General features: G+C 34.4%; 2 protein-coding genes, 4 long non-coding RNA genes and 1 other non-coding gene across 9 annotated transcripts in view; 2 read left to right on the top strand and 5 right to left on the bottom strand.

The window, feature by feature from the left end:
* Positions 1 to 8,709: 8,709 nt before the first annotated feature.
* On the bottom strand, positions 8,710 to 10,321 carry LOC125495839 (uncharacterized). The gene is made up of 4 exons (XM_057393251.1): positions 10,273 to 10,321; positions 9,919 to 10,065; positions 9,622 to 9,822; positions 8,710 to 9,200 (listed from the first exon to the last, which is right to left on the bottom strand). Exons 1-4 carry the CDS (start codon positions 10,315 to 10,317, stop codon positions 8,949 to 8,951), a joined length of 645 nt encoding a protein of 214 aa, XP_057249234.1. The 5' UTR covers positions 10,318 to 10,321; the 3' UTR covers positions 8,710 to 8,948.
* Positions 10,322 to 16,247: 5,926 nt separating this feature from the next.
* Positions 16,248 to 16,962, bottom strand: LOC130590706 (uncharacterized). Its single transcript, XR_008968549.1, has 2 exons — positions 16,571 to 16,962; positions 16,248 to 16,485 (listed from the first exon to the last, which is right to left on the bottom strand). It is a non-coding gene; the product is annotated as an uncharacterized LOC130590706 (long non-coding RNA).
* A 5,218-nt stretch (positions 16,963 to 22,180) lies between these two features.
* Positions 22,181 to 34,214, bottom strand: LOC109134626 (uncharacterized). Of its 2 annotated transcripts, XR_007272559.1 has the most exons (6): positions 34,200 to 34,214; positions 25,364 to 25,604; positions 24,938 to 24,991; positions 24,647 to 24,774; positions 24,321 to 24,349; positions 22,181 to 22,484 (listed from the first exon to the last, which is right to left on the bottom strand). It is a non-coding gene; the product is annotated as an uncharacterized LOC109134626 (long non-coding RNA). The 2 variants fall into 2 exon arrangements; XR_007272557.2 differs by lacking the exon at positions 34,200 to 34,214 and having other exon boundaries at positions 25,364 to 25,956.
* On the bottom strand, positions 26,655 to 28,547 carry LOC125495996 (uncharacterized). The gene is made up of 2 exons (XR_008968763.1): positions 28,312 to 28,547; positions 26,655 to 27,918 (listed from the first exon to the last, which is right to left on the bottom strand). It is a non-coding gene; the product is annotated as an uncharacterized LOC125495996 (long non-coding RNA).
* Positions 34,215 to 44,765: 10,551 nt separating the features above from the next.
* On the bottom strand, positions 44,766 to 45,816 carry LOC130590899 (uncharacterized). The gene is made up of 2 exons (XR_008968764.1): positions 45,247 to 45,816; positions 44,766 to 44,813 (listed from the first exon to the last, which is right to left on the bottom strand). It is a non-coding gene; the product is annotated as an uncharacterized LOC130590899 (long non-coding RNA).
* An 8,342-nt stretch (positions 45,817 to 54,158) lies between these two features.
* Positions 54,159 to 54,265, top strand: LOC125496116 (small nucleolar RNA R71). The gene has a single exon (XR_007272819.1). It is a non-coding gene; the product is annotated as a small nucleolar RNA R71 (small nucleolar RNA).
* A 39,904-nt stretch (positions 54,266 to 94,169) lies between these two features.
* Positions 94,170 to 107,522, top strand: part of LOC104889023 (2-isopropylmalate synthase A) — a 16,227-nt gene continuing 2,874 nt past the window's right edge. Inside the window, exons 1-6 of one of the 2 annotated variants that reach the window (XM_010674153.4) lie at positions 94,170 to 94,919; positions 105,653 to 105,866; positions 105,952 to 106,032; positions 106,168 to 106,257; positions 106,353 to 106,439; positions 107,101 to 107,201. In XM_010674153.4, the coding sequence (XP_010672455.2) occupies positions 94,216 to 94,919; positions 105,653 to 105,866; positions 105,952 to 106,032; positions 106,168 to 106,257; positions 106,353 to 106,439; positions 107,101 to 107,201 (1,277 nt within the window). In that variant the 5' untranslated portion in view covers positions 94,170 to 94,215. Of the gene's footprint in view, positions 94,920 to 104,412; positions 105,210 to 105,652; positions 105,867 to 105,951; positions 106,033 to 106,167; positions 106,258 to 106,352; positions 106,440 to 107,100; positions 107,202 to 107,522 lie in introns of those variants that run through there. The other variant, XM_010674154.4, reaches the window with a different exon arrangement.

Here is a 107,522-nt window from a genome sequence, read left to right as displayed (position 1 = left end):
CAGATAATGTATTTGAGGAAAATGTGGTGTTTTGGGGTGTGAAGATACGGATCATGTATTTGAGTCTATTGCATGATCAAATAGAGGGTGGAACATCAATTTTATTGGATAATATTATATTGTAAAGGGTAGAATTGTAGTTTACTAGTCATAGGTCTGTAATATAAACACTATATATATTGAATGCCAGGTTAACGTACAACAGGTTAACACAATTATTTCCCACACTTGTACATGATATCAAGAGCCTAGGTTTTTCTACAAAAAAAAAAAAAAAAAAAAAAATTCAACTTTATGTTATTATTTTTCCACCGGTTTTTTTTTTAACTTTCTTCTCCAATGGACCTGTCGGTTAGTTCTTCCGCCACTGCCGCCATCCTCTCCGGACCACCGCCGGCATCCTCCGCCGTCTACCAGACGTCCCCACCGGCATGTACGGCCCCCGCCACGGCACCCCAGGCCGCGCCTGTCCTCCCTTCTTTCGCGGAGTTCTCGCAGCACCTTTGTTCACAGCCCTGGGCTGCTGCTGCCGTGTCCCCCATGCCGATGACCGGCCAACGTGCGTCCTTGTCGTCTCCCTTCGCGGCTCTCCGGTCACGCCGACGCACAACACTTCTCGGATCCCACCGGGTTTTAGGGCCTCACCTTTTCCACCTACCATGGTTGCTGTTTCTCAGCCACCATCGACCTCCTATGGTCTGTCCTATATTGCTTCCCAAACGGCGAATCATCAGGCCACCCCTTTCACTCTCCCGCAATTATCAGCCCCAAATCTGACTAATCTGGTAACTATTACGTTGTCTTCTCCTGAAGATTATCTATTATGGAAAACACAAATAACTTGCATGCTACTTTCACATCAATTACTTGGTATTGTTGATGGTACTGCTATTATTCCTTCTGCCACTGTTATTGATGCATCTGGTAATACTATTCCCAACGTTCAAATTTCTGAATATTTGCGAATTGATCAACTAGTTAAATCATGGATTTTTGCCACATTATCACGTGATGTCTCCTCTGACATAGTTTTTGCACATCTTAGATTTTCACTATCATCTACATATGCTTATTGGAGCAAAATATATTATAAATGTACCAAAAAAAATTAAGGTTAACAACACATAATTTTAAATGCTTCCAAGAGCATCTAAATATATACACATAAAAAATCAAGATAAACCACGATATATAAACCTCCTCTTCCTCAACTGACCACTGCTCCAAAGTCCACATAATTGAAAAGTTACACAGACAAAACTTGCCAATAGATTGATATTTACTGCCTTATTTGTCTCCCTACAAACGTGATAAACAATTTAAACTGTACTCTCACATCTTCAACCAAACTCCGTATGTTATTTATGTTTAGTATTTTCATTGATTCTTGAAGAGCCTCTTAAAATGTTAATAACAATCATAGTTTCTCACTAAGTGCAAAAAAGTTAATAAATGTATATTTTTCAAAAATAACAGAAAATGGCATCAGAAAGAGATGAAGAGTCATTATTTTAGTTACTAATTACGAGTAAAATGGATTGTAATTGTATGAAAGGGTTGCAACATGCACACAAGTTGCCGACCCATTCGAAAGAACAACGAAAATTACCGAGGAAGATTGTTAGGGTTGTGAGTGCGTAGCGGAAGCAAATTAAAGATGTAGAGATTGAGATAAATAAATAGAGTTGGAAATTTGTGGCAAGAAAAGTAGTAAAAGATGGACACACAATTTAACGTGGGAAAAATCCTCAAATAGAGGCAAAAAATCCACGAACGACGAGTACCCAAAATCCACTATATGACAATAGGAGAGTACAAGAACCCTAAATTTTATTAGGGTGAGTATACAATAAAACTCTCACTATAGTAGGAACTCACTAAAGAGTATTACAAAGAGGGATAGTGGATTAATAATATAGGTGGATTAATATACAAGAAGGGAATTTAGGAAGGCTAATGTAGTATGTGGCTTCTTGGATTTTTTGTGGATTCTTATACCCAAATTGAGACCAACCAATTCTATTTATAGTTGGTTTTTGAGTCGGTTACTAAATGTTGAAGAAGAGTGAAGAAACTTCTTCTATAATCTCCAAAAGCCACGTAGCTCCATCTCCACATGCTCTTCATTTCACCATGAGTTTATGGAGTATTCTAGATTAAACAAGATTTTGACTCTTGGTTTTAATTCTTAGTCAACAAAACCGACATTCTATTGTTGTGTAATTGGGTCAAATAAAATTTGGGCCATTTAACCCAACAAAGATCTAATATAAAGCCATCAAAATACATATATTACTATATTTGTCTTATAATACATTTTTAAAATATCATTTTAATTCTTTCAGCTTATTAATAAATAATTGAATTTATACATTACCATATGTGATAAAAGGAAAACTTTTTTTTGAGGGAAAGAAACGAGTCAACTAAAAAAAATATATATATGTGTATAATATCAATGTTTGCCTTAATTATCAAAAAAAATATCAATGTTTGCCTTTCAAAAGAATCTGAAAAAGGAGAAAATAGTTAACTTAGGGTATAATGCATGATATGCAAAGATTGATGTCTTTTCTCCAACTTCATTTTTTCTCTAAAAGTTCATTTTGATAAGATTGGTGGAAAAGAAAGCAAAAGGCAATTTTGAGGTGAGCGAAATTGAAGAATATTGGTTTTCAGGATTTAAAAATGAGTGATTGTCATTCTCCGACAGAAAAAAAATAGATGGATGTCACCACTCATGTGTTTTTTTGTCATGAAAATATGTGTTTGGTAAAAATCATGGCCTCGCACTCATGAATTTTTGATGATCTAATTTAAGTCATGCCATGATAAATCTCAATTTAGATCATCCTATGATCTAAGTCATGAAATGAGAATTGAGCAAGTGAAGGTGGGGACTACATGCATAAATTGAATGAGAACGTATTGTGTCGGACTCGTCCGACACAACACTCTCATCGGACGAGCAACGCGCGACGCGCGCGACTTATTAAATACCGAAAAAATAAAAAAAAAACAAAAAAAACACTTTCATCCCCTTCATCCGCTTCATCCGCCATTGTTCAAGAACAAAAACATATCCAACACATCCACTTTCTCACTACAAATCTAGTTCCACTACTGAAATCTAGTTCGTTACAAATTGAACAAGAATGTCAACCGAAGATTCGAATTCACAAACGCAAGTTCGTTACAAATTGATCTGAGCAATGAGAATACTCACAGAGATCTCACATTACAAATTGAACTAAACAATGAAAACCGTAACACAGATATCACATCAGAAAAAAAAGAAAGAAATTACATGAAGAATCAGCTGGAATACAAGACAAAGTAACAGGTGTATGTCTCAAATTAATTTTCAATTGCAATTACTCATTTTCAGTTATAATTTTGATTGTGTAAGTTAGTATGCATAAAATTACCTTTTACATTGCAACAAAACTCTATTTTTCACTCATTAACTTCTTTTTCAGTTAGACTTATTTATTTTCAGTTAGACTTATTAAGTGTTCAGTTAGAGTACTTTAGTTTTCAGTTAATATAGTTTTCAGTTAGACTTAATTAGTTTTCAGTTGGACTTATTACCTCTTCAGTTAAACTTATTTACGCTTCAGTTAGACTTATTTACTCTTCCGTTAGACTTATTTACTCTTCATTAGACTGATTCAGATAGACTTATTAAGTGTTCAGTTAGAGTAATTTAGTTTTCAGTTAGACTTATTTACTCTTCAGTTAGACTGATTCAGTTAGACTTATTAAGTGTTCAGTATAGATTAATTTGTTTTCAGTTAGACTTATTAACTCTCAGTTAACTTATTTACACTTCAGTTAGACTTATTTCTCTTCAGTTAGACTTATTCTCTCAGTTAGACTGATTCAAGACTTATTAAGTTTCAGTTAGATAATTTAGTTTTCAGTTAGACTTATTAACTCTTCAGTTAGACTTATTTACACTTAGTTAGACTTATTTTCTTCAGTTAGACTTATTTACTCTTCAGTTAGACTGATTCAAGACTGATTCATTAGACTAATTTAGTTTTCAGTTAGACTTATTTAGTTTTCAGTTAGACTTATTAACTCTTCAGTTAGACTTATTTTTTTCAGTTAGACTTATTTGCTCTTCAGTTAGACAATTCAGTTAGACTAATTTAGTTTTCAGTTAGACTGATTCAGTTTTAGTTAGACTTATTTAGTTTTCAGTTAGACTTATTTTCTTTTCAGTTGGTCCTTAATTTATTTCATTTAGTATAATTATTCTTTCATTTGATACTATTACAATCATTCTCAGCTACACTTGTTTAGTTTTCAGTTAGTGCTTTTGTTCTTTAAGTTAGTGTCCTAATTTTTTGACAATGAACTCAACAGCTGAACATGAATATCTCAAGTACATCAATGACGAAAATATCAGTAGCAGTTTAATAGGGAGACATGTTACAGATCACAAAGATGGTTACAACTTGTATCAAGCACACTCAAGAGCATTAGGATTTAGTATTAGGAAACAAACTCTAAGGAGGAGGAGAATTGATAATTCAATATACGAATTCTACTTGGTTTGCTCAAAGGAAGGAGGCTCAAAATCAACAAACAAAATAACAGAACAAAAGAAAAAGACACACAACAAGAAAAACTGTTCAGATACCAGATGTTGAGCAGCCAACCAACAAAAGAAAGGAAAGAGTAGTCAATGAAACAAGAACAGCATGCAAAGCCATGGTCAGATTTAAGCAAGAAAAACCTGGTGAAGACTTTGTTGTAGTAGCTCATGAGTTGCAGCACAACCATGAGTTGGTAATACAACAAGAAATACATCATCTGAAATCAGAAAGGAAGATAACTGAACAAAAAGGACAACTAATACAAACAATGGTTGAATCTGGCATAAAGCCAATGCATGCATACAACTTTTTGTGTCATGAGGCTGGATCAGAAGAAGTAGTGGGCCACACAAAAAGGGACCATCTAAACTATATCACACAGTACAGAACAAGATTGGTTGAAGGAAAGGATATGCAGAGTGTGTTGGACTTACTTCAGCAAAGAGCGGATGATGATCCTGCATTCTTCTACAGGCTGAAATTTGGGGAACATAAACACATGTCAGCTACTTTTGGCGAGATTCAATGATGTTGGAGGACTTCAAAGCATATGGAGATGTTATGATATTTGACACAACATATAGGACAAACAAATATGGACTGATATGTGCACCATTTGTTGGCATAAATTGCCATTGGAAAACAACAATGTTTGCATGTGCTTTCATAACTAATGAAAAGGAAGAGAGCTTTGAATGGCTACTAGAAACATTCAAGAGAGCAATGTGCCAACAAGAGCCAAAGACAATTTTCACTGATCAAGATAAGGCAATGGGCAATGCAATTGAAAAGGTATTTTTCAGTTAGAATTATTTAGTTTTCAGTTAGAATTATTTAGTCTTCAGTTTGAGTTAATTATTTATAATTCAGTTAGACTTATTTATAATTCAGTTAGACCTATTTAGTTTTCATTTAGACTCATTAATTTTTAGATAGCCTTATTTACTTTTTAGTTAGACTAATTTACTTCTCAGTTAGACTAATTTACTTTTCAGTTAGACTCATTGAGTTTTCAGTTAGACGTATTTAGTTTTCAGTTAGACTCTTTAGTTGTCAGTTAGACTTATTGAGTTTTCAGTTAGACTTACTTAGTTTTCAGTTAGACTAATTTATTGTCAGTTAGACTCATTGATTTTCAGTTAGACTTATTTAGTTTTCAGTTAGACTCATTTAGTTGTCAGTTAGACTCATTGAGTTTTCAGTTAGACTCATTTATTTCCACTATTTCAGTTAGACGTATTGATTATTCAGGTAGACTTAGTTAATTTTCAGTTAGACTATTAGTTTCAGTTACACTTATTTACTTTTCAGTTAGACAAATTTACTTTTCCAGTTAGACTTATTTAGTTTTCAGTTAGACTCATTTAGTTTTCATTTGGGCTTCATATTACTTCTTTTTGTCTAATGAAATTTTCAGTTAGCATTTACACTGTTTTCAGTTAGACTTCTTAATTTTTCAGTTGGTCTTCATATTATTTCTTTACCTTTTAAATTAGATTCACAAGCATTCAAATGAAAGTGATTTCTAGCATAATATGTACTATCTTAAAACAGGTTTTCCCAAATACAAGACATAGGCTTTGCCTTTGGCATATAGAGAAGAACTTTGTAAGCCACTTCGGATCCCTCAAGACCAATGAAGACTTCAAGAACATGTTCAAGAACTGTTTGATGGGGTGTCAAAATGAATCAGGCTTTGAAGAATTGTGGGCGAAAATGATGGAATTGTATGGACACGAAAAAAGGAATGGTTCGAGCAAGTATATGATCAGAGACACAAGTGGTGCACCGCATTAAACAGGGATATGTTTTCAGCTGGAATCTTATCATCACAAAGAAGTGAAGTCACAAATAAGGCAATATCATTCAATGCAAAAGCAACAACAAACCTGTTTGAATTCTATCATATATTTGAGCAAACAATGAAAAGATGGAGAAGCAATGAAACTAGTGACAACTTCCGGAACAGAACTGAACGTCCCAAAGCCGTCAAATCCAAATCAAAGCTTCTGAAACATGCAGCTGATGTATACACACTAGCACTGTATAATGACTTTGAAACAGAGTATGAGTGCGCAATGGCATCATTTTTACGAGCATTTGCAACAGAAAACTCACAGCTGAAGTTGTTTGAAGTCTCACCAGAAGAAGATTTCAGCAATTCACATACAGTAGCATACGATGAGGCGACAACAGAATTAGTGTGCTCATGTCAATGCTTCACAGAGATGGGATGCTTTGCTTTCACATAATAAGGGTCATGCACATGTTCAGCATATTTCAAATACCACAACAATATATCCTTAAGAGATGGACAAGACTTGCAAAGTCAGCAGTATGGGAGAATGTTCAAGGTTAGTGAAATAAATCAATATGACTAACTGACAAATGAAAGCAACTAACTGAAAAACTGAAGACTCCAACTGAAACAATTAACTGATCACCTGAAAGATTTAATTAGTGAACTGAAAAAAAAAGGCTCCAGCTGAAACATTACTATAACTAACTGATAAATTAATGTTACTACCAGAACATTAATTGGGGGTTTTGTTTGTGTGTGGAGGGGGATATTAGTGGTGGGGGTTTTGGGGGTGTGGGGTTTAACACTTAACTAACTGAAACAATTAACACACCACCTCAAAAATTTATAAGCTATCTGAAAAATTTAGTTAGTCAAATGAACTAATTGACTAAGAAACATTTATTAAAGCAGACAAGGACCAAAGCCAAAATGCACAGTTGTGGACACCATGGAGACATGCAATAACCAAGAATTTCTACAACCTAGTGTCAATATGTCAATCAAATGAGGATGCAAGAACATTATGTGACAAGTCGTTCAAGGAATTATACAAATCAGTGAAAGAAGTTTTCAAGACTGATCAACAAAAACAACAAGAAATCGAAGATGAAGAACTACGAAGACAAACAGTTGAAAATCCTGAGGTGATAAAGACAAAAGGAAGACCACCAAAGGGAAACAAGAGAGTAAAAGGACATTTTGAGAAGCGTAAAATGAAGACAAGACATCCGAACGAATATGGAACAAAAACCCCAAATGTACCTCAAGTTGAATAGTGTTCAAATAATATTAGTTTTCAATTGTATTCCACTCAGTAATTGTATTGAAATTTACACTTGTTTATTCCTAAGCTACTCGAAATTCAGTAATATTAGTATTTATTGTCCTTCAGTTAGACTTGTTTATTTTTCAGCTAGTGTTTCTAGTGCTTCACTTAGACGTGTTTACTTTTAAGCTTATATTAATTCAGTTTCAGTTAGACTTGTATATTTTTCAGCTAGTGTTAATTTTGCTTCAGTTAGACTAATTTATTTCTCAGCTTATCTTTATACTGCTTCAGTTAGACTTGTGTCTTTTTCAGCTAGTCTTAATGATGCTTCAGTTAGACTTATTTATTTCTCAGCTTATCTTTATACTGCTTCAGTTAGACTTGTGTCTTTTTCAGCTAGTCTTAATGATGCTTCAGTTAGACGTATTTATTTTCCAGCTTGTATTAATTGTACTTCAATTAGACTTGTGTATATTTCTGCTTCAGTTAGACTTATTTGATTTTCAGCTCATTAATTACGCTTCAGTTAGACTTGTGTTAGTTTTCAGCTAGTGTTAATTTCTTCAGTCAGACTTATTTATTTTTCAGCTATTATTAATTATGCTTCAGTAGACTCTTTTTTTTCAGCTATGTTTATAGAGCTTCAGTTAGACTTGTTTATTTTTTAGTTAGACTTAATAACTCTTCAGTTAGACTTGTTTGTTTTTCAGCCTCTATTAATTACGCTTCAGTTAGACTTGTGTAGTTTTCAGCTAGTGTTAAATTTCCTTCAGTCAGACTTATTTATTTTTCAGCTAGTATTAATTGTGCTTCAGCTAGACTTCTTTATTTTTCAGCTAGTGTTTATAGAGCTTCAGTTAGACTTGTTTATTTTTCAGTTAGACTTGTTTGTTTTTCAGCTACTATTTACAGTGTATAAGTTAGACTTAAAATTTATATTTACAAATATATGTCATACACTTATTATTATGAGTTAGATTTTTCATTTTTCAGTTGGTATTTGTATTTTTCCAATTAATTTTCAAACAACTTCATTTTTACACAAATGTATTCCATTCAAAGTAAGTGTAAATGTACAATTCATTAAAGAACACAGATATAAAATGTAAAATGAGTTCTGTGCTATTTGTACTGTACATTGCAAAATTCAATGGTTTCTATTTCTACTGTACATTATAATAATAATAAAAAAAGTTTGGCACCTAAGAATAATGAAATTTCAACAGTTGCTCTATTTTCACTTTGTCTCCAAAATTATTATTCAACACATCTTCTACTTTGCCTCATGATCCCTCCTTCGCCGTAAAATGTGTGCTTCTTTTCTATTCGTCTTCTTTGATCGATTAAATGCTAATTTATCTAGAACAGCCTCTTTATCCTTCCTTATCTTCTGTCTTGCCATCAGTTCAGGTTTCTTTGCAGACCAAACATAACAGTCATGCTTCACTTTCTCTCTCAGTTTGTTTAAAGGATGGTCCACAAGACGAAGAGCAAGCCTACACCGCTCAAGGTTTTTGGTGGCTGCCTAAAAAATAAAAAAATCAAAACTATTAAAAAAGGTTCAAAAATGTAACAATTACAAAATAAAACTAACTGAAAATAAACAACAACATCAACTAGTCTTTATAGTGCTTCATTGTTTTTCAGGTAGTCCTTATAATGCTTTCAGCTAGTAATGATTGTGTTTCAGTTAGACTTGATTGTTTTTCACTAGTATTTATTATGTTTCAGTTAGACTTGTTTATTTCTAAGCTAGTCTTTACAGTGCTTCAGTTAGACTTCATTATTTCTCAGCTAGTCTTTATAGTGCTTCAGTTAGACATCTTTGTTTTTCAGCTAGTCTTTCAAGTCCTTCACTAACTGGCTATCATACCTTTTTCTATTAAAAAACTTTCAAAAACAGAAATGTAACAAGCAAAATATCCTAAAACAATAAGTAATCATACCCTTTTAAGGTCAACAAGTGCAGCATGGTTAGTATTTTGACCGTCATACAGCTCCATGGTTTTGATTGCATAGACACCACAATCAAAATTGTTGTCCTTGCTTCTCCAAGGGAAGTAAAGAGTTGATGTTTGCCAATGGTGGAGACGATCAAAATCACGACATCTCATAGTCTCTTTCATAAAAGAATCAAAAGCACGACACTGCATTTGAAGATAAAAAAAAAAACAACAATTAAAAAACAAGTAATAAAATGGAACAAAAAAAAAAATACAAATGCTCATAAAAAGGTACGTTACAAAGTATGTAAGACCGTTAAATTCCTCATGCTTATATCTATCAATGTCCTTCATGTCTGTACGATTGTCAATATTTTCAATCCTTTTTGCTTTCTTGTTCAGCACCAAGACAGTATAATGATCATCCTTGTGAACAGGAACAAAAATCTGGAAGATAAACATAAGATGCAAAAGCAATAAGTCTACCTGACAGAGAACAAAAACAAATGAAATACTAAAAACACTAGCTGAACTAAAAACATACACTAACTGAAAACATAAACTAGGACTAACTGACAAGTAACATACACTAACTGAAAGAGAAAATTACACTAACTGAACAAATAAAAAAATGTTAACAATAATACAACTAACCAGTTCAGCTTCTCGAATATCATTCGTGGAAATGATTTCACCCATGAAGAAATAGCTTCCTTACATTTCTTGTAGAATAAATCATCATCTTTGTAATAAGCTTTTTCTTTTTTCTTCCCATTCCTTAAACTTCTGATCATACTGACTAGTGCCCTCCAGGTTCTTCAAAATAATCTCATTTTCAGCAATCTCACTCTCAAACTGAACCTTTTTTACCTTCTCAGCACACAACCAATTGATATAGTTCTACAACAAAAGAAAATAGATATATGACAAACTGAAACATTAAGTTTAGTTTTCAGTTAGACTTTTTAAAATGTCAGTTAGATTTATTTACTTTTCAGTTAGACTTATTTAGTTTTCAGTTAGACTCATTAAGTTTTCAGTTAGACTCATTAAGTTTTCAGTTAGACTCATTAAGTTCTCAGTGAGACTCATTAAGTTTTCAGTGAGACTTATTTACTTCTCAGTTAGACAAATTTACTTTTCAGTTAGACTCATTTAGTTTTCAGTTAGACTTATTAAGTTTTCAGTAAGACTCATTAAGTTTTCAGTTAGACTCATTAAGTTTTCAGTTAGACTCATTAAGTTTTCAGTTAGACTCATTAAGTTTTCAGTTAGACTTATTTACTTCTCAGTTAGAGTAATTTACTTTTCAGTTAGACTCATTTAGTTTTCAGTTAGACTTCTTTATTTTTCAGTTACACTTATTTATTATTCAGCTAGACTTATTAAGTTTTCAGTTACACTTATTTAGTTGTCAGTTACACTTATTTACTTTTATTAGACTGAAAACATAATATGACCAACTGAAAAACATAACATGACAAACTGAAAAACAGAAGATGACCAACTGACAAAATAATATGACCAAATGAAAACAAACATATAAAACTAAGCAATAACAACACTTACAAAAGGCATAATATTAAACCAAGATCTCCTTGTTGCAGAAGGTGATTCCTCTTCTTGCCTATTGAACATGAAGGCGCATCCGTCAATAACTCCACTTGTCAGCCAACCTTGACGAGGCATGCTAATTAAGTCGAACTTGTACAACTGAACCGCATAGTTGCTATGAGGATTATCAAAATCCACAATGAGATCACTTGTTAGTTCACTTTGCATAATGTCATTTTTCATCTTCACTTCCTCAGAATCTGTATCCAATGACATATATGCAACATCTTCATACTCATTGTAAAATAGATAATCAACCAGCAACCTCTGGTCAGGAGACAGATCACTCAAATATCTATTATAATGTTGCAAACTTCGACACAATATTATGCCATGGTTGTTGACAGGAACAGCATGCAATCCACGGCTAGAAGATGAAACATCACCAGCTTCCTTCTCATCCTCTTCTTTTTTACCCTTGTCAGAAGATGAACCAACTCCTTGATCAGCAATCCTATAATGAGGTCCTCCAAACCTTCATCGTCATAATCATCACCGGTTCCTTAACCTCACAACTTTCCCAACTTTCTCTGAAGTAGGTCATAGTCCCACCCCTTCAATAATTCAGGTGTTGAAGGGATTTCTGACTTTGATTGTTTCTGAGGTTTGTAGGATTTGTATGATGATTATGAATAAGAGCCATCACCCTGCATTCAATTAAAATATTAAAAAAGGATGACAGATATACTAACTGAAAGATAAACATACACTAACTGAAAATAGAAACAGATACTAAATGACAAGAAACATAAACCAAATGAAAATTAAACAATTACTAACTGACAAGAAAGATACACTAACTGAAACATAACATAATACTAACTGACAAAAACAAACACTAACTGACATGAAACTTACACTAACTCAAACATAAACTGATACTAACTGACAACAAACAAACATACACTAACTGAAATAAAAGATATACTAAATGACAAGAAACATACACTAACTGAAACAGAAAAATAACAAATTAAAACAGAAACTAAAACTATACTTACTCGAGGATATTTTACATTTACTGGAGTGATGATTGGAATTGAACTTCCAACACCCTCACCACTCTCTGCACTGTATGGAAGATCCTCAACAACAGGACTAGGAGTTAATAGTTGGAATGAAGGGCTCGAAATCAGCAATGTTTTTCCTTTTAGCAGAAGAATCAACTCTCCAAGACTTTCTGCTATATACATTCTCAACGCTTCAACAACAGGAGGAGGAGGAGGAGGAGTTGGAGTACGAAGATCAACAATATCAATACCAGCAGCGGTGCGAGTAGGGACGTGTGTAGAAATTTTACACTTATCCTTATCCTTAGCCCCTTTGACTTGATCATCATCAGCATTCCTCCTCTTCTATCAGCTTCCTTTGGTTGTTCTTTCTCAACATCTTAATTCAAAAACAAAAATAAAATAAAAATAAATATAAAAAGTTCCATTTGATATTTATATGATATTCAGTTGGTATTAAGACTATTTCAGTTAGAGTATCAAAATTTTCAGTTGGTCTGAATATTCTTTCAGTTTGACTTGTTTATTGTTCAGGTAGTCTTTATAGTCCTTCAGTTAGACTTGTTTATTTTTTCAGCTAGTCTTTATAATACTTCAGTTAGACTTATTTACTCTTCCGTTAGACTTATTTACTCTTCAGTTACACTGATTAAGTTAGACTTATTAATGTTCAGTTAGAGTAATTTAGTTTTCAGTTAGACTTATTAACTCTTCAGTTAGGCTTATTTACACTTCAGTTAGACTTATTTTCTCTTCAGTTAGACTTATTTACTCTTCAGTTAGACTAACTTAGTTTTCAGTTAGACTTATTTAGTTTTTAGTTAGACTTATTACCTCTTCAGTTAGACGTATTTGCTCTTCAGTTAGACTGATTCAGTTAGACTGATTCAGTTTTAGTTGATATACTTTTCAGTTAGACTTATTTAGTTTTCAGTTAGACTTATTCTTTTCAGTTGGTCCTTAATTTATTTCATTTAGTATAATTATTCTTTTATTTGATACTATTACAATCATTTTCAGCTACACTTTATAATACTTCATCAATTATTGTTCAAGTAATCTTTATAGTGCTTACTTCCTATTTATTTTTCAGTTCGTTTTCATATTGTTACAAACTAAAACAGTATTTCAGTTGCTATTTATAAGATATTATTTCCTTTAGAGCATCACATTTTTCAGTTGGTCTTTGAATTCTTTCAATTAGGAATAACATGAAAGAAACTTACTTCCTCCTTTCTCTCCTTCTGCATGAACCCCAGCATCCAATCCTTATTTCCTCCTTCCTCTTTATCTCCTTGAAGACCACAATCATCATCAGCATTGCCAGTCTTCTTATTATCATCTTCCTTCGGTTCTTTCTCATTATCTTCATTCAAAAAAAAAAAAAACAATAAAAAAATAAATAAATACACAATAACTGAAAAACACAAAATCAGAAATGAATAAATTCATTGACAAACTAAAACTATTTTTCCACCAGATACCAAAAGTTTCATTTGGTATTTATATGATATTCAGCTAGTATTAATATTATTTCAGTTAGAATATCAGACTTTTCAGTTGGTCTTTTTATTCTTCAGTTAGCTATTTAACTTTTTCATTTAAGCAAACTAAAACAATACAATAAGAAGAACTTACTTCCACCTTCCTCTCCATCTCCATGAAGACCAGCATCCTTATCTCCTACTTTGTCTTCATCTCCTTGAAGACCAGGATCACCATTATCTCCTCCTTTGTCTTCATCTCCATGAAGACCAGCATCCTTATCTCTCCTTTGTCTTCATCTCCTTGAAGACCAGGATCACCATTATCATCAGCATCATCATCCTTTGTCTCATTATAATTCTGGTGATCCTTATCATCACCATCATCATCATCATCATCATCATCATCTCTTTATGCTGATCATCATCAGCATTCATCTTCTTCTCATCCTCCTCTCCTTCTTTTTCATCATCTTCATTCAAAACATAAAAAACAACTAAATACACATAAACTGAAACAATGTTTCCAACAGATGAAAAAAAAAATAAACTGAAAAAATCCAGCAATCAAATGAAAACTTAAGTGAATTGAAAAAATTCATTTAGTATTCATCTCATTTTCAGCTGGTGTTATATTATTTCAGTTAGACTGTCAAAGTTTTCAGTTGGTCTTTTATTCTTTCAGTTAGAGTCATCAAAGTTAGCTATTTCACTTCTTCAGTTAAACATTTCTTTCACTTAGAGTCTAAAATTTTTATTCCAACCAGATTACAAAACTACAACATGAAAATAATATAATGAAAGGAACTTACTTCCTTCTTTCAAATCAACTCCATGAACACCAGAATCCAAATCAGGAACATTTTCAATTCTTCCAAACTCCAATTCAACAGGCCGCTTCACCAATAGTGAAATTGTAGGATCAACTTTGTTTGCACTGTCTTTCGCTTCCAAATGACGCTTGCATATGTCGTCAATTTGACTCAGAAAATCTGGGTTAAATACTTCACTATCATCCAGAGAAATACTGTCTTGAGACAGCTTCTCGCCTTCCTCCCGAATATTTGGGCAATCTCCAAATTCACTTGACAGAATGCAAGCGCATTCCTCTTCAACTTGTGCATGTTCTTCACATATTCCTTCAATTAAAAGAGCAAAATAGAATAAACAAACAAATCAATATGATAGACACAGAAACAACATAAACAAAAATATAAGGACCATCTGAAAGAATCAAACTATCAAATGAAAACTTAAATGAAATATAAATAAACTTATTTAGTTTTCAGTTACACTAATTTAGTTTCCAGATAGACTTATTTAGTTTTCAGTTAGACTTATTTACTTTTCAGTTAGACTTATGTACTCTTCAGTTAGACTTATGTACTCTTCAGTTAGACTTTTTTAGTTTTCAGTTAGACTTATGTACTCTTCAGTTAGACTTCTTTAATTTTCAGTTAGACTATTTACTTCTCAGCTAGACTTATTTACTTCTAAGTTAGACTTATTAAGTTTTCAGTTAGACTAATATAATTTTCAGTTAGACTTATTAACTCTTCAGTTACATAGTTTCAGTTAGACTTCTTTATTTCTAAGTTACACTTCTTTACTTTTAAGTTAGACTTATTTGCTCTTCAGCTAGAACTGACATTATTTCAGTTAGAGGTCAACAGTCTTCACTTAGAGTTCAAGAGTAAAAAAAATAAAAACATAAGATAAATGAAACTCACAGGAACATCAAGAGCATCTATTTCCATCAGTCATCAAACTATGAGGAAGATCCATGATAAGCTGCCTAGTTGAAGGTGATGGACCCTCAACCACCTTAATTATAGGAGAACCAGACTTCCTACTAGCAACACTAACACTGGGAGTTTTAAACTCAACCTTCTGTTTTTCACGCTTCACCGGCAGAATAAAATCCATGTTGATCTCAAACTGCTTCACAACATCAGTCAAATCCTTCTCATCCTGCCAATAACTGATAAATGGCTTACTGACATTTGAATAATCCAGATTACGACACTTGAAGTTGTGAATAACAGCAAGAGTCAAAGCGCTGACGCATCCCCGAAGCTTGAATGATACTTTCTTCTGTCCAAGCTCAATCTTCTTAATCATAATAGACTGATGACAGTCCAAAACAGCAGCACAAAGACTTCTCAATATATATCCACACCAGTCATAACTTGAAATTGCAGATGCATCTTCTAAACTCTTGGCACATTTCAGCACAGGCCCTAAATCAGCTATAGGACATAGAAGCTTGGACAACGAAAAGATAACAAATAACTTCTTGAAATCATCCCCGGATTCATATTTCTTAAACAAATCATCCCAATTTTTTCTACCAATATATACCTTCTTGGGATCAGAAATACCAAGAAACCTATGCCAATCCTTCCTGGCACTTCCAGCCTCTATCTGACTACCTTTCCTCCTAAAGGGCATCATCTATAACCTCTACTGCTCTATCTGACACAGGTAACCCCAAAACATCACTAATGGTAAACTTATTAAAAATCAGTTTACCATTCTTTGTTGAAAACATCATTCCAGATGCATTGTAATTTAACAACACCTCCAAATTCAGATTAGGACAAAACTTCTTTATCCTAATATCTAAGAGACTCCCAAACCCAATATCCCTAATGTCTCTTTTTTGCTCATCACTCAAATTACTAACCACTTCATTTAAATGGGAATAGTCTGACAATACTTGTAGATTAATTGACTTTATTTCTTGCTCAGTGAAATTCCTAACAAAAGTGAACAAAAAAACTTTAAAACATAAAAAAAAACACAATCATATAATATAAAAGGAGAATAATGAAAAAAACATACGATCTATCAAATGTGTCTTTCTGTTGATCGGGATTAGATCTTGAAAATGAAAACTTGATTGGTGATAAATCAGATTTGCTTTCTTCTTAGACAAGGATTTATCACATCTGAAAGAAAGAAAGTTTAATCAAACAATAAAACTAACTGAAAAAAAAACAGCATCAACTGAAAAAATACAAAGATCAACTGAAAGAATACCAACATCAACTAAAAGCAGACCACCATCAACTGAAACAATAGCCTAGATTATTTTTAAGGTAGTCTATATAGTGCTTCAGTTAGACTTCTTTGTGTTTCAGATAGTCTATATAGTGCTTCAGTTAGACTTGTTTGCATTTCAGCTTATATAGATTGTGCTTCAGTTAGACTAGTTTATTTTTCAGTTAGTCTTTACAGTCCTTCAAAGTAACTTCTTTATTTTTCAGCTAGTATTTGTTGTGCTTCAAGTAGCCTTGTTTATTTTTCAGCTAGTCTATATAGTGCTTCAGTTAGACTTGTTTATTTTTCAGCTAGTCTATATAGTGCTTCAGTTAGACTTGTTTGTTTTTCAGATAGTCTATATAGTGCTTCAGTTAGACTGTTGTTTCTCAGCTAGTCTCTACAGTCATTCAAAGTAACTTCATTATTGTGCTTCACTTAAACTTTTGCTTTATCAGCTAGTCCTTATTATTTATTTAGTATAATTATTCTTTCATTTCATTCTATTCCAATTACACTTAAAATTTTCATTGCAAATTTACATTACTTCAGTTAGACTTGTTTCTTTTATCAGTTAGTCAATATAGTGCTTCAGATAGACTTGTTCGTTTTTCAGCTAGTATATAAAGTGCTTCAGATAGACTTGTTCGTTTTTCAGCTAGTATATAAAGTGCTTCAGATAGACTTGTTTGTTTTTCAGATAGACTTCTCCCTTTGTCAGCTAGTCTATATAGTGCTTCAGATAGACTTATTTAGTTTTCAGTTAGGCTTATTTAGTTTTCAGTTAGACTTATTTAGATTTTAGTTAGACTTATTTAGTTTTCAGTTAGACTTATTAAGTGTTCAGTTAGAGTAATTTAGTTTTCAGTTGGACTTATTAACTCTTCAGTTAGACTAATTTACGCTTCAGTTAAACTTATTTACTCTTCCGTTAGACTTATTTACTCTTCAGTTAGACTGATTCAGTTAGACTTATTAAGTGTTCAGTTAGAGTAATTTAGTTTTCAGTTAGACTTATTAACTCTTCAGATAGACTTATTTACACTTCAGTTAGACTTATTTTCTCTTCAGTTAGACTTATTTACTCTTCAGTTAGACTGATTCAGTTAGACTGATTCAGTTAGACTTATTTAGTTTTCAGTTAAACTTATTTAGTTTTCAGTTAGACTTATTAACTCTTCACTTAGACTTATTTGCTCTTCAGTTAGACTTATTTGCTCTTCAGTTAGACAGATTCAGTTAGACTTATTTAGTTTTCAGCTAGACTTATTTTCTTTTCAGTTGGTCTTCTTACTACTTCATTTAGTATAATGACTCTTTATTTCATTGTTTTCCAATTAGACTAAAAATATTCAGTTAAAATTTACATTGTTTCAGTTACACTACTTCATTTTTCAGTTACACTACTTCATTTTTCAGTTACACTACTTCATTTTTCAGTTACACTACTTCATTTCTCAGTTACATCTTTATTTTTTAAAAAAAGTAAACAAAAACAAATAAAAAACAACAAAAGAAAGGTAGAAATGTCTAAATGAAACTAAACAAAATCAACTGAAAGAATATAAGAAGCAACTAAAACAATACTAGAATCAACTGAAACAATACAAGAATCAACTGAAGGAATATAAATATAACTGAAAACAACATCAACTAAAAGAATACAAGTAGCAACTGAAAGAATATTATAATCAACTGAAAGAATATATAAATATCAACTGAAAAACAACAACAACTGAAAACATGTGTATAAAACAACAAAAACCTGATAAACTGAAAACATTCATAAATAGAAAAAAAAATATCTAAACTACTCTAAGAACTTGAAATCTACCTTGGATCATAATCACCATCTTTCTCTTTCTTCTTCCAGCAGTAGACACTGCCAAAATTTTTCCTGAAGATCCAAGACTCTTCACCTTCTTCGACTTCGGGCTACATTACAATTACAACAACAAAAACGCTCAAATTTTGAAAACAAAAAAAAAATTTGCAGCAAAAACAAACGAAATTATACCTAGAATCATCATTTCTAATCCTCTTCACCATATTTGCGATGCAAACGTAATGAATTACGAACAAAAAAACACGCTAAGTTTCAACAGCAGAGAAGCAGAGAAGCAGAGAAGCAGAGGAGCAGAAAAATTCTAGAAATAATCAGTAAATAATATATCGGTTTCTTTGAAATGAAGAAGAATCAGTTTTAAAACTAGCGAGAATCAAGTAGAAATCCAAAAAACAGTTTCAAAATCGAAAAAAGATAATGACCTAATAACCGTTATATGTTTTTTCTAAAAATAAACAAAACTGCTGATCAACAAAACAAATATGAAAAAAAAAAGAAAGCCCGCGCGTTTTTGATGGCCAGGCCCGTCCGACGGAAGCTATTGGGTCAGACGGTCTGACCCAATACTTTCACTAAATTGAATACAAGTAAAATACAAGTGAATGAATGTGAGAATGAAATTCGTAATTGAAATATCTTAAGAATAACAAGTAAAATAAAATAAAATAAATTACCAACTGTGATAATTTTTTGAAATTTTAATTAAGTAGACATCCAGTTTGTTATATTTTGACACACTTTTAAAGTTAGTATTTATTTTCTCTTCAAATTTTATATACTTGAATTTTTATTCTCAAATGATATTCTTTTTTCTAGTCATGCATTTGCCAATATGGGTCATGATGCATGATCAAGTTTTATAAGATGAGAAAGAAAGATGACATGTTTTTAGATCACTAGTTGTTGGACCGCGCGCTATCGCGCGTGTCCCCCCAAGGTAGCAAAAATAATTGCGGACAACTAAATATTCATCATTAGCATAATCCATTTAGGGAAAACAAAAGGCATCTAAACTTGATAGTTAAGAATGTAGTTATAATTTTTTGTAGTTATAATTTTAACTTAACTTAACTTATCTATAATATTTTTTCCTACAATAAGTGAATATAGGATGATGAAATTCTTTTATTGTAGGAGGAAAAAAATCTTCCTCGATTCCTTCACGAGGAAAATAGAAGTCTATATTTCATATAAAGAAAAAATAACAACTCTACCCCCTTGGATGTTCAACACATGTAGTTCATAAAAGATAAACTCCATAGGACATATGCAATAAAGTTCTCATATCTCTAATAACAACTTATAAAGAAAGGGAAAAGAAAGAACAAACTATGACTATATGAATACCATTTCAATTAGACTTAATAATGAATAATTGTTAGTATCGGAAGACATTAACTTATGTAAATTTCTCATCTTAAATATACCATATTCTTGTAATTTTTTACTAAAAATTGATGACGACTATTTTATCAAGGATAATTATGAAACTATATGACTATATGAGTACCACTTCAAGTAGTCTATTTATAAATGAACTTCCATTAAGAGGAAACCCTTAAAGTCATTTTATGCATTCGGAAACTAACAACTATCCAAAATTGCTAAATGTTTATATATATATATATATATATATATATAGGAGGGCTCTTGTGAGAACACCTCCTCTATGTGAGAACACTTTTTTATGTGAGAACAAATCTGGACCTTTGGATCTAATATAATCCAACCATCCTAAATACACTAATGAGTAATCCAACCATCCTTCCTCCCCTTCTTTCTCACAAACTTTAACGTCATTTTTTTTCCCTCTCTAAGTTTTTTGCAGAGCTTTCTCTCTCCTCTATGGCGTCATTGATGGAGTAATATTCAAAGTTTTAGGTCGATTTTCGCAAACTCACACTATTCTTCTCATTATTCAACAGGTATTACTCAAAATTTTTAATTTGATATTATTACTTGCAGATTTTTGTTCGATTTTTTTTCTGATTTCAATGGCGTTTTTTGTTTGATTTTTCTTCGATTTTGTTCGACTCTTGTTCGATGTTTCTTCGATTTTGTTCGACTCTTGTTCGATTTTGTTCGATTTTTGTTCGATTTTTGTTCGATACAGGAATTAGGTTTTAAGCTGTGGCAAAAACTATCGATACAGGAAGTAGGTTTTACTTGTGGAAAAATTTATGATACAGCAGAGGGTCACTATGATAAAGCAAAGGGTCACCATGATATGGAAATAGGAAATTTTATTTTTTGTTGACTAATTTCTTTAAACATGTGATAGATGGGTTACTATAATATAACACATGGTCACAATGATATTTTCTCACAGTTTTGCAGGCTTAGTTGCTCAATGTCGTTTTCTTGATTCTCTTGGTAATCTTCTTCAATTTTAGGTTAATTATTATTAGGTTAATTAGTATTTTGTTTTCTTTCAGATATGGAAGTTGGATCTTCTTCGTTAGTTCTTGCATCAGGTTTATTTTTTACTAATTGATATGTCAGTTTGTAATGTTCTAAATTTTCGTTCATATTAATGTTAAAGTGTCACGAGAGACATTCATACAAATAACAATGTTTAACAGTAGGTGAATATGTATTTTACAAGGAAAAAAACCATAAAAAACCATATTAATTTTCTTATTTCATAGTGACCCTACTAACATATCTTGGAAGAATCATTTACTTACAGAATATAGTCACTATTTCGTCCAAAGGGTCACATGATGTATTATCTAACATGCAATCCTAACATTAAGGGAACAATAGGTGAATGTATTTTACAAACAAAAAAACCCATAAAAAGATCATATTAACTTTTATTATCTCATAGTGACCCTGTTAACCTATCTTGGAAGAATCATTTACTTACAGAATATAGTCACTATTTCGTCCAAGGGGTCACTATGATGTATTATGTAGGTTTCATGATAAGATACTAATATGTCACTACAAAAAAAAACAACATATTAATCTGCTAAATCTACTGTTTCTGCTACGTGGGTGTCAAAGCAAGTTTACATTTTTAGTTTTTCTGGATTTAGTCGGTAAATATTCTATTGTTTCATTTCTGGTTTATTTGAAACAGAACCTCTTCATCGGACATCGAACCAGGAGGAAGCTTGAATCTAATTTCTAGGAGGAGAGAGAAGAACGTGATTGAAAGAGAGAGATGAACGCGTGAGAGAGAGAAATAAAAGTTGTTTTTCTGGACGACTGTTTTAAACGAGAGAGGAGATAGTAGTTTAGTTTTATTGTTTGAAAAAACGTGAGCCATTTGATTAAAACTAAATCGAAGGATGAGATTCATTCTCACATAAAAAAGTGTTCTCACATAGGGATCTATTCTCACCGGATCCCAACCCTATATATATATATATTTTCAAGCTGTTATGTCAGCTATCAGAGAGCAACTACCGAAAACAACTATTGTCAATCAACTAATTGTTATATAGAGGCATAATCCAAAAACAAGAAGACAAAAAAAAATATGAATCCTTGGTATGATTAGTCCGTCAACCAATTAATTTGTAATGGTGCACGAAAAGTGGTCTACCAAAAAAAGCTAATGAAATATAAAGATATGTGCTTTATCTTATTTACGAAAAGAGTTCAGAAGATTTCGGTTATTGTAAAAGTTAAGTGCTTCTACATATGGTTAGTCTTTCCAATATATTGCCACTTCAAGACTGAAGTACAACCATTTCTTTACAGCTCCATTCTACGCAAAAGTCCATATCAAAAAGTAAATTACAAATAGCTTTCCCAGTCAATTTTCCCTTGGGATGCTACGTGAGAACTCCTTGATTACTACAAGACATAATCCAAGTAGAACTAATAATCTAACTCCAAGCCTTGGAGATGAAATCATACCTACAAATTCATGTAAGATTAATTAATAGCAAACCCAAAAATATTGAACATTCTAGACATTTCAAGGACAAGGCTACACATTGCAACAAGAATTTCATATTTAGTTTTGAATTATAGACGTCAAAAGGAAAAAATTGACGTCTATGCAAGTTATGTTCTAGTAATCTCGTCTAATTAATGTGTTACTAAGCTTAATACGCACATTTCACTCCTCAATCTCTCATATATCATAATGGTGTTCACCTAATTACTCTTTTACTTAAGTGGATTTTCTAACTGTAATTATTCATGTATTTTTCAATTATTCATATTTATTTAATGAGAAATAAGGTCGAACAACTCTACTTTTCACTCCAAACTCGACTCTTTCTTTCTCACTTTGATATCCTTATTTTTTTCCCTCCCTTACTCAACCTCTAGCACTTCATATCTTCTCCTCAACTCTCATTTGCTCATTCTTTCTCTTCTAGACTTTTCTCCATCCTTCTCAATAATTTTCCTCTTCCCTTGTATTACCATTACTTTTTCCCTAAAAAAAAAATGAAAATATATTAGACCCTTTATAAATTAGCATATATTGAAAAACTGCTAATATATTAGACCCTTTATAAATTTAACATAATTGAAGCAGGAGAAGTATGATCAGAGATAATGTAATTCCATGTTAAGACTGTAAAATAGTAAATTAGACTTTCATTTTCTCATCTCTTCAGGACACTTCTTAATCTTTATTCCAGTACATCACTCTATGCACCTTCAATTCCATAATCTAGGGACTGCAGGGATATATTTTCGAGTAAATAAAACCCCAACTTAAAATATTGGGCAACAACTCTAGTAGCAAAGGTTGAAGCTAAGCTAGAAATTAGGATTGAACTATCCTAGTGAGTCCACCGTGGAGTAGAAAACCAAACAAAGCTCAAACTCACCTAAGTGGCTAGGTACCTTCTCTTTTAACTCTCTTAAATTAGGACTCCATCCCTCCCTCTTCTATCTCTCTCTTTCTCTCCCTCTCTCAACCCTCTCCCTCTCTACATCCCTCTCCCTCTCCCTCTCCCTCTCCCTCGCCCCCTCTCTCGCTCTCCCTCCCGCCCCCTCCCCCTCCCTCCCTCCCCCTCTCTCTATACATATTCTCTTTGATTACCTTCTTTCTTTGTTTATCCATTAAAATTATCCATCTATCTATGTATTTATCTATCTAGTCTATCTATCTATCTCCCTCCCTCCCCCCTCTCTCTATTTATCTCTCTACCCCTCTCTCTCTTTACTTCTCCCTCTTTTCTCTATCTTTCTATCTCTATCTCTCTCTATACATATTCTCTTTGATCTCCTTCTTTCTTTGTGTATCCATCAAAGTGTCCGAGACGATGTTTACCTACCTTCTGCTAAAAAATGAGAATGGAGAATAACGTATGAGCAAAAGACATGCTCATGATAGTGAATTGTTTACCTATCTTAGATCCTGATGTTAGGCTTGATGATGTTGGGGTCCACAAGGCTAGGACCTCTAACCATGAATGCAACCATCATTTATAACATTTAAGTCAAATTTCAGCATGAAACAACTTATCTCTATTGCATACATAAAAAAATGTAAGTAAAAAAAAAAAATCAAAGGGCTTAAATTTGACTGAATTTGTGTAATTCAATATTTAGAGATACGTTCAACATCATTATTAGTTTTTATTCAGTTTTTGTTTAATGATTTTAAAATAAATAATAGATCTAATCTATAATTAAACAAACTAAGAACTATGCCTAAAACTCAAGCACATTTTCTACGAATTTCTTATTTTTTTAACAACAATAGTAAAGAATGAATTTTTGGAACGTTACCTTGTAAATTGCATCTGTAATCGTCTTTGCTGATTCAATCAAATAAATCAAAGAACAAATCAGTTTCTGAAAACCTCAATGTCCAACCAAAACAAGAATCAAAAGAATAAAAAAAAGCAAAAGATGTTTTAACACCAATTATCAGTACCAAAACCCTAATACAACTCATAGAATTCAAAACAAGTATCTTAAAGCAAAAGTATTTTCCACCCTCAACAAACCAACAAATCCCTCAATAAACGACAAAAAAAAAAAGGGAAAGGAAATGCAAAACCACTTATATTGAAGAATGCTTTTCATGCAACCAAAAACTTTTTGACACTCACCGTGAATATTCCATGGAGGTAAAAGCACCCTAGCTAGTTGACCTTCATTGTGGAGTGTTCTGCTCTGACTGACTGACTATCAACTTTGATGTCAATTGTTGCAAACATCGCCAATCTACTTGACTAATCTGAAAGTATTCAGCACAAATATCAACATTCCTAACCATTGTATCAGCACAAATATCAAGTCCTAAAATCTGTATAAGCAGACACAACCCAATTGCTTAGATTTTGATGTTCTTGACTCTCAAAGAAAATTATGAATATATCAGATAAATGATGATCAATTACCTTAAGAATGTACTAAGTAACTACACTGGTGTCCTGTCCCTCCATTGCAGTTGCCTAGTGCTCAAGTCAAAGCAACTTAAAATAATTAATATCTGTAGGACCAACATTACACTTACAAGTAACGATCTTTTAGTCTATTAAGTATGTATTAAACTATTAACACCGTTCATATATTGTAATTTAAGTTCCTCAGACTATACATTCGACCTCAAGTACTCGTGTCGGGTCCTCTAACACTTACACAACAGTAGGACACTTATTTCTTGTCGGCAGGTCCCAAATTTTTCTTTTGTTATCGAGTTAATGCACATTAATACTCGTAGGAGGAAAGATTGCTAACAATTGAGGGTACGCAATGACTTAATGTGTAGCTAGCTCTAAATAGATGCAAGCATTGATTAATGTTAAGGAGGTGAAGAAGCTAACCTTGCAGAGAGAGTCCATGTAAAATATTTCCGAATTTCAAATCTCAAGTCCCTAGGAAGTGAATCTAACATGGCCTCATCATCCATGCCATTCTGGCATTCTCTATCGATTCAGATTGGGTAGCAAGATCAACGCGGGCCTTTAATTCTAGTGGTAGTTGGTTGTAGTCCATCCATCCCTTCACTTATCTTTGTCTAGTTTTGTGTTGCTCTTCTCTCTCCTCCATGGACCGAATGCCATCCTGCCAGTAGAGCATGAAGCCAAAAAACTTGAACTTGTATTATGTTAATAATAGGGTGCTCATCCAAAAAGAAATATACACATAACAAGGCTCTTATTGAAGTCAGGATAGTCCAAAAATGAAACTGTACAGTTCGCAATCATAGCAATATTTGCAATATGAAGCAAAATACTTGCATAGTAATCAAATTTGCAAACAAAATGAGGCCATACAAGGTAACAACAATACTTGTGATGCTCTCTAAAGTAGAAAAGCTTGAAGAGAACTTATGGCCCAAGGAACTTCAACACGATATAAAAGAATTTCAGTTACAACCAAAGCTTTATGTTGTTCAATTTGGAGTGTTACCAAGCACAAACACTACAAAAAAAATTGGTTATAGAGGCACGTTGTTTGGCCGACTTACCTCTAAAAGTCATTTTTACCATCACATAAACATGGTTGCCCCTAAATTATATGGTGTTTAGCGTCAACTATATTCTGGTGCCTCTAAAGATACATTTCACCATCAGATGAATGTTGGTTGCCTCTAAAACCATGTTTTTAGCATCACATGAATATTGGTTGTCTCTAAATCCATATTTTTAGCATCACATGAATTTAATTGTCTCTAAAGCCATTTTTTAGCATCAACTATAGTTAGTTGTCTCTAAAGCCATGTATTTAGCGTCATATGACTGAAGTTATCTCTAAAGCCATTTTTTTTCAGCATCAACTGTAGTTAGTTGTCTCTAAAGCCATGTATTTAGCGTCACATTAATTTAGTTGTCTCTAAAGCCATTTTTTAGCATTAAATGTAGTTAGTTGTTTATAAAGCCATGTATCTAGCGTAATATGAATTTAGTTGTCTTGATAGCCATTTTTCCAGCATCACATAGATTATTGTTGCATCTAAAGATATTTTTTTTTATGTAACTTGAATTGTTGCAAAAGTTGTATGATTTAAGTCATAATACAATATGATGGGGTGAATGACACATCCATTTCCTTAGCTAAAATGTGGACCTAAATGCACTCAGATAGCTTCCGCACTTCTATAATTAGATGATGCCATGAAAAACTGTTTTTATATCAAACTATTTCTTATTGAAGAGTAGAAAGTACACCAATATAACAATATTCAAACACTAGCAATGCAATTCTCTTCGCAAGTCTTTACAACCACAACTACATAGGCACAAAAAAAAGTTTCCAACTTTCGACATGTTGAGTAGCATTTTATGTCATCGGCCCTTTTTAAGCATCATCATTGCCGCCTTACAGCATATCATCAGACTTGTCCAATGAACAACAAAGTATTATATCCCCTGCAAAAATTATATAATTACAAGGGTTACATGTGTAGCATAATGAAATCAAAACATCAGAACGGTTTGGGGTAAGTAGTTGCATTCCTAACTTGCCAAGTCATGTAAGTTTTTCATGTCGGATGATATGCCAAAACAAGAAAAAAAATAATTTAGTAACAAAGAGAGAGCTAGACAAGATTACTAATCGCGAGAACTAGGACCATAGTTCTTAGGGTGAGACTTCCAGATGTTTGAGTGCCCCAATTTTATTTTGCTGCTACTGCTACTTCTCAATTTGATAAAAGCGCCACGCTACTTCTGGCAAAACACTAGCAACCTTAACAGGGAGGTCGAGGAAGGTATAGGTATATCCCAATTCTTTCGAAACATTATGTCATAGGAATTGTGTCCCATGATTAGAATGGACATTGTTATAACAAGATAGTTTATGGGAATATGAGATACTACTTCTAACACAAAACCTCTACAACATACCATACCCGAAAAATGAAGATTATGTTCACTATATAACCTTCTCGATTCTATCAGGTTATAACTTAAAACCAAAATACTCTCTTTTAAACATCATATAGAATCTGAAAATCTAATTAATTCACCATACCAACCTAGTAATCACCATTGTAAGAATAATAACATCAATAACAACAGCAACAAACAACAGTTACAGGAAAAGCACATACCACTAGTGGAAAAAACATCAAGTGCTCCAGTTAAAAATCATACAAGTGCTCCGTATTTGACCCGTAGCAGACCCCATACGAGCACTTGAGTATTTAACATAGCAGATTAAGAGGGAAAATTTTAATGAGAGATAACATAGCAGATTAAGAGGGGAAAAGACTTACAGTTTCAATTTCCATTGATCACAACCAAAGGAGTATTCAACTGGCTAAAATAAAATATTACCAACACCAAACCAACTATAACCAACTATAACCAGTCATATAACATGTTTTGTTCTCCTAATTCTGCTGGATTTTGGGGCATGAAAAAAACCCCTAATTCTCCCAAAAATTGAAAAAAATTCTGGAACAAATTAGAAATCAAGAACCCTAAATTCAACTCAACATTTTAACCCAATATTGACCCCCAAATTCCCTCCAATTCGGTGCCCCAAACACCCAAAATTCTAAAAATTCGAAGCCCTAAGACCACGGAGAATCGTATCCTCTAAACCAAAAAATACGAACCCAAACCCCTAGAAATTACTACCCCAAAACAAAAATGCAAAGCCCAAAACCCCTGCAAAATCGAAGCAAAACGGAAACCTATAAATCGAGCAAATTTGCACAAAAAACAAACAGAATTTCAAACGAAAAGCCTGAAAAATCGAAAATTCGAACCAATAAAATCCCCAAAATATAAATATCAAAAATCGAAATTACAAGGTTAAAAACTTACAGGAGGAACGAAATTCGCCGCTGCTTGTAGATGAGTTCGAAAAAAGGAGGTGAATTGAGATAGAGATTGAGAGAGACGAGGAACAGAGAGGAGAGAGAGGGGAACCGGATGAGAGGGACTGAGAGTGGCTAATGAGGGAAAAGAAGTTTTAGAAATTTAGTGAAAATAAAGCGCTTGAACTCCCGCTTGTTCTTTTTTTTAATTTATTTAGATGACGGTCAACTATTATTAAGGCCGCTTTAGTTCTTTTATTAGTATTTAGTTTATCTAAACTAGAACTCATCACAGATGATTTGCGTGTTATGAAAGTTAAATGTTCTACTAAAAATATACAATAATCAAAAGCGATTGAAAAGTTCAGATGGAAAATTTATAAGTAGATTATGTATAAATATCCCATCTCACCCGACAACAACTTATTCTACTTCAATGAGATATTTTAAGTTTTAAAATTAGTTGAAATTAAATATGACTAAGTTAAATAGAATATAGTTATGTTGAATCAACTCAATGACTTATATTGATACATCGTCCATCTAACCTAATAACTACATATTAGTTCAATCATATGTTATATGTTTCAAAATGCATTTCACATAGAGACGATTAACTCAAATATCATATTGTTATCTTAAATTAGTTTAGTGGCTACCATTGGCACATTCATTAATTATACTAATTTGATATGAAATTTTCTTATTGTTTTAATTTCAATCCTCTTTGTAGATTTCGTATGCCGATTATCATGAATGAATTAATCAATTCTCTTTGCTATAGGAAGTAAAAGAAGTCAAAGTATTGCAATGATTGCATGATGAGTACTTGATAAGAGTTAATTGATTGATTGTGACATTTGATTTCCAATATTCATAAGGATAGGAGTAATCAACCTAAAATTAGGTCTAAATTGGATTATGACTACTAGGTTTAGCAAGGGATTGTGAATCTAGAAGTCCATACTTGATTGATTTGAATTGAAACCTCTAAATCTACGACACTCATAGCGGGATACACCTCATTACCTCACATTTTCACTCGCTTTCTCTCACCTCACATACATATCAAAATACTCACCCTCACACCGACACTATTCTCTCTTTCAATCTCTTTCTCTCACCTCACCTTCACTCCTCCCTTCGTTTCCCTTCATCTCTCTCACTTCACCGTCTCCTTCATTGCGATTTTGGTAAGTTCTTTTTCTCCAATTTGGTGCATCTCAACTTTTTTTTATCTTCGAATTTTCTGGATTAAGTTCGAAATTTGGGATCTTAAATTATGTGGGTTTGGGGCTTTGAATTTTGAGGGGTTTTGGGGTAAAATTCTGCTTCGAGTTAGTTCGAATTTTGGCTTTGACTACTTCGAATTTTCTGGATTATATTCAATTTACATTATGTTATGCAGGATGTGGGTTCATATTTGAGTTTTATTTGGATAATCTAATCTGTTTACGATTCGCCAGACAGTGGCGATCATCTGCAACTAACAATTGGGTTGGTGTAAATTTTCTTATATGATATAAATTTTCCTGATCTAATATGAATTCTTCTTATTATACTTTGTTGGTTTTAAAGTTATAATTAGTCGAATCCGATGTGATTCGATTTGATTTTTTCTTATCTAAACTGAATATTATTACTCTCTCCGTTCCACAATTTTTAGTGCATTTGAGTTATTTACACTATTCACATGCAGAGATAATCTTCTATATATTGATCAACATATAAAAGTAAATATAGTCATGTGGGGTCTTGTTTGAATTGTCTTAATGAGTATAATATTAATATTCAATTGCAATAATTTTTACAAATATGTAATCACAGATATTTATGACATAAAATGTGCGTTGAGAAGCATATGAACAGTGAAATGCACAAAAAATGATGGAATAGAGGGAGCGTATAATTTCAAATTTTCTAATCTTAGCTAGTTTGATCAATTTTAATCTAATCATTTTCAAAATAAGCACTATAGTGCTTATATACATTCAAAAGAATGCACCCTTAGGTTGCGTTTGTTCAACTTAATAATAACAACTTGTACATTTTTTTTATAACAATAATAATAATTTTATTATTACATAATAAATATGATGATAATAATAAGTAATAATAATAATAATAATAATAATAATAATAATAATAATAATAATAATAATAATAATAATAATAATAATAATAATAATAATAATAATAATAATAATAATAATAATAATAATAATAATAATAATAATAATAATAATAATAATAATAATAATAAATAATAATATAATAATAAGGAAGAGTCCCAAATAAATTCAAATTTAGATTATTGCTGTACAACTGAAATTTCAAAAACACTTTTGAAAAAAAAAGGAAATTTCAAAAACACTTCGTTTGAGAATTGAAAGAAAAACCCTAGTCCCTCATTTCATTTCCCCCCAATTCCCAGCCCAGCTGTAATAGCCCTAGTTTTAAGAGAAATTATTAAATGTTGATTATATCCATTAAGTTAATTATGTTTCGAAAATTATTATTTTATTTGAGTTGAGAAGTATGAATTTTATTGTGTTATTTGTAATATATTTATTGTTGTAATTTTATGAAAATATTATTATTAAAATTATTTTGGGTCTTATTAGCGACTAAATTGTGCGGTATTTGGTCAAATATGAAGTCAAAGTCGATTTTCCCTTCAATTCTTTTCCCTTTTGTCGGTTTAATGAACAAAACCCAACTACAAACTTTACCTCGTCATTTCTCTCATAACCCCAAAACCCGAAAATCAAACCCCAACCAAAATCCTTCTCCCTTGCGTCTCTCTCTCACACCCGCATCTCGCTGCCGCGCCGTCAGCCCTTGTTCGCCGGAGCCGCGCTCTCTTTTCCCCTTCGTGTTTTCTCCCTCCTCTGTTCGTGTTCGGCGTTGCTTTGCTGCTCGCGTGCTGTCGCGATGGTGATGCTGGTGGTTCTGTGGTGGTGTTGTTCTTGTTCGCTGTTGTTTTGTGTCGCACCGCCTGTTCGCCGCTGACAAATCTGCGTCGCTCCACAAACTACGGCGAATCGTCGGAGCTGTGCTCCCTTGTTTCTCCCTGCTCTGTTGAGCAGAGGTAAATCAACCTCTTTCTTTTCCTCTTGAAACTCTGATTTCCAGTTTTGTTTAGCCTAAGTTGCTGTTGTTATTGTTGTTGTGTTGATGCGTGGTGTCGGTGTTGGTGTTATATTATTGTTGGTGATGGTGATCTTTGTTGTTGATGCTGCGTTAGTAGAGGTTGTTGTGGGGTGGATGTTGCTATTGTTTGTTGTTGCTATTATTGTTGTCTGTTGTTGTTGTTAGTGTTGTCGCTGCTACTCTTTTAGTGGGTTGTGGTGTGTGTTGTGATGGAAGAAACAATTACACTAAGGTTTCAATTTCTTAATGGATAATGGTATAATTAAGTTTTCTTATTTTCATAGTATTAAAATTAGTTGCTTGCTTGTTTAGGGATGTTATTAGTAGAGTGGCAAGTACGGGATTTGGACAAAGGATATTTTGGAATTTCGTTTGTTTTGTATTTCTCCCTGAATGTGTATTTCTCCCTGAATGTGGATTGTGGCCATAGTTATGAATGTGTGGATTGTGGAAATGTTATTTGATAATATGAATATGCAAATGTTTTGCTGGCTTAGTTTATGAACTGAAAATAGAAAGTGGGCAAGGTATGGGTGGAGGATGATTACTCTTTTGACCTGATACGGTCGGCTACGCTCCATAACGAACATTGGGGGTAGTATTGCTGGGCTCCATAACGAACTTTGGAGGCAGCGTTTGTCCTTTGTCCAAAGCCCGTACTTGCCACTCATTTGTTTAAGAGAATGAGCTATGCCAGCGGTGTAATGAGATGAAAATGATTTGAGAAATAAGATAACTTAATTGTTGATTGTTCTATTGCGGCCATTGCTCACTGCTTCTATTTTTTTGCTTATTTATTTGATCCTGCAGTCACATTCAGCTCTTTGTCCCTTCTTAAACGGCTATCCTTTTGTTTAGATTATCGATTTAGCCCATCGAAGCTGTTTAGATGATTAATTTTCGCGCAGCTGCAAATTGTTAAGGTTAGTACCTCTCAGTTGACTTTAGTTCTCTAATTTTGCTGTGTGATTTTGGTATAGAGTATAAAAACAGGTTTCCACTGTTAGATTAAGTGGTATAGAGTTATGCTTATCTTATATGCATTTATGATGTTAAATTTTTTTGATCTTATCTTTGGGTAACAAATGTCTTTTCTTTTTTTCAATCTTTTGGTGCAGATATTTGTTCATGGTGTCATATTGGAGCTGTCAAATTAAGGAAAATAAGGTGGTTTTCATGTAAGTTTCTAATTATTTTAATGAAGTTCAAAATTCAAGATATCATGAATAGATATTTATAGTTACTATAACGGTTGTAAATAATGGTGAATAAAATTGCTACCTGAATCCTTCTAGTTGTGGCTTTGATGCTGTTAAATAAGTATTTTTAGTCAATCTGGAAAGGTTTGTGCTGCTGACTTGCTCATGTTTGTTTTTGCACGATCATTGTTGTTCATGTACTTAATCTTGTGTTATTGCAGCGGTTGCTATGCTTTTTAGTTGTTTCCGGTGCAAGTTGTCGTGCCATTGCGTGCTACTACTACCGGTTAAGCCAATTTTTGTACAAGTTATTACAGCTTTGTTAAACTAATATTTGTTATTAAACTAATATTTACTATATGCATGTGTTGCAGGTGCTTGCGGAATCCAACTATTCAAACAATTGAAGAATAATATGAGGAAGAAAATAGCATGACACTAACAAAGAATGAGGCAATTGAAAAATGGAATGACACTATTCAAACTATTAGATATCTTTTTTTTTTCTCTCTTGTAGTTTCCAATTTCTTTTTACTGTAACAATTGTGAACAACCAACTAATTAGACATGTTAGTTGATTAAGGTGTTTATATAAATGACAATTATTTTTTATCTATATAGTAGCTTTTTATGATTCATTAAATTGTTTTGTTTGTTTACTTTTAGTATTAATATAGCATATATATGTATTAATTCATAAATCGTAAACTGTAAAATGTGTAGTTGCCCCTAATAGTTTTAATAAAAATGTCAAAAGTTGCACCTAAAAACATCCTTTAGCGACTAACTTATGGTTGCATTAGAGGCAACATATAATTAGAGATGGATTTATGTGCCTCTAAATATAAGTGGTCTTATCACATATAACTTGTGTCCCACAAAAGAGTGGCATTAGGGGCAACCTATAATTAGCGACAGACATATGGTTGCCTCTAAACGTAAGAGGCTTTAGCAGAACTGTAACTTGTGTGCCTCAAAAGGTGGCATTAGGGGCAAATTATTAGCGACAGACATATGGTTGCCCCTAAACATATCAGTCTTTAGCCGCACCATAACTTGTCTGCCTCTAAATGACGCATTAGGGGAAACTATAATTAGCGACAGTCATATGTTTGCCTCTAAACTTAAGAGTCTTTAGCAGATACCATAATTTGTCTGCCTCTAAAACGTGGCATTAGGGGTAACCTATAATTAGCGACAGGCATATGGTTGTCTCTAAACATAAGAGTCTTTAGCAACACCATAACTTGTCTGCCTCTAAAACGTGGCATTAGGGGCAACCTATAATTAGCGACGGACTAATTAGAGGCAACCAAAAAATTGTTTCTAAACACCATTAGAGGCTACAAATATATATTTAGATGCAATTTTGGATTGCCTCTATATGTAGTTTTTTTTGTAGTGAAAGTTAGTAATATTAGAAAACAGCCATATGAGCAAACATTAGTATTAGGTGTACCATGCCGCAATATAACATGAGACAATCAATGGGAAATCTCTCAAATGAAACCCATTTAATTAGAACAATAAAAAAATAACCTCTTTGTTTATCTGTGTTGTATAATATGAGCACTATAAGAGGGGGGGGTGAATTATAGTGAGAGAATAAGCACAACTTTTTGCGGAATTAAAAGTAAACTTGGGAACAAACAATGGGAACACGAGAGATTTTACGAGGAAAAACTTCCTAGGCCTAGTAGGAAGAAACAACCTCGACCACAAGGGATTTTAAACAACTTTCCACTATAATAGGCCAAAACAACTCTGATTACAACCTATTACTTTTCTCTCGATTCTCAACTTAAGTCACTCAACTCAAGTTCCCAACGACAGTTCCCAACAACTGACGTTTTCTCTCAAACTTCACTCGAAGTTCCTTTCTCTTTCTCTTTCTCTTTCTCTTGCTTCACTCAAAGCTTTCTCACACTTACAAGAGTTCACTCAAACCCTTTTTCTCAAAAATACACTTTGTAAAACAATGGAAGAGTAATGAAAACTCGATTAATGTAAGTATGAATTCTCTTAAGGAAAGGCACTGACACTTTAGATAACTTAAGACAAATTAACTAAGTCAGACACGCTTTGGTGTGACTAATAAAAGTCAGACACACTTTGGTGTGACTAATAAAAGTCAGACACAATTTTTCTAATGAATTAGGCGCTATTTATAGACCTTTAAGACAAGACATGATTTCCACTAACTTAGACCATTATCACATGTTCTCCATGATTTCTAATTAATTTAATTAAATTAAATTATTTATTCTAAGTCATGTACATCATCCACTAACCATTACATCATTCATAGAAGCAGTAACAAAGTACGTGGTTTTGCAAACTTGGAGAATAATTAATCTTATTTAATTTAAAAATACTTGGAGGATAATTAACTTATGCCACTAAATCCACTAACTCCATAAACTTGAAGCAGTAAATCACTTAGGCGTGTAAGCTAGAATTTAGGAAATAAATAAATAAAAATCCTTTAGCTAATTTTTAGGAAAAAATCTTTTTCGAAATCTTTTACAAAAAACCGGAAAAAATTTTTATATTTAGAAAAATCCGAAGCTTCTAAAAACCGGAAATAATATTTTTTTCGAAAACTAAAATCTTTTAAATAAAATATAAAAGATAAAATATATATTTTAAAAAGATAAGATTTGAAAATCAGAATTATTTAAAATCAGAAAATCTATTTAAAATCTTTTCCTAAAACTTAAACTAACTTCCTAAAATTATGGATCTTAGTCAAATTATCCCTAAACTAACAAACTATATTGGGCACACAATTACTTAGGCGCACAATATTAGTCACTTAGAGTTCCTAAATTAGTTTTAAAGTCTTGTTCCCTAATTATTAAGTCTTGTTCCTAAGCCTTGTTCCTATAGTGCCAGGTCTGTTCCTTTCATGGGAACAGAACCAAGTTCCTTTGAGAATTCACCACGAACTTAATAAAGCTATTACTCAACCTTAACAAGAAGATTAATAAATACCCTAATGTATTCTAATCTTCATTCCATGCTTGATTCTTCATTTCTCGAACATCTTTACTTCGATCTTGATTAATTCTCCGCTTTAATCTTCAATCAAGTATTCTCTTAGCTCGAGCATGAATTACCTTGCAACAACATAAATAAAATATACTATGTCTTTTGTGGTTAGGTCATCTTCAAAACTCAAGGGTCAACAATTTCCCCCTTTTTGAAGATGGCAACAAAAGGCATATACTAAAATAATATATATAAGTCATATAAAAATAATTTTAACAAAGTATGTAACCAAGTTAAATTAATATTATAGACTCGTTATTTTATTTTGTAAAGTCGAAATATGAGAACATAATTCATGCAAAAAAAAATTTACTCTGATTTGCCTTATCTTTCCCCCTTTGGCATCTTCAAAAACATAGTCCACGATTTCAAAAAGATGAATTATATTCACTAAACACATCACCACCAAACTTGTAAGAAATAAGTTGGTTAGTATAAGCAAATAAAGCATTCAACTCTCAAAAACCGCAATCCAAGAATATTAGCCATTCATTTAGACGCACACATGCAAAAAGATCAAACTTAGAATTAAGCAAACCAAAAGTTCCATTGTAGCATGATTAAAGGAGAAGGATAGAAAAGACAAATATTAAACAAAGTTCATGTTCCCACACAAAATAAAACAAGCTAAATGAGAAAAGTTTATGTTTAGGAGAGGGAGGTTGTTCTACTTCTTCCACCACATCATGAAGCTTTGCCATCACTTCTTGATGATTTTCGGCCAATGTATCATTTCCCTTGAGCACAATTCTTCCAACTTCAACAATCTGAGTTCATAGCTTGAATGAGGAAGAAAGTTCACCAAGCCGAGCCATAATCTCTTGTTGTCCATCCAAGGCTTTGTCAACTTTGCTCATAACCCCTTTTACCAACCCATTTAAATCCTTAGCTTCCGTAGCAAACTCCATCATTGCTTCCGAATGACCCATAACCAAGGAAAACAAAGAATCCAACTATCTAGCATGAGCTAGAGTATATGTAGAACCAATGGTAGGATTTTGAGAAGCGAGGGAGCTTGAGAAGGCTTGGGGTTCGGTTTGTTCCTTGGTTTGGGAACAGCAGGTTGTTCCTCTAGAATGGGAACACCAACTTTTCCTTAGCTTTAGGAACAGAACAGGAGGGTTTTGAGGTAGAGGGAGGGATAGATCATCTTGTGGTGCTAGGGTAGAGGGTGAGGCAGATTTTTGTGGAGATGGAGGAAAAGGAGGATTGGTTTCCATGGGAACAGGAGTCGGTTCCCTAGAAGGAGGTAGGTTAGATTCATAATCTTCCCTATCAATCACCTTTACTTCATCTTCCTCACAACTTTCTTCGGCATCAAGATAGGAAAATTAAGCACTTTCATATTTTGAACCCTTTGACTAGCTCTAGTGCTCTTCATAACCGGTTTCACCACCTCATCAACCACCTTCTTCCCTTTCTTTTTAGTTTCTTCTTTTTCTTTTTCAATTTTCTTTTCTTTTTGATTTTTCTTTTCTTTTTCTTTTTCGATTTTCTTCTCTTCAACTTCTTTTTCTTCTTCTTCTTCTTCCATTTCATCATCCACATCATCATCATCCTCATCATCATCAAGATTAGCACGGCCCTTAATAACTTCTCCATTCACAACACAAACATTTAAGTTATTCAAGGCACGCACATTCAACATATTTCCCGTGGACACACTCTATGGACTGAGTTCCCGAAATTTTCACTTTAAACTTAAGTAGAATTTCGGTTACTAAGCTCCATAGCCAACAACAAATCCATTTTCAATGCAATGACTCAAATGTTGAATCATTAAGGAAGGAAAGTTTATGTGTTTGTGAGAAGCAAGACAATGAATGTAAATTAAATCCAACATGCTAACTTGAGCACGTTTGGAAAGACGAGGCAATAAAGCTTTCTTGAGGATGTGAAACAAAATTTTGTGATAAGGGGAAAGAAGATTATGATCAAGAAATGTTTTTCCCTTTTGACCCCATACTTAACAATCAATTGATCAAAGGAAATGTCCGAAAATGGATAGAACCACGTTGTTTCTTGAAATAAACATCTGTTCCTCTCACGGGAACACCAAGCAGTTTACCCAAATTTTAGCATTAAAATCATTTGAGTTCCTTTCACCAAGGTGGAACAATTTCCTTCTTCATCCATGGAAAAGTTTTCACAAAATTCTCCATCAATTTAGGAATCAAACTATTTCCATAACATTTCACAAAAAGATTTTCCCAACCTTGAAACTTAATCATATTAAGTAATTGACGAAAGTTTACTCTTTTGCACCAAGAAACATCAATAAAAAGTCCATGCACATACCTAGTTCCGTGGAATTTTTTCGAACAACCGAGTTGTTCCTCTCTCGGGAACATCTGATTCCCCCTCACTAGTTGCATGAGCTTCTTCAACCTCCATTTCAACCGATTCTTCTTGTTTTCTTCCTTTTCCTTAGAATTCTTGATGAAGAATTGGGAGAAATATCCATGGGTGTTGGTGATTCAATTTTAGAGGATGAAGGAGAGGGTTTTTCGGCTTTGTGGGAGGAGAGAGAGTGTGAGTGTTTTTGGTAGTCATATTTGTGGAGTAATTTTCGGTTTTATGAGAAGGAAGGAAAAAAAATTTGTTTTGGTTTAAGGAAAGAATAAATAAAACCGTGTATTTACACGTGTTAAGAAAAAAATCTAAAAAAAATATCTTCAACTAACTTGAGAGATATAAGGAAAAATCAGATTTTTAGGAAATAAAATCTGAACAGAATATTTTTGGTTTTTCGAATTTTGAAAAGAAAAAAAATCTAACTCTAATACGCTGGGAATTGGGAACAGCGTTTGGGAAATGAATGGAACAATGAAATTTTGCTACTTTGGAACTCCATTAATTCTTTTAATCCTTTGTTATCACTTAAGGCATAGAATTGTCCTATGAACAATAAGGGGAATATTATTGGACATTGGTGAGCAGTTTTCAGACATTTTTACTTATACATATGAAATAATCATATAAGAATTGTGATGTATTTAAGCAAAAAAAACATCAAAAATGCACATCAGACATAATGCCAAAGAATTAACACAAAGGGGAATAATGTAGCAATCATTTCAATTTATTAAGCCAAGTTCAAGTCTCAATTTCTCAAACCTATCTCTATTTAAGGGTTTTGTCAAGATATCTGCAATTTGACGTTCAGTCTCACAGAATTCCATTTTAATAAGACCCTTTTCAACATTATCTTTCAGAAAGTGATGCCTAATATGGATGTGTTTGACTCTTGAATATCAGGATCTTTAGAAATACTAATAGCACTAGTATTATCACAATAGATGGGAACACATTCAAAGTAGATTCCATAGTCACGTAGTTGTTGTTTTATCCATAGCATTTGGGAACAACATGCTGCTGCTGCAACATATTCAGCCTCTGCTGTAGATAAAGCAACTGTGTTTTGCTTCTTGGTGCTCCAAGAAACTAAACTATGACTAAGGAACTGAACCATACCTGATGTACTCTTTCTATTGACCAGATCTCCTGCATAGTCAGCATCCGCAAATCCTTTCAATTCAAAGGTATCACTCCTCGAATAGAATAGGCTTAAATCATCTGTTCCCTTGAGGTATCTTAGGATTCTCTTCACAGCTGTGAGATGAGATTCCTTTGGATTGGCTTGAAACCTTGCACATAACCTACACTGAAAGCAATATCAGGACGACTTGCAGTTAGATATAGTAATGAGCCAATCATACCTCGATATTTGGTTTGATCCACACTTGTCCTATAGAATCTTCATCCAATCTGGTTGAGATTCCCATAGGTGTATGATTAACTTTGGATGCTTCCAAACCATACTTTTTCAATAGTTCCTTTATGTACTTTTGTTGATGGATGTAGATTCCTTCTTCTGTTTGCTTGATTTGCAACCCCAAGAAGAAGTTGAGCTCACCCATCATACTCATTTCAAATTCTTTACTCATGAGATTAGCAAAGTCCTTGCACAAAGATTCATTAGTGCACCAAATATAATATCATCAACATATATTTGAACAACTAATAAATGTTTTCCTTTTGATTTTAAAAACAAGGTTCGATCCAATTTTCCTCTTTTAAACTCATTTTCAAGAAGGAACTTAGAAAGTCTTTCATACCATGCTCTTGGAGCTTGCTTTAACCCATAAAGAGCTTTGTCAAGCTTAAAGACATGATTAGGAAATTCTTTATTTTCAAAACCTGGAGGTTGTTCTACAAATACCTCCTCATTAAGATAACCATTTAGAAAAGCACATTTTACATCCATTTGATACAATTTGAAACCCATGAAGGCAGCAAAAGCTATGAAGATTCTAATTGCTTCCAATCTTGCAACTGGAGCAAAAGTTTCTTCATAATCAATGCCTTCCTGTTGATTGTATCCTTTCACAACTAACCTGGCCTTGTTTCTTATGATAGTTCCGAACTCATCTAATTTGTTTCGAAACACCCACTTTAAACCAATAACCTTGTTATGTTTAGGCTTAGGTTCAAGGTGCCAAACTTTGTTTCTTTCAAATTGATGAAGTTCATCCTGCATTGCTACGATCCAATCAGCATCAGTGAGAGCTTCTTCATGATTCCTAGGTTCCAACATAGAAAGAAAAGCATGAAAAGCACAAAAGTTTTTCAATTGAGATCTCGTTTGAGTTCCCTTATTTATGTCACTGATTATTAGTTCCACAGGATGGGAACGATGAGTTTTCCAAGGCTTTGGTTGGAAATCCTGGATGGAAACTTGGTTTCCTTGATCATCTTCATTTCCTGTACTTGGGAACCAGGTTCAACAATAGTGGATTCATTCACTAGTGCATCATCACTTAGTTCCTCTTCTTCTTCATTGGGAACAGGAACAGGATGTTGTTCCCTTGGCTTTGTTCCCATGACTTCGTCTTCCAAAGTCTCATCAATAAGACTTAGGTCTTTTGTCAATCCTATTTCGAAGTCATCTTCAACCTGTGTGCTTGCATCAAATTTATCTGTTTCATCAAAAATAACATGCACACTTTCTTCTACACACATAGACCTTTTATTATACACTCTATAAGCCTTGCTACTAGAAGAATATCCTAAGAATACGCTTCTTCACTTCTAGCATCAAATTTTCCAATATTTTGTTTCCCATTATTATGAACAAAACATTTACATCCAAATGTTCTGAAATATGTAATATTGGGCTTTTTACCAAAATACAGCTCATAGGGCGTTTTATTTAATAAAGGTCTTACCATGGCTCGATTTATAATGTGACAAGCAGTATTCACAGCTTCTGCCCAAAAGTTTTTAGGAAGTCCACTAGCTATCACATAGTCCTAGCCATCTCTTCTAGTGTTCTATTCTTCCTTTCAACAACACCATTTTGTTGAGGTGTTCTAGGGGCTGAGAAATTGTGATCTAATCCATTGTCTCTGCTAAAGTCATCGAACTTATAATTTTCAAACTCTTTACCATGGTCGGATCTAAGGTGAAGTAATTATGACCACTCAAATTTTGTACTTTCTTTGCAAAGACAAGGAACTCATCATAAGTCTCGTCCTTGCTAGAAAGAAAAATAACCCAAGTAAATCTAGAGAAGTCATCTACAATTACTAACACATATTTCTTTCCACTCCTACTTTGTATCCTCATAGGTCCACATAAATCCATATGTAGTAACTCTAAAGGTCTTGTGGTACTCACCACATTTTTGGACTTGAAAGAGGACCTAACATGCTTGCCTTTTGCGCATGCATCACATACATGATCTAAATGAAACTTAGTAGAGGGTAAACCTAAAACTAGTTCTTTAGAACGCAGTTTGTCAAGCAAGGAAAAGCTAGCATGACCTAGACGCTTGTGCCATAAGATGAATCATCATCAATAACACTAAGGCATGTGAATTTGTTTTTGGGAACAAGGTTGAGATCCACAACATATGTGTTCCCTTTCCTTGTTCCTTCCAAAATGATATCCTTTGTGCTATTGTTGACTATCAAACATTTTTCACTATTAAACTTCACACAGTTCCCTCTATCACAGAATTGGGAAATACTTAACAAGTTATGCTTTAATCCATCAACTAGAAACACATTTTCTATGGAATGTGACGATGACTTACCAACTTTGCCCATGGCAACTATGTTACCTTTCTTGTTGTCACCAAAAGTCACACTTCCACCATTGTAGGCTGAGAGTGAGAGAAATCTTGATTTATCTCCAGTCATATGCTTAGAACAACCACTGTCTAGGTACCATGTGTTGTTCCCCCTCACTCAACCTCAAGAGATTCAATCTCTTCATCAGATTCGGAATTGTCAAGAGCCATAAGACAGAAGTTTGCAGTCTCCTCATTTGTTGAGGATCATCTTCTTCCTCAGAGTCAGAGTCTCCCCATGCAGCAACCATAGCTTTCTTCATGTCAGATCGAGTATAGGAGTTTTTGTATTCTTTGTTCCTATCTCTGCTCTGTTCCCTTCCTTTGCCTTTTTCTTGTTCCCATTGGGGACAATCCTTGATGAAGTGCTCAGAACTGCCACAGACAAACAAGTTTGTTAGAATATTTCTTATTCTTACCTTTGTATCACCTTTCTTCATGTTCCTAAACATTCTTTTGAATTTTCGGACCATGAGAGCAGATTCTTCTTCATCTGTTTCTGAGCCTTCACTTTCATCAGCTTTTAAGGCAATCGACTTTTGCTTGGACATTCTCCATTCTCATTGTCCAATTGCAACTCATGAGTCATGAGGGAACCAGCAAGTTGTTCCAAATTGAACTTGTAAAGTCCTTAGTTTCCTGCAAGGCAGTTACCTTAGCCATCCAACGATCCCTAGGAAGGCTCCTTAGGACCTTTCGTACCTGTTCCTCAGATGTAATCACTTTACCAAGAGATGTTAGCTCATTAATTATATTAGTAAAGCGTGTAAACATTCTTGGATAGACTCTTTTGATTTCATTTGAAAAAGTTCATATTGGTTCATCAAAAGATCTATTTTTGATCTCTTAACTTCACTCGTACCTTCATGAGTGACTTCAAGAAGATCCCAAATTTGTTTTGCGGTTTTACATCCCATGACACGATTGTGTTCATGAGGACCAAGACCACAATGAAGCAATTTTATAGCAAGAGCATTAATTTCCATCTTTTCGAAATCAGCTTTATCAAAATCAGATATAGATTTAGGAATTACCTCATTCTTGTCATTAGTGGTAGTGACTTCAAAATCACCTACCTCTATGACTCTCCATACCTGGTAGTTGTCGGCTTTGATAAAGATCTCCATTCTGTTCTTCCAGTAAGTGTAAAACTTACCATTGAACATTGGTGGCCTCTGCGTAGAGTACCCTTCTTCAGTTTCTCTCTAGTATTCATATTTTCAAGATCTTGAACTCAACAGGGTTTCCTGAATATTAGAGTTCCCGCTCTGATACCAATTGTTGTATAATATGAGCACTATAAGAGGGGGGGTGAATTATAGTGAGAGAATAAGCACAACTTTTTGCGGAATTAAAAGTAAACTTGGAACAAACAATGGGAACACGAGAGATTTTACGAGGAAAAACTTCCTAGGCCTAGTAGGAAGAAACAACCTCGACCACAAGGGATTTTAAACAACTTTCCACTATAATAGGCCAAAACAACTCTGATTACAACCTATTACTTTTCTCTCGATTCTCAACTTAAGTCACTCAACTCAAGTTCCCAACGACAGTTCCCAACAACTGACGTTTTCTCTCAAACTTCACTCGAAGTTCCTTTCTCTTTCTCTTTCTCTTTCTCTTGCTTCACTCAAAGCTTTCTCACACTTACAAGAGTTCACTCAAACCCTTTTTCTCAAAAATACACTTTGTAAAACAATGGAAGAGTAATGAAAACTCGATTAATGTAAGTATGAATTCTCTTAAGGAAAGGCACTGACACTTTAGATAACTTAAGACAAATTAACTAAGTCAGACACGCTTTGGTGTGACTAATAAAAGTCAGACACACTTTGGTGTGACTAATAAAAGTCAGACACAATTTTTCTCAAGTGAATTAGGCGTCTATTTATAGACCTTTAAGACAAGACATGATTTCCACTAACTTAGACCATTATCACATGTTCTCCATGATTTCTAATTAATTTAATTAAATTAAATTATTTATTCTAAGTCATGTACATCATCCACTAACCCATTACATCATTTCATAGAAGCAGTAACAAAGTACGTGGTTTTGCAAACTTGGAGAATAATTAATCTTATTTAATTTAATTAAAATACTTGGAGGATAATTAACTTATGCCACTAAATCCACTAACTCCATAAACTTGAAGCAGTAAATCACTTAGGCGTGTAAGCTAGAATTTAGGAAATAAATAAATAAAAATCCTTTAGCTAATTTTTAGGAAAAATCTTTTTCGAAATCTTTTACAAAAACCGGAGAAAACAGATTTTTATTTCGAAAAATCCGAAGCTCTTAAAAACCGGAAATAATTTTTTTCGAAAACTAAATCTTTTAAATAAAATATAAAAGATAAAATATATATTTTAAAAAGATAAGATTTGAAAATCAGAGATTTTAAAATCAGAAAATCTATTTAAAATCTTTTCCTAACAAACTTAAACTAACTTCCTAAAATTATGGATCTTAGTCAAATTATCCCTAAAAACTCTAACAACTATATTGGGCACACAAATACCTTAGGCGCACAATATTAGTTACTTAGTAGTTCCTAAATTAGTTTTAAAGTCTTGTTCCCTAATTATTAAGTCTTGTTCCTAAGCCTTGTTCCTATAGTGCCAGGTCTGTTCCTTTCATGGGAACAGAACCAAGTTCCTTTGAGAATTCACCACGAACTTAATAAAGCTATTACTCAACCTTAACAAGAAGATTAATAAATACCCTAATGTATTCTAATCTTCATTCCATGTTTATTCTTCATCTCTCGAACATCTTTATTTCGATCTTGATTAATTCTCCGCTTTTCTTCAATCAAGTATTCTCTTAGCTCGAGCATGAATTATCTTGCAACAACATAAATAAAATATACTATGTCTTTTGTGGTTAGGTCATCTTCAAAACTCAAGGATCAACAATCTGAATATGTAAGCTCTGTCTCATCTTCCCTCAATTGCAACATAGCCTAACAAATATGACAATCTTATAAAATCAATATGTAATATCGGGTGGCTAATTAACGAGAGATCTAGTGCAAAATTAAATTTAATATTTTTTTGGGTGCTAAAACAATTATAAATCCCAACATTAATGAAAAGGAATCCAAAAAGAAAGTGATAAGATAAGAGGAAAGTAAAGATTAAAAAAGCAGCCAATCTTTAGGCATTTTCAAGTGTTTTGTTCTTATACCAGAAATTAGACAACCAAAGAGAATAAAAAGAAACTAAAAGAAGCAGGGTTTTACTTGTACTTTTACAACAATGTTTGAATTGAAAAGAAAGGGGAAGGTGTTAGATCAGACGTGTAGATATGAATATGAACGGCGAGGGTGAGAATCGCATAAAGAGCAAAGAAAATAAGAGTGTGAATGAAGATGGCTTTGCCGTTAGTCTTCATACCTCCAAACTCAATAGATCAATTGTATCCCGGTACTTGTACTAGTAATCTCGGTGACAGCAACACGAACAATCGGTGAATGATAGGAAATCACAGGTCCCCAATCTACCATTTTCTCTCTTTTGATCTGGCTTTTGTGATTTTTGGTGTTTTTTGGGAGTAATTAATCGGTGAATGAAAGAAAGAAGAATCAGGTAATGCAAAAAAAAAAAAAAAAAGAGAGAGAGATCCTGGTAAAGCCAGTTGAAGGGCTTGGAGGAAAAACAGGAAGAAAGAAAACGTGTGGGCAAGGATGTAATTGTAAGGATTTGGAGGGGTAATACAGTCCATGCACTATTGTTAAGCTACAGTAAAACAAGTTCTCTCTTTTTAATAGGTATGGATTAGCTTTGGGTTAATTGGGATGAATACTCTTAAATTCTTGAATTAGAGCTGATATTTTCATGAGTAATACAATAGAAACTCGAGATGCGAGTCTCATATGACTATGTGACAGGTACAGCTAATGTATTCCCTCCATTCCATATTATGTTACAAAGAGTCACAAACAAGAACATTTTTAAAAAATTCTTAATCATTACAAATCACCAGAATATATAGTAAATAAGTAATTAAGGCAATTCTTGGACGCATCAAGCATGTTATGGATAGAAAAGAAGTTTCACTCACCCCGATTAGAACATCTAATTAACCTCTAGAGCCAGAGAACTTCATATAGTGAGTAGTGACCCAAGAATGATGTACCTCTCTCCAAGCAAAGAAGCAAGTAGCATTATGTTGTCTAAGTGCCTTTCTTGATCCGCGCGCCAAATTAAAAGAGTAACTCAATAAATAAAAAACAAAGAGACTAACTTTGTTTGGCAAACTAAAAAAGAAATATTGAATACAAGTTCAAAAATTAAGAACGATAAGATTAACATATAGCCTATATAAAAAGAAACATTCAAAAAATTAACAGAAAAACGCACTAACGTAAGAAAAGAACGATGTGAAGCTCAAATTAAAGAAAGAAAGACAGTTACTTCTAGTGAATTTAGGGTTTCAATTTGCAGTTACTTTCTGCTTTATTCTGATCCAGCACTAAAAGAATTCGATAAAGTTATGACAAGTTTTAGACATAACACATAGGTCTTTATCTGTTACCCAACAACAAGATTTCCTTCTCAACATATATCACAGATCATCACCATTCATAACTAACTCTCAAGAGAGGCCATTGACATCGGGAATAGATTCAAAGATTTACACAAAGCTAGTGCTACACACCTTGTAGGATTGCGAGGAGGAGACCAGAGTATAAATATCACTACTAAACGGAGAGTTTGCAAGAACAGGCCGAAAGATAGGAATGATCCATAAGTTCGCCAAAGCTCGCTCAAAGGATCAGTTGCATTGAGATACAACTACAGAAAAAGAATGTCATAGATATAAAGTAGAAACCAATATCTTTGTTTCAAATAGTATGGATAAGACAGGAGAACAAGTTAAACAAGTATTTCATAACCTATCCAAGCAACTGAGAGAATCACAAAAAACGCAAGAGAATTTGTAAATTTCCGGTACAGCTCCAACTTGGCCATGCTTCTACTGACCTAAATAAATGAAAATATTAAGATGAAGCCCGCATATCTTATCTTAACCACAAGCATCTAAGCATCAATATTTGATGGAAAAACAACGAACATACATATATTACATTTCTGAAGTTGTGATTTTTTATATATATGATGCATAATTTATGCTTAAGTTTTCCTAGGGTGGTGCTAATTTTCAATTTAATTGTTGTTTCTTCTGTTGCATTGGTTTAATTAGATCTTAATTCTAGCAAATTCGAAAAAGTATCACAACATCTAACACAAATAGCAATTAAAAAACACATAATCTAACTAAAGAATTGAAATTTCATGGAAATTAAATATTAGAGATAAAATTGACTAACCCTTGAAATATAAAGTCAATAATCGAAATCTGCTAAAAAAGGAGGGAGATTGGCCGGCAGATCATTGTGGGGTTGAATTTTTCCTGGGTTCGAAAGTATCTCACTCAAATCACTACAAATTTCAACACACACAAAAAAAATCAGAAAATTCAACAGTAAAATTGAACAACAACAACAAACAAAGAAAAATTAGAACGAGGAGAGTGAAAAAGACTGATGAGCAAAGAAGAAGCCGCGACGAAGGAAGACATGAGCAGGACGATAAATTGAATCGCTCTAGAGACCCGGACTCTAAAAATGGCTCTATTGCACAAACTAAACCCTTTCTTTTCTTTCTTTTCGCCGGCAACAATGTCGTCTGATCATTATAGAGAAGCAAAATTAAAAAGGAGAGAGAAAGGAAGGAGAGAGAGGGAACATAGTAGTAGTGGCAAAAGAGAAGAGAGAGAGAAGACCGAAAGACAGAAAGAGAGATGAAGCAAAACGTGGAAAATAGAAGGAAAGGCAAGAATGTAATTTCGAGAAAGTTGCAAGGGCAAAAGGGTCTGCTGACAGGCTAAAGTCGTATCACCTTATCAAAAGTAATCCTAAAATCCTCTAACAAATAGTAGTCAGGGAAGTAGGGTCGAATCCACAGAGAAACAGTGTTCTTTTCCTAATTGTCAGTCAAATCTAGAGTATAGGAACGAGTGTTGTGAGTAATTATACTAAACTAGACTATAACTATATCAAGAATTATCAAGAATAAAAGGTCTAGGGCATAGGTTCACCAATGATCAATATTTCGGGATGAAACACAAAAATCAACAATTAATAATGCAATTAAATAGATTGATTCGCTCTCTCAAGTTTAAATCAATCATAGAACGGTATTAACAGGCTCTCGCAATTTATTAATACCAACTATACCTATTGAAACTAGCCTTAATATCAAGTTTATACCTCTCGGCGCATAACCTAATATTGCAACACTATAACAATCAAATCTGGCCAAATTGGATTGAATAGACATAAAAACATTCAATAGGAATCAACATACATCAATAAAAATCAATACTTTAATAAACATCCCTTCCTAATTGATCATGGATCCCCTTAAACCCTAGAAATAGAGTACTCAATCATAATTGGGGAAAACATATTCATAATTAAATAAGCAAACATGAATTAATAATAAAGGATTGAATAGAAATAAAAAGAGTAGAGAAATAATACCAATTGTAGAACCAATCTTGCAAAGATCAAAGCTTCTATTGAAAATTTAATGTAATTGGGGAAAAAGCAAAACTAGGGTTCTTCACTAATTGAGAGAAAAAAGAGTTATAATCTTTAATGAATTAATGATGGAAAAAACAAAAAATAAAATAAGGTAGGAAATAATAATATTCCCTTGAGTCTTTATACCTTTCTATTTCCTAAAACAACTAGAAAAATAGAGCCTAATTCGTCAAAAGAAGAAGCCTTATTCGACTAGGAAACCCGGAATAACCCGCGGCCGCGGGTTTTCGGCCTGCAAAACAGTGTCAACTTGCAAAGACCATATCTCGCAAACTAGAAGTCGTATCGGGGCGTGTAATATACCGTTGGAAATCTCTTCAAGTCTAGTTTCCAACCCCACTAGAATCACTGAATTCCGATCTCTGGATAATAAGTTATGATCAAAAGAGTGCACATGACTCAATTTTCATACTTCTTTTAATATGTTTCCGCTATGTTTGAGTTGCAATCCGACTCGAAGATGCCCTTTGGACTCCTCATTTGACTTAGATCCTTCCTAGATGCTTCTCATGCTTAAGCTTGTCCAATAATACTCCAATTGTGTTCTCAATACCTGAAAACTATCAAAAACACCGAAAACACACACAAGAGTAATATCTTCTCAACTTAAGTAACTATATGCAATTATGGACTAAGAATGCAACTAAATGATCCTAAAATGCAACCTAAATGCATCATGAAATGCCTATATTAATATGACTCATCAAACTCCCCCAAGCTAAACTGTTGCTTGTCCTCAAGCAATCAAACAATAGACAGGGGAAGAAAATGATAACCTACAATATGGGGCTAAAACAGGGTCAAACACAATCAAAACACGAGAGATATCAATCCTACATGAACCAAGCATCGAGTATCAATGAAACAAAGCCGCATAGCACGTCATGTGACCAATCAACTCAACAATCTTACCACAAACCCTTTCCCCCAAGCTGGACTTAACAAAACTTGACAGACCTCACTATAGGCATGTGAACTAATACTCTCTTGTGTTTAGGGCGAAAATCAATGACACTCAACGATCTCAACCTATATATATCAACTCAAAAGAAGCAGTACTCTTTAACTTTGACCTTTTGACTCACTTTCAACACGAAAAATATAACACACAAAGATCAAGAGGACTTTCAAGGGTTGTAATGAGGCTAGGGTTAAGGGTATGGATCATATTTTGGGAAATGTGGTGGAAAAGCCAAGAAGGGGAGCAAATATCAATGTAAAAACGGCCTAACAAATCATTCACAGCTTCAAATAACACCATCATTACCAAAATATCACCACAATATCTTTCATGCATAGTAACCCATATATAATCTTTTCACTTTTCTTTCAAAATATGTTCACTTTCTTTGTTCTTTCATTTCTTTTTTTCTTCATTCTTTTTCACATTGCCAAAATCTCTTTGAACCACATTCAAATTCGATGACAAAGCTCATTAATAACACTTTCTTTCAACAAAACCACGCATTAACTACATCCATGTAATACAGTATGACCAAAACTAACACTTGCTCCCCCAAGCTAGGCTTGGGACAATAATCAAATGAGGTTAAGGGTTGTAATATGGGTGAAAGCAGCAAGCAAGGGTCAAGAAAGCTCAGCGGGGCTAGAGACGGGAAATGTGTAAACAAGTAGAACTCTGGAGCTAAAATCATAAAATGAACGCCTCAATCATATCAAATAATGTACACAATCAAGTATCAAGGATGTACCAGGTCAAAATCAAGATCAATACATCAACTGAGGAACTAATCACTCATGAAAGAACATAACTGACACAGATTCGTCAGTTTATTAGGCACAGAAGCTCACATGGGTCAATTTCGTCTGCACAGTAAAGTTAAAGCCAGCCAAAGAGATCAAACAGTCTTACCACGGCCAATCAATCGTATCACAATTATGCTATGAAGAATCATGAAACCACTGTACAACAAAGCTGAAGAGCTGTAGTAGAGATATTCACAAAGTTCTTGAAGGTGTGCCAACAATAGTCCCATAGATGAAAACTAAAATGAAATGAGCTAGCTAAAATGCAACTATGACGCAACTAAGAAAGCAGTAAATTTTTTTGGTTACACGTAAAATCCTATTCCTAATGAACAGGCAAAAGCGTGTAACAACTACAAAGCAATAAAAACTACACTAGAAAGCAATAAAGGATAGAATATCCCTCCCCCAAGCTAAATACAGCATAGTGTCTCACTGTGTAAAAAGTAAGGAAAGGGGAAAAAGAAAGCTCACGCAACGGGAGCTTCGTCCATCGAGGATGGCTCAGGAGTAGTGTCGACGCTAGAAACGATGGGGCCATAAGCGTCTAGCGGCCGACGTAGATCACGAATCTCGGCACGAAGGTCCTCCATATGACGCTTTTGAGCACACAACCAAGAACAATCACCACAAAACAATCACAACAACTTCACAAGAATCACCACACAACCAATGTAATGCCCATTAATCCAATCTCAACAATTTGTCGCCACCAAGGGACCCAAAATATTGTCAATTACAATTGGAAATTCAACGCAATCGAAACCACAATTAAGATTGATCAACAAACAACTTGAATAGCAACCAAGTATCAAAAAGGAGTAGTAAGCATAAACAATAAGTCTTCAACATTCGGAATGAAAGTGAACAAATCGAAAACTTACTACCACGTGAAGTACACGATTGATTGATGTAGGAGACTTGATTGAGGAAATCCAATTATGTGTCTAAGAGTCCCAATTGAAATTGCAAAGCACATCCAAGAAGAAACCCCAATTCAATGAGAGAGGTTAGGGTTTGAAGATTATGTGAGTGGAAGAAGGGGGAAGATGGTGGTGTGGATGTCGAGGGGTCAAGTAGGGTTTGCCGCCGGCGGGTCGGAAGGAGGGTGGGGGAGGGTGAAAGGTTTATAGGGGTGAGAAGGGGCGTCGCTGCGTCGCGGGTTGTCGGGTGGGGGCGCTGGGTCGCGTCGCCGGCGGGTCGGACGGAGTCGCAGCGACCGGCGGACGAGGGTGGTCGGAGGGTCGAGTGGGATGGGGTCGAAAGGGTGTGAGGGTGAGGAGGATTTTGGGTGGTTTGTTTTTTTTATTATTTGTTTTTTGTTTTGGTTTTGGGTACGTCGAAGGAGATTTGGACCTGCGAAATCCCGCGGGCGCGGTGGTCGGGGTTGCGGGCGGACAGATTGGTTGGGAGATGGGGGGGATTGTTGTTGCGGGCGCGGGATTGAGGGTGGGGGCGCGGGGTTTAGAGAGATGCGAAATCCCGCGGCCGCGGGATTGTGGCTGCGGGCGGACAGAACTGGGGTACAGGTGGGGGAGTGTAGTGCTGCGGGCGCGGGTTTTGTCAAGTGGGGGCGAGGGGTTCGAAATCCCACGGGCGGACAGGAGATTTGTGAAGGAGGGGTCGTGGCTGGCCGCGGGCGCGGGTTATACCCCGCGGGCTAGAGGAAAATGGGTGATAGTGGAGCCGAATTCCCGCGGGCGCATGTTGGAGCTTGTGCTTTCACCTATGGTAAAAAATTACACACCAAAACCACTAAACAACACTTGTTAGCATGATTAGTCTAAAAAAAATGAAGATTGAATTCAAAAAAAAACTAAAAGAAACTACGAAAAGAAACTAACTAAACTAAAAATTAAGAAACGAATTCGAATGAATTCAAAAACACAAAAAATAAAAATAAATTGAAATCAAGTGAATTCAATATGCATATATTTTTGTTCTTTCCTTTTTTTTTTTTTTTTTTTTGAAAGTTAGGAATAAAAGAAAAAGGAAGAGTTAGAGATTCGGGTTGCCTCCCAAATAGGCTGGTTTATGCAGGTCCCGCACGACCGTTTACCGCTACATTGCACACAGATCGATCGAACCTCTTTACCTGTTGGCATCCATCAAGGTCAAATTCTTCACTTGCTAGCATCTTCTCTATACATCCACTTCATTGCTCCATATACTGCCATCACCTGTGGAAGACTCAAGACAAAGTACCGCCTCCAATGGGTCTCTATATAGAGCTTGGGGCATGTTATCATGGCAAATTACATCAACCACATCAATACTCCAACACTTTTCCTTTAGCATAGGACTTTTCAAAGCAGTGCTTAGATTAAAAGTGACCTCATCATCTCCAACAGATAGTGTAAGCTTACCATTTTTCACATCAATGACGGCACCTGCAGTATGAAGGAATGGCCTACCCAAAATGATTGGAATTTGCCTATCTTCCTCCATATCAAGTACAACAAAGTCCACGGGAATAAAAAATTTACCTACTCTAACAGGTACATCCTCTAAAATACCTAGGGGGTATTTAACAGAACGGTCAGCCATTTGTAGAGTAATATTGGTAACTTTCAAACTTCCCATATTCAATTTTGAGGACACAGACAATGGCATAACACTCACACTAGCCCCCAAATCACATAAAGCTTTATCAATGAACAAACTACCAATGTAACAAGGTATAGAGAAACTACCAGGGTCTTTTAATTTTGGTGGAGATTTATTTTGTAAAATGGCACTACATTCTTCAGTAAAAGCAACTGTCTCCACCTCGTTAAAAGCCCTTTTCCTAGTCAAGATATCTTTCATAAATTTTTGCATACGCAGGCACTTGAGTAATTAATTCCGTGAAAGGAACTGTTACCTGAAGATTCTTGACGACTTCCAAAAACTTACCAAATTGCTTGTCTAGCTTACTCTTGAGGTGACGATTGGGGAAAGGAAGTTTGATAGGAGGAATCTCAATAGTAGGATTTTGGCTTCATTGGTCTCTTCATGTTCAGTGGCGTGCTTAGAGTTCTCCTTATCATTTTTAGCTTCAGCTGGGACCTGTTCCTTATTATTTTCCACACTCAAAGTATCATCAATAGGCATGGGTGGTCCATTGTAGTGAGAACCACTTCGGAGAGTGATGGCATTTGCCGAATCTGTAGGCTGAACAGGTTGTGCTGGAAGAGCACCTTGTTGGCGAGTAGAGTTCGAAGTAGCCAATTGTGCCAACTGATTCTCCAACATCTTATTGTGAGCATGAATGGACTCAATTTGTGCCTTGTCAGCTTGTCGATCTTTTGCATTTGTAGCATCATGTTTCTCATCTCAACCATCATTGGATCGGCAGGAGGTGCTTGTTGAGATGGATTAAAAGGTGGTCTAGAGAAACCAGGAGGGTGTTGGGAAGGTTGTTGGTAGTACCTTGGTTCAATTGTTGTGCTTGTGGTTGTGGTGCAGGAGGATTTAGGACATTAGTGCTCTTGTAAGACAAGTTAGGATGATTTCTCAACCCTGGATTGTATGTGTTGGAGTATGGGTTGTTCGGCCGATATGTTTGAAAAGCATTAACTTGTTCGAGAGAACTCCGACACTCTTGTGCCCAATGTCCAACTATGCCACAATTATCACACATAATCTCGGAGGTAGTACCCAAAGCAGCAACACTTGCAGGAGAGGAGAGCTGCATATTGTCAAGTTTATTGCTGATTGCATTCATCTGTGCAGCTAATAGGATATAGAATCTATCTCATGCTTTCCACCCTTGTTAGCTAGTCCTCGAGGATTACATATTGAGAGTTGTGGATAGCCATCTCCTCGATCAAATCATGTGCAGCATCAATTTCTAGTTTCATGAATCTCCCATTTGCTGCAGAGTCAAGGATAAGTCTCGAGTTGTTCCCCAAACCATTGTAGAATCCCTGAACTAGGAACCATTTTTGTAGACCATGATGGGGACATTCTCTCTGAAGATCTTTAAATCTTTCCCATGCCTCATGTAAAGACTCATCAGTCCCTTGGGTGAAATTTGTAATCTGACTACGCAACCTAGCTGTCTTCTCTGGAGGGTAGTACTTTCTGTAGAAAGCTAGAGCCAAGGTATTCCAATCAGTGATCCCAAGAGTGGCTCGATTAATCCCATTGTACCACATTTTGCCTATCTCAAAGTGAAAATGGGAAAAGAATCTCCCGAATCTGATCTTGTGTCACTCCCTGCTGCTTAATGGTAGAGCAATATTGGCAGAAATCTTGATAATGAAGATTAGGGTCTTCATTAGGTCTACCACCAAATTGTTTTCTTTCGATCATGTTTAGCAATGCAGGTTTGATCTCGAAATTTACAGCTTCGATTTCAGGCATTTGATTGCTCTTGGGAAGTTCAGCCAAAGAGGGTTGGGAAAAGTCAGTAAGCCTCCGAGCCATCTCTGATTCTGGTGGAGCAATAGAGACAATGCTGGTAGAATCAGAGTCAGAATCCAAAGGATTATCTTCCCTTGGATTATCCGCAACTGTCTGGAAAAGTTCTTCTGTCTATGAAAGGATCTTTCGATTTCAGGATCAAATTGTAGGCAATCTGAAACAAACTCCTGCGCATAGAAGAACTAAAGAACAAACAATTAAGAGATTTTGTCCCAAAGAACAAGTGTTCTCTGAGACGAGAGTGTATTAATCTAGACTCTAAAACAATTAAAGAAAATGGAACAAAACCGTTTCCCCGGCAACGGCGCCAAATTTTGACAGGCTAAAGTCGTATCACCTTATCAAAAGTAATCCTAAAGTCCTCTAACAAATAGTAGTCAGGGAAGTAGGGTCGAATCCACAGAGAAACAGTGTTCTTTTCCTAATTGTCAGTCAAATCTAGAGTATAGGAACGATGTTTGTGAGTAATTATACTAAACTAGACTATAACTATATCAAGAATTATCAAGAATAAAAGTCTAGGGCATAGGTTCACCAATGATCAATATTTCGGGATGAAACACAAAAATCAACAATTAATAATGCCATTAAATAGATTGATTCGCTCTCTCAAGTCTAAATCAACATAGAACGTATTAACAGGCTCTCGCAATTTATTAATACCAACTCTACCTATTGAAACTAGCCTTAATATCAAGTTTATACCTCTCGGCGCATAACCTAATATTGTAACACTATAACAATCAAATCTGGCCAAATTGGATTGAATAGACATAAAAACATTCAATAGGAATCAACATACATCAATAAAAATCAATACTTTAATAAACATCCCTTCCTAATTGATCATGGATCCCCTAAACCCTAGAAATAGACTACTCAATCATAATTGGGGAAAACATATTCATAATTAAATAAGCAAACATGAATTATAATAAAGGATTGAATAGGAATAAAAAGAGAAGAGAAATAATACCAATTCTAGAACCAATCTTGCAAAAATCAAAGCTTCTATTGAAAATTCAATATAATTGGGGAAAAAGAAAAACTAGGGTTCTTCACTAATTGAGAGAAAAAAGAGTTATAATCTTTAATGAATTAATGATGGAAAAAACAAAAAATAAAAATAAGTAGGAAATAATAATATTCCTTGAGTCTTTATACCTTTCTATTTCCTAAAACAACTAGAAAAATAGAGTCTAATTCGTCAAAAGATAAAGCCTTATTCGACTAGGAAACCCGGAATAACCCGCGGCCGCGGGTTTTCGGCCTGCAAAACAGCGTCAACTTGCAAAGACCATATCTCGCAAACTAGAAGTCGTATCGGGGCGTGTAATATACCGTTGGAAAGCTCTTCAAATCTAGTTTCCAGCCCCACTGGAATCACTGAATTACGATCTCTTGATAATAAGTTATGATCAAAAGAGTGCACATGACTCAATTTCCATACTTCTTTTAATCTGTTTCCGCTATGTTTGAGTTGCAATCCGACTCGAAGATGCCCTTTGGACTCCTTATTTGACTTAGCTCCTTCCTAGATGCTTCTCATGCTTAAGCTTGTCCAATAATACTCCAATTGTGTTCTCAATACCTGAAAACTATCAAAAACACCGAAAACACACACAAGAGTAATATCTTCTCAACTTAAGTAACTATATGCAATTATGGACTAAGAATGCAACTAAATGATCCTAAAATGCAACCTAAATGCATCATGAAATGCCTATATTAATATGACTCATCATCTGCACATTGTTACTAAGCTACAGTAACTTAACTTCCCACTTTTTAATAGGTATGCATGAGTGGTCATGCTTGTAGGTAAAGTTTTATATCAGCGATATCCAGAACTTGTAATTGAAACTCATATTTGATCTCTATAGTCTATACTTAGTTGAAGTATGTCATAAACAATTCGACTTGCGTGGACTCGGTTCACATTAAAAACATTGTACACCAAGCACATGCACGTGACACGCGACAAACACTACTCACTCCCATTTTCCGAAATCTGCGACGATTTTCCATCTCTCTTCAATATATCCAAAACTAAAGATTCTCTCGCTCTAAGATTTCTGCAAATTATTCTCTCTCTCTCTTCATTTAAATTATTTCTCAATTTCATATAAACCCTAAATTTACGTACATCTCTTTTAGAATCAAATTAAATTTTCTTATTTGATTCAATAATCGTAACACTATATCGATTCGAAATTGATTCTTCAATAATTTCCTGTTCAATTGAGCAATGTTATTTCCCTAGGAACACTACAAGAGGGGGGGGGTGAATTGTAGGTGTAGAAATAAACGTAACTTTTTGCGGAAATTAAAACTTAAACGAATAAACAAGCTAAAGGAACACAAGGGATTTTTACGAGGAAAAACTTCTTGGGCCCAACAAGAAGAAACAACCTCGACCACTAGGGATTTTAAACTCAACACTTTCACTAATTAGGCCAAACAACTCTGTTACAACCTAATTCTAACTCGAGCCACACCTTGAGTTCCTAAACTCAAGTTCCTGAACCACTGTTCCCTTAACAGCAGTTCCTCTCAACTTCACTCGAAGTTTTCTCACACATACAAGCTTCACTCAAAGCCTTTCTCTTACAGAACTTCACTCAAAGTTCCCTTACCCCAAAAACCAAAATACAATTGATCGAAATAAGCTTAGTGGAATTAGAGTAAGAAGGCAAAGAACAAATGGCTATTATGAGAGAATGAAGGCACTGACACTTAATAAGTTAAACTCACTTAATTACTTAGTCAGACACAATTTGGAACTAAACTAGACTTCTATATTTATAGTGTTAATCATGAAGAACATGGGATTAATGTTAGAGTACACGTTTTAATCCATTTACCCATGATATTCCTTCCCCTAAGGAACACGTTTTACATCATGTCCCATGATCCCATGAACTATAAATGAACGTGGATAAAATGCAGCATTACTCCTAAATAATAGGAGTTCCTTGAGCATTATCCGAAAATCAGTTTTTATAAACTCTTTTTATCTTTAAATCTGAATTTCTAATCTTTAAGAAAATAATATCTTTGAAATAAAATCTTTCTAACAACCGGATATTTATTTTCTTATTTTCCGAAAAATAAAATCTTTTCCAAAACAGATTTTCTTTTTAAAACTGATTTTATCATTTGAAATTAGAAATAACTAATTTCCTATAATCTAGGCATGACTTACTCCATTATCTTTTAACGTTATACTAAGTACACGCCTAAGTCTAGTTCCTTATATTAGTTCAGTTCCTTTAACATATTTGCTAAGTGCCACTTAGTTTGTTCCTTACAAAGGAACAAACGCTTCATTCTCAAATATTCTGCCACAGTTCCTTACCATTCTTTCTTTGTTCCTTTACATTGGAACTAGAAAATAAAACGCCTAGCTTCTATTATTCTTGATCCAATGCTTGCTCCAGTATCAACATAGAAACTTCTTTACTTAGCCTTTGAAATCCTCTCTTGACTTCTTCATTGACTTCGTATTCTCCCAGTTCCTTGCATTGATACCTTAGACACCATACACTTAAATAATTCATTAGTTCACTACTTAGTTTGTTCCTTTGTTTCTTTGTCATTATCAAAACTAGGGTTCAACAATTTCCCCCTTTTTGATGATGACAACAAAGGTACAAACTAAGGAAAATAACAAATAATATAAGTGAATGAAAATAAAAACATAAAGAAGAAAATGAAAAATAAAACACAATTATATGAGTAACTGAAGTTTTGATTTTTCATTTACCTTAACCTATTTTTGATTTTTCATTTACCTTATCCAATTTTTAATTTTTTAATTTCATTTTTTTTAAGTTTATGTACAGTTTGTTCCTTAAATCCTTTTCCCCCTTTGTCATCCTCAAAAAGAATAGACTCTGCATGAATTGATGAATTGATTTAACACCTTAAGACCAATATGCAAGCACCATTGTGGTTAAGTTAGAAAATCAAAGAGTAAACTTGCTCAAACATCAATCACATAATACTAGCCATTCCAAGGAAGAAATTATGCAAAACATTTAGAAACATAGACAATATAGCAAAAGTCATTGATTATATAGCACTTGTTCCATAACAAAACAAAGAAAGAAAAGAAAAAGAAAAAAAAAAGTTTGTTCCTTGATGAAAGAAACAGGAACAACAAAACAACAATAAAAGAAACTAAGAAAGGGAAGGGGAATGGTGTTCCTCTACAACTTCTTCTTCAACCACATCCTCCAACTTTTTCATCACCACCCCATGATGTAGTTCAACCTGTTCCTTCAGCTCCTCCAAGGCACGAGCCATAGAATCCATCTTCTTTTGCTGCGCAACCAGGTATCACTCAATTTCTTCATAAGACTTATCATGTATCAGTTTTGGCATCCAAAGTCCAATGAAGATGATTGTAAAATTTTATCATATGTTGTGCAGGAAGGCAGACTTCATTAACCCAGTTAGTATCATCCGGATTTTCCTGTTCCTTACCCTTGGAACTAGAGGCAGATGGGGATGTTGTGAAGGAACTGGGGAGGTTTGAGTGGAAGGGTCATCTGTTCCAGGAATGGAAACAGAAGGTGAAGGGTGATAAATGGGAGGAAGAAATGGTGGTGTGGGTGGAAGAGTTGTGGAGGTGGAAGCAAAAGGATTTGGCCTTTTATTTCATCCTTCAACTGCTCAAAACTGAAGGAACAGAGAAGGACGAAGGTGAAATGGAGGGTATTTTTGTGAAAGGAACAGAGAGTTTGGGAGATGGTGGAGGTATGGTTCCTTGAGAGTGAGGGTACCTGTTCCTCATTATCCGAAAGGACTAAAGGAGAGTCCTCTTGGAAGGAACAGGAACTGGAGCAATTTTTCTACGAGTGCTCTTTCTCCTCTGATGGCTTAGTGGCAATGTGTTTGCGCCTCTTAGGTTTCGGTTCCTCCGGCTTAGGAACAGGGTTATCCAAGATTACATCATTCATCTTCTTCTAAGTCCAGTTTGGGCATTTTCTTTTTCCTGAGGAACTGGAAGCCATTCTTCCTTGAATGAGAACACCTTCTTGGACAGACAACCAAGTCCATTTAGGGTCTTCTCATTCAAGATGTTCCCTTGTTTGACCCTATGGTGGTCCAACCAGTAAGTCTTACTTCAAATGATGAAGTAAGGAAGTTATCAAGGCACCGTACCAATAACACAATTATTTCAATAATGGGTTAAGTGTTGAATGAAGAGGGAAGGGAAATTATTTGTATGTGTGGTCCAAGCAAAACATGTAACACATATCCAAGAGACCCACTTCATTCCTCTTTTCAGTTCGAGGAATGAGTGCTCTCCAAACCAAGTTAAACAGTACTTTGTGAAGGGGAGAGAGTAGGTTATGGTTAAGTTTGTTTTGGCCAGCTGTTCCTCCAAAATATTCTAAGATTTTGTCTTGAGGAAAATTCGGAAAGGAAACAGTTCCTTTCCTTTTAAAATACAAATCAGTTCCTTTGCAAGGAACTTCCCATACTTTGCTTAAAGTTGCTTGATTAAACCTTATTTTCTTTCCTCTAACTTCAGTTGTGCAAGTTCCATTAGTATTAACAAAATTTGCACAAAACTCATCCATAGCTAGAGGAACAAGAGCATTATTAAAGGCGAATTCAAACAAGAATTCCATGCCTTGTTCCTTTAGAATGGAGGTTAATTCTAGAAATTCAATTTTATTAGCCCATTCTAAATCGACGCAAAAGCCCAAGACATACCTAGATTCACTTCGTTCGACCCTTTTCTTGGAAGACGAAGAAACAGTTCCTTTGGAAGGAACAGGTGCAGTTTCTTCTTCTTCCCCCTGAGATTGTTCCGGGGTTTCTTCTTCATCGTCTTCCCCAATCAATTTTCTTTCTCTCATGCTCCTTCTAGGAGATTCTAATTGCTGTTCCTCTATGGGGTTTTCTTGAATTATGTCGGTTTCAAGGGTTTTAGTTGGAGATGAAGAAATTTCCATTTTTGAAGTGTCGGTTGTTTTTGGTGTTGGAAAAGGTGAGTTTCTTGAAGTTTTTGCCATGATTTTCGAAGGTTTGGAGGTTTTTATGGAGTATCAAAGGGTGTGATGAGGTTTCGGATTTGGTGAAGATGAAGCGTTTGAGAGGAACACGGTTTCTTTAGATGAATTGAAGAAGGAAGTTTTGCATGTAATAGTAATTATGACACGCGGGAAAGAAATAAAGCAAAAGAAATAAAGATAAAAGAAAGAAAACGAAAAGATAAAAAGAACCAAGATTTAATTAAACTGGTTCCCCTTATTTTTGGGATTTTATCGGATTTTTCGGATTTTTATGAATTTTAATTTTTGAAAGAAAATAAATGCTAAGGAACTTGTGCTATAGGAACAACTAATGCTACATATCAATATCCTTCATACTATGCATGTTTCTTGACCTTAGGAACAGTAAGGGGAGTATTATGTGACATTTGTGAGTTGTTTAATTTCTTTGATTTCATGTTTATGTTTTGCAACATTCCAATTTGCAATGGTCTTAGGCAATTAAACACAATTATTTTTAGCACACAAAGTCACTCAAATTGATTCAAACATGGGGGAATTGACATAGGAACAATCACTTAATTTTTATTAAGCCTAACTCAAGCCTTAATTTTTCATATCTATCTCTTTGCAAAGGCTTAGTTAGGATATCAGCAATCTGATAATCAGTTTGACAAAACTCAAGTTTAATCAAACCTTTTTCGACATTTTCTCTTAAAAGTGATGTCTAATATGTATATGCTTTACTCTAGAGTGATGCACTGGATCTTTAGATATACTGATAGCACTTGTATTGTCACAATAAATAGGAATACATTCAAAGTTTATTCCATAGTCACTAAGTTGTTGTTTTATCCAAAGCATTTGAGAGCAACATGCAGCAGCTACATATTCTGCTTCAGCAGTGGATAAAGCAACTGTGTTTTGTTTCTTGGTACTCCAAGAAACTAAACTATGACCAAGGAATTGTGCCATACCTGAGGTGCTTTTCCTATTAACAAGATCTCCAGCATAATCTGCATCTGCATATCCTTTTAGTTCGAATGTATCACTTCTTGGATAGTAGAGTCCAAGATCATCTGTTCCTTTAAGTATCTAAGAATTCTCTTCACAGCAGTGAGGTGAGACTCCTTTGGATTTGCTTGAAATCTAGCACACAAACCAACACTGAAAGCTATGTCTGGACGACTAGCAGTTAGATACAAAAGTGAACCAATCATTCCTCTATATTTTGTTTGATCAACACTTGTTCCTATGGAGTCTTCATCTAATCTAGTTGAAGTTCCCATAGGAGTGTGATTTATCTTTGAATTTTCGAGGCCATATTTCTTTAATAGTTCCTTTATGTATTTTTGTTGGTGAACAATTATACCTTTTTCAGTTTGTTTGATTTGTAGTCCAAGAAAGAAATTTAACTCACCCATCATACTCATTTCAAATTCATTGCTCATGAGACTTGAGAATTCTTTGCACAATGTTTCATTAGTAGCTCCGAATATGATGTCATCAACATATATTTGAACAAGCAAAATATCAGTTCCTTTAGATTTTAGGAACAAGGTTTTATCAACCTTTCCTCTTTTAAAGTTGTTTTCTAAAAGGAACTTTGATAATCTCTCATACCATGATCTAGGTGCTTGTTTTAACCCATAAAGAGCTTTATCAAGCTTGTAGACATGATTTGGGAGATTATTATTTTCAAACCAGGGGGTTGTTCAACATATACATCTTCGTTTAGATAGCCATTTAAAAATGCACACTTAACATCCATTTGATATAATTTGAATCCCATGTAAGCAGCAAATGCAATTAAGATTCTAATGGCTTCTAATCTAGCTACAGGAGCAAAGGTTTCTTCATAATCAATTCCTTCTTGTTGGTTATAACCTTTTACTACAAGTCTAGCTTTGTTTCTTACAATGGTTCCATATTCATCTAGTTTGTTTCTAAACACCCATTTTAAGCCAATTACTTTTTGTTGTTTAGATGAAGGAACTAGATGCCATACCTTGTTTCTTTCAAACTCATTTAATTCAGCTTGCATTGCAATAATCCAATCAGAGTCAGTTAAGGCTTCTTCATGATTTCTTGGTTCCATCATTGATAGGAACGCATGAAATGCACAAAAGTTCCTTAACTGAGATCTAGTTTGCGTACCTTTGGATATGTCGCTGATTATGAGTTCCAAGGATGTGACTTTTGTAATCTCCAAGGTTTTGGTTGAAACTCTCTTATAGGAACATGTTGTTCCTCATGAGTTCCTTGAGTGGATGAGGAACTCTGCTCAGTTGTTCCTCTGTTAGCCTCGGTGGACTCAGTTCCTTCATTTAGAGGAACAGGAGCATCTTCTCCTCCTTGAGGAACAGGAATATCATTGATCTCATTATTTTCGAATTCCTCGTTCCTTTCCTCTTTCACTTCTTCTTCTTCTTGTGAATCTGTGTTCCTTGACTAGGTTTGCGCTAACCCTATCTCATAGTCATCAACCTGTATGCTTGGATTATGTTTGTCAGATTCATCAAAGATTACATGAATGCTTTCTTCAACACACATAGTTCTCTTGTTATATACTCTATAAGCTTTACTATGTGAGGAGTATCCTAAAAATGTTGCTTCATCACTCCTTGCATCAAATTTTCCAAGATTATCTTTTCCATTATTATGCACATAACATTTGCATCCAAATGTTCTAAAATAGGTGATGTTTGGTTTCTTTCCAAAGTAAAGTTCATAAGGAGTTTTATTAATGATAGGTCTCATCATGGCACGATTAATTATGTGACAAGCAGTATTAACAGCTTCAGCCCAAAAGTTCCTTGGAAGTTCACTAGCAATTAACATGGTTCTAGACATTTCCTCCAAAGTTCTATTTTTCCTTTCTACAACACCATTTTGTTGTGGTGTTCTAGGGGCAGAAAAATTATGATCTAGGCCATTATCTCTGCTTAGGTCATCAAATTTATAATTTTCGAATTCCTTGCCATGATCTGATCTAATGTGCATTATTTTATGTCCACTTAGGTTTTGAACTCTTTTAGCAAAGACAAGGAACTCATCATAAGTTTCATCTTTACTAGAGAGAAAAATAACCCAAGTGTACCTAGAGTAGTCATCTACAATCACAAGTACATACCTCTTTCCACTTCTGCTTTGAATTCTCATGGGTCCACATAAGTCCATATGAATTAACTCTAATGGTTTAGTGGTACTTACAATCGTTTTAGATTTGAAAGAGGATCTTACTTGTTTCCTCGTGCACATGCATCACAAACTTGATCAATATGAAATTTTATGATGGTAATCCTAAAACAAGGTCTTTTGATCTAAGTTTCTCAAGTAATGAAAAGCTAGCATGTCCTAGACGCTTGTGCCATAGAAGTGAATCATCTTCAATAACACTAAGACAAGTTAAATTGATTTGAGGAACAAGGTCTAGATCCACAATGTATGTGTTCCCTTTCCTTGTTCCTTCCAAATAACCTTCTTAGTTTTAATGTTGATGATTAAGCATTTTTCTTATCAAATTTTACAGTATTTCCTTTGTCACAGAATTGAGAAATGCTTAATAGATTATGTTTTAGACCTTCAACTAAAAATACATTTTCAATGGAGTGTAATGGTGACTTACCGACCTTACCCATAGCAACAATGTTACCTTTCTTATTATCACCAAATGTTACACTGCCACCTTCATAGGTTGTGAGTGAGAGAAACTTCGTTTTGTCTCCTGTCATGTGCTTGGAACAACCACTATCGAGATACCAAGTGTTGTTCCCCCTCACTCCAACCTGCAAAAATCAACTAGTTGTTAGTTGAAGGAACCCCATCTTTCGTGGGTTCCTGTTCTTGACTAGGATTTGTTTTGACAACCCATTTTTTCTTACTTATTGTCACATTTTTCCCAATCATCTCAGATTTTAGTTGACATTGATTTATGTAATGACCTACCTTGCCACAATACATACAGAACTTATCACTAGGTAGATCAACATATTTCTTTGTCTTGTTCCTTTTCTTGTAGTTTTCAAAACCAAGACCTTCCTTCCTTTTGGTCTGTGGTTTCTCAATCCACTTAGGAACTTTCATGATTTTGCCTCTGTTCCTTGCGACAACCAGTTCCTTTTTAAGATTACAGATCTGTTCCTTTAAAATATTTTTCTCTTTATTTATTTTTTCAATCTCAGATCTGTATCCTTTCAAAGGGGTTGATCTTATATCAAAGGAACTCAGAACAGGGACAAATTCCTTCAAGTGTGAAATCTCTAAATTAATTAGATAATTTTCATTTTTCAAACTCTCATAACATTCTTTGATTTTTAAGTTTTTATCAAACAAATCAAAAATCTAGTTTCGACATCAGTTCTCATTTTCTTAAGCCATTCTATGTGTTCCTTGCAAACCTTTAAGGCTTGTTCCGTTTGTTCACGTTTTTCACGTTCATCTCTACATTCAAGAATTGCATCATAAAGAAGATCATATATTTCAGTCCTAGTTTTACCATCTAGGTTTGCTGTTTCTTCAGTTGGTTGTTCCTCTTCTTCTTCCGTCTCTGAATCTCCCCAAGCAGCTATCATAGCTTTGCGTACATTTGCCTTAGAGAAAGGTGCTTTTGATTCTTTGTTCCTTTCAGCAAAGCGTTCCTTGTTCCTTTCTTTGGTTTTGTCATTTTCCCAAAGAGGACATTCCTTGATGAAGTGATCTGTACTACCACATTTATGACAAGCAGCTTTGTTAGAAAATTTCTTAGTTTTACCTTTGAAGTTTTTATTCTTCATGTTCCTGTACATCTTTCGAAATTTTCGAACCATGAGGGCTGCTTCTTCTTCTTCAGAGTCCGAATCATCTTCATCATCTGCTTTGAGAGCAATTGATTTTGATTTGGAGCTTTCACCATATTCAGTATCAAGGTGAAGCTCATGAGTCATAAGTGACCCTGCCAGCTGTTCTAAGTTGAACTTAGTGAAGTCTTTTGTTTCTTGAAGAGCAGTGACTTTAGCCATCCATCTGTCCTTAGGAAGACTCCTAAGAACCTTTCGAACCTGTTCCTCAGATGAAATAAACTTTCCAAGCGAAGCCAACTCATTTATAATGTTAGTAAAACGAGTAAACATGTCTCGGATTCTTTCTTTGGATTTCATGCAGAACAGTTCATATTGATTCATAAGTAAATCAATTTTTGATCTTTTAACTTCATTAGTTCCTTCGTGGGTTACTTCTAGTAAATCTCATATTTGCTTTGCGGATTTGCATCCCATGATCCTATTATGTTCATGGGGTCCAAGTCCACAATGCAATAATTTAATAGCCATGGCATTTACTTCCATTTTTTTCAAAATCAGATTTGTCATAATCAGAGAGGGGTTTAAGAGTTACCTCATTTTTGTCATTTGTAGTTGTGACTTCGAAATCACCAACTTCAATGACTCTCCATACCTGATAGTTTTCAGCCTTGATGAATATCTCCATGCGGTTCTTCCAATAGTTGTAGTACTTTCCATTGAACATAGGAGGCCTTTGAGTGGAATAACCTTCTTCAAGTTTCTCGGTGGTATTCATTGTTCCTTGGATCTTTTTCTCAATAGGGTTTCCTATCTTACGTGAGTTCTAGCTCTGATACCAATTGTTATTTTCCTAGGAACACTACAAGAGGGGGGATGAATTGTAGGTGTAGAAATAAACGTAACTTTTTGCGGAAATTAAAACTTAAACGAATAAACAAGCTAAAGGAACACAAGGGATTTTTACGAGGAAAAACTTCTTGGGCCCAACAAGAAGAAACAACCTCGACCACTAGGAATTTAAACTCAACCTTTCACTAATTAGGGCCAAACAACTCTGTTACAACCTAATTCTAACTCGAGCCACACCTTGAGTTCCTAAACTCAAGTTCCTGAACCACTGTTCCCTTAACAGCAGTTCCTCTCAACTTCACTCGAAGTTTTCTCACACATACAAGCTTCACTCAAAGCCTTTCTCTTACAGAACTTCACTCAAAGTTCCCTTACCCCAAAAACCAAAATACAATTGATCGAAATAAGCTTAGTGGAATTAGAGTAAGAAGGCAAAGAACAAATGGCTATTATGATAGAATGAAGGCACTGACACTTAATAAGTTAAACTCACTTAATTACTTAGCCAGACACAATTTGGAACTAAACTAGACTTCTATATTTATAGTGTTAATCATGAAGAACGTGGGATTAATGTTAGAGTACACGTTTTAATCCATTTACCCATGATGTTCCTTCCCCTAAGGAACACGTTTTACATCATGTCCCATGATCCCATGAACTATAAATGAACGTGGATAAAATGCAGCCATTACTCCTAAATAATAGGAGTTCCTTGAGCATTATCCGAAAATCAGTTTTTATAAACTCTTTTTATCTTTGAATCTGAATTTCTAATCTTTAAGAAAATAATATCTTTGAAATAAAATCTTTCTAACAACCAAATATTTATTTTCTTATTTTCCGAAAAATAGAATCTTTTCCAAAAAAGATTTTCTTTTTAAAACTGATTTTATCTTTTGAAATTAGAAATAACTAATTTCCTATAATCTAGGCATGACTTACTCCATTATCTTTTAATCGTTATACTAAGTACACGCCTAAGTCTAGTTCCTTATATTAGTTCAGTTCCTTTAACATATTTGCTAAGTGCCACTTAGTTTGTTCCTTACAAAGGAACAAACGCTTCATTCTCAAATATTCTGCCACAGTTCCTTACCATTCTTTCTTTGTTCCTTTACATTGAAACTAGAAAATAAATAAAACGCCTCGCTTCTATTATTCTTGATCCAATGCTTGCTCCAGTATCATCATAGAAACTTATTTACTTAGCCTTTGAAATCCTCTCTTGACTTCTTCATTGACTTCGTATTCTCCCAGTTCCTTGCATTGATACCTTAGACACCATACACTTAAATAATTCATTAGTTCACTACTTAGTTTGTTCCTTTGTTTCTTTGTCATTATCAAAACTAGGGTTCAACAAGCAACTACTAGAAATTCATGGAAAATTCGAGTTTAATTAAGCAAATAGATCTCAATCAGAGTATTGTAACATGTAATATAGACGAGTTTGAAGCATCCGACGATGAACAAAATCACAATACAATCCAAAATGAGCATCAAGATCCAATCGTAATAGATCTCAATAATACACCAATTTTTGAAGGTAACATAATTGAACTCAATTATTTCATTCGTTTGATTAAGCAAAGCAATAACACTATAATTTTCTTCAGAAAATGTGGAGTTGTTTCATGATGAGCTCGAAAATTAAGTTGACGAGCAATATGCTATAATATCAACTGATGAATCTAATTCAGCTGTCATTCCAAGTAAGTTTAATAAAACACATTATATCATTCATATACTAACTAAATCATAAATTAATACACTATATCACATAAACATACACTAGAATATAAAAAAAATATTTACAATACGGAACACATAACGCAATATAGCACACAAAATACACTATGTCGCAAATCCATACACTATATCACAAAAATAGATACACTATATCAGACATAAACACTAGCATGTATAGAAATATTAAGTACGAAAATGCAATATACTACATACATTATATCATATCATATCTAGATACACTATATCACTCAGAAAGACACTATAGAATATAAAAAAAATTACATACAACATGGACTATAATACAAAAATAGATACACTATATCATATAAACACACTAGCATATATAGAAAATATTATGTAAGAAAATGCAGTATACTACATACACTATATCACTGAGAAAGACAATATGAATATAAGAAAACGGATTAGAGTACACAAAATACATATACTATGTCACACATAAATATACTATATCACACATAGATACACTATATCATAAATAGATACACTATCATAAATATCTTACTCTTTTATAACAGGTTCGATCAACTAGACAATCATTGATTAAATTTGAAATTGGAGGAGTTTTACTTGGTCAAGTAAGACCAACTTTGGATGATATACATGAGCTATATTATCAGCATGCTTCTATAGTAGGGTTCAGTGTTAGAAAATCCAAAAAAAAGAAAAAAAAATAAGGGACATCAGTGGTGCATCAGAAGTACTATGTCTGCTCTGCTCAAGGGATAGGGAATACCAAAAACAAAGAAAAACAAGGAGTGAATATTATAGACATAATCATACATGATAGCAATTCAAAAGAAGGGAACACCTTAAAGAAGCATAGGGCAACAAGAGTTATGATCACAAGAACTGAATGTCATGCTCTAATTAGAGCAAGGATGAACCTTGAAGGAGAATATGAGATAGTGCAACATGTTATAAAACACAATCTGTAACAACCCTGAATTTCCAATACTTCTAAAAACAACTTAATATAAATAAACTCGAAAATCCAAAGGAGCTACGTCGCGATAATTAATAATAATAACCGCAAGGCTAATGGTTCTAATTAAAACATTAAACAATAAGTTTTAACTAATTATTACAGACCAACTAAAAAGGATGTAAATTAATTATTACAAACCAGAACATAAATCTTATAAATAAATAACAGCGGAAGTCTTTTTAAAAGTCCTATTAAAACAAAAGGGATCCAACGCACTCTTTAACCCAACTGGAGCTAACTATCTTCAAGTCCCTGCACATTAAACACTGTAATATCAGCCAAAGGCTGAGCAAGATTTAATACTGAAATAAAACAAAACTATTCAATGTGCATATAAGATATATAGGAATATCTTACAAATTCATTTAAAAGGACTACAGATTATACATATAAAATTAACTTTCTAATAACCTCAAATACGATCTTTCTTTCTTTCTGAACTATTCTGTAAAACTTTCAAATATAACCTTTCGTAATCTGTGAGCAGGAAGTAATAAAAATCCAATGAGCTAGCTAGGCTCACTAGACAAGGTAAACACCAAAGTCCCTAGTATGCATACCCCTAACTTGATAACGAACCAAGAAGGAAGACTAATGGCAAGTGTATTGATCAACATACACCCAACTACTAAAATATATTGTTGAGACACTGTTAACTCAACATACTTCCAAACTCGGAGAATACCGCTTACCGGCAACCCCACAATAAAACTCAATAAACCCTCGTAAGGGTGAGGAACTTCCTCCTTTCAAAATCTCAACTTGGTAACATTGAGGAACTTCCTCCTTTTAACATAAATCTTATGAATAATCTCATGAACTCTTTCAATATAAATATCGAGAACCATTTAAATCTCAACGTATAAACTTCATGAAACAATCTCATTGTAAAAATAAATTTCCAAACATTATAAAACAGTTTCTCAACTCATCTGTACAAGCGCAGTAAGAAATCTTACCTTAACAGCAACCACAGTTAACAAATCTCAATCTCAAGTCAAAAAGGTTCCTCTACAAACCCGCAATCTACAATATAATAACATATGTAGTATAAGTTACTTGTGCTATACCTAGAATAGACTCAACTCGATCTATACATTCCAGGTTTAAAATCTTGCATGAGGCTATAAGCACTACATCTTATAGGAACTTACCAAACCTAAGCACTGAAATATTATGACTAAAGGGTTGATCATTATAAACAAATAAAAGTTACAGAGTACTTAGCATAGTGTATTAAGCAGCATTATACAAGAAAATATCAAACACTTAGCTACACTTGATAGCTTACTAACACATTGACCAGTAGGATTATCTAAAGCCCTCTGAATATTAGTCTCTACCTAATATTTTATGAACTAATTACAAACAAGTCCCATTATAAATTTATAACTAGTATTCTAAGTTTTATGGCGTTAGAGTATAAGGTTAATGACCAATTCATCATATTGGAGAACAAGAGACGCGTATGAAGTAGCAATACAGAGTAATCATTGCCAGCCTATATATATCTACTTATTCAATCCTAACAAAATAAATACCAATACCACTACTAACCACTACTAATCGGTCAACACAAAAAACCAAATTTGCAGATGTTAACTACATCAAATTATATATATCAACCATGAACCAATTGTATAAACATGATAAAACAGAGATTTGCCCCAATTTAATTTACCCAAGAACCCTAATTTAAGATACCCAAACTTTGAAACTTAACCAAAGCTGAAATTCGAAATTGAAACTAAAAGTTAGAACTTACTTGAATATGAAAGACAAAAATCACACAAGAAAGACCCGAAAAAACGCCCTTTCGATCCGAAGTTCGTCCCAAAAACGTCCAAGATAAAACCCAAATTTTACCTCTTTGAAATACTCACAATATCTAAGTATTGTAAAAGGTAGATGAAGGAAGGTTGTTGAATCGTGAAGAAAGCTGAACAAAATTCATGAATTTAGGGTATTGAATAAAAAAAATGGAAAGAAGTTTTTTTTTTTTTTTTGGAGAAGATGATGAATAGTGCTTAGGAAGATGTTTTTGTTGGTTTTGCTGGGCAAAACTCCCGTAAAACCTTTAACCCTTTTTGTTTTGTTTTCTTTTCCTACTCTATCTTTATAATAAGGTTAGCTAGGTTTTAACCTAGGAAATTTAGGAATCAGTTTTTTTTTCTTTTAACCACTTTAAAGGTAAAGTCAAAGTTAGTAAAAAAAAATATATATTTTTTTTATAAAAGAAATCTGAAATTATTTTCAGCAAATAAATTAATACAAACGGGTATAAAAATATGGGGTGTTACAATCTACCCCCCTTAAAATAAGTTTCGTCCCGAAACTTAAAGTATTACTCAAATGATTAAACTTATACTCTTATTTCTGAAAACAACTCACAAACTTTATCCTAGGAATCATCGTAATATAACAAGTAGGGAGTGAAACACATCAAAGCAAAGCTTTATCAGAAAATTTTCAATCACATGTTACCATAACAACTTTTAACACTAACGCACGTAATTATTATGAATCCTACCTCCCTTAAAAATAGAGTTACGTCCTCGTAACTAAAAATTTAGCTGAGTGAAGAGATGGGGATACTTAATACGCATATCATCCTCAGCTTTCCAAGTAGACTCCTCCGAGTTGTGGTTTGACCACAGCACCTTCACGATCTTTGTCTCACCTTTGCGGGTCTTTCGAACTTTGTGATCTAGAATCTGAACTGGAAACTCCTCATAAGTCATGTTATCATCTAACTGGAGAGACTCTGGTTGTAGCACATGCGAAGGGTCACTAATGTATCGCCGCAACTGAGAAATATGGAACACGTTATGCGCACGATCAACGCCTGGCGGCAATGCCAATCTATAAGCCACCTCTCCTATTCTCTCCAGAATCTCATACGGACCAATGAACTTAGGGATCAACTTGCCCTTCTTCCCAAATCTCATAACTCCTTTCATAGGAGAGACCCTAAGCAACACCTTCTCTCCCACCTGAAACTCCTCATGGCGACGATGCTTATCACCATAACTCTTCTGTCTATCTTGCGCCGCCTTCATTTTCTGCTGGATGAGCTTGACCTGCTCAACAGTCTCCTGAATCATCTCTGGACCAATCACCACCGACTCACCAATATCACTCCAACACAAAGGAGTACGACAACGCCTGCCATACAAAGCTTCAAATGGTGCCATCTGAATGGTAGAATGATAGCTGTTATTATATGAGAACTCAATCAAATCAAGCTTATCCTCCCAAGAGCCTTGAAACTCCAAGGCACAAGCCCTCAACATATCCTCCAATGTTTGAATACATCTTTAGCAGGATGAAAAGCTATGCTCATCTTCAACTTAGTCCCCAAAGCTTCCTGAAGCTTATGCGAAAAGTTAGACAAGAATCTGCGATCCCTATCTGAAACAATATCACTCGGAACACCATGAAGTCTGATCACATCTTTCATGGGAACGAAATGAGTAGACTTGGTAAGACGATACACAATAACCCAAATCACATTATTCCCCTTTGGTGTCCTCGGAAGTCCACAAACGAAATCCATTGAGATCGAGTCCCATTTCCATGCAGGAACCTCTAAAGGCTGAATCATCCCCTGAGGCCTCTTGTGCTCACTCTTGACCTTCTGAAAAGTCAAGCATCTCGAGACATACTTAGCAACATCGGTCTTCATATGCGGCCACCAAAAAGTCTGCTTGAGATCCTTGTACATCTTATCCCCTCCAGGATGAACTGAATATTGTGCTGAATGAGCTTCTCCTAAGATCTTTTCCTTCAACTCAGGAACATTAGGAACACACCATCTCCCCTTGAATCTCACGCTACCATCCTCAACCACTGTGAAATTGACAGGCTCATTAGCTTGCTTGTCCTTTAAGAATTGATCATGTACTTGAGCTTTCTGATCTCATCATATAAAGTGGACTGAATCATAAGAGAGTTAAGCTGAGCTCCCAATTGCACTATCTCCACATCAAGATTTTGAAACTCCTCTCGAAGACGATTCCTCGAACGCATGGTCTGCAAACAGTGAGAGGATTTCCTAATAAGTGCATCTGCAACAACATTGGCCTTACCCTCATGGTATTGAATCTCCATATCATAATCCTTTATCAGTTCCAACCATCTCATTTGCCTCATGTTTAGCTCTCGTTGAGTGAAGATGTATTTCAGACTCATGTGGTCCGAAAATATCTTGAATGATGTGCCAAGCAGATAATGACGCCAGATCTTAAGTGCAAAAACAACAGCTGCCAATTCTAGATCATGCGTCGGATAATTCAACTCATGGTTCTTCAGTTGCCTGAAGCGTAAGCAACAACCTTTTTATCCTGCCTAAGCACACAACCAAGCCCATTCTTCGAAGCATCTGTGAACACTTCGTACTCAAGGTTCCCATCAGGTAAGGTCAACACAGGAGCTGTGGTGAGACGCTCCTTCAAAATCTTGAACGCCTTCTCACAATCATCATTCCAACGATACCTAGTATCCTTCCTCATCAATGCAGTCAACGACCGAGCTATTTTCGAGAAGTCCTTCACAAACCTCCTATAATAACCCGCCAAGCCGAGGAAACTGCGAATCTTAGTCACACTCTTTGGAGTAGGCCATTCTGAAATAGCTTGGATCTTTGATGGATCAACTGAGACACCCTCCCTAGAAATGATATGACCAAGAAAAGCAACTTTCTCCAGCCAGAATTCGCACTTGGAGAACTTAGCATACAACTTATTCTCCCTCACCTGCAGAACAATGCGAAGATGCTCTTCATGCTCACTAGCATCCTTTGAATAAATCAGTATATCATTTATGAACACCACCACAAACTTATCCAGGTACGGCCTGAAGACTCGATTCATCAAGTCCATGAACACTGCTGGAGCATTAGTCAACCCAAAGGGCATAACAGTAAACTCATAGTGCCCATAGCGAGTTCTGAAAGCCGTCTTAGGAATATCATTCTCTGCAGTACGAAGTTGATGGTATCCAGATCTCAGATCAATCTTCGAGAAAACTCTAGCCCCCACCAACTGATCGAACAAATCATCTATTCTTGGCAAGGGGTACTTGTTTTTCACAATAACATTGTTGAGCTCTCTATAATCAATGCATAGACGAAGACTCCCATCCTTCTTCTTTACAAACAAAACAGGTGCACCCCATGGGGATACACTAGGCCGAATGTAGCCCTTATCAAGCAACTCTTCTAACTGAGCCTTAAGTTCTTTCATTTCAGCAGGCGCCATTCTATAAGGAGGCTTAGAAATAGGTCCAGTTCCAGGCATCAAGTCAACACTGAACTCAACATCACATCTCGGAGGCATGCCAGGAATATCATCAGGAAAAACATCTACAAACTCATTAGCAATACGAACATCTTCAACACGTGGTTCTTCCTTACTAGTGTCGTGAACATGGCACAAGTACATAGGACAACCCTTCCTCAAATAGGATTTTTGAGTCAAAGCAGAAATGATTTTCAAAGAAGACCCTCTATAAAACTCATGGACTCCACTAGGACCAACTACAGACACCTTTTGTTTCTCACAATCTATCTTGGCTTTATGCCTACTAAGCCAATCCATCCCTAGAATTACATCAAAATCATGCAAAGAAAAAGCTATCAAATCAGCTACTAGGGTGGTACTACCACACATAATAGGGACATCTGGATACAAATTATTACAAGTTATGATCACACCAGAAGGAATAGAGATGTCTACATCACAAGTCCTAGAGTTCTCTAACCCTAACTTTTTCACAAGAGGTTCAGACACAAAAGAATGAGAAGCACCAGAATCAAATAGCACATAAACGGACATGGAATGAATAGAAAAAGTACCAGTGACCACGTTGCCCTTGGTGTTTGCCTCAGTCTGGTTCATCACATGAACCTGCCCAGTGTTCCTCCTCACATCACCTCTATGCCCATGAGTAGCATTTGCAGTCCCTCCATTGCGATTAGGTGCAGCATTCCCTGGTGTAGAAAGAGCAGGACGACTGTTGTTACCATTCTAGGGTCTCTTATCTGCTTGCGCCCCATTCCTCGAACTTATCTCAGGCTTGAAGTTCCTCGATCTAGGATTACTAAAACATTCATAAGCACGATGCCCTTTCCTCCCACAGTGATTACACTCCACAAAATTACCATCACAATCCTTGCCAGGGTGGTTCTCACTACAACATTTGCAATTGAAAATCCGATCAGTCCTCTGAATCTGACCTTGGGGCTAGCTACGGGAAGGAGTGGAGTTCTGGTTGTCCTTTGAATACTGCTGATTGGAACCTGCCTTGTTATAGTTATCACCAGAATCACGGTTCCTAAAGTTTCGATTTTTATTGAAACCCCCTCTGCGTTTGTTGTAATCAGCGGAACCAGATGTATCACCCTTTTCTGTCGCCTGAGTAGACCCTGCTGGAGTGGATTTCAACTTCTTTGCAGCTAGTCTCTTTTCCTCAATCCTCTCAGCATTACAAGCACGAGTGTACACCTCTTTCACTGTGGCATACTCACCAGCTCCCATCCTAGAATGAAGATCGGGTCTAACTTCTCCTCGAATTTCACCGCTCTCTCCTGCTCATCAGGAACTAACCCCTTAGCGAAACGAGCCAACTCCTGAAATTTCACATAGAACTCATGAACTGACATATCTCCCTGCACGAGATCATTAAACTCCGTCCTATTCCTCTTCCTCATATGGGCTGGAAAGAACTCATCACGAATCGCCTTCTTGAACTCAATCCAACCAAACTCTCTCTCTTCCATGAGCTCTTCTCCTTCTTCATCCACAGTCACCTTAGTAGTCAGATAAAACTTGTTATGAGTCCACCAAATATCAGCATCCTCAACCAGATAATAAGCAGCAGCATCAACCCTCATCTCATTAGGGACTTGGAGAGTGGTAAAAATTTTGTCAAATTCCCTAATCCAGTTCTCCATCTTGGTAGGGTCACCCTTTCCATCAAAAGAAGAAGGTTTCTTCTGGTCAATTGCTTTAGAAATCACAGCGGTTTTTGAACTACCATTGCCAGCAGCAGGAGTAACAGGAGTATTAAGAGCAGCAGGGATCCAACGCCGCGATAATTAATAATAATAACAACTTAATATAAATAAACCCGGAAATCCAAAGGAGCTACGCCGCGATAATTAATAATAATAACCGCAAGGCTAATGGTTCTAATTAAAACATTAAATAATAAGTTTTAACTAATTATTACAGACCAACTAAAAAGGATGTAAATTAATTATTACAAACCAGAACATAAATCTTAAAAATAAATAACAGCGGAAGTCTTTTTAAAAGTCCTATTAAAACAAAAGGGATCCAACGCACTCTTTAACCCAACTGGAGCTAACTATCTTCAAGTCCCTACACATTAAACACTGTAATATCAGCCAAAGGCTGAGCAAGATTTAATACTGAAATAAAACAAAACTATTCAATGTGCAGGTAAGATATATAGGAATACCTTACAAATTCATTTAAAAGGAGTACAAATTATATATATATAATTAACTTTCTAATAACCTCAAATACGATCTTTCTTTCTTTCTGAACTATTCTGTAAAACTTTCAAATATAACATTTCGTAATCTGTGAGTAGGAAGTAATAAAAATCCAATGAGCTAGCTAGGCTCACTAGACAAGGTAAACACCAAAGTCCCTAGTATGCATACCCCTAACTTGATAACGAACCAAGACGGAAGACTAATGGCAAGTGTATTGATCAACATACACCCAATTACTAAAATATATTGTTGAGACACTGTTAACTCAACATACTTCCAAACTCGGAGAATACCGCTTACCGACAACCCCACAATAAAACTCTATAAACCCTCGTAAGGATGAGGAACTTCCTCCTTTCAAAATCTCAACTTGGTAACATTGAGGAACTTCCTCCTTTTAACATAAATCTTATGAATAATCTCATGAACTCTTTCAACATAAATATCGAGAACCATTTAAATCTCAACGTATAAACTTCATAAAACAATCTCATTGTAAAAATAAATTTCCAAACATTATAAAACAGTTTCTCAACTCATCTGTACAAGCGCAGTAAGAAATCTTACCTTAACAGCAACCACAGTTAACAAATCTCAATCTCAAGTCAAAAAGGTTCCTCTACGAACCCGCAATCTACAATATAATAACATATGTAGTATAAGTTACTTGTGGTATACCTGGAATAGACTCAACTCGATCTATACATTCCAGGTTTAAAATCTTGTTGCATGAGGCTATGAGCACTACATCTTATAGGAACTTACCAAACCTAAGCACTGAAATATTATGACTAAAGGGTTGATCATTATAAACAGATAAAAGTTACAGAGTACTTAGCATATTGTATTAAGCAGCATTATACAAGAAAATATCAAACACTTAGCTACACTTGATAGCTTACTGACACATTGACCATTAGGATTATCTAAAGCCCTCTGAATATTAGTCTCTACCTAATATTTTATGAACTAATTACAAACAAGTCCCATTATAAATTTATAACTAGTATTCTAAGTTTTATGGCGTTAGAGTATAAGGTTAATGACCAATTCATCATATTGGAGAACAAGAGACGCGTATGAAGTAGCAATACAGAGTAATCATTGCCAGCCTATATATATCTACTTATTCAATCCTAACAAAATAAATACCAATACCACTACTAACCACTACTAATCGGTCAACACAAAAAACCAAATTTGCAGATGTTAACTACATCAAATTATATATATCAACCATGAACCAATTGTATAAACATGATAAAACAGAGATTTGCCCCAATTTAATTTACCCAAGAACCCTAATTTAACATACCCAAACTTTGAAACTTAACCAAAGCTGAAATTCGAAATTGAAACTAAAAGTTATAACTTACTTGAATATGGAAGACAAAAATCACACAAGAAAGACCCGAAAAAACGCCCTTTCAATCCGAAGTTCGTCCCAAAAACGTCCAAGATAAAACCCAAATTTTACCTCTTTGAAATACTCACAATATCTAAGTATTGTAAAAGGTAGATGAAGGAAGGTTGAATCGTGAAGAAAGCTGAACAAAATTCATGAATTTAGGGTATTGAAAAAAAAAAAATGGAAAGAAGTTTTGTTTTTTTTTTTTTTGGAGAAGATGATGAATAGTGCTTAGGAAGATGTTTTTGTTGGTTTTGCTGGGCAAAACTCCCGTAAAACCTTTAACCCTTTTTGTTTTGTTTTGTTTTGTTTTGTTTTCTTTTCTTTTCCTACTCTATCTTTATAATAAGGTTAGCTAGGTTTTAACCTAGGAAATCTAGGAATCAATATTTTTTTTCTTTTAACCACTTTAAAGGTAAAGTCAAAGTTAGTAAAAAAAAATATTTTTTTTTAAAAAAAGAAATCTGAAATTATTTTCAGCAAATAAATTAATACAAACGGGTATAAAAATATGGGATGTTACACAATCATCTACTTACAAGAGAACCACTAAATTACCTTCATAGATGTGAGCGTCAAATGAGTGATCCAAAGCAACAAACCATACAAGCTATGCAAGAGCGTAAGCTGAGACCAATAAATTCATTCATATACATGAGTACAGAAGCTGGTGGTGAAGATGTATTAGGGGCATTCCATGAAGAACCACTTCAACTGCTGCTATAGACTCAAAATAAAACCAATTGAAGGAAAGGATTCACAAAATATTGTTGATAACCTTTATGAGTAGATGCAAACAGATAGTAACTTCTTCTTTAGAGTAAGATTGGATGATGAAGAAAAGGTTTGCAGCTTGTTTTGGAGAAACACTATGATGCTTGAGGACTACACAATCTTTGGAGATGTTATAGTTTTTGATACTACATACAGGACAAACAAGTATAATCTCATTTATGCACCATTTGTAGGAACTAATAACCATTGGAAAAACACAACATTTGCATGTGCATTTCTTGCGGATGAGACAATACCATTATTTGAATGGATTTTTGAAACATTCAAAAAGTCAATGAAATGTAAGTGTCCAATAATTATATTAAGTGACCAAGTTGCTGCAATTACAGCAGGAATAAAAAAAGGTATTGATGTTTATGTGAATTTCTACAAGTTCTGTTATATACCATTGCAGGAGCAATAGATTTTGTTAGAAAACCTAACTATATGAACTTATTGACAGGCTTTCCCAATCTTAGAACCAAGGCTATGTTTTTGGCATTCGAGTCAAAACGCAAATCAACGATTTGGATTGATGAAGGCAAGTATGGACTTCAAGAGCATTTTTCACAAGTGTCTGAGTGGTTGCATTACAAAGATAAAATTTGAAGAAACTTGGAGCACAATGACCAGAAAATACAAACTAGAAGATGATAGTTGGTTCAAGAGATTGTATAGTTTGAAAGAAAAATGTTGTACATCATTCAGCAAAGAAATCTGTCATAATGCTATCTTCATAGAGAAGTGAAAGCACAAATCATGTTTTTGGGTTTAAGGCGACCAAAACAACTAACTTGACTGACTTCTTTTCAATATTTCAAGAAACAGTAAAAAGATGGAGAAGAGAGGAAGAAAGGGATGATTTTAATTGTACAAAGGGAATACCGAAATCAGATCTATGCATGAGTCCACTATTAAAACATGCTTCTTTACAGTATACACATATTTTTTTCCGAGATTTCGAGGAAGAATTCAAATATGCAATGACAAGTGCAATTGTATTAGTTGGTACACAAGGGAACATTCTAACATACAGAGTTTTCCTCAATGGCATGATGGTTCTTTTCAACAAGTCTCCACTAGTGGAAAAAACCCCACCTGATGCGGTCAAAACTAACTTTTCAGATGCGGTTTTGGTCCGCATCAGGTGGGGTCGCAGCAGCTCTCTAACAAATTCTGATGCGGTCCAAAACTGCATCAAAAACCACAATCTGATACGGTTAATGGGGAAAACCGCATCAGATTATGGGAACAATCTAATGCGGTTTTACATTAGAATCGCATCAGAATTGGTGAAATGATGTATAAAAAAAAATGCAGATCTGCAAGCTGCATGTCTGCACTAATCCTCAAGTTTTGGCGCTTTTTTTGGCGCAATATACCAAACCAAACATATACATACAACAATAATCAATTATACAGAAACAAAATTATACAAAATACATATAAATAAGAATTTATACATAGAAACTAAATAAATTCATAGATATAACATTATGATATAAATAAAGAAAATTATAGAAACATACAAAAATAAAAATTTAACATATATACAGAATATTACAAACCTAAAAATTGAGACTATATGAAAATTAAGAATTAAATCCTAAAATAATCGACAATAATGAGAATTTACATATATAAAGGAAACGAAAATTAGATCTAAAAACTCATTATACGAAAATTGCAACAATACTAATTACACGGAAATTTCAGTTTGTTCACAAAATAATTGCAAATCGAAAATTAGATCAAAAAACTAAAATTAGTAAACAAAGGAACTAAAAATGAAAATTAGAAAAAAAAGTTAAGATACAAAAAAATACCGAAAATAAGAAAACAAAGAACTAAAAAACACTGCCCAGATAAAAGAAAATTAAGAATCGAACAAAAAAATCAAACGAAAATGAAGCCTAAAAAAAGGAAACGAAAATGGATTCTAAAACGAAAAACGAAATAAAAACCTAAACCAAACCAGATCTAAAAACAAAATCTAAAATTAACGAAAAAAAAAAACACCTAAAACTAAATCCCATGAAAACTCAAACGAACCAATTTCTTGTGTATCTTCGATTCTTCATTTCGCTCGTCATTTCGATCAATATTCCCCCTCTGACTTGTTCTTCTTTTTCACCCTTCTTTTTCGCTCTTCTTCGCTCTTAATTCACTCTTTCTTCGCAATTCTCTTCGTTTTGTGAGGGAAGAGTAGAGAGGAGGGAAAGAGATGAGTAGGAATTTGGTCTGTGAGGGAGTTAGGGTTTCAGGAAGTGGCTGGGACGAAGAGAGAGAGTGGGAGGGGAGTGGGGGCTGCGTGTGAGGGAAGTAGGGTTTGAGGAAATGAATAGAGGAGAGAGACAAGAGAATGGGTCGCCCTTTTAGGCGAAATTTGGGTCGTTTAAGTAATTGGGCCGCGCATGTTGTTTGATGGGTGAGTTTATGGAACGATTTTCGGATGCGGTCCATGAACCGCATCAGGCTCATGAAAAACCGCATCAGATTTAAAATATGATGCGGTTTTTTAAGGACCGCATCAGATTTAAAATCTGATGCGGTTTTTTAAGGACCGCATCTGATTTTGTTTGCCAAATTTTCTTCATTTTTTTGGTTGATTTTCGAATGCGGTTTTACAAAAACCGCATCTTTTACTAAGTGACATATAAGGTTTTTCCACTAGTGCTCCTTCGATTACCCAGAGAAGACAATTGAGTGTGGATTCGGAAATTTTTGAAGAATCAGGTTGGTTGTGCTTTAATTTCATGCCATAAGAGTTCTCCACTTACATTCTATCCGAAAAATATAGAAATACATATCATCAAGGTGGACAAGATTTGCAAAATAAGATGTTTGGAAGAAATTTGATAATGAAAAGAGAGAAACAGGAGAAATAAACAGCTTCACACCATGGAGACTACACATGATAAGGATGCATGTAGTTGTGCAATTTTAGTTTATAGAGTATAACAAACAATAATACATTATATCATCTGAAAAATTACTATATCACAGAGAAATATACTATATGATAAACAAACACATTATATGAAATCTACATTGTAGCAACACTAACATAAAGAAATACACTATATGATATATAAACACACTATATCACATAGAAATTCACTATATATTTGTCTAATACTATATCAGCTGTACAAACTGTAGTACACAGAAATACATTATTATATCATAAAGAAAGTCACTATATGATTTATAAACACACTATAGCACATAGTAACCCACTATATAAAGAGCCACAGAATAGAACAAGCTAGAGCAGTGATAGAGGAAAGTTTCAAAAAAATAAATTCAAAAGTTAAAGAAGTAATAAAGATTGAAGAAGCAAAATCAACAGCAGAAAAAGCTAAAGCTCATCAGAAAGCATTACAAGAAGCAGCTGTAGCATTACAAGCTAATAAAAGTCAAGAAAATAATACACAAGAATCAACACCAAGACCAACAATTTTGGATCCAGATAGAGCAGTCACAAAAGGAAAATACAATAAGCGAATAAAAGGACATTATGATTCATACAATAGGGCATCAAAAAAATGAAAAAAGAGACATAAAGAGTTTGGAAACATAACACCAAAAGAATATATGTTTTAAAATTGTTTACCAAGAGAACTATATGCAATGTTTTTGATGATTGAGTTTGTAATAAGACTTGTACACAATATCAATTATAGTGCACTATATGGTTATGAAGTACATTATATAAACAACTTCTTATGAAAAAACTGTTGGTATGATTTAGCCTAGTGCACTATATCAAAAGCTACAAATATTTACTACTACAGTTTTCTAATCAACTACATCATGAGAAAATCAACTATATCAAAACAAAATAAACTACATCAAAACCAACTATATAAATTATAGCTCAGTATCAATAAGACTTGTATACTATATGCAAATACAGTACACTATATATTTATGAAATTCATATATCAACTACATAAATCTACAGTTTTTAAATCAACCATAATAGGAGAAAATCAACTATGTCATAACAAAATCAACTATATCAAAAACAAATATATAAATAATATCAGCAATATAAATATATCAAACTCCATCAGCATAAACCATACTATACCAACATAAACTACACTCTATCAACAAAAACCTATTGTACCAACAAAAAACTACTATATCAACCCAAACCTACTGTCAGGTGTCAACCCAAACCTACATATATCACATTATTATTATAGTTAGATTAGTAACATTGTTTGTAAAATCAAGTACAACATGTAGTTCTACTTTCCAATTTTGATTTTTAACTTTTTATTTACCGTCTTCTTCTTTCCACCTCCAACTTCTTTGTCCTTATTTCCTTTCTGCATCTTTTGTCTCAAATCATCTTCAATCTTCTTACTCTCGACAACCTTCTTTCTTACATTTTCTTCAATAAAAGCAAAAGTCTCTGATCTCTTTGATCTGAATGATATCACATTCTCCACGAGCACACTTCTATTCAAATTCAGATCAAATAAAATCATGCAACCACACAACGAGACCCTAGTTGCTTTCCTAATCCTCTCCTAAAAATAAATTAAATAAATAAGAAACTATAAAAAAATTAAATACATAATTGAGTTAAAAATAATTATATTAAACTTACATCATGCAGATATGGGCATTAAACTCTTTTGAGCCGTAAAAAAGTAGCATATGGACAAGTATATACACACCACAGTCTAAATCATATGCACCTTTTTTCTAGTTTCCTTTCACTTTTGTTATTGGCCATAAACCCATATCATCACCTTCAGATTATGGGATTTCATAAGATTGGAAAAGACTTGAAACTCCATACATCAACAATGATTGAAGGGAGAGTCTCTATCGTGTTCTTATACTACTCATCATCATCCAAAATCTTGTTATCAATATAAAAAATAGTCTTTTTCTTTGTGTCCATCACAAACAGAACATAATGATTGCACACAAAACACACTATATCATAAAGAAATCCACTATATCATATACAAACACACTATATCCCATTCAAACCCATACTATATTTGTTTATTTATACTAATTGTACAGTAGCACACAGAAAATACTATCTCATAAACAAAGCCACTATATGATAGATAATTAAATACACTATATCACATATGAACCCACTATATATTTGTCTATTTATACTAACATATACTTTCATCATAATTTCAAAAATAGAACTTGTCTCACCAGTTCAACACCATAATCCAGTTTTGGAATATTATTCAAGTCTTCAACTTGAAACTTCCAGCATTTGATCAAATCATCGATGCGTTTAGCATCACTTCCATCTTCCAACACATGAAACAATAGACCATGCAACATAAAAACTCATGTTATCATAAAATAAATAATGCATGCAAAGATAAAGAATTCAACAACATAAAAATATATTACAAAAAGTTCTTACATTCTGAGAAGAAGTAAAGTAAAACTTTTTTGGAGGAGAAAAGAGATTGCATTCATTATATTGATATTCATCATTCTTGCCCAATTATCTATAATTGATTCAAAGATTTCAGTCTCAATACCAATCGTCCACATCTCACTACGAGGAATAAAGAAAAACACTTCATCGAGCTTAAAGAGCTCTTCACTGCAACAAACAACACAAATTTTAAGAATAATTTAAATAAAAACAATACGCAAAACAAATTTCATTCAAAAATACCAACTAAAAGATCTTGATTTTCGGAGCAATAATCAACAGCCTCCCTTAAAAAAATAGGTAAATCTTCCATCACATTTTCTTAATCCTTCATCATCTTTGAAATATGACTAAAGGCATCCTTAACTGCATAATCCTCAAGCCTTAGAGTTGACTTGATTGGACCCCTAGATAAAGCACTTTGCAAAGCAGTCCATGAATTCTCCAAAGACATCAATTCACTTGCATCATTAAAAAAACGTTGTTGACAATGTTGTTGATGATATCAGTGCTCTTCTGACTCAATTGAGTCACGATAAAGCTACGCAAGGCAGTATTTGAAGGATTAGAAACATCATCCCAACTAGCTGGAAAATCCTTCATAGCATATGCAATTGATACCATTTCATCAAAGTTCTTCTGATAAACTGAACTTGAAATTTTTTTATCAAGATCATCTTGGTAAGGATTATCAGAAGAAGGAATACCAACCATGAAAGAGTCCTTCAAACTCTTAAACACATCAATGTGGCAAAGGGAGACAACTTTCAAATCCCTCTTCCAAATCAACCACAAAGCATGAAGCTTCTACAAAAATAAAAATAAGAAGACAATTAATTTGTAATACTCCATATGTAACACTAGTGGAAAAATGAAGAAGGGTTGCGCTGAAAAATGCCTGTAGGGCTGCGCTTTTTGACAACAGCCCTTTCAATAGCAGCCCTTCACATTTTAAGTAGGGTTGCGCTAGAAAAGCGCAGCCCTTCACTGTGAAGGGCTGCAAAGCGCAGCCCTTCTAGCTATGAAGGGCTGCGCTTTTACCTAAAAAGCGCAGCCCTTCCTACCAAAAAAAAAAAAATTTTTTTTGACATTTTTTACTCATAATCTCACATTTTCTGAAATTATACAGAAGAGAAATGAAACGAAAATAAACCCAAACAAAAAAAAGAACGAAATGAAAATGAAAAAAAGGAACAAAAACTAATATACAGAAGAGAAGAAATTATAGATCTGAAAATACAAGAACATTAATCAAAACGAAGATGAAAATACAAGAACATTAATCATAACAAAGAGAAGTATACAAGAACATTAAATCAAAACAAAGAGAAGTATACAAGAACATTAATCAAAACAAAGAGAAGTATACAAGAACATTTAATCAAAACAAAGAGAAGTATACAAGACCTATAGATCTGAAAATACAAGAACTACCTCCAAACATTAACCTAATAATGTTTAAATACATAAAACAAAACCCTAATACATAATTAAGGAAAAAAAAATTCGGAAAAACTTAAAATGGCTATTTGGAGCCTTAAACGAACTCGGAGGGCTTAAAAAGCCTAAACATCACAGCATAGCGGTGTGTTTGACTCGTTGGCCCGTTTCGCTTCCGAAAAGGTATCACAATAGGCAATCGGACTCCGTCGGCATGATTAATGCAAATCATTTCAGCGTTTTTGTCGCAACGTTTCTGGGAGTTTTTGAGAGAGAAGAGAGGATGAGAAAGAAGGAGGAGAGGGAGGAGGGACGTGAGAGAAGGAGGAAAAGGAATAATGAGGGACGTGAGAGAGGAGAGAGAAGAATGAGGGATATATTTGACGAATCCCGCTTAATATTTGAAGCCCGCGAACTTTTTTATTTCAATTTTTTTTAGGAAGGGCTGCTCTTTTTTTAAAAAGCGCAGCCCTACATAGCAGAAGGGATGCGCTTTTTTAAAAAGCGCAGCCCTTCACTTAGTAGGGCTGCGCTTTTAGGAAAAGCGCATCCCTTCTGTAGGTAAGAAGGGCTGCGCTTTTTTAAAAAGTGTAGCCCTTCTGCTATGTAACTAGTAGGGCTGCGCTTTTAGGAAAAGCGCAGCCCTTCCTGCGCAGCCCTTTCTGTTTTTTCCCCTAGTGTAAATAGGTAAAAATACACTATATCAAAACAAGACCAATTATATGAAAATAACACCAACTATATTAGAGCAAAAACACATTATGTCATCAGTACACTAACAAAAAAAAACAATAAAGCACACACACTTTAAACATACAAAATACACTATATCATACTCCCTCCGTTCCTTTGAGTTCTTTACGCTTTCCGTAAAGGGTGTTCCCTTTTGTTCTTTACACTTAGAATCTTTCCCTTAATAACTCAAATTTTCTTTTCTAAATTGCCCTCAAGAGTAAAGCTGTTTCATAAAAAAAAAATCAAAATTTACTAAATTACCCATATTTTTTCTCGGTTCCATTCCATGAATCTGATGACCTTTGACCAGTATTGATGACCTCTTATTAATGCATGTATCCGTTACCTTTTTTTTTTCTTTATAACTTCAGTCACCCTCAACTCTCTCACCCTCAACTCCATCCCCTTTTTTGGATCCCCAACTCCATTTTTACAAACTTGCTCCAAATCTTACCAATTGTTTACGGTTTTTTTCTCGAAAATTCGTGGAAAAAAAAAAGAATCCCCTTCTCATGGCTTCTGATGGGTACCTAGATCCAGATGAATTGTTTAAGGACGAAGATGAGGGTGATGACGAGTCGGACACTTACTCCAAGTGTTCCGATGAGTTTTGTGACAAACGTTCATGGTGTGACGGAAATCATAGTTACAGTTTGGAGACTTTAATAAAATCACGATGTTGGGGGATTTTCGCTGATCTTCCTTCTGATGATGAGAGGTGGTTGTCAAGGCCACCTCTGGATGAAGTCACTTCTGATTTGAGGCCTCTTTCTTTACCATCTCCGAAAAAAAAACCTTGGTTTCCCCCAAAATGTCTCCTTTGAAACTGAAAAAAAGCCCCCTTCTTACCCCTAAAAAAAATTGCGAGATGAAGTTAAAAAAAAAAGAATCTGGAAATCAACTTGAATCCGATGCAGTGGAAGGTGATTTAGGAATAAAAGATGACAACTTTGCCTCTGAAATTGCTTTTGGGCATGGATCTGATGATGAGTATGCTGGTTCACAAAGCTAAGTCCCTTTTGTTTGGATTTTGTTTAATTTGTATGTTTGGATTTTGTTTGAATATGCATGGGTCTGGTGATGAATATGCTGATTTTGTATGATTTGAATATGCTGTAGGCTTTTTTTATTTGAAATTGTTGTAGGCGAGATGTACTCAAATTTGTAGGCTTCTTTTTTTGATATGTAGGCAGTTCGTGCCTTGCTTTTTTTTTTTTTTTGTTTGTTTATTTGTATGGCAGAGGGTACCCAAATCTGTAGCTAAGTCCCTTTTTTTTGTTTGTTTGTTACTTTTTGTTTGTAAAACTCAAATCAGTTTGTTGTAGGCGAGATGAACTCATCATTTTGTTTGACATTTTTGTATGAATCTGAAATTGCGAGATGAATTGGAGTATGTGTTAAAATCATATTGCCATTCACTTTCCAGTCACAAATCAAATCATCATCTAATTTGTTCATTACAAATAAAAATGTTCATTACAAATAACCTTTGCCTAATCAATTTGATGGTCTCCTTGATGTCGATGCTATGTTCTCGTACGCTTGAACCAATTCATAACATTCTTCAACATTCCATCTATTTGCTTGAACTTGTTCCGGAAGTATTCCAAGAGCTTCTAATTTGTCTTTGTAATTGTGAGGCAAATCATAATCATTCCCACCCTTCTTCTTAAGAATTTCTGTCATTACATATTGATAAGTCATCCATACTCTACTCAACTTTTTTGGATCTAGTTCGTTGAAAGCTTCATTGACCTTTTGCAATATTTCCTCCTCATTCTTTGGCATTTTTTTGTGCATTAGACTTTGGATACTTGAAAAAAATCCAAGGTCCAAAACATTTAAATCAGGGCTGTTTGGTGGTTGCTGAATTAAAACAAAATTGAAACCGTCTTGATTGCAATGTTGTTGCCAAATTGGGTCGCTCTGGGTTATGTGAGCCTTTGCATTGTCTTGTTGAATGTAAATGGTTGTAGTCCCCTCCTCTGCTGGCCATTTTGCTTTTATAGCTGGAATTATTTGATGAATAAGCATGTTTCGAGTCACTTCTCTATTGATACTTGAGATTATTTTTGTGACCATAGTACCCCTTTCTCTATTCTTTGACGCTCGCTTAGCTGGTTCTTGATATGTGAATGGAAAAATCCCAATTTTTCCATCAAACACGCATGTCCCTTCTTCATCATATCTAGGTCTTGCTACAACGCCAGTAAACATAACCTTCTTAATGTTAGTGCTTGAACTTGCTGATCTGTATTGTGGAACCTCATTTGCACCCAAATAATATTTCTGTGATTTTCTTGTTTGGTTGAACCATTTCTCATCTAACACCACGAAGTTATACATGGGATAGAATTTGCTTTTTGTGTGAGCCGAGTCCCCTATTAATAAGCTCAATACCCACTTCATTCTTTCGATTTTGTTTTTCTCTGTCAAACCCGGACGTAATGGGTTCGTATGAGCTTTGATAAGACCTCGTTGAATCATTCTCCACACCGTTGTTGAACCAAGGCCAAGCATCGAACTTAGATCCCTTATGCACGTTCTTTGCCCATTGAAAGTTGAATAATTCTGTCTATAGGACATTCAACTCTCTTCTTCCCACAGTTGATGTATTTGTTATCCACATTGAACGGCTGACTTGCTTGCTTTTGCTTTTTTGCTTTGTTCCATAATGCTGAAATTGTTTGTCTTGTGACATTGAATTGTTTTGATGCTTCAGTTATGGTGCCATGTTTCAGCTGTCCATTTACTTGGTTATCCAGCAACCAACACAAAATTTGAAGCCTCTCATAGTTGCGGAGCCTTCGATTATGATGACTTTGTGGTTGTGGAATTGACTCATTTTGGTGCTGCTGGTTTGTTTCTTCTGCTGTTGTGTTATTGAAGACTGCTAGTTGTGGATTTGATTCATTATGTTCTTGCTGATTATTGAAGTCTGCTTCTGGAGGCAAGTTTAAGTCAATAATATTGACTTCAACTGCCCCTGGTTCAGCCCCAAAGTAATTGAAATTGTACTGCCCTTGCCCATCTTCAGCATCATCAGAGTCTAAATCAATGATTTCATGGCAATCATCCACGTCAACCACTGAAACTGAATCCATTGAAGGCAATGAAGCAAAACGTTTGTTTTTTTTTTTAAATAGAATGTGACAGTGTTTTTTTTTTAATGAACAGTAAAAGGCCATTGAGCCTATTTATACAGTAAAGAAGAAAGTGCTTATTGTGTTGTTTGCACTTCCAATCTGTGTGCTTTGTTCTTATTGGTTTAAAAAAAACAATAAAGGTTTCCTATTGGTCAATATGGTTTTGCAAGGATTGAAGCCCTATTCTCTCAAAGCATTTAATTTACTGTTTTTTTGCATTTAATGCAGTTTTTTTTCCTAAGTTAAAGATATTTACTGATTTAGTTAACCAACATTAATCATTTAAGTGAATCTTATTCCACTATCTACACTCCTTAATTCACGTGCATGATACCAAACGTAAAGAACTCAAGGGAACGGAGGGAGTATAAAACAACACTATATCAAAAGAGAGCATTATTATAAATTTTTATAAGGCACAACCACTATATTACACACTATATCACATTAAAACACACTATATTACATACAACCCCACTATATCAAATACAAGCACACTATCACATACCACCACTATCACAAAACCACACAATATAACATTAACCACACTATATCACATACAACCACACTATATCACTCAAAACGATACTATATCAAAAATTAATATTATTCTAAAATTTAAACTTATATCTTTAACTTTTGCACTAATGTCTTCATCAGTGAGACTTACTAGTGGAAGCTCAAACTGGATATGAAGCTTGCCCTTCACCTTCCTCTTTGGTACAACCTCCTTTGTTACATCACTTTCTCCACTTTCTGTATCATCAGTCAATACAAAACGTGGTACAACTTGAACTATAATTTTTTTTAACCAGCTTCATCTGGCTGAAATCAAAATGTCTACCATCATTAAAATGAAACTTAGCACTTATTGGATAAATATCATCCAGCAAACCACTTCCAAACTTGTCACATAATACTTCACGATTAATTCTCTTGCCAATCAACACATTATCCTAATGAGACAACAGAGGCAGTCGAGTTGGAGGCACGCCATCCCCAATCTGTAGGTGATGAAAATAAATCAACTCCAACAAAATTATACACCCAGTATAGTGACCCCGAAAACCTTTACTGTACAATGAATTCTTGTAAAAACAGGCGCATGCTTCAACCTCTCTAAAATATATTTACACCAATTCAAATAAGGAATTGTCCCAACCTCATTTACAGCAAACACCAGCCTCAAATCTAGTGTGTTATTTGCAACAGGAGCTAAAAAAGAAGAAAAAGCAAATAACACATATAACTTTTTAAAAATCTCCCCACCATCAACTAACCTAATTAACTATGAATAAACATAAGACATAGGAATCTGCCCTTTATCCCGACAAACTCCAAAATAATCCCTCTAGCTCGCTTTCAACTCAAAATGTAGATTGTCCGCATTAGCTCCCCTAGAGACATCCATCACATCATTTCTTTCAACTAGAGGAAACTGAAACACATCATACACATCAAATTGGTTAACCTTGAACTCTTTGGCATAACCAACTCTAAACATGCCAGAACCGCCATCAAACCTCTCCACTAACCATCCACTCAAAGATTTAATTGGACCAAATCGATATATAATGCTAAATCGAGACCTCAGCTTTGCCTCTATCAGGCTTTTCAAGACCTACCACGCTTCCCCAAGAAGCCATTTTTCAGGATTCGGCGGGCCCGTAAAAAAGAAAAATGAGGATCCTTCCCAAACAAAACCAGGGGAGGCAGTAGGGGAGCTGCTCCTTAGTCTTGGAAATCTTTAAATCCCACAAAGATCCAAAACCAATTTCTATCACAACTTTTCTCTATTCGGCACTCGAACTTTCATTCAGTTCACAAAGCCTTATACCCCGAAGTAGTTTTAAAGAGGTTTACCCTCTGCCATTTAGCTTCAATCATATTTTGCTCTTCTTTGGAGCTTTCAAGGTATCTTTCTCAGCTACAGGATTTACCCTCTTCTTACTTGCTTCCCTTTTTTTTAACAACTATACCAACAAGATTACCAGCATCAGTTCCTTCATTAATAGGATGATTATCAGAATTAGTTCCTTCATTACTAGGAAGATTAGCAGAATCAGTTCTTCCATCTTGATGTTCAGTAGATGGATTACCAAAATCATGTGCAAGGTGCTCTGCAAAAAAAAAACAATTATTCTTAACAAACATATCCTATATCAGAAGAAAACTCTTTATATCATGTCAAAATACACCATCATAACACTAACCTTATATCATGTCAAACTACACTATATCATCTCAAAATACACTATAATGTCAAAACACACTATATGATGTCAATATACACTATATCATCCAATACACCGCCAAAGAACTCTCACAACAACATTATGTCAAAACACACTATATCATTTCAAAATACAATATATCATATCAAAACACACTATATCATTTCAAAATACACTATATCGTTTCAAAAGTCACGATTAACAAAAAGTACAGTATAATTACAAACACACTATATATTTACACAACAAACTATATCATGTCAAAATATACTACTCCCTCCGTTTTCTAAAGATCTTTCCTCTTTCCGTTTAAGTGTGTTTCCAGAAGATCTTCCCTCTTTTACTTTATTCCTTATTTGAATTATTTTTTCCTTTTTACCCTCTCATGTCCCTATCATATGGTCCACTATTATTACATTATTAATTCAATATTACTCCTTTTCTCTCTCCTACTTTAACCTCTTTTATTTGTTTATTTATCTTAACCCTTTTCTCTCTCCTACTTTACCCACCCCACACCCCACAAATTAATTCTCATTGGTATCTGTAGTAACAGTAACAAGGAATATCTTTAGGAAACGGAGGTAGTATATCACCCCAGCTATAGCACAATTACAAATTATTTCACAAAAATATAAACCTAAAAAATAGTATAAGACAGAATAAGAGTAAAACAACCACTATATGCAACAAAAAATCAACTATAACAAACACGAAAAACTAACTAAAGCAAAAAAATACAAGTAATAACAAAGTCGAAAATTAAGTCAAATGAAAATTAACTATAAGACACAAACATCAACTTCAAAACACTCAAAAGTCAACATAAATTTAACATGCGAACAATAAAAATTGCACTTAAATGAGCGAAGAGTAATTCAAACTAAAAAATAATAATTTAACACTCCAAAAATTATAACAAATTAAAGTAAAAACGAAAATCTACAACATAGTTACCATCAGTCTGGGCAATTTCACTAACACCAGGCAACTTCGATTCCTATGAATGAACATTAAGAGACGAACGCAAACCTCTACGTTTTGCGAAATTTGCCACTAGCGCTCTTCTTCCTTCCCATTGCAAAATTTAAACGAAGAAATTATGCAGAACTGAACAAAAAAACTGAAAAACACATAATGAACTTGAAAAGAAAGAAAATGAAGAAGTTATGGCAGAGAAGAAAAAAAAATAATTTATGAGAGAGAAAATAAATAATCTATAAGAGAAAGAAGTTTGAAGAAGTTATCAGAGGAGAGAGAAAAATTGAAAGTGGCAAGAACTGAAAGTTATAATCATTAGGGGTGAGCACAACCGGGTACCCAGTGTAATTTCGTAGAGCCGAACCCGACAGGTCCCAAAATACTGGAATTGGTCCAACTTGATACCGGGTCCGAAACTGGGTACCCAGTTGTCAGTTTAACTTTATACAAAATGGGCAGATTGAGCTATAAAATTCAAAAAATAATTTAATGGGCATAGAGGCTTACTAACTTTTCTACTTAGCAACTTTTTACTTAATTATATTTGGGCCATTTGACCACTTCACATATACGAAAAACCAGTTCCATGTACCAGGTACCTGGTCCTAGAAGCGGTTCCACCGGTTACCCGACCCCAAAACTGGTTATACCGGGTTCCCAACAGGTACCGGGTTCAAAAAATACTACCCAGACTTGGAACCGTATGCAACCGAGTCTCCTTTTTGGACCCGGACCCAGCGGGTCCAGATCGGGTCTGAGTCCAGGTACCCGTAATTTTTACTTAACCTATTATTCATTACAACTCACGTGATATGAATCGGTGCACATTAATTAGTGTGCACCGGGTTCATATTAAATTTTTTAGTCATAAAAATGATAGAGAAATACAGGTGGTGTACATAAACAAAAGAGGATAAAGAGAAGAGAAAGAAAAAACAATAGTACACATTACGTTATAAAGTATAGATAAAAGACAAAATCTTGTATAAATTGGGTGAAATTTCACTCTTAATAACAAATATCTAACCTCTCACAATTAATTGATACGGTATCGTCTTAGTCGAAATCAACTCTTAAATCTTAATTAATCAGAACTTCAGAAGTCTTATTTTAAATGAAACTCTCAATTAACAACTCTTAACTTCAGAAGTCTTATTTTAAATTAAACTCTCAATTAACAACTCTTCTCATCTTATCCTTAGGTATCAATCACACATCCACATTTGTAATAACCTAACTTTAAACAAACATTAAAAGTAGAAATTTCCTCGCATAGTCGCATCATTATATATTTACCAAATTTATTTTGAATTCTTTTATAACAGAGATCAGAGTTTTGTACTTGAGAATAATCTAGCCGTCATTTACATATAAGCTAAGTTCTCAATCTCTTGTCCTGTCAGGAAAAAAAAAAGTTCTCAATCTCTTGTACACACTTCATCCATAAAACCAAGCAAATCTTGTAAAAATTACAACAAAAAAAACGGTTTCAATAATCTCATCAATGGCTACTTTGTCAGCACAAAATTTCTCAATCAACAGCACAAAATTCCCCAACAAATCACCCCTTATCTCCAAAAGTCCCATCACCACCCTCCTTTCCCTCAACTCTACCAAACCAACTTTCTCTCTTTTGTCCCTCTCCTCCACCACCACCACCACCACCACCACAAAATGTTGTGCCACTACCCCTCAGCCAACGCCTGTACCACATGCGCGACCAGAGTACATCCCTCAAAGAATATCAGACCCAAATTACGTCCGAATATTCGACACCACCCTCAGAGACGGTGAACAGTCTCCAGGGGCAGCCATGACTCCTAAGGAAAAACTCGAGATAGCGCGACAGCTCGCGCTACTCGGCGTAGACATCATCGAGGCTGGGTTTCCTGCGGCGTCAAAATCCGACTTAGAGGCGGTAAAAGCGATCGCCGTGGAGGTGGGTAACGATGTTGATGAGGAAGGGTATGTGCCTGTCATTTGTGGGCTGTCGAGGTGTAATAAGGAAGATATTGATGCTGCTTGGGAAGCTGTTAAATATGCTAAGAGGCCTAGGATTCATACGTTTATAGCAACAAGTGAGATTCATATGAAGTATAAGTTGAATAAAACGAGGGAAGAAGTTGTGGATATTGCTAGGAGTATGGTGAGTTATGCTAGGAGTTTGGGCTGTCTTGATGTTGAGTTTAGCCCTGAAGATGCTGGCAGGTAATCTCACCTTTTACTGTGTTTAATTTTCTGTCTATCTGGAAATTAAATGCTGCACATTTCCACTAGAGATGGGCAAGGGTAGGGTAGGGTCTGGGTCGGGTCCAGTTGGGCCTTAGACCCGGACCCTAAATATTTTTGCAGACCCAGACCCGGACCCGGACCCTTAGGGTCTGGAGGGTCCAGGCCTAAATTTTTTATTTTGCTAAATTTTCAGCATTATTAATATCAATAATCATCTGAAATTCGCATGAAACAAACACAAAAAATCGCATGAAACAAACACAAACATATAAATTGAAAAAAATGAAACAGAAACAAACACAAACTTATAAACTGAAAAAAAAAACGAAACAAACACAATTCACAAACATATAAACTGAAAAAAAAACGAAACAAAAACAAAAACATACAAACAGAAAAAAAAAACGAAATAAATACAACTTACATAAGAGTTTAGAATGGGTGTTTTGGTGTTTTAGTTTAGGTTTAAGTCTTTTAGAAAATCAATTTGTTTTTTCAAAAAAAAGTTAAAATGTATATATTAGATAAGTTTAGGGCCTAAGGATAGGGTCTGGGTAGGGTCTGGGTCCAAAAGTTTAAGACCCGGACCCGGACCCTTAGGGTCTGAAAAAGTTGGACCCAAACCCTTAAATTAGGGTCAGGTCCAACAAGGTCCCGGTAGGATCCTGGACCCATGCCCATCCCTAATTTCCACTGATGTTGATAGGGAAACCACCACGTTTATCTGTTTAATACTATGTGGTGCCAAATTGTTCTCAAATAGGTACCATATGCAAGTGCATTTGATCATTAAAAAACCCTTCTATAAATACCATTGAATACAACACTTTAGTACTTGGACCATTTGAAAAAGGTTTGACTATCATTAAATTTTTTAACCTCACTTTGAGTTTTTTTTTATACCAAATACAATTTTTTTTTTTTTGGTAAGAAGAAGTGGCTCGAACCTTGCTCGAGTCTTAATAAGTCAGACACTTGAGAGAAAGGGGGAGGGTAAGGGAGTATCGATACCAAAAATGTTCAATACCACGTAGGAGACGAGATGAAGAGAAAGTAAGGTGTAAGCAGGAGACGAGAGAGAAACACCACGTCGTGGTTGTGCTTGCTCTACTTTCACAAAGTAAAAAGGAAAGGTCACTTACTGCCCAAATATTATGATAGATGCCCAATATATATTCGTTATTGTGTATGAAAATGGCAAAGCTTATAGGTCCCTTTACTTTTTCTCCTTTTTGTCCCCAACAAGTCCATGTTATGAACATGCCAAAACTTTAGAATTTAGACATAAAACTTTAGTTTACCATTATCATGTGGGTTTTAATATAGGAGGTGTTTGGCAATTAGAGTTTTGGAGAAAAAAGAGAGGTTTGGACAACTTTTAGAGTTTTGACTAGTCAAAAACTCTAAAAGAGGTGTTTGGTAAAAGAGAGCTTTAGAGAGAGTTTTGGAATGATAACTCTCGAAATGAAAAAGCTCATATTAGGAGTTTTTTCTTTAGAGTATTAGGTAAAAATATGTTTAATGACTTTTTTGTCCCTAATAATAATACTACACATATGTATTAAAATGCCTATAAATATCATTTTACACAAACAAATGGCAATAAGCTTTTAGTAATAAGTTAATTTTTACCAAACACATTTATAAAAAAAGTTGTCAAATCTGCTGAACAAAAACTCTAAACTCTAACAGCAAACTCTAAACTCTAACAGCTAAACTCTATTTGCCAAACAGGACCATAGATTAATGCTTCGTTGAGGATCAATCACATATTATTACGCAAAACAAACAATATTTTTTAACATTCACTTTTCGTCCTTTTTGATTTGCTCATAGGAACTAACTCCCCTATTATTAACCAGTCCTTTATTATATATATTCTCTATGTCCCCCACACCCCCTCTTTCTAGTAATTATAGTTGTAGCTCCACAAATTTTGTTTATTTATTTGAATTGAGTCTCTTCAATATTTTCAAGGGTCACTATTACTGTCTATTGTCTACTAGCATATCTAGTAACCCCTCGCATCTCGAATAAATAGTTCATAGTTGGTGGGTAGAAATCTATCTAGTTAGTGGCATAATTGGGACATTTTTTTTGGTGAAATCATTGGGACATTCGATATTGGACTATTGGCCACTGATAAGAATATGTTGGCAATAGCAGTCAAATTTTCAGTCATTTGGAAGTATTACTATTTCTCTCTTTGATTTTCCTTCCATCTATGGCATGTTGATTATTCGATTTCCCTCTCAATTACCTCTCCTCCGATACCATCCTTCCCAATCCCCGTGGTTCTATTTGGATGTATATAAGCAGGCCCGGATATTATTAGCATGTACAAGCTGGGCTTCTGCACAAGACCTTAAGAAAAATGGGGTGGTTTCCAAATAGACGAGTTAAGTATACAATTGGGTACTTAATTTTGTATTTTGTTTCAGTTTCGGTACTGAATTTCAAAAAGTTTCAGGTTAGGTACTCAAAATAGATGGACGTTACTTTTGGTATTGATAATCTTTGCAAAGTAACCATTATCAGCACTAAAAAAGGATAACTATGACGTGGCAAAAAAAATCAGTTAATTCAATGCATTAGAATTCCAGCCCAATTCTTCAACGGTAAAAAATCAGATACAAATTGAAAAAAATAGGCCAAACTGAAATCATAGCAACAAATATAATTGAACATCCAAAAAATCCAATCTTTCAAGAAATTAGCAGCAGCAAAAAGATCAACTTCCCCAACAGCATAAGTGATTTGAGCAAAATGGTGGGTTTACAAAACCAACACCTTGTAAAAAATTTCATATTCTTGGAGCTAGCTGAAAGATGTAGATACTTTAATTCATATAATTCTAAGTTCTCAAATCCATCACATAGTTAGACATTTACAAACCAGATAAAGTAGTTGTTTAAGTTCTATTGTTCACCCCAAAAAATCAGTAGTTGTTTGGTTGATTCTCCATTGAGTAATTACCGTTGGAAGTCTGCTAGCTACAAGAAGACACAAAAATGAGTTGAAAAGTGATTTCTATTCACAGATGTATAACTCAAGCTCCTTAAGCTTAACTCAAATTGCCTAATTTCAAACTAATTTGTCATATCAAAGAGTGATGTGCAAATGACTATTCTCAACCTACGTATTCCAATCATATGTGTCCAATCAGCAGACGACAATCAATCCTAGGGAGTTATAGAGGCAGATGCTTACACTTCACAACAATTAGTTTTATAGCAGCTCACACAACAATGCAACACTAGATTTGCACTATCAAACCAAAAACCTAACCAAAATTCACCAGCTTAGATGTAAAATTCACTAATTTCTACTTTTCGTAACAACAAGTTGGAGTAAGAAAATGCAGTTAATCACAAAACAACAAAATTTAATTGATGAACACATTAAATACAAAATACTAAACAAAGATAAGCATATAGAGTTAAGTAAAAGACAAGAGGCAGATAATTAAACCTCAAGAACTCTATTGAGTTCCTTTGCAAAATAATAGGAAAGCATGATAATCTGGATCCAATTTCTCCCCATCACGACAGGGGCTTGGAGGAATATCAGGACCATCGTCATCATAATCCTCCTCATAGTCTTCATAGATTTTAAAAAGGCGAAACTTTCTACCATCATCTTCACATAACAGATCATGACATTTTGCCCCCTCTGCAAATTCAGTTCTTTGATAGACATTCCTTCCTAAGGTAACCCTTGTTCTTCATCTGAATCACCATTATTCTCCATCTTCACCTCATAAACCTTTTCTTTTCCCTTCTTTATGGGCGCATAACTCTCATTGGGGGTTGGCATTATTTTTTTTCTCTTTTATCCTTAGTGTTAAGCTCACTAATTTTTATCCCCTTTCCCTTAGATTTTTAATTTGAAGAGAAACCCTAATTCTAGGTTTAAGTTATGGGGACTTACAACAAGGGGTGTTAAACACTTCCTTGGTCGTTTTCATTACTTTTTCCAAGGCTTTGAAGGAGGCTCTGCTTAATAAATTAGATGCTTCACCGGAGTAAAATATCTTCCAAGCAAAAGGGCTTTCGTCCGAAATAAATTCGCCAGATTTATGCATACATTCTTTTCCTCCTTTGTTTTTGCAGCAGCGGCTGCGTCTTTTAGGGGTTGAATGTTGATCATCTTTCACTTTTGGTGAGAAGATGAGGAAAGGGAAAGAATTTAAGAGGGGGAAAAGATGAACAGAGCAAGGAAGAAGATGGAGAGAATGGAATTAAATGAAAAGTGCAAAGAAGGAAGACAAGGATGAGTTAATAAAACCCGCCAAAATTACCGCCTAAATAAAAGTGCGCGTGTTAGGTGGGGGTTCGTGACTCACACGCGTCTAGAAAAAGGCTTCAAATGGCGAAATTAACAAATTTTTACCAAAAAGTAACGTCCGTCCATTTTGAGTACTCAAACTGGAACTTTTCAAAGTTCAGTACCGAAACTAAAACAAAATGCAAAGTTGAGTACCCAGTTGTGTACTTAACTCCAAATTAGACAGATTAAACTTTTACTTAAATATATGTTATAATATAGTGCCTCCATCTTATGATATAGTGCTTGTTTCTCTCTTTTCAAGTTAAGTTTTAAAACTTTTGACCAGATATTCTCATTTTTATGTATAAAAAACATAAGATTCGCCTCAATGTATAGTTTCATATACCAACTTTATATGTTTTTTTATTAATGAGGAATTGAAAAATATTGAAAGTCAAATGTTTATCTTGGAGACTCGATCTGTAAAAAAAGAAACAAGCATTATAGTATGGGACGAAGGTGGGGCAGGAAATGGATCGGGTTCGGGGCGGGTGGAGCTGCACCCGCATCCATCCATCACTCATCCATCTGGTGAACAGGTGGGTCGAGTGGTTAACAAGTGAGGAGATTTATAACAATTTTTTTTAAAAAAAATATGCCATAAGGTACATATTTATTAGAATTTTCAACTAAAAAATTTAACAAAGTAAAAAAAACATGTGTAATTGATAATATGGATGATGGGTGAAAAATCTCACCCACTTCACCCGCTACCTGCTTTTCATTCGTTTATTTCGGATTTTTACTTGTTTAATAAAGCCGGGTTAAGCGGATGATGGATGATCCATCATCCATCTGCATCCCTAGACGAATTCATTCATTTCGTTATTATTGCAACACTAGCCTTGTGTGTACAATTATAAGAAAGTTAGTGAACAAGAGATTGTCAAATAAACAATGGTAGATGGCCATAAAAATAAACCATAGATAAATAGTGGAACTCATATGATAAGATAAAAATATAGAGAAGATTACCAAATAAGAAAATGTTGTAATTAATGTGAAACATACCAATAAAGAAAACGTTGAGATAAAAAAATAAATGGAAGGAATATAAGCAAAACTAAGAATTTGACATGTTGTAATTACCAAAAAGGGGCATTGAGGCATGCCTTTTTTGTGTGAAATAAACTCTAATCCACTAGCTTTGCATAAAAAATGAGAAATGAAGGTGATGTTGACATTAACTAAATATCCATGTTTGCTAAATGAGTTGGATAAACTTGCACAAAATAAATGTTATAGTAATTTTTTCTTAGAAGTATAATTTTAAATAATTTTTTTATAAGAAAAGATAAATCGTTATAGATGGAATTTTCACACTGATCAATATCAATTATAGTAGCTGAAATAATACTCCCTCTGTTTTTTTATCTTTCTCACTTGAAATGTGGACACTGTTAGACATTTATATATATTTAAGTTTTAATCTTTATAATTTTTACTAATACTACCTCCGTTTCCTAAAGATCTTCCTTGTTATTGTTCCTACAGATACCAAGGAGGATCCATTTGTGTGGGGTGGGTAAAGTAGGAGAGAGAATGGGGTTAAGATAAATAAACAAATAAAAATGGTTAAAGTAGGAGAGAGAAAGGGAGTAAAATTGAATTAATAATGTAATGGTGGACCATATGATAGGGACATGAGAGGGTAAAAAGGGGAAAACAAATTCCAAATAAGGAATAAAGTAAGAGAGGGATCTTTAGGAAACGCACTTAAATGAAAAGAGGGAAGATATTTAGAAAACGGAGGGAGTATATACTGAAAATTATTTAAGTTCAACGCTTTGCATTAGGAGACACGTATTGAAAAGGGAGAATGATAATAAAAACATACAGAATACCACAATATTCTACATTTTTGTGTTTAAATGATAAAAAAGGTCCTTTATTATTAAAATCATAGAAAACATAATAATTAAGAGGGCATTGTATATAAGGCCTCTTTAATTTCCATCTTTATTTCTCATCCTAATATATATCTTATACTTTAAAAATATAATTTTTTTTATAGATTTTACTATTGGGAAATGAAAGAAGTTAATTATTAAATTTGTACTTTTGTAATTGCAGAAGTTAAAGTTTTGCAATCAAATAAAATGGGGGAGTAAATATTATGCACAATTTTGAGATAAAAACTATATTCCATAAAATAATTATATTACATGTAATTTTTACAAAGTAAAACACCATAATTTGAGAAATATGGACAAGATGATTGAAACAAATAATAAGTATCAATTTTCTGAAAAGAATTCTATGTTTCATTTATTTGTTCCCTCATATTGTATGGCACTCATTTTTATTGGTTCATAAGTACAAATTAAGATCTTTTTATTTCTTTTTTTAAAAGGTAGTTGGTTTAAGAAAAACTAGCCTTATATGCACGCAAATGTTTGCGTTAATTTCAAAATGTGTTATTCTATTATATTATTCATCCATAATATAGTTATTGATTAAACTTAAAATGTGAAAAATTTAAGTTAATTACATGAATTTAGATATATTAATTCGTTAATGTAAAAAATAACTAACAAAGGTTGTGAGTGATTTTTAATATTAATTTTTTGTGAATGAATTTTGAGCAGAAGATCATAAATAATTAGTTGGTCTGACTGGATTAGAGAATATCAAAGGTAGTGAGTGTTTCAGACTTTTCAGGTGGACGTCATGTATACCATTTTTTCTTATATAAAAAAGGTCAAGATACTTTGCCTATTTAATTTTTTGATTAAATTGTTTGATGTATATACTAGGGGTGCTTATCGTACGAGTCGAGCACAAACTGTACTGGGCTCGGCTCGTTTATCTTTTAGCTCGACTCTGCTCTACTCGTGAGCTCGACAAGCTCAATAAGTGAAGCTCAACTCGGCTCTTCTCGTGAGCTTGACGAGCTCGTTAAATGAGGGGTTTTAGTCCACAATAATATTATTGTGGACCAGGTCCACGCAAGACTAACTCAAAAATCAAAAACTGAATTTTCTTTTGAAGCTAAAATCTATTTCCATTTTCCAATATGGTTTTGAGATTCATAGAGTTGACCCTTCTATCATCCTCTTATCCCCTATTTTCATTAACTGCAACACCATCCATATGCATTTCAAAATCTACACTGAAAAATGGAATAAGTTTCATCTTGCAAAGAAAATTTAGTTTGTGTTTTTTTTTTTTTTGCACAGAATGTTTCTAAAGGTATTTTTCCCCGTAAAATTGAACTTTTATAAGATTATTTTCCCCGCAAAATTGAACTTTTAAAAGATTTTTTTGGCAAATTTTTCATAAATTTAATAACGCCGATCAAATATTAGCAACACATAAATTGCTACTCCCTCCGTTTTTTTTAATTGGTACATTGTTGTATGCACAATAATTTATGCAATGTCACTTCCAAAATTTTTGGATTGTACTTTTTGGCCCGTTTAATGTAAAATAATGAGAAAAAGTAAAAAAATAGTACTTTTGGGGGGAAAAAAGAGAAAGAACAAATATAAAAGTATTACTTTATGATTGGCCAAATACTCCAAAAAAAAAGGAAAATTTAGCAATTAAAAAAAACAATTATTTAAGAAAAATGTAGCAATTAAAAAAAAAAAAAGAGTATATATAAAAAAAAGTGTGATATAAGATTTAAACTCTATAATTTCGAGGGATTAAAAATTGAGATACGAGGTCATGTGCTTATCTTTCAGAATAGTTGCTGACAGTTGGATGACTTGGATAACTCTAATAGTAGATAGTCATGAAATCAATTACACACTTTTTATACAACCAAAATTATTATTATTGGAGCATAATTTTTTTCTCCCTAAAACCTAATAAACAGTTATATTGTCAAACGTGTTTCGTCATGAATATTTTGTATATTTATAAAGATATTTGTTATAGATGTCAATTAGTTTAGTTGGTTAAGGTATTATCTTTCAGAAGGTGGTTTTTAAGATATGAGATTAAATTCTATTTACATTATTTGTCCTTGTGTATTATTGTAAACCAAAGTCATCCATATGACATAATGATCATTTTCATATAGTAATCTTTTAAAATATATTAAGTTACACTAATATATTATTATCTAACATAATGTCAAATATTTTTGATATAGTCACTATTTCTTACATTAGTTTATAATAATGAAAAATTTCATTTTATAACATAGTAACCTTTTTTTCTTCTTTGTATATAGTCATCCTTTATAGTCTACACTTACTCCTATATATATAAATCACTTTATTAAGTCCGCACTAAATTAATGTGGACCATGTCCATGTATAAAAATAGTGCATACCATGTCCATATAAATTTTTTTGTTACATATTTCTATTGGTACTATAACACTTTCTACCAATTCTATAAACCTCATCTTGGTACTTAAAAATGCTCATTATTGTGAGTACTATGTTTGGAGGTACCTTCGTCGCAGTGCTAAAGACATATGAATCACACCCTTGACGGGTTCACAGCGCTAAAGACATGTTCTATCGCGACGAAATCCATGAGTCTCCATAATATTGGTCCTTCTAAACCATGTATGGGCCGAGTTAATTATAATTCGAGTTTCTTTTAAATATAGCTTTTTGTTACATTGTCTCTTAAATATAGTTGATTTCATATCATATCAAGTTTAATTCCTTTCAATCCTCAAAAAAAAATCCCCAAAGAACTACTTCCTCCGATCTTTATTAGTTTACCTGTTTCTTTTGCACAAAGTTTTAGGAGAAACAATGTTGTGAGACATAGAAAGAAAGAGAAACTATTATTTTATATTAAAGTTGAATGTAGACTTAATCACTAAATAAATTAAACTAGTCACTTAAAGAAATTAACCTAATCATTATTAGGCTAATTCTCTTTTTAATATTAACTTATTATTATCTAATTTTAATTTAAAACTAGGTGATTTTTTATAAGACAAACTCATACATCATACAAATGTGGTTTTCAAGATCTAAACATGATTGCACGAAAGATTTCTTCAACCTTTAAACACAACCCACCTTCAACAAGGCAAGGCGAAGGACACATTTTTCTTTTGCAAAGACACATGCATTCTCCAAATTTACACATTATTACTACTTACTCTTTGACTGTTCAACCGCCACGTGAGACGTAACATAATAACACAAACACATTAACACTCTTTCATTAAATCCATTCCCCCAAAAACCATAAAACCCCAAACAAAACTTTCAGCCGCCTTCATTTCCACCCTATCTTCCCCCATTAAAACCCCTGCAAAAACCTTCAAAACTCATCAATGGCAACTCTCACATCTTCAAATCTCTCTCCAACTTACACTCCTTTCTCAAAACCCATCTTCCCCAAAACCCCTTTCACTACCCTCCTCTCTCTCTCCTCTCCAAAACCCTCTTTTTCTCTCTCCTCCAAAACCCCCACAACTAAACCCACCTCCATCATACGCTGCTCCACAACTTCCCCACTCCAACGTCGACCTGATTACATCCCCAACAAAATCCCCGACCCAAATTACGTCAGAATCTTCGACACAACCCTCCGAGATGGCGAACAATCTCCTGGAGCTTCCATGACTCCCAAGCAAAAACTCGAGATTGCTCGCCATTTAGCCCGCCTCGGTGTCGATATCATCGAGGCGGGGTTTCCTGCGGCCTCCAATGCAGACTTAGAGGCCGTCAAAACGATTGCAATTGAAGTTGGAAATTTTGTGGATGAGTTTGGGTATGTGCCCGTCATTTGTGGGTTGTCTAGGTGTAATAAGGCGGATATTGATGCTGCTTGGGAAGCTGTTAAGTATGCTAAAAGGCCTAGGATTCATACGTTTATTGCCACCAGTGAGATTCATATGCAGCATAAGTTGAATAAAACGAGAGAGGAGGTTATTGAGATTGCTAAGAGTATGGTTAGTTATGCTAGAAGTTTGGGGTGTGATGATGTTGAGTTTAGTCCTGAGGATGCTGGCAGGTAATGTGGCTACCAATTTGTTTTTGTTGTTGGAAATTATTATTGATTTCGCCGAAACTTCAGCTGTTTTCGTGCTAATTAAGTTGGGAAATGGATAGGATGTTTGGTTTTCCTGTTTATGAAATGTAGAGCACAACTATAATGTCTTTAGTTTTTAGTTGGTTCACCTGTGTAGATTGTAAATGAGTCGTTAATGTTGAGTTAAGGACATGAAATCAAGGAAGAACCTACTTCCAATGAGGACTTGGAGGAATATTGATGCGAATATTGGTGTTTGATGCGAATCCTAATGTGCTAGTTAGATGTTTTTTTGCTCTATATTCAAGAATTGGATGGAATTTGTTGTTTAAATTCGGTTTTTATATGGTTTTGCAATTGCCCTCAGAAATAAAATAAAAATTGTATTGCAAATTGATTATTTCTTTGTTTTTGTTGCTTCACAGATCAGATAGAGAGTTTCTTTATCAAATTCTAGGAGAAGTTATTAGGGCTGGAGCAACCACTCTAAACATACCTGATACCGTAGGTTATACGGTCCCTAAGGAGTTTGGGCAATTGATTGCTGATATAAAGGCTAATACACCTGGAATTGAGAATGTGATCATCTCAACACATTGCCAGAATGATCTTGGGCTTTCTACTGCAAATACAGTGTCTGTATGTTATCGATTTCTTCTCATCTGCTTGTGTTATGTTATAGAAATTTAGTAAAAAAGGGATCTTACGTTGTATTGAAATTCAGGGAGCATGTGCAGGTGCAAGACAATTAGAGGTAACAATTAATGGAATTGGGGAGAGAGCAGGAAATGCTTCATTAGAAGAGGTGTGTTTTTATTGACTGAAAATCACACTTGTTGTCCTTGATCTATGGTGTTTTTGACTTAACATTAAGGTTTACATCATACAATTAATTTATTTAGGCTCATTTGTGTTTGTGATGAACCATTTTCAAAAGTAGGTTGTCATGACCATAAAGTGTCGTGGGCAATCATTGGGTGGTCTTCACACTGGGATTCAAACAGAACACATTGTGAAAGCAAGCAAGATGGTACTTTTATTAACCTTTCTCTACATCCTTTTGGCTAATATCTTGAATTTAGGTTGCATACAAAGTGCTTTACTCCTTACTATTTCTCACTTTAGGTAGCTGAGTATACAGGACTTCTTGTACAGCCTCATAAGGCAATAGTTGGAGCTAATGCTTTTAAGCACGAAAGTGGTATTCACCAGGTTGGTATTTTGAGTCTCTTGTGAAACTCTTATTGAAGCTGAACTTCTTTGGTTGAGAATATTTTGTATCGCAGCCCGTGTTTCATTTATTAACACTTCATTTGGGTCAATGCTATCCACTGTTTAGCATAAACTAGGGTGCTTACCTTTCTACATCTTGTACAATAACTTCTGGAGCTGTGGGTTCCTGTCATGGCTGTGAAAGCTACAGGCCTACTGGGTATCTGGAGGGTCTTAAAATTTCACTAGGTCTCCAACAATTATGCAGTAATGTGCCATTGAATCAGATATTGAAACTAATCTAGTAGTATTCTTGTATAATTTACTAAGGGAGAAGTTACCCCCCCCCCCCCTCTTTTTTTTTTTTTTTTTCCTGTTGAGGTCATTTTCAGATTTTTGCAGTTTTGTTATGCTGATTAAAAGACTGTAAATGCTTCAGCAACTCTCTTGTATAAGTCGCTTGCCTTATTCAGTTTTAAACACCTTACCTTGTCAGTTGCCTAGTGAAGTATCTGAGTTCCTATGATGCGTACTCCATTCCCATCTTCACAGTTATGGAGAGCAGCAATAATTTTTTGGTTTGCATATAAGTTACTTCACTTTGATACTACCTGGCAAATTGAGGTCATAAATTGACTGAGGTTCATTTATGATTTTATAGCATGGAATGCTGAAACACAAAGGCACTTATGAAATCATGTCTCCAGAAGATATAGGGCTTCAACGAGCTGATGAATCTGGTCTTGTTCTTGGAAAATTAAGGTATATAGCACCGTGTTTGGTCATTTTCTTTTGGTGGTCAAATTTCATAGACTAAAATATCTCATACTTTTCTCTCGCCATCTCCCAAATAGGGGTGCATTTTTCCCTTCGTGTATTGTGAACTGCTCATCTGTTTCTGAGTATACGTTGCTTTATACTTCATATGACTAATGAAGAATTAGGAGTATTAAAGTGAATCAAATAAATATAGGGAAGTTTGTGAATCTGCTCCCACAAAAAAACAATAAGATTTAGCATAAAATTGAGGGAAGTTCATTAATCTATATACATTGACCCTAACAGTTGCAACTAGTACGCCTC

The sequence above is a fragment of the Beta vulgaris genome, chromosome 3 (assembly GCF_026745355.1).
Source record: "Beta vulgaris subsp. vulgaris cultivar EL10 chromosome 3, EL10.2, whole genome shotgun sequence".
In the NCBI taxonomy this organism is placed as follows: Eukaryota; Viridiplantae; Streptophyta; class Magnoliopsida; order Caryophyllales; family Amaranthaceae; genus Beta; species Beta vulgaris.
Note: the sequence above shows the minus strand (reverse complement) of the source record. Positions and strands in the feature narration are given on the sequence as shown.

What these genes read in the sequence shown, in the direction of transcription:
- LOC125495839 (XM_057393251.1), bottom strand. Translation starts at nt 10,317, where the DNA reads ATGGGTGAAATCATTTCCACGAATGATATTCGAGAAGCTGAACTG. An exon ending in ATATTCGAGAAGCTGAACTG is followed by an intron (nt 10,066 to 10,272) that starts GTTAGTTGTATT and finishes TTTATCTTCCAG; the next exon opens with ATTTTTGTTCCTGTTCACAA. An exon ending in TTAACGGTCTTACATACTTT is followed by an intron (nt 9,823 to 9,918) that starts GTAACGTACCTT and finishes CTTCAAATGCAG; the next exon opens with TGTCGTGCTTTTGATTCTTT.